Here is a 144,179-nt window from a genome sequence, read left to right as displayed (position 1 = left end):
TTGGCCATACTCGTCTTACTCATGGGTATTTGATGTCTGGCGATTCGCCGCCTTTCTGCCCTGCTTGCAATGTTTCCCTGTCAGTACATCACATTCTCATTGCCTGTCCTCGATATACAGGAGTTCGCCTTCGATTATTCCCGTTTTTATCCTCACTTTGCCGACCTCCAGATTTAAGCAATGTTTTAAGTGTCTCGGTATTTTTCTATTACTCGTTTAATGTCCTTTTTAACTCATTTAGAGATTTAGTATGATATATTTAATTTTATCTTCCGTTTTTCACTTATTTTCCTCCTTTACCATATGTTCACTCTGTGATGCGACTTAGTGCCATATGGTCTTTGTTACCTGGTGCCACCTTTTCATTTCATTTCATTTCATTTTCTCTCTCTCTCTCTCTCTCTCTCTCTCTCTCTCTCTCTCTCTCTCTCTCTCTCTCTATCTCACACACACACACACACACACACACACACACACACACACACACACACACACACACACACACACACTTTTGCCCACAGGTAAAACCTTCTTTACTTTTTTCCCTCAACTCTCCCTCCCTTTGTCTTCCTCCCACCATTTACCTCCACTCTCTTCCTCGTTTCTTCCCTCCCTCCCTCTCTCCTCTCTACCTTCCTTCCCTCCTAAAAAGAAAAGGAAAGAAGTAGCAAAAAAGAGAGAAAGACGAGAAACGAAAAGAAGAGGGAGAGAAATCGAAGAACGGAGGGGAAGGAGACGGAGGATGAGGAAGGGAGGAGGGAAGAAGGACGGAAGAAGAAGAGAATGAGGAAGGGAGGGAGGGAAGAACTGTTGTCGGGAGTTTTGAATAATAATTATGACGTCCGGTCCTCCCCCTCCCTTCATCCGTCCATCCCCTCCCCACCTTTCATCTCTCCCCTTCCCCATTTTCTCCCTCTCCTCCCCTCCCTTTCACTTCCTTCCATCCCAAACACTTCCTTCCCTCTCTCACTTCCCCCTTCCTCCTCCTCCTTCCTCCCTTCCCTTCACTCACTTCCCTCCTTCCCTCTCCATTACTCCCTTCCCCATCCCTTTCACTCACTCTCCCCCACACTCCATTCCATCCCCCTTAGTCCCCTTCTCCCTTCCCCTTCACTCCATTCCCCCATCCCGTTCACTCTCTTCCTTCCCCTTCATTCCCATCTTCCCCTCCCTCCCTCCCTCCCTTCCCTTCCCTTCCCTTTCCTCCCTCTCCTCCTCATCGCTCTCTTCCTTCCCCCTTATTCCCTTCCCTCCCTCTCATTCTTTCCCTTCTCTCCCAATCACTCCCTTCCCTCCCTCAATCCCTTTTCTCTTCCTCCCCACCATCCCTTCCTCTCCTTCCCTCCCCCTCACACTCTCCCTTCCCTCCCCCTAATACCCCTCCCTCCTTTCTTCCCCCTCACTCCTTCTTCCCCTCCCCCTCAGTAAGTATATGTGTTAGTCCAGTGGTTACAGAAATCGTCTGTTGTTGGAATGGCATCAAGTTCGATCCCAGATAGTGCAGGAAACAGCTGTATGGATTAGGGTGGATTATTTATTTAGTGGATTATAGCTGAAACAGACTTTACTGATGTGCCACAAGATCCACCGACAAGTCATAACAACCCCACCGCTAATACCATCACGCCAATTCTGAATGGGACAGCCTTAGCATGTATTCAGTACAGACGGTGGGTATGAGCGCTGACGTGGTTGTTTGTGAAGATGTTGGCCACGTAGGAGGACTGTTGCACCTCAGACACATGCAAAAGACTGAAAGTGAGTGACTGTGACTGAGTGGTGTGTGTGTGTGTGTGTGTGTGTGTGTGTGTGTGTGTGTGTGTGTGTGTGTGTGTGTGTGTGTCTGGGTACTGGGTGCAAGAATAATTAGATGACTGAGTGGAAGAGTGAGAGTATGTGAGTGAGTGAGTGAGTGAGACCGTGTGGGTGAAATAAAGTGAGTGAGTGAGTGAAACTGACTGACAGTGAGTGAGTGAGATAGACAAGCGAGCAAGAGGCTGAGTGAGTGGGTGAATGAGTGGGAATGAATAAGTGAATGAGTGAAATTGAGTAAGAGTGAGAAAGAATGAGTGAAAAAGAATAAGTGAGTGAGTGAGAGAATTTGCGTGCAAAACGCAGTATTCTAACAAGCTTATAGTCTCCCTGTCACTTCTCTCTTTCCAAACAACTTAATAAATGGCGATTCCATTTCCTTCAACACGTGCTTAAGATCCCTAACATTCCTACATGAATATGGATACAAATACGACTAACTTCATATCCAGAAGTATTTTTGCTGGCGATCTATAACCCGGGCAGAGGCAACCTATCAAATGGTTCGCCCAACAGTTCGTGGGGCGCCGGAACTATCACAGTCACCTCCCGACCAGAGGGGCATATGTTCATTACCTCTTGTTTGCCAGGGTATTGCAGGGACTGTGATTTCTGAATGTATGTGAGTATGTATGTGTACAGTATCTCATGAATACCCCATGTGATCTGCATCAAAATTAAAACATACATCGTTTGTGCCGGAGTGGAAAGAAATGCTTCCTTTATGAGATCAAACGTCAAAGTCCAGGGTGTGGAACATTATACCTCATGAATGCGAAACTTATATGGGTCAAACCTGGCATGGAACTGTGTGTGGGGATGGAAGGAAATGGTTCAGCTTGAGGAGAGATCGATTATAGACTAGGTCACGGGATAGGGTCAAATATCAGGCGTGACGTCACTGTACTCCCTGAGCCCTTGTTTGACTTGTTATCTGCTTAGTTCATCAGTTGCAAATATTTGTTTACCTCTTCAAACAGATTATGGACACTTATGTTATTTTTGTTACTCCGAGGAAATTCTATTGAACCACATTGTAGTCAAGAGGGATAATGAACAAAGCCTCTGATCCTCCAGTAACTCTCACATAAGCTGGATAAAACTGTCTAGAACGTACTAAAGATAAAGACACACAGACATCATCGTATTCCAGCTGTTAACCGTTAAACTAAGGTCCTCTTTCTTCTCTATCATACTCGTAAATTTGCCCTGTGTGTGTGTGTGTGTGTGTGTGTGTGTGTGTGTGTGTGTGTATACACTCATGAAAGGTAAATACTTTCTTCCCGTAGCCTTAGTGAGCGTTGACACGTGTGCTGGAACAAGCGCTCACAAATGTAAAATCACAGCAACGAAGATGCAAACATGCTGGGAACAGCAGCGTCCAGATCATGTTGGCAATATCATGTTGAAGTCTCAGCTGCCTCGAATGGACACACTTATCCCATCACCTTTGCTGCCAGCAGGCTTGGAGCTGCACTGTAACATGTTTCCATACATCTGTCCAAATACTGCTGCATGCAAGTATCCAAACAGGTTGCCAGCTGTGTTGTCGAAATGTGTTCGAGTACACGCGTTGACGCGCCTTAAGGGGGTATCACACGGTACCTCGTATCAGGAACGGCCGAGGAAGATTTAAGTGGAACAAAACTTGGACGCTATCACACACGTTCCTCATATCCTCGGCAAAGGACATGCTTCTCACACTTGCCAGAGCCCCATCTCGCGACTGTGGAAAGTGATCTCTGTCGCTGACTCGGTAGAGAATAAGTAGAAGCAACTTTGTTTACAAATAGGTACACACGCCGATGAGAAGTATACATCACATCACATTATCCAGGAGCCCCATCGGTTAAAATGGCTTTTGGTTAGAATGACTGGTAGCAGTACGCCTCGTAGCAGTACGTCTAGCTGCAGTGGTGTCCTCAGTTGTAAACACGTGATTATTTTACCGACATCACAGTTTCCTCGGTGTAGGAAATATTAACTCTTTATAAGGGTTTCAAAAAGATTGATATTTATTCTAAAATATTAATAAGTATTCAGTGTTAGGCTAAATGTTCAATGCTGTAGTACGATATATTCTCCGTTGAGTCGCCTGGGTTTTGGTCACACTGTTTTGCCCGTCGTATCCTCGGCAGGAATCCATCCAGATGAATTCCAATGCCCGTGGTATCGTCGGCAATTTTACCACGTTACCGTTCCGATTTACCATCGTATCCTCGGCAAACCTCGTATGAAGTGCCGTGTGATAGCCCCTTTACATTCCTCATCGGGATTGTTCGGGTGTGTTCCCTCCAACTTCAGTCCTTTGCCCTTGTTCCGTGACGATTAAGAACCACTTATTCTTAGTGTTAGTTTTTCTTTTTTTCTTTCTTTGTTTATTTGTTCCCCTTCTACCTATTTCATGTAGCTATAGAATCGGAGTGTCTGGTCATAATATTTGGCATGAATCAGTTTGATCAGAACTTTACGGCAAGGAATTTGCATTGTGCACAGACCGCTCTGCTCCAGGATATCTAAAAAAAGAAGAAACCAGAAAAATTAAGACTTCTGAGATAACTACTTTTACCGAACGGAATTACACATTTAATTTTCAAACCATAAAATTTCTAGAAAACCTACTCTTTGATTTTTTAAGTTGAATGTAGAGATCATGTATCACTGTGAATCCTCGTGGAAAGGAGTGTCACATTCGCCATGAAGTTTAACTACTAGACCGAAAGTAAGCTTGCTATGTCATAAATCATTCGTCACACTAGAAGCAAGCCCCCCTTCGATTGTTTGGTAATTATTTTGTTCATGGGGGATTAATTTTCTTATTGTATTTAATGACAATGTTTTTTCTGTAGCCGTACAGCCACGCGTACTAATTTCTGATCAGGGGTTACCCCTTCCTTCCCCCCTCTACCCTGGACAGAGGGAAGGGGGGAATCGCGAACAAGTCTACCCCGCCTTCTGGCCCCAACTCCCTCACCCTCCACCTCCAGCTGCCAGTTACTGATTAGACGCAAATTTTCTCATGTCCTGTAAACATGACTAAACTGTCGTCGCACACGCTTTCAACGGCCAAGATTTAGACTCTATTTTTAGAATAAATTATTACCGTATTGAACTGCATTCTCAAATTGAAAATATTCACCATCATTGTAATCCATTCCAGTGCTTACCTTTTCTCTTCCTCTAGCTGTCTCTTTCTTTCTCTCTCTCTCTCTCTCTCTCTGAATTTACTTTTCCCACTCACTCTTTCTTTTTAAATTTATATAACTTTCTCTTTGCTTCTCTCCCCCTCTCCCCCTTCTCTCGCGTTCTTTGTCTTAAGTCTTCCCCGCCTCTCACCCCTCCCCTCCCCCCACCTTTGGCCTGATCAGCAGTCAGTTATACCGTCACCGCTCCTTCGTATATCGTGTGCAGGCAACACTTATCACACACACTTAGGTCAGATGTATGGAAAGCTATTATATATATATATATATATATATATATATATATATATATATATATATATATATATATATATAAAATTGTTTCTCATTATGTGCCAAGTTCAAATAGAGAACACCAGACCAATATTCGTAATTTTTATTAGAGTGACCGTTCCACTTCACATAGCTGGGTAGCTGGGCTTATAAACTGCACACACACACACACACACACACACACACCACACACACACACACGACTTAAATTTTTGCACTGACAGCGTGGCGACTACAAATATAGTCATTCTAACAACTGGATCTGCTGGCTCCAAACCTTCCCTGTCCCAGTCAAACTCCTCATTCAATAACCGGTTATTGAATGAGGACAGGGAAGGTTTGGAGCCAGCAGATCCAGTTGTTAGAATGACTATATTTGTAGTCGCCACGCTGTCAGTGCAAAATTTAAGTCGTGTGTGTGTGTGTGTGTGTGTGTGTGTGTGTGTGCAGTTTATAAGCCCAGCTACCCAGCTATGTGAAGTGGAACGGTCACTCTAATAAAAATTACGAATATTGGTCTGGTGTTCTCTATTTGAACTTGGCACATAATGAGAAATATAATTATATATATATATATATATATATATATATATATATATATATATATATATATATATATATATATATATATATATATATATATATATATATATATATATATTGTTACGGAACAGAGAAAGATAATGTACACTTTAAGTGAGAATACTAAAAATCACTACTGTCCCGTAAAGTTCCAGGTTCAAAACAAAAGAGTTAGGTAAAATTACAAGTTAAAGTTTAATGCTCAAACTAACAACAAAACATTCAGGACTCATAAGGATAATGTAATGGCAAAAAACAGGTTAAATATATGGTTAACTGCAATAACCTCTATTAACACGAAATTAGCAAGAGTAAATATATCTAAGTCAGCCCTGATAAACTAACAGTACCAGATAATACTCAGTGAATGCAAGATATACTGTATTATTACCTATACAAAATATTATTAATGATGGCTGACGTGAAACTTTACATGAATTACAAAAACCTCACTAGGCCTACGAATTAACACCTTATGCTATACAGTACAAGAACAAAATGCAATAACACTTATACTCAAATTACACAGCTGCTATATGGTTGGAGACTTCCTGAGCACTCACAATAATAACTGTACAGGGGAGGACAGAGATGTGAACAAAATGAGGAGTAGATCTAAGTGGCAATTAATGTAGAGACTGAGCTCATTATATAGGGGCCGGCAGAGCTTGATACAACTTGTAAGAAGGACGCGCAAATGAAGTCATGGGGACAAAGAGTTGACAATCCTGCTCTGAACAACAGAAAGAACGACTTACTCTACTATAAGGGAGGAGGGGGGGAGTGAGGTAGAACACGCTCGTGATCAAACATGCAGCATACTGTACGTTAGAATTACACAAAGGATGATGAAATCATAGACTATGTAACACCTCCCCACAAAGAAAAAGAAATTTACAAAGGAAATTTCTTATTACTCTAAAACAATCTGTCTAAAGTCTAGATAAGCAATCTGCAATAACATTTTCTTTCCCATTGACATGTTGTATGTCTAATGAATACTCCTGAAGAAGTAGACTCCAACTTGTCAATCTCTGATTTTTATCTTTAAACTTACTAAGGAATTTCAGTGGGTTATGATCGGTATAAATGACTATGGGGTCAAAACCAGAACACAAATAAAATGAAAAATGCTGTAAACCCAAAATCAAGGCCAAAAGCTCTTTCTCAATAGTTAAGTAGTTCTTTTGAGGTGGAGTGAACTTCTTACTGTAATAAGATACAGGGTGTTCAATACCCTGATCATCCTCTTGCAGCAAAACAGCCCCAGCTCCTGTATCACTTGCGTCAACAGTCATCTTAAAAGGCTTAGCAAAATTTGGATAAGTGAGCACTGGCTGACTTAATAGAATAGCTTTAAGTTTGTTGAAAGAGGAGTCACAGTTATCGGTCCAGACAAATTTAACTCCCTTTTTCAGTAGGTCTGTAAGTGGTGATACAAGAATTGAAAAGTTATGAACAAATCTCCGGTAATAACCTACCATTCCCAAAAATCTTTGTAGCTCTTTCCTACTTTTAGGTCTGGGAAGATCACTTATAACCTGAACCTTAGCTCCTGGTGGTGCAACATGTCCATCTCCAATTACGTACCCAAGGTACTGAACTTTAGCTTGACCAAACTCACACTTTGATAAATTAGCTACAAGATTAGCCTGAACCAAACACTCAAGAAATTTACTGACATGGCATAGGTGATCTTTCCAGTTGTCACTGAAGATTAATACATCATCAATATAAACAACACACCCTGTCAAACCCTCTGTTACAACATTCATGAGCTTCTGAAATGTGGCTGGTGCATTCTTCATACCATATGGCATTACAGAACATGCAAAAGTCTTTCCTAGTATTACAAAACATGAGATCTCCCTAGCACGTTCAGTCATAGGTACTTGCCAGTATCCCTTTAACAAATCAAACCTACTGATGTACCTTGCCTTTCCGATATTGTCTATGCAATCTTCCACACGAGGGAGAGGGTAAGTGTTTGTTTTGGTTATCTGATTAACACCTCTGTGGTCGATGCAAAGCCGCTGTGACCCACCTGGCTTAGGAACTAGAGTGACAGGAGAACTCCACTCGCTCTGACAGGGCTCAATCATCTTGTGGTCCAACAGGTAGCCAAGCTCCTTCTGGATGAGAGGAACTTTCACTGGGTTCACACAGTAAGGAGGCAATTTATTGGCTTTGCGTCTCCAACATCGACATCATGCATCAACACAGTGGTTCTTCCTGGAGTGGCACGGAACACTTGCGGGTACTCCTGCAGTAATGCCGAAAACTCCTGCCTTTCCTCGGGAGCTAGATGAGAAAGCTTAGTCTGGAGATCATTCATGATATCAGGATTCTTCCCCAAACTATCACTCAGGCTCATACTGCATGGGAGAAATTCACTTGCAGACTCGGGTGGAACAGCTACAGTGCAGACTGGATTATTTTCGTCCCGCCTGTGATATAACTTTAGCATGTTGATGTGACAAAGTTGCTTGTTCTTTCTACGATCTGGTGTGGCGATGACATAGTTGACATCACTGAGTTTCTTCTCCACGAAATAAGGACCACTAAACTTGGCTTGAAGAGGTTGCCCATGCACCGGTAGCAGAATCAAAACCTGATATCCTGGCTGAAAGTGGCGTAACCTGGACTTCTTATCATACCAAGTCTTCATCTTCTCCTGAGCAGCTCCTAAATTCTCTCTCGCCAGCTGTAAAGCAGTAGACAGCCGTTCTTTGAACTTCACCACATACTCCAGCAGGTTGACATCATCTTCCTCCGACAGCCAGCATTCCTTGAGTAGCTTAAGGGGTCCTCTTACTTCATGGCCAAACAGTGGTTCAAAAGGTGAGAAGCCCAGTGATTCATTTGGAGATTCTCTTCCGGCAAATACAACGAATGGAAGACCTTTATCCCAGTCTTTCTGATGTTCGAAACAGTATTTCTTGAGCATCGATTTGAGTGTTTGATGATATCTCTCCAACGCTCCTTGGGTCTGGGGATGGTAAGCTGAAGACGTGATCTGGGTGATGCCCAACTCTTTCAGAGACTGCTTGAAAACATTTGACATGAAATTACTTCCCCGGTCTGACTGTACCTCCTTGGGTAGACCAAACTTTGTGAAGAACCCTAGCATTTCCTTAACCACGTTCTTTGCTGAGATATTTCTAAGTGGAATGGCTTCAGGATAACGAGTAGCCATATCAATCAGGGTCAACACATAAGAAAATCCTGGAGAAGTGTTAGGAAGAGGGCCCACAATATCCACCAACACACGGGTGTAAGGCGCCTCAAAAGGAGGAATGGGAACTAGAGGTGCAACCTTTTCGGTCTGATTACACTTCCCCACAACTTGACAGGTGTGACAAGACTTACAATACCAGGAAACATCCCTGAAGATACCTGGCCAGTAGAAGTGTTTCAAAATGCGTGCCACAGTCTTCCTCACTCCAAGGTGTCCTGCCAAACTGTAATCATGAGCCACTCTAATGATATCCTGCCTACAAACAAGAGGGATGACAACTTGATGTACAACCTCCCATTCACAGTCGGCTGATGCTGTTGGGGGTCTCCACTTCCTCATAAGTACTCCTGACTTTATATAATAACAAGTAGAAGCACCAGTTGACTCTTCCTCACTGCAAGCAGAGTTAGCAAGACCTTTCAACTCAGGGTCAGCAACCTGCATCTCGACCAACTCTTGACGAGACAAATTATCAACACTACAGGGTACTGCCTCATCTGGTGAGTGGTCCAAATTAGCAAGAAAAGTGTCAGCTAGGATAACATCATCATCATCATTATCCTCTAAATCACCAGTAACTTTAGACTTAGCCCTAGTGACAGCACATGCAGGGAACATCAGGGACATCACAATCCTGGGCCACAGCCACTGGCTCACTAGACAACTGAGGAGCTGGACACACTTGACTACCACCAATATCATTTCCAAGTAAGAAAGTTACACCTGACACTGGGAGTGTCTCAACCAACCCAACCATAACTGAACCATTAACAAAATCAGACTCTAAATTCACTCTGCACAGAGGGACAGAGAAGTAATTATTCCCTACACCTTGTAAGATTACAGTTTCATCAGAGGAATTAACATTAGAGCCTAGAACACTGGTCAGCATAAGGGATTGGCAAGCACCTGTATCACGATATATTTTAACTGATTTCCTGTCATTACTGTCCAGAGGACTGACAAAACCATCAGACAGTAAATTAGCACATGAACTCTTCAGAGTGTCACCCAAGTTACTGCTCAAAAGAGGAGCTCCATCAAGAGAATTTAAGTTACCCCTCAAAGCAGGTTCAGTTAACTCAGTTAAAGATTTCTGGGAACTCTCAAGGGTGGACACTAGACCAATTGACTGAATATTTAAAGACTCCTTTTTGTTCACATCACGCTGTCTCCTGAAACATTTCTCCGTAGTATGACCAAGCTTACTACAATAAGTACATTTACTTTTCTGAAATCTAGAGGTGAAGCTGGTATTTACTTCCTGAGAAACATCATCTTTATTCTCTTTCCTGTTACCTGTACTCTGAGTAGAGGCAACGTACTTACTCTCAGCTTTCCCTTTTTCTTTAGAATATCTCCTGTGAGTGAGATCATATTCATCAGCTAAAACTGCAGCATCAGACAAATTATCTATCCTTTTCTCATTAAGATATAGGCTTACATCTTTACTAATACACCTTTTGAAATCCTCCAACAAAATCATCTGCTTAAATTTATCAAAATCAGAATCCACATTCTTAGAATTTAACCACTGCTCTAACAGATCTTCTTTGATTTTTGCATACTCAACATGGGATTGCTTATCTTGCTTATAAGTTGTCCTAAATTTTACTCTATAGGCTTCAGGAACAAGTTCATAGGCCTTAAGAATCAAGCTCTTAACTACATCATAATTATCACATTGATCCTGAGGCAAAGATGCATAAGTTACTTGAGCTTTACCGGTGAGAACAGTTTGAAGGAGTACTGGCCAATACTTTTTGGGCCAATTAAAACCTGTAGCTACCCTCTCAAACAACTGAAAATACTTTGTTAAATCAGATTCATTAAAAGAAGGGACAAGTTTAACATTTTTAGCCACATCAAAATCATCAGAGCTAGATGATCCAGTTCCACATTGTTTCATGCGATACTCATGGTCTGCCTGAATCCTAGCAAGTTCAACTTGTGCGAGAAACTCAGCCTCCTTGGCACAGGCCTCCTGCAGGGCTAGCTGTAACTTAGCTAATTCAATCTGCGTTTGCTCATTTGGAGGAGTTACATTAAACAAGCTTTGATTAATCATGTCAACAATTTGATCTTTAGAATGATGAGAGCGAACAGCAATTCCCAATTGTTGAGCAACAAGCTTAAGTTCATTCTTTGTTCTGTTTTCTACAGCACACACTGTTTGCACATTTGACAAAAAATCTTTGGCTTCATCAAGTGTAGTTATAGTAGACATCATGAATAAATCAGTCACAAAATATCAAGCAATATCCTTATAATAATATCCTGAATATCCTGATAAGAGGTCGCCAAATTTATGTTACGGAACAGAGAAAGATAATGTACACTTTAAATGAGAATACTAAAAATCACTACTGTCCCGTAAAGTAGGTTCAAAACAAAAGAGTTAGGTAAAATTACAAGTTAAAGTTTAATGCTCAAACTAACAACAAAACATTCAGGACTCATAAGGATAATGTAATGGCAAAAAACAGGTTAAATACATGGTTAACTGCAATAGCCTCTATTAACACGAAATTAGCAAGAGTAAATTTATCTAAGTCAGCCCTGATAAACTAACAGTACCAGATAATATTGAGTGAATGCAAGATATATTATTACTGATACAAAATATTATTAATGATGGCTGACATGAAACTTTACATGAATTACAAAAACCTCACTAGGCCTACGAATTAACACCTTATGCTATACAGTACAAGAACAAAATGCAATAACACTTATACTCAAATTACACAGCTGCTAGATGGTTGGAGACTTCCTGAGCACTCACAATAATAACGACAGAGATGTGAACAAAATGAGGAGTAGATCTAAGTGGCAATTAATGTAGAGACTGAGCTCATTATATAGGGGCCGGCAGAGCTTGATACAACTTGTAAGAAGGACGCGCAAATGAAGTCATGGGGACAAAGAGTTGACAATCCTGCTCTGAACAACAGAAAGAACGACTTACTCTACTATAAGGGAGGAGGGGGGGAGTGAGGTAGAACACGCTCGTGATCAAACATGCAGCATACTGTACGTTAGAATTACACAAAGGATGATGAAATCATAGGCTATGTAACAATATATATATATATATATATATATATATATATATATATATATATATATAAATTAGCTTTCCATACATCTGACCTAAGTGTGTGTGATAAATGTTGCCTGCACACAATATACGAAGGAGCGGTGACGGTATAACTGACTGCTGATCACGCCAAAGGTGGGGGGAGGGGAGAGGTGAGAGGCGGGGAAGACTTAAGACAAAGAACGAGAGAGAAGGGGGAGAGGGGAAGAAAAGCAAAGAGAAAGTTATATAAATTTTAAAAGAAAGAGTAAGTGGGAAAAGTAAATTCAGAGAGAGAGAGAGAGAGAGAGAGAAAGACAGCTTGGGGAAGTGAAAAGGTAAGCACTGGAACCCAGAATTGTGCAGCGGACGACACTGCATTACAATGATGGTGAATATTTTCAATTTGAGAATGCAGTTCAATACGGTAATAATTTATTCTAAAAATAGGGTCCAAATCTTGGCCGTTGAAAGCATGTGCGACGACAGTTTAGTCATGTTTACAGGACATGAGAAAATTTGCGTCTAATCAGTAACTGGCAGCTGGAGGTGGAGGGTGAGGGAGTTGGGGCCAGAAGGCGGGGTAGACTTGTTCGCGATTCCCCCCTTCCCTCTATCCAGGGTAGAGGGAGGAAGGAAGGGGTAACCCCTGAGCAGAAATTAGTACGCGTGACTGTACATAGCAGTGCTATTACAAGGTTGTGTCGGCTGTTGTTACCAAATGTTTTTTGTTTTCTGTAAGGTGGTGTGGGTTAGTCACAAGGCTTTATAGGGTGACGAGGGTTTAAAAAGTCGAATGCTAATTGTGACTCCAGTTTCGATTTTATTTTTTTTGTCTAGCACTATGATTAAAGAATTGCTTTATGTATTAAAGTTTGTGTATATTAGTAGTCTGCTTTTTGTAAGTTTTGTTGATATTACAACATCTCAGGTGTAAGAAAATATTGGCTACTATAAAAAGCTTATACTGAATGAAAACCAGACAGTCCACTGGGTGTGTTTGGCGGGAAAAGTTGGGGCTAGGAGTGTGAGAGGGGGTGACGGACTGACGGGTATTTGGGAGTCATCGGAGAGACGCAGCTGAAAGAGGATATGGCAGAGAGAAACTGTTAATGGATGTAAAACACTATATATACATGGATGTACTGTTATTTTTAAAATAATTTCGAAAGTGAATCTTCGAGTTAACGTAACACAGCCAGCTCTTTAACGTTCCGTGACACTCACTCTCAGATCTTCCCCCCCCCCCCATATCCTTGTCATCTCCAGATTACTCTGTTCACCTAAAGGGAGGATTTTTGATCCGGGGTAGGAAGATACAACAGTCTTAAGCTAGAATAACAACATTTGGTTTTATCTAGAGTACGACAGTTTAATTTTAAGTAAAAAAACAGTCATTCAGTTGTAAAGAATAGTCATTTGACTGTAACTAGAATAAAAAAGGTCTACTAATAACCAGAAAATATAGCTAGACTCATTGACTATCATGAACTGCATTTCATTTTAATCAAACTACCACCAGACGATTATATTAGAAAGACTCCATGCAGTGAGGAATTAATGAAATACTTGTAGTTTGCAAAATGTATCATGGGGTGAATATAATGTGGAGATTGCACGAACTAAAAAAATAGGACTGCATGAGTCATGTATGAAGAGCAATCCGCTCAATAACGTTTTTTTTTTTTTTCTCGTTACCGGAATACTTTATTTAACTTTGCGGACACTGCAGCAGTGAAGAGATTATATTAATCTATGTATTTTAACCTCACAGTTCAAAAAGACTCTTAAGGGCAGTATAACCGCCGAGTGGTAAAGAGAATATATATATAAATATATATATATATATATATATATATATATATATATATATATATATATATATATATATATATATATATATATATATAAATATATCCCAGAAGGGCTGAGGCGTTGCCCCTGGATGGAGGACTGTTGATTGGAGTGTGTAGCATGATTTCTACTCTCTACTCAACTTCATCAGGAACCGTTTCGTTGGCTCTGGATTTCCCTGCCTGTGTTCCGAGACAACTTGTAGAAGGAACTGCTTTTGCTTCTCATGCCGAGTGAGGGTTGCGTGAAGTCTTGGATGAGTTTAACCCCTTTCTCTATGACGTCCTTGACCACTGAGATCGACTCAAGACTTCCTTTGCCTGTTTGTAGGCTGGATGACCTCACCACTCATTTGGGTCTAACTGAAGGAAGTCGCTCGTGATACGTGCCGTTTCGAAGGACTGGATCCTTCTGGTGCAGAAGTCAGCTAGCCGTGCCTCATGGGACATCGTCGTGTCCAGTCCCACCGTTCTTGTAGGAGGATCCTCCTCGCCTTCAACACCATGACCACCACCACATCAAGCTTCTCCACCCCTGACTCCCCAGGACTGAAGAGAACAAGTGCAACTAGTTAGATGCTCAGATACCAGAGGTGGCGCATCTTAGCACCTGACACAGTATCTGTGACTCCTTTGTTGATGGCGTGGTGCTTACTGTTGTCTTTTAGCAGATGGAGGTCATTCACCATCTCGGGAACTCTGAACCAGTACCACATGTACACCATCGAGGCGAGCAAGGCACTATCTCTCAATGCTCTCTCCTCGTGAGATGTCAGATGGAACTGACCCCGAAAGGGCCAGATTTTCAGCATGTACAAAAACTTGGCCATCCAGCGAGCCATGTTCATTGGACCTGGAACTTTGAAGTTCATGCCATTTGAAGGCTCACTGCAAAGGAAGATGAAGACTAGTCTCAGGAACTCCTGTTCATCATCCCTCATGTGTGATTCCTTCAAAGTGGATGGGATGAATTCTAGCCCCTTGGTGACAAGTTCCTGGAATTGGTCAAGAACGTTTTGCATAAATGTGTCAATGCTTCTGACTTGGAACGCATCATGGTCAACATAGGCTCAGTTTTTCTTGAATAGTTCGAAGAGCCCAACATCAGGGCTGCAGGAGGCACCAAACGCCTTTTTGAAGATATCCCTGATTAGAATCTCAGACATGTGATGATGACAGGCGAAGTGTATGAGGCATCTGTCCAGAGCAGTCTCTGTTCTCATGCACACTGTACCCCACTGTCCAGTGTTCCTTGTAGTGGTGTCAAAACTCATTCCCACAATCCTTGCATCACAGGACCAGTCCTTGCATCTTGACGACTGCTTTTGCTTGTTACATGGAAACACTAGCTGTGATTTTCAGAACTCCCAGTAGCTGAGAGGTTTCTCCCGGGTGGGGAATCTCTTTTCCCTACTCAAGGATTGCCAGTTTGTCCTTCTCAGTTCCAGTCAGTGCAGACAGAAGGTTGGAATCCCATTGAATGACGAGCTGCCCAAACCCCGATCATGCAGCTACTTGTTCCATAATCCAAGTGGCCGTTCTGCTCTGATGCTTCCTTCTAGACGACCCGAAAGTGTTGGAGGACAAAGCCAACTACGACCACTCGTGGCTGTGACTAGGTGTAGTTGCTGCAACAGTGTATGATGCACTCCTGTTACTGGTATTGGTGTAATCAAAGGTGACTACTAGGTCAGGGGTCACGATGTTTCTCTCTCTACTGCTGCTGGTCATTGGTGTTGTAACCTGAAGGTCAGAATTTGGACGTTCTTCCCAGCCTCCTTGACTTTGGTGGTACCTCCTTCGACAGCTATGATGTGCAAGATGAATCTTCCAGCTAAATGATGGTTGCCCTCTCCTCCATTTGGCACTTTCCTCTAGCCTTTTTTGAGCTTCCCGTTGACATCTCTCCATTGCCCGTTCCGCTTGCCAAGCTAGGACGAGGTCCACTGACCCTATCGTGGCCTCCTGATCCATTTCCTGGTCATTTAGGAAGAAATGCTCTTCTTCTATCTTGATCTGAGACTTGGCCATGTGTTGCTTGATGTTGAATAACTTGCCCAGTTCTTCTCTGAATGCTTCTTTGTTTTGTAGTTTGGTTTCTGAACCATGTCCCATGCTTTTCTATAGGTTTTCCTGCCTCTTCAAAATCCTTTTTGAGGGAGTTGATGACACTTCGTTCTTCTTCTGTGAGGATTCAAGACTTTCTCCAGAGCTCCACTGTTTCTTGCATGGCAATTCTGGAACTTTTGTGCAACGACTTCTTCTCTATTTTGTGCAAATGGAAATACCTTGCCAGCACTTGCCAAAGTGCGGGGAGGCAAGCCTCAAAGATGGTCTTGCTCGGAGCTTGGACCAAGTAAATGTTTGCCTTGGACCAAGTAACGTCCTTCTTCATGACCTGCTCTTCACCGTCTTTTTCCTCGTCCTCTACGTCTATCACAGTATCACTGCCAGGCTTACAGTACTTCCTCCTTCAGCTATGATCCCCTGAGGAAACAAACAAACAAAAAAAAAGGATTAGTTAAAGATAGCACAGGTAATCAAAAGCGATCTGGCTGGTGAGATCTGCTCTGTAAAACACTTTTTCATCATCCCACAACTGTGCTGCACTCTGTGGAGTGGAAGCGAACCAGATGTGCTTCCTGTGCATTGTGGGACAAAAAATAATGAGTATGATCTGTTCAAGTTTCAAATGAACGTCATCACACACGAAGACAGGAACAAGGACATCACACTGGACAAAGGTAAAGATAATTGAGCTCTAGAACAACCACTAAACAGCCTCCAAACACCATGAAATATCCCCAAGAACTTTAGTGTGATACATTCAGTAAACTGGGTGTGTACTGTTTTTTTTTTTTTTATCTTGAAAACACACCTTATATAGCTCTGAGCACCCTTATATATATATATATATATATATATATATATATCATGGGCCCTTCGGGCCCTCTCGCCGATGCTTCTGTGGAGGGCTCTCGCGGTGGCACTCGTTTCCTCGCGCTTCGTGGGCTCGTTGCGATCATTTCAGGTTATCCGAGTCACATTTATGTGATGTTCTAGTCTAACTTTGTCACTAACGGCTGTCAAGGTGACATCGAAGGGCCCATGATGGTCCATTTATGTGCTGTTCTAGTCTAACGTTGTCACTTGGATTTCTTGCAGCTAACCAATTGATCGTGTTATTTGCAGCTTCGGGAATGGAACCCAAGTTGTCCTCACGCAAGTCCGAGATATTAACCATTCGGCCACGGCAACCGACCGGGCGCCGGGAGCGGCGTTTTTTGGTCAAAATTTGATCACTCATTAAATATAGTAAAAGTTTTTCAATCGTGATGGGACCAAGTTTTTTCACATCAGCGAATTTTTTGCGATTTTTATGCCAATTTTGGAGCGATTTGAATGTGTAGTAGTGGCTGCCCAAAATACACACACACACACACACACACACACACACAGACGGCTACTGCTATAGTATATAATATATATATATATATATATATATATATATATATATATATATATATATATATCATCGGACTGAAGGAGTTCAATACCAGTGTCTGTTTATATTTCACTACAGTACCCTGGATGCAGACAGCTGTTACAGGTGCTGTGACATACTCTCACAGATAGCAGCGATATTAATGTGAGTAGCCTATCAAAGTGACAGCATTCATATGTTGTCTTCCAATATTCATAGCTTGTACAGTAGTTTTTGTCACACCACACTTGCGCTCATTATCTATATGAGTATTTTGCTGTTATTTTAACTTTTCTGTATGATGCCTTATGCATTTTGCGGCGCCGAAGGGGTGGCTATTAAAATCGGGTCTGTTAATCACAAATGGGCGAGTGGAGCGAGCAAAGCTGTGTGTATAGTACATTCAACTGAGAAATGAGTGGCCTGACACGACCCAGCCCGGCCCAACACGTCATGGCCTATCAGCGATGGTTTCAGAGGCTAACATTTTTTTATGTGAGATAGAGAAGAGATTCTTGCAGGAAATAGTAGTTACATTCAATAAATTTTGTTTTTAGTTATGTATTTACTCATGAGACAAAAGAAACCCCCTGGAATTCCAGCTTTCCCAAGGAATGTATAGGGCTTCAATTGACAAGCTCCGCTATGAAATCAAATTTAATATTTCCTCTTGTAACACTATGTTTTCTTGCATGAATTCTAACAATTAAATATCGGATGTTATGCTCATACTTTTACATGAACATGTTTTCTTTGTTTAGACGTGTGAAATAAGCAAGGGAAATCGCTCCATTTTTTTAGTTTTTTTAATTCGATGTATAGCCAAGCGTTTACCGACCTACTTCGTTGACAGGGCAAGTCGGGAGCAGAGAACTGAACATAGCGCTTGTGATGAATGCTATAGCACCTGGCTATATGCACTGCCAAAGAGAAACGTGAGAAAGTAAATGTTTTAGTGCAATTATTCTTCTGTTATTGCTCAACAACCTCAACAGAAATGTTGAAAGTTTTCACCAAGATAAAATTATGGTGACAGGCGTATGTACAAACCCTCGCTCACTCGTCATGCGCTCACAACGCGCACTTTACTGGTATGTATGTAGCTGTATGATTACGTAAACAAGTTAACAACGCACCGCATTAATGCCTGATCCGTTTTGGATCGAAATAAATGCACGCATTGTCTGAGAGACTGGGCAGAAATAATTTGATATTGGTGGAGATTGTTCAGAGATGAAGCCGAATCACGAGTCAAGTATAAATATCAAGTGTAGAACAGTGTCCAGTTTATTCGATGTTTGATGAACGTTCAATTCATAGTAAGAAGTCAAGGTCAAGTTTGACAGTGCGGAAAATACTTCATGAATATCTAATCTGATCTGAATCAAATTTGGCAAATAAGTTGTGCGTGGAGCTGAGAAGTGATTTCATTTGGTACTGATCGATCAAAGGTCAGTGTCAAGCGTTGAAGGCATTGATAGCCTATAGTGTGGCGTTGCTGTGCTGTCTGAATCCTCATAGTTTTTGTTGTTGACTGATGCTTTTATTCAACTTACGAACACCGTAATAAATGAAAGGACTAGTGAAGCCTTTGCCATATTTAACCACGTTAGTGTAAAAGCTATAACGTAACCTGGAGGTAGAATGAATAACATTATTTAGTACGTCATTGTAGAATCACAAAGCAGTCTTCAATTGTTCTCATTCATATTCATTGGTTCTACTGTCGCACAGCACTCTTACCATCAATCGCAGACACTTTGTGTCCAGGAACCCACTTTGGTGATATATTCAAACTAATACCAGACAATTCTGTTCAAGAGAGAGAAGTCTGGTCATTTTCCAATCAAAACTACGATTATCATAATTGAGAAATATGAGAGACTGCAACACTTTTACTTCACAGGTTAAAGAAAAATAAAGTAAAGCATAAAAACCAATATCTGTTAATATTGCAATGATTTTCTGGTATCAGATTAACAGACTCATATTGGTAATTCATCTAGCAATCCCTGCAGGATTTTATTTTATCCAGCCAATTACCGTACTGTTACTTAATTGGTCTTACGGAGACCTGATGCATTTACCCATTCAACATACTATTTTTATTTTGTTCTTGTTACTTTGGACAGTTTTAGTCAATTAATGGAAGACATTTCGCATTAAGCCATTCACTAAGGTGATGCCTTATTAATATTTTACTCTGGTTTCCTTTGTATAACTTTACTCACTTATGGAAGTCCCCTGCCATTAACACCTTAGTATGATAATCTATTTTGATATTTCATCCTGGCCATATATGGACCAATTTTCCTCAGATAAAGGAAGACCTCTCACGCTTTAACACGTTCCTTACCGGAACGATTTTTTTTTTTTTTAATGGCATTGTCCAGCTATTTTTATTTACCTCGTACGAGACTTCTCCAAGTAAACCTTTCATTATGATTATATATATATATATATATATATATATATATATATATATATATATATATATATATATATATATATATATATATATAATCTGTGTATGTAATCAGCTTAGAAGAAACCCTGTATAAAATTGGTGATTTGTGAGGGCAAAAGTGGTCTGGCACGAAAAGGCATTGTAGGAGGTGAAAACATTTATGCTGGATGTGGAAATCTTGAATGTCAGACAATACATGTTCTTTAATTTGTGGAAGTAACAGAACGTGCCCGTGGCTGGTACAAAAAAGGCGTGGTGTGTCCGTACATTCTGGGGTGTGCTGGTATATGCTGTTATGTGAGAATGCTCTGTAATACGGTGTAATGTTTATGTGGCTGATTCACAAAAAATCATTGTGTTTTGGTGATAGTTGGGATGTGATGGAAGTGTACTGGAATGCAGTATATAGGATGTGTGAATATCTTTGAACGTGGTGGAGTGTGGTGGTATGTGTGGATGTCCTTTAGCATGGTGGAATGTGGAAGGAGGGATTTATCTGTGTGTATGTGGGAGGACACACACACACACACACACACACACATATATATATATATATATATATATATATATATATATATATATATATATATATATATATATATATATATATATATATATATATATATACATACATACATACCCACACACACACACACATATATATATATATATATATATATATATATATATATATATATATATATATATGTGTGTGTGTGTGTGTGTATATATATATATATATATATATATATATATATATATATATATATATATATATATATATATATATACATATATACACACACGCACACTCGTCTCTCTCCGTGTGTAATTCACCGGGTCGGTCAGGATCACTTGATGGTCGTGATGGTCAGCTTTTACCCTCCCGGAAGGGAGCTGAGAGCTCATGTAGTCCGATCTAAGGGCAAGGCTGTGACCTTCACACACGCACACACCCGTCCCCTTGCTCAAGGGGGACAGTAACCACCCACTTCGTCAGTGAAACTTTTCGCAACCTGAGCGAGGCGCGAACTCCCGTCCACCAGTTGGCAAGCGGGAACGTTACCACTGCACCAGCGAGCGGTGTGTGTGTGTGTGTGTGTGTGTGTGTGTGTGTGTGTGTGTGTGTGTGTCTGTCTGTCTGTCTGTCTGTCTGTCTGTCTGTCTCTCTGTCTGTCTCTCTGTCTCTGTGTCCATTATATCTCATGAACGGCTTGAACTATCAACACGGAACCTTCAGGGTAACAAGATATGACCAAAATCTTGGTCGAGTTCGAAAATGGACACTTGGGGTCAAGGTCAAGGTCACCAAAGTGGCTGCCAAAGGTCAGCTAGTTTTTATCGCCCGCCTTTAGCACCATTATATCTTATGAACAGCTTGAGCTATCAAGATGAAAACTTCAAGGTATCAAGATATCGCCAAAATCTTCGAATTGGCCAACAACATAATCTGGAGAGAGATTAGCATTCGGCTCCCGAATGCTTTTCTTTCATTCACCACTTTGACATATATCAATATGATATCATTCTCTAATATAATGTACGTTTAATTAGATGTTTTCCCTGATAACTAGTATACTCTTACTATTAGTATAACATATCATCATATAATTTTCTTATCATTCACTTGTAATATCAATTTTGTTTTAATGTTTAAATTGTCTTCTATTAAACTCTGTATCATCAATGAAATAACGGGAGATATTTGTTTTACCTAGAGGCGAAGAGAAATGCACGAGTAAGCAAGCGGATGTTTCATGCTGAGGCATCTGTGGACTTCCTGAGTCAGGCTGAGGCAAGCAGACCACTTGCTACTTCTGCTGCAAGGACAGTTCGATCTGTAAACAGTGTAGGGGTTACACTGGGCAACACACAAATGAAACTCTCTACTTGTGCCCCGAAAATTGTGTGAGAGTTAGAGATTAACTACACTCTGTGGGTGTAACACATAAGCCCCCAATAAAACATCCAGTAGCAATTCAGAGTCTTTACGGTCAACCTGAAATCATCATGGTAAATCAATGGGCCCAAATCTCACACTCCTGCCTTCCATAAGATGGCAAAGGAAACCAATTCTTCAACCACCTGACTAAAAATTGGGTACCTGTCATGGCATGTGAGCTTCCACATTTACTTCTTCCATCGACTTTTATGCCTGTGTGTTTTTTTTTCACTTTTCAGCTTGCATGTCTCACTTATTCACACACATATACACACCATGTCCAGCTACCTTCATGTTAACCTTTCACTTCTCCACTTACCTTCATAGTCACATACATGTACCCTTTGCTCCACCTTATTCACATCCATCATCTCTAGGTCATATCACTTAACCCCTACACGCCGGTTGACGTGTTATGCTGTCACAATTTGGGGCACAGAGCGCCTCTGGTCGATGAGACTAGCCGCAAGTGACTTCCCACCACCCTTTGAGCCCACGACCATTTTCTTTGACAATCACAGGGTAGGTAGGTACCCATGGTACCCCACTGATGCACGGCTCAGTCTGTACATGGCACTGATAGAGTGTAGCTGTAGAGTGATGACTTCCTTATTCTCCTCATCTAATTTCATCCGCTGATGCGTGGGGCCAGTCACATCATCGACCCCTGCAAAAGTTTTGCCTTTATTGCGGGGAAAGGGCTCAGTGACTGAACAGGTGTGTGGGAAACTGTAAAGAGTAAACAAATATGCACAGGTGTGTTTTTTTATACATAAGTAAATCCATCTATCCATCCATCATCCAATCCTACATTGCCCCATGAGGAGAGTAGGAGCCCGGGGCTAGGCAGTTGGTCTCGACATTTAAGATGAGAGTGACCAGCCTCACTCATCCCTGAGTGGCATTACGTGAGCAATCACTCCCAACCATCCCTTGGATACAAACCTTCACCGGTTCAATCCGACTGTAGCACAATAATTACCCACTAAACCACCAGGTGCCAAAATTTGGTTATATGGTTACCACCCAGCATAGTAAATGGTTTCCTGGTGTACAGGAAACCATTTGGCTTGTCACTCAGTGTAGAGTCACCCACAGGCAGAAAGAAAAGGAAAGAATGAAGGAAAGAAAGACAGGAGAGGGAGTGTAAAGTCACCAGTAGGCAGAAGGACAAGTAAAAAAAATGAAGGAAAGAAAGACAGAAGAGGATGGAAGGAAAGAAGGATGGAAAAGAGGAAAGGGCAGACACCCGAGAGCAGAACTACATCTAGGGAGTGGATGGTGAGCAACCCCCACCTACCACATTAAATGTAAGATATTATTAGTTATATCCAGTAAGTGTTGTGAAGTAAGCGCTTTATAATAAGTTTTAAAAGTGCACTGCAATAAGTGTTACTTTTTATGGTTATTTGTGAAACAGTGATTGGAAATACCTTGAGTAACCCTATCTGGTACAAAGAAAGAACACCAGAAGTGCATGGGAGAGAAAGAATATAACCTGGTTGGCTGTAACTAAATTTTTCCCATCGTTATTTATAAAATAATGTTGAATATGTGTGCTAGGGAACTGGTGATGTGAAACACAAAAAAATGTAAGTTGTGTATAACAATAGCAGTGTTTTCATGATGCCCCTGATTAGCACAAATTAGTCACAATTTCTCTACAAATAGTTACCTCATACTCAACCGTGCTGCATGAAACAGCCAGAGCATTTACTTCACAAAGTGCAAGTACCTTCAAGCATGATGTCAAGTGCAAATATAAGTGCCGTTTTAGAGGGAAATTATTATAAGTGATGCTAGAAGTGAGTACAGAAAGTCAAACATTCTTTTCCCACACACTAATGGGGCATAATGGCGCTATGAAACCGGTGGAAAACCCTATTGGGAGCCACATGGACAGGGTGATGACTCATCTTTATGATGGTGAATAAGGAAAAGTCGAAAGAATGAGTGGAAAATTCTGAGAGGCCGGACAGTGTTACAATCTCCACTCCAGTCAGTGCGGCCAACGTTAGCCAGGGAGTCCAAGGTCACTGGCAGTGGAACGCACTCAGATAAGCCCACCAAATAACGGAAAACCAGTAATTTTTAACTTATCCTTACTCATGGACGGGACACCTAGAGAAGTGGGGATACTTTCATTTGAAAGAGGAAGAGTTGGTGAGTCATATATAATTTGATTTTTTTCTCTGGCTATTATAGTTTGGCAGATACTAGGGATTGAAGTACGGGTATTTTTTCCAAAATCACGAAAATCTCCCATAGAGAGGAGTGGGCTACGTCGGAAGAAACCCGGCGGGTGAGGATTAACTCCTGCCATCCAATTACTTACATAATTCTATTCTAAGCGGTATCATGTTCAGACTTTTTTTTTTTTTACTGGCCTGGTTAGATTCAGTATTTTTTAAATCCACTGAGGACAAGAAGGCTTTAATATAATGATAAAAATTTTCTAACCTTCAGTCATTGGACTTCCTTCTTTAATGTACATTTCTGTCTATCAAAATTTTTCATTCTGACACACCTACACAACCCACATACTGTACACTCCCCTCCTGTCCCATTTCTACTGCTTTAATAAATGACGATTGATACTCATGTAAAATAATGTAACATTTTGTGTCCACAAACTCATTCACTGTATCCCATAATTGCCCTGACTGCACACTTCTTTCTAACTTAGAATAACTGTAGGTTGCGTAAATATTAGGCCTATCTACTACAGAAAGGTCATTGCTTTTTTTTTTGTTTATGTGTCCGACTCTGGGCATAGGCTTCACAGCCTGCTCTCAAGGCCCAGCAGTCCTCCTACATACCAACACCTCTGCACACAGTTTAGTTATCCATCTATCTATCTATCTGTCTATCTACTTTATGTATATCTAGAGAGAGAGAGAGAGAGAGAGAGAGAGAGAGATCAATATATATATATATATATATATATATATATATATATATATATATATATATATATATGTATACAGTAAACTTTCAATTATCTGTCGTTGCAGTATTCTGTCCAACACAATATCCAACGCTGCTGCCTGGGCTACAGTATTATAACAATATCCAGCCAAATTACGCAACATCCTGCTCCGAAATGGGACGTAACCAGAGCTTCTATGCAATATCCGGCATTGAGGTGTATCAACCAGCTTGTAAGTGGGAGCAAACCTGCGCTGTGTTACTGTACTCATTCCATGAGTAAAAGATGAAATCTAAGCATAGATGCTTAGATTTAATCTTTTACTCATGGAAAAGTCTGGGGACAGAGGGTCGAGATGGATAGTAACAATATCCAACTCAACACCGAATGTTGAGCGCAGTAAATATTTTCCCGGTGTATAGGAAACCATTTACTACACTTGTTGGCAACCATGACACCAAACTATGGTGCCTGGTGGTTTAGTGGGTAATTAAGGCGTTCCAACCAGATTGAGCCTGTGTCGGTTTATATCCAAAGGATGGTTGGTGTTTATTGCTCAAGGAATGCCACTCAGTGATGAGTGGGGCTAGTCACTTTCATCTTAAATGTCAGGACCAACTTGCATACCCCCGGGCTCCTACACTTCTCATGGGGCAACACAGGATTGGATGATGTATGTATGTGTGCATGTATAAAAAGTCAACTAAAATCTCAAAGTTAACGGATTTAAATGAGGCTTGCTCAAAAATCTTCCCTATGATGCCAGGAGACACATTATTGATTTTTGCAACAATATAGCAAGGAAAAAAACGCAAAACCAAAGTGATCAAACAGAAGAGTGCAACATTATTTGTTTCTAGAGTTTTACTACATTTATTACCAGGTCTTGGGCCACCGTAGGCAGCTAAGGGAGCCGAAGGCTCCAGGGGGAAGAAGATTCCTACTGCACCGCAAAACCGGGAAGGTCCCCTACCATTTGCCAAATCTTAATCTTCGCCTAGATAACGACTCACATTAGTCGATTTAGGTCCAGTCCTCCTAACCTCATATTCACCCTCAGTTATATAATGTCAGGTATCATTCTCACTGCTTTGCTTACATCGGATGTCTCTGTACATCCTTGCCCTCTGATTATAGCTTCTTACTCATACAACCTGGAACAAATAAACTGATATCTGCAGAACCCATCCATTTTTAATAATATATGTCAGAAATATGTATACCAGTCATAAGCTTATCACTGTGTACAAAGGAAAGGGTGACATAATAATTACAATGACCCAAAGATGGATGACACACGCTCTCTGGAGGTAATTTCTTTGCATTTCAGTAACTTTCATCTTTTATCTATCAATCTGGATACGATCAGTAGCTACGAACCTACAAAAGTGGAGGCCGCTAACTCAAAGATTTCAGAAGTTAGGTGCGTATCAGTAAACCTGAGAGTACAAAGGTGTAAGCAAACCTCGATTGTTTTCCCAGTGATTCCTAAGGCAGAAGGCACTGACCTTTCGGGGTGTTTGCTGTCGACACTCCATAGTGTAGAATGCAGACTGATTCAGATGTTCATTAACTGACTGACAAAGAGAGAGAGAGAGAGAGAGAGAGAGAGAGAGAGAGAGAGAGAGACTTGCTGACATCCTCACACATTCAGTTTTAATTATAAGGCAGTCAGAGCCCAGACAGACAGACACTCACTCAGAGAAACACAGGAAAAAAAAAAAAAAACGAAAGACAGACGACCAAACATGTTGCTCGCTAAGCAGACCTATATAACCTATAATTTGAAAGAAATAGTAAGATACATAACCAGACAAACACAAATATATGCGAGCAAAAAGAAATAGGAAACAAAAACATGACAGAAGTGCCGTAAGAGACCACCCAGTTTTGGCTGCCGAATATAATTGCAAGCAGGGTCGATGTGCATTTGCTAACAATAGGCCTCCGAGCACAAGGACTCGCCACGGAGACTCTCATCCTTCACACCATCGGAAACGGATATTTCAAGACTGTCCGTGAAAGAGGTAAGTTGGTGGGAACAGGATGTAAATTATCGACGGCCTCCCCAGGAGAGGTCTCAGGGATAAAGAACCGATCGTCGCTGCTGAGACTGGGCGAATTTGAAAGGCCTGAGTGATGAATGGGTGGAAGAATGAGCCGATCTACTGTATTGGATCCTGAGATGATTGTTCCTCCAATTTATGTTGCTCTTCCGGTTTCTGAGTGATGATGATGATGAGTGGATGCATGAATGTATGGATTTTCCAGATTGATTACTTGATGGTTGCTGCTAATTTTGTTCCTTTCTCCTTTTCTACATTCTGTTCACATCAGTTATTAAAGTTGGATGATGATGGTAGTGCCGTTGCTGCTGTTGCTGCAGCCGTTGAAGATGATGATGATCATGATGATGATATTTAATATATGACTAGTTCTACTGATTTAGTTATAATAGCTCCATCTCTCTTTACTCCTTTCATTTCTCGTTCTGTTGAGCTTCCTCTTATTTACAAGTGGAAAAAGGGTTATGATGAGAATAGTGTGGGGTGAAAGGATATCACTGTCCGTTTTATTGAATGTTCTGCTGATTATTAGTGGCTGCCGCGTGACTGCGGCCTCCATATAGAGACGGCCATGCACACATCACCATCCCTTCTCGACCACTCTCTTTTTCCCCCTTCTTTTATTTACTATCTCACGTCATTACTCCTTCCCGATCCTTTTCTTTTTTCCCCGTCTTTTATTTTCTACCTCACATAACGGTCCCTTCCCTAGCTTTCTTTTTTCTCAATTTCCTTTATTTTCTGCCTCACATCACCTGCCTTTACCTATTCTTCTCTTTTCTCATCTTGTTACATTTTGCTGCATCTTAACTTTAATTTACTTTCCATTCCATTGTCTTTTCTTCCTTCCTTCTCCTCTTCCCTTGAATTCGCTTCCCTTTTATTCCTTTCCATTTTCTTCCGATATCGTCCTATCCTGTTCTTCTCTTCCTTTCTAGTCCCCTTCTCCTCTCTTCCTTCCAATCCTTTCCTCCTCTTTTCTTACCTCTCTTTCACTTTCCTTCACTGTCTCTTTTCTCTTCCCTTCATTTTCCCTCTCCTTTGGGTCCACTTTCTTTTCGTTCTTTCATGCCCTTCTATTCCTTCTTTTCCATTCTTTCCCCTTATCTTCCTTCTCCTTACACTAAGTTGAGGGAAAAGTGAGTGAAATTGTATCGACTCCCTCGAATATCCCATTGTCACGACTCAGTTCCTCCTCACACCATCGTGCACACACTCTTCCCTGACGTACAGTACAGTCCTGAAGTTAACCCAGCTACATGCCCTCTACATTCCACTTAACTACTTCACTTCCCCGCCTTTACATTCCTGTCATAACGTCAAGTTTTCACCTTCCCTTTTCTCTCCTCCCCTCACCTTCCCTTCTTTCCACTTTCCTGCCTTCATTCCATTCCCTTGTCTTCTCTTCCTTTCCATTCCGTTCCTTTCTTCTTTTCCTTGTTTTCTCCTTTCGTCTCATATCTTTCGCCTCCTTACTTTAGCCTCCATTCCTTTTTCCCATGCCTTTCTTTAACTTTCCTTTCCTTTTTTTTCCTATTCCTTCCCTTAATTCCCTTCCCTTTCCCTTGTCAACCTTCTCTCCTCACTCCTGCAGTCGATCGAAAAACCCAGCGAAATCATATTGCTCCTGCTAATACTGAATTCCCACACCTCAGTTTCTTTTGACACAATACAGCTTCATACGCTATGTGCCCGCACACACACACACACACACACACACACACACACACACACACACACACACACACACACACACACACACACACACACACACACACACACACACACACACACACACACACACACACACACACACACACACACACACAACATGTCAGATTTTGCTCAGCCTGGAACGAGAGAAAGCTACTCATCATTCCTCATGGATGTTTTGTTATTATTCAGTCAGACTTGCCGTTTATGGGTCGTATTCAAAGTGGTTTGGGATATTTTCTAGCACCTCAGCCTGGCGATTTATTCTGCATTTTACAGCTTAGTAATGTCTTATGTTACTGATGCGGACTATGTAGATACCAGTAAAACGCCCTTGTCGGCGAGGTACGAGCAAGGACATTTAAATCCGAAAGCACTGAAATGTCGCCTTACACCCCGAGGATGCCTAGAGTATGTTGATGGCTATCTACTTACCAAAGTTTCATGCCTTTACGACAAACTGTTTAATTTGTTGCCCTTATTTTAAGATTTTCGACATGCAGCACTTGGCGTGTGTCATGTGCCACGTGCGCCGCTTGGGTGTGATGAAACCTGTCTAAAACAAATCTTAAAGAACTGGGTTGTCATATGGTGCAAACCACGCAGTGACCGGCCCTTTGGTAGCTGAGATATAGGCTTCTCAAAAGCGTTACCGTCGAGCCGGGCATATCATGTGTCCGACTCCGGGCAACGGCTTCAGGGCCTATCCCAGTGGCGTATCCCCAAGGCCCAGTAGTCCTCCTACATCTCCATATGTCACCACTTCTGTGCTAACACCCACCGTCCATACAGAATATATGCTAGGGCTCTCTCATACAGGACTAATGTGTTGGTATTAGCGAGGGTGTTTTAACCTCTCGCCGGATCTTCTGATGGCTCAGTAAAGTCTACTTTTTTATGAATTTTTAATCCATAAACTGTTCCCTGCCCCAGCGAGGATTTGAACAGGGGGTCCGTTAGGACTGCAGGCCACCTCTCTACCGACCACCTCCCCCAATAACTGGAGACCCGCGAGGGCTTTGCCCTGGCTCGTAATTAAGACTACTGTATACAAAATAACAAAGAAAAGTAAAGGTGCAATATACACAATACATTAAGTCAGGGTTGCCATACGTCCGGATTTTCCCAGACATGTCCTTCATTTAGGTGTCAAAATTTTCGTCCAGGAGGAATTTTAAAAATTCTCCAGAAGTCTGGAATTTCAGCTTCCATCACTTTTTCTCGAAAAATTTTCCATACCATTAAACTCTGTAATGACGAGAGAGAGAGAGAAAATGGGAGAAATGGAGCTCCCCCGAGCTAAGCCCTGTATTGGACTATATAGCCCCGCTAGGGTTACAGGAGCGAGCTACCACTCCCAGCACGGCAGCCCGGGCGAGGCTCGAACTCGCAATCCCCCGATTACGAGTCCGGCGCGCTACCACTGTGCTACCGCGCCCCCCAGAGAGAGAGAGAGACCTTACAGTAGTTGTTTTCGACAGATGGTAAGTGTTGCCAACTTGGCTGGTTTAGCGCTAGCAGCCAGCTAAATTGTCCTGCCTTTTCCTCTTGTTCAGCAACGAGCTTTTCTTTTTTTTTTCTTGTTTTTCACTTAGTGCTATTTTAGCCATAAAATAAATGGTATTTGCACACAATTATTGGCTTAGTTTTTGTTTTTCCACTGCAGCATTTGTTATTCTCATGATCTTATCCTGCATCTAAGGCGCTTTACGATTTTCCAGTCAAACTTGCCAGTTCTATACTTTGGATATTTTCCATCGTATTTTAAAAATATTAAAGATTGTGGTAGAGTACAGCAGTACTGGTGTATATATATATATATATATATATATATATATATATATATATATATATATATATATATATATATATATATGTATATATATATCAAGGTATCGTAACGCCGAAGGCCGAAAGTGTGTGTTCGGGGGGGGGGGGGTAGGAGCATGGGTTTCAGCGGAGACGTCCTGAATTTTGACAATTCAGATATGGCAACCCTACTTAAGTGAATGTGTAAGAAAGCAAGATGTGGAAGCGAGTGGGCTGTATGAAGTATACCAGAAAAACACCTGTCTACTAAGCGTTTGTCACCCATTATCAGGCTGGCTGCGGACTGATTCGATTACACAGGTGTACGTGATTGCATTTAAAATGGAATAAATGTGTCCAGATGGTGAGGACTGTGAGATGGAACCAGGATTCTGAGGTTTTTAATAATTGTGTGGACGATTCACGGAGATTAAGTTCTTAGTATTTCTGTCACTTCTGTACTTCCACTTACATTGTTTCTAGATCACACCTTACCCAGTATTTAGGTGGGAAAGACGGTTGTGATGATGATGTGTCCAGAGTTATCACTTCATCAGGGGGAGGTCATTTTATTCTTGCGGCTGCCAGACTGTTAATCAATTTGTTAAGCATTATTTTTCATGCACGGAGTAATTAAGACTATATCTAGCTTCTCCACTTCAGAAAGTTTCCCGCAAAAAAAAAATAATAATAATAATAAATGGTGATAACTCGAATTCAAAAAGACGTTCCCGTAGTGAATAGGTTCTCTCTCTCTCTCTCTCTCTCTCTCTCTCTCTCTCTCTCTCTCTCTCTCTCTCTCTCTCTCTCTCTCTCTCTCTCTCTCTCTCGTCCTTCTTTTAAGTTTTATGTTCCTTGCTTTATTCTTCTCCCAAGATGCTGGAGTGGGCAACCTTCCCGTCGTGGCACCAATACGAATGGCCGATGGAGCTGCCAGGTTATTTTTATTTTTTATTTTTTTTTATGTGTCCGACATCTGGGCATAGGCTTCACAGCCTGCTCTCAAGGCCCAGTAGTCCTCCTACACACCATACACCTCTCTACATGTCACCACTTCGGCGCTAACACCCACCGTCCATATTGAATACATGCTAGGGCTGTCTCAGACAGGACTGGTGTATTGGTATTAGCGGGGGTACTTTTATGACATGTCGGCGGGTTATCTGGTAGATCAGGAAAGTCTGCTTTTTATGAAATTCAAATCCTTAAACTGTTCCCTGCCCCAGCCGGGATTCGAACCTGGGTCCATCAGGACTGCAGGCCGCCTCTCTACCGATTCAAACACCGCCTCCTGTACAAACGTCTTTCAACTCGCTCCCTGTCCTGCTGTAGCGGGATGGTGGACTCGATTAAGAGGGAAACTGAAGTCCACTGGGTTCATATTCATATGAACCTTTAGTTACAACAACTATCGTTACTAAAACTATTCTTGTTTAATTTATCCATTCCCTATCTCTTTTTTCCATTTATTATTACCTTCCCTCTCCTCCTCTATTTCTTTCCCTTTTTGGTTGCTCTTCGTTTGTTTTTCATTTCTCGTTCGCTTGGGATTATTGTTTCTTCAATTTATGTTTTATTCTTTTAATTTCTGTGTTGATTGTTTTAATACTGTTTTTGTTTTAATACTGTTTCACTTCTCTCTTTCTTGTTCTTCGTTTCATCGAAATATTTACTTTTTCCTCGGTTCGTCAAAATTTTGCTCTTGCTTATTTTCCATCCATCTAAGTTTTTGGCCGCTTCCATAACTTATTTAAATTCGTTTTACCTCATTGCTGTATTGCTGCTTCCTTTTCCCTTTTTCTCTTTTCTTTAAATCAGCGTAATTTTCGTCCATTTATTGCCGCTCATCATCACCTCATTGTTTCTTGTTTTTGTTTTTTTTCCCCCTCTCCTTTTTTCCTTTTCCCATCTGTTCTCCTGACCCTCCTCCTTCCACATATATATTTTCGTGTTCTTGTGTCTTCTGTCGTTTAGAATACTTTGTTTCTTTCCATATTTGTATCTCCAGCTCTGCTAATTCCCTTTCTTTCCTCGTATTTGTCGTTTCCTTTGCATGTTTTCCTTCCCTTCACTTCTGCCATCTCATTTTCTTTTACTTCTTTACTTTCTTTCTTCTTCTCTCACTCTCTTTTCTTCTTCATTCTCGCTTTCTTTTCTCCCTTCCAAATTAATCTTCCTATTTCTATAACCTCTCCATCTCTCATTGGTACTTCTTCCCTTCGTATATAATTCTTTTATTTCCATCTCTATCGCTTCTATTTTTTTTCTGTCTTTCTTTTCCGTTTCATTGCTTTTTATTCTTTTTCTCTACCCTTATTATTCTCATTACTTTGTTTTTTACTTGATCATTTAAATTTTCGCCTGTTCTTCTTCTCTTGTTTTCTCCTTTCGTCTTCCATCTCACTATCATCTCTTTCCATCTCCGAATCACATATTCATTCTTTACTTAAATATATATATATATATATATATATATATATATATATATATATATATATATATATATATATATATATATATATATATATATCTTTCTGTATCCTCCTCACGTCCAATTCGTTTTTTCTTTTAGCGTTCTCATTCTCAAACTCTTCTTTTATGTTCGCTTTTTCTCTTGTCCGTCTTTGTATAACTTTTTTTTTTTTACCTTTTTTATCTTTCACTTCTTTGTCGCTGCTTCCAATCACCTTTATCTTTCTTTCTCTTTCTCGTTGTCATGTGATATTTTCCCTCGTTATTGCTTTTCTCGTCTGATTCTGTCTCATTACTTTCTTCCCCACCTTCTCTCATTCTTTTACATATTCTTTCCTTATGCCTCCTTAATATGTTTTTGCCGGTTCTCTCAACGTCGCATTTCCTTCATTCTTCACAATATTGTGTTAGACTTTCTGTATATTTCCCTCTTCAACACTGCTTTTATTAATCCCAAATCTTTCAATCTTTTCCCTTTGCTTCCCTTTTCGTCTTTCCGTTTCTCTTTCGATTTGTATTCTTTCCTCTTCACTTTGTTTATATTTTCTTTTCTCTCCGCTTTCCGTCTATGTTACTACTTCTCCTTTTTTCTCTCTTTCGTGCATTCCCGTATTCCTTATATTATTCTTCGTTTCATCTCTGTTCTTAAGCGCCAATTTCCTTCTGACATTCACTCTGTCCTCCTCTTCTCTTTCCTTTCCCTGTTCCTTTCAATATTCTTTTGTTCTTCCTTCTGACTTCCATCTCTGTTTCTCATTTTTACCTTTTCCTATCCTCCCTTTCTTTTCACTCTTCCTTACATCTATCAATTCGTTTTCATTTTCTTGTTCTATATCACTGACGTCTTTTGCTTTTTCGTTCGTTTGCTTGATTCTCTTCGTTTCTGTTTCCTTCCACTCTTTCTCTGAAGAATCTAATTTTGCTTTACTTCCCTCTTTTCGTATCAGTGTTATTTTTCTCCGTTTTACTTCTCGTCATCATCTCTACTTCATCCAGTTTTCTTGTTGCTGTCTTCGTTTCTGTCAGTTTTTCCTCGTCTAATTTATATTTATTTTCTCTTTTATTTCCATAATCATTTTCCCATTCTCCTTTCCGCATTGTTTCTCCTACCCATCCTCATTTTTTTTTCATTTATTGCAGTAATCCGTATTCTATTTCTCATCCACTTTTATACAAGTTATTTTCTCTTGTCCATCGCTCTCTCTCTCTCTTTCTCTCTCTCTCTCTCTCTCTCTCTCTCTCTCTCTCTCTCTCTCTCTCTCTCTCTCTCTCTCTCACACACACACACACACACACACACACACACACACACACACACACACACACACACACACAAAGAAAGAGGTGGGGGGGGGCTAATCCAATTGTAACTAGGACAAGGCAGAGAGGTTTATGTTTGCATGAATACAAATAACAGTTATTTCTCTCAATATAATTACCAAAAATCTATCTATCTATCTATCTATTGCCAGACGCCTCAATCCCGTTTGGGGTGGCCACATACAAATCGCCTCCAAGTCGCCCTGTCCCCCGCCATTTCACTGCCCTGCTCCCAACTCACCCCCCCCCCCTCTCATATACCTCTCCACCCCATCCCTCCATCTCATCCTCGGCCTCCCCCTCCCTCTTCCCCCCTCCACCTCACTCACATACACTCTCTTCGTCAGTCTTTCACCCTCCATCCTCGTCATATAATAAACCAGCGGCAATAAACGGTTTTAGTAAGTTAGCTCCTTCAGGTTCCTATGACACACTCCTAGCTTCTTAAAATCGTCCAGAGAAAATTGAAATGGAATACAAGTTACCCGATCATGAGAGGGTTAATGATGACAGTACTGACTCACACAGCTCCTATGACTCATTCTTTGTTAACTGAAATAATGTGGTATTAGTTGCCCGACCATGACAGGTTAATGGTGATAGTATTGCCTCACAGACTCCAGTAACTCATTCTCCGTTAAGTAAATAATCAGGTGTTAGATGTAATAAAATGCTAGATTTGTGTAGGTCATGAAAGAGTTAACAACGACATCACTATCTGTCTCAGACTCCTGTTTTCACCGTCACCTGGATAAAGTCGTCTGGTATCAGGTGGAATATTGTACTAGAGTTGCCTCAACCAGAGAAAGGGTAATAGTACCAGTACTAGCACTAAGGTTCATATGTTCATTATTATCTGAATAAAATCATCTGCAGTAAGCTGCAAAGGAATGCAAGACTTCTTCCAACCATGAGAGGGGTAATATAGTACTGGATATGTGTCCAATATATTTCACCTTCAGTAGAATCATCGGTTATGTTAATACAGATAATATCGCATTACATTTTTCAGCCTAATGACGTTTTATCTTTTAAGTTCAAAATCAAAGTCAGTGTGACAGCTGGTAGTGCTGGGGTAATGAAGATTTTATCTGTTGGTGGTGGTGTGGCTCCAGGCTTATCCGAAAAGTGAAACCAGTGGACTGCATGTTTAATTCGTCTTTCTCATCCAGGCCACCATCCTCCTTTTGGGGAGAGAGAGAGAGAGAGAGAGAGAGAGAGAGAGTAGATGAGGAACGTTTGTGCAACCAGGCAATGGAGTCGCCTTGTGATAAATGTACCACCACATGAAGGGATTCCTCTCCAGCATCAAGACTGTATCTAACCACAATAAAGAACAAAACGTCTTTCAGTGCTCTTTCATGTTCCAAATTTAACCCTCTTCCTCCTTGTCAATCCTGTTCCCTATGTTGGTACAACTTTACTGTTTGTAACTCCATTTTATGTAACTTTACATTCTCCTCCCGCAACCTAAGTACACTACATACCTCAGACCGCACACAGGAAAAAAAATGCTTTTCAATTGTGTACATTGTAGAATACTCTTCTCACTTGCTCCCTCCTCTCCAAGTCTGTGTTCTGTAAATATTGCTCTATTGAATGTGGCTGTATTATGTGTCTTCTCTAATTTATTCTACATGTAAGTGCAATCTCTCTCTCTCTCTCTCTCTCTCTCTCTCTCTCTCTCTCTCTCTCTCTCTCTCTCTCTCACACACACACACACACACACACACACACACACACTTCAAGCTGTCCTGCTAAAAAAGACGGCCTCTAGTATATCCACATGACTGATGTGTTTCCCATTGTTTTTGGTGCCAAGGTGTGTGACTGCACAGATCAATCCTGGATCCACAAACTTTGCCAGACTCAACTTCGGGTTTGCTGGGAGTACTCGTGTTGCCTCCTTAAGACATGCCCACCTCGTTGCTGACTGACTGGCATTATTAACCAAGAAAGATCATTACTTCAAGGCAAGTGGTGCCAGGCATAACAAACATCGCCCAACAGCAGTTGTTTTATTGCTGTTAAATACTGAACTGATACTGTGATTTAGTGTCAGTACAGTACACCTGTTAATGCCTAAGGTAATGGCACAAATGATTTCAAGTTACGCCCTCTGGAAATACGTGATCTTGCCTTTGACAGTTCAGGGTCACTCAAGGTCAAAGGTCATGGTATCAAATAAAAGCCCATATGAGACTTCCTATATCTTCATAACAGTAAATATCTATCTTCAACGAGTTACGAGTTAAAGCCCCCTGAACATCCGTGACCTTGAGTTTGACCTTTCAAGGTCACTAATGGTCAAAGGTCATGTTACCAATTAAAAACTTGTATGGGACTTCCTGTATATATATCTCTATCTTCAACCAGTTGCAAGTTATAGCCCCCTGATTATCAGTGACATTGATTCTGACCTTTCAAGGTCACTCAAGGTTAAAAAACTCGGTGACAAATCAGATTACGAGTTCCTGTATGTTCATAACAGTAAATATCTCTGTCTTCAACCAGTTTTAAGCTATTGCCCTCTGAAAACCCGTGACCTTGATTTTGACCTTTGAAGGCCACTCAGTTACCTCCAAAATTTAATTTCTTTTTGGGGGGACCAGTGCCCACATATCCTGAAAGTTCCACGTAATTTCATTCAGTCAATTTTCCGTAATGTTGCTAACAAACAAACAAACAAACGACCAAAAACAATACCTTGCCGGACTCCGTCCGGGCGACGTAACAAGGTTTTAATCTCTTGGAAGCGAAGTGATTGTTACCTCCACCAAGGAGGTTATGGTTTTGCCAGCGTTTGTTTGTTTGTCTGTTAGCAGGATTACTCAAAATGTTATGAACGGATTTGGATGAAATATTGTGGATGAATGGGGCATGGGCCAAGAAATAACTGATTAAATTTTTAGGCGGATCCGGATCTGGATCTTATATCCACGGACCTGTCAGTAGGATTACTCAAGAAGTTATGAACGGATTTTGATGAAATTATGTGGAAGGGTTGGCCATCGTCCAAGGAAAGAATGATTAAATTTGGGGGGCGGATCCGGATCCTGTCCACGGATCCAGACTCTTTTCAATGGGAATGGCAATGGCGGAGGTATGCGCTCTCTGAGTGCTTTCTAGTTCAAATATAGCTTCCATCACTATAAAATTATTGTGTGAAGCTGTGAACTATTTAAAATGTACAGTATTCAAGCACGGATTGGGGGGGGGGAGCATAAAGGCATTTCCCCCCTATTTTGGGCATACCAATTATGTATATATATATTACATGATAACGTTGTTTACCACAACACATTCAGTAAATATCTTATCGCATATAATTTTGCTTGTGCTTGCCTATATTACTGTACTGTCATGACTGCATTTTAATTTATTTAAATTATAAATTGGAAATTCTGCTAAGAATCAAGACCCCTTTTTCCAACGTGCTGAATTAGGTCCTGGTATTTCAATAAAAAACTAGAGGAGCACTCAGTGGAGCGCATCTTTCCGACAAAGGCAACGTAATTTCCAAACCATTCTTCATAATGGGTTAGGTTTTCTTTAATGGATTAGTGTTTCGCAAACAGTGTTTTCTGGATCCAAAACCTGTACTACGATCCGGATCGATCCCAAAAGTTATGCGATTGTTCCCTGGAACATGGGCTATCTAACAACCAAATTTGTTCCAGACCTCTCTTTTAGTTTTCGAATAATCCTGCTAACAGACAAACAAACTTCCAAACAGCGGTCCCAAAAGTTAAACGATTGTTTCCTGGGACATAGGCTATCTGCCCACCAAATTTGTTCCAAATCTCTTAGTTTTTGAGTAATCCTGCTAACAAACAAACAAACAAACAAACACGGGTGAAACCATACTCCTGTCAGAGAAAATTAATATTAGTGAAAGTTTTTAAATATGACTGTGCCATCCTTTTCTTGAAACTGAAAGTTTCCAAAGCTATTTTCTATTGTTTTTTGTTTTGTTTTGTTTTGTTCTGTTTTAACTACCATAACAACCCAGAGACGTGAATACATGCTTTTTCTCTGTTACTCTTTCATAATCTCGTAGAGAAGACAAAAATTTACTATAATATTGAAAAGACACAATAAAATAATTCTGGAGGATGTGATGTCAGAAGAAGAGCTTTCATCTCGTGATCACACCCACCAAAACTCCGCGGGTATTTGTCACGTCTTTGCATGTGTATCAGAGAGGGATTATTTGCCACCGTTACACAATTATCCCCTTGACTGCCAAAGGTACAGAATAAAGACACAGAGTATTATTCCGTTATTACGAGGTATGCTATCTACAGGTAATTAAGATAAAATCAGGAAGCTGGACGTTGTACACGCGTCCAAAGCATTAGTTCTGAGGTAAAAAAATCTAATTATTCCAAAAACATGTATTTATGGGGAGTAGACTGTAGCAACAGTCGAGCAGGGTGGTACTCCCAAGGTGGATAGAAAGCTGATAACGAGGAGAGTTGGAGCTACAGTTTCATCAGCCCTCAGGACTAGCTTCTGACAATCCGCCATCATTGAGCTTTTTCATTGCTTTATTAACACAGTGAGTAGGCCAACAAACTCTTCTATACTATATAACTTCCTGTAACTGTCAGCGCTAAACTACATACACATGCACATTGTCTTTGACATCTCAAAGACTTTCGATCGTGTCTGGCATAAATATTTAATTTCTAAACTGCCCTCTTACGGTTTTTATCCTTCTATCTGCGCCTTCATCTTTAGTTTCCTTTCTGGTCGTTCCATAGCTGCTGTTATAGACGGCCACCGTTCTTCTGCTAGAGCTATCAGTAGTGGTGTCCCTCAGGGCTCTGACTTATCGCCAGTTCTCGTCCTTTTATGTATCAATAATCTTCTCAGCTGTACATCTAACCCTGTCCACTCATATGCTGATGACTCCACCTTTCACCTTTCCATTCATTTCCCACAGCGTCCATCTCAGTAGTTACTTCAACAAACAAGGGATGAAGCTATGGCACACGTAATGTCTGCCTTGGCTCATATCTCTGTTTGGGGTAAAAGTAATCTTGGTTTTAATGTATCAAAAACTCAGTCCTTACATCTACCAACCCGACAACATTTTCCACAGGAGTATCCTCTAATTTTTAATAACATCCAGCGTAATCTTGCATCATCTTTATATGTACTTAGGTTTACATTCTCTCGGGATTTTTCTTGGAAAGAACATAATACTTTCTTGTAAAATCTGCTTCTAAGAGATTGGGTGTGCTAAGCCGACTCTGTGCCTTCTTTATCCCTGCACAATTGTTGACTTTATACTGGATTTTATTCCTCCCTGTGTAGTGTACAACTCTCATGTGTGGGGAGGCTCCCCACATACAGCACTTCTCAACAAGGTGGAGTCAAAGGATTTTAGTCTCATTAACCCTCCTCCTCTTACGGGCTCCCTTCAACCTGTGTCTCTTTGCAGCACTGTTGTATCTTTATTTCTCTTTTATCGTTACATCATTAGTCATTGCTCCTCTGACGTGTGTGGTTGCATCCCCCCACCACTATGGCGGACTCTGAACACTTGCCTGGCAACAAACTCTTATCCCTTTTCCAGCTCTCTAGTGCAAGAGTTAACAGTTGCTCCCAGTCCTTCATATATGCAACAGGTCAACTCTGGAACTGTCTTCCACTGTCTGTATATTCTACTGCTTATGATTTCCACTCTTTTGAAAAGCAGTGTGTCCAGGCATCTCTAAATGTACGGATCTTGAATTTGGCTCTCTGTTATCTTGTTTTTTTTTTTTTTTCTTGGCGGGAACAATTTGCAGACTCCTGGACTTTGAATCCTTCTTTCTTGCATAAGTAAAGCACACTTCCTACTGCGAACTAAAAAGAAATGACATACCAACACCCAGCCTTGGAGTCCCTAGGGATGGGGAACCATAAAAGTCCCCACCATTTGCCCTTCTCTATGTGTCGGCCAAGACAGATGCTTGGAATCTCTGTCTGGCTCAGCCCTTGTTCATTTCTGCAAAATTCTTGGCCTTTCCCCTAATTTTCTCACTAATGAACACCACTTTTCCTCCTCTAAACCGCACGTCTTCTTCCTCACTGAGACTCAACAGTCTGAGGCGACTGTGCCCTCTTACTTACTCCATACTCACAACAAACCCAAAGCTGGGTGTTGTGTATTGTATATGTATGCAACAACATATCTTGCTCTCTTTTTCCTGAACTTAAATCTTGTGAATTCTCTACTCTCTGGCTTCAGCAATGTTTTCATTTTCTGACTGAATATATCTTTCTTTTGTACTTATCCCCTAACTCTCCTTTGATTTTTTTGACTGTCTTAATTCTGAGATGGAACATAACCTATCAATTTCCCATTTCTCTGAAATCTCCATTCTAGGTGACTTCACTCTTCACAATCACCTTTGGCTCTCCTTTCCTTTCACTGATCCACCAGGTCTACATTTTTTGTATCCTTAATGACCTAGAGGAGATTGTTCATCAACCTACTCTTATCCCTGAAAGCCTTGTAGAGAGTTCCAACATACTTCTGCTTATGCTGCTAATCCTTCTGCTTATGCTGTTAATCCTCCCAATGAGCAGTCACCTTGTCATGGCGGGCGGGCCTGCATGCCCCTGCAATCCCACAAGCCTACTTGCGGATGTATTGACATATGGCAAGGTCTCCCATGATGATAGGTTTGTGGGTGAGGGGTCTGAATAAGAGCTGCCCTAAACGAAGGTTACCAGTACGGGTCATCGTTGCTGCCCTCAAGAGGGGTCATTTTGAGGCTGTCCCGAGTTGGTTGGTTGGGTGTCTGGGCTAGGGGGTGTAGGGGAAGGGGGTCTTTACACTGGTGAGAGCGAACTTTCGCATCATGAGGTATCCTTTTCAGGTCGACCCTGGGAACGAGGTATCCCGCTCCCATCAGCCTGTGCTTGGTCCCCTCACTCCCTCGTAGGTGGTTGCTCTTGGCTCCTGGTGCTATTCTGTTTTAAATGCATTTGCATATAGGTATTTTAAACATTACTTTAGATCCTCATGTGGTCGGTGACCAGTCACTCAAGTCATCACCTGGTCACTCCTTGGCTAAGTATCCTTTACCTTCCAGGTTGTCTGCCAAAACTGTGGGTCAGGATACTGCTTGTGTTGAGCTGTAGTCTGGTGTCCTTGTGGAAGACAGTTTTGTGAAATATCTGGTACTGAAACTGTCTGATGGTACTTCCATCCGGAACCTGAACTGTTTTTGGATTCACACTGACTTGGTTACAGCATGAGGGTTTGATCCCAAGGTCTCCTTGCAGAGCAATGGTTCTCTGTTGCTGGAGGCCAGAAATGAAGAGGAGAGTTTGTGCATCTAATTGCTTCCTATGGTTGCCGGTTATCCAGAGTCTCTCTCGTCACTTGGTCTTGAATCAGTCCCATGGGGTTGTATATTCTCATGACTTGGTCTCTAATTCTGATTCTTCCTTCCTGGAGGGGTTGCGTCTTCGAAGGTGGTAGCAGTACAGTGAATTATGAAGGTGATGGAGTTTTAACACCTATGCTGTCTCTTATCTTGACGTTTGATCACTTCACTTTGCCAGATATTGTCACTGCTGCATGGTGTAAGCTAAAAGCCAAGCCTTCTGTTCCCCGGCCTAGAAGGTGCTATTACTGTCAGAGGTTTGGTCGTGTTCGCCGTTCTTGCCAGTGAGAAGCATCTTGTCTTTCTGAGGATGTGGAAATTGTGGTGGTGTTTCCCATGGAATGGAGGATTGTTCTCTATCCTCTAAATATCTGAACTGTAGGGGAGCACATGCAACCTCTTCCAGGGACTGCATTGTGTACAGTTTCGAGTATGAGGTTGTTTCTGTCCATACGAAGGAGAAAATTTCATTTTCTGAGGCAAAGGTCAGGGTAAGTGAGAGGTTCATTCGCCCTGGGGTCACCTTTACTGCTGCCTTGTCTAAAGCTATCCTAAAGGTGCCCCTGTCACCATGCAATACCCCCTCTGCTTCTTCAGGTTCTTCTTCCCAGCCTCCTCAGCCATGGGGTTCCACTGAAGTGCAGCCTGGAAGTGGCTGTGCTTCCTCTAGGGAGGTGCCTCCTGTCTCTGGGGGTGTCTCCTCCGGGGTGGTACTTCCTGCATCTGGGAGTGCCTCCCCCATCCCAGTTTCTCCTGTGGCAGACGTCCATGTCAATGCTTCTCCTTGCCCTTATATGTCCAAGGATCCTGATGTCCCTCCTGTGCATGGCAAGCTTCACCATGGCTCTTTAGTGAGCTCAGAGACTGGAGCCCTACCGAAAAAGATTTCTGCTGTGGAGCCCACTACTCAAGATTCTCAGAGGTCTGGAAGAATGCAGGCTGTGGATGGCATATCACTTATGGTCCAGCCATCACCAGACAGTGGTGATTCCCATATCATTGATGTGCCTGCTCAGTTGCATGAGGCCTTGCCCTCTCAGATCCAAGTACTGTGGGGTGTGCTACTGATCGTGCTCCCTCTCCTGGTGACACTGCCTGCTCTGTTCCTGCTAGGGCAGTTTGTGGTCCCCATGCCAGGCCATCTCTTGCTCCACCAAAGAAGAAGACCATTGTCTGGTCTTCTTCTTCCTCCATGTTGTATTCAGCCAGTCAGCATGATGTACAACATAATGGTGCTGGGTGGTCCTATTCTAAGGGCCCCTCTGAGCAACAACCTAAATCTGGTTGCTTGTCGGGGGAGGTGTTGTTTCTCCCCCTCTTCCTGATTCTTCCTCCACTATGGGTACTGTGGCATACTTGGCTGGCATACTGCGATGGAATTGTCGAGGGCTGTGTGGTGATTGGGAGGAGCTGAGGACCCTCCTGATTTCTTCCTTGTGTGTGTCTTTCTCTCCAAGAAACTCATGTAGGTTTTGCCACTTCTCATGCACCACCTGGGTATTATGCTTTTTAGTCATTGCCAACCCAAGGTCCTGTTGTTGGCAGTGCTGTTTTGGTGAGGGCTACCGTCCCTCATCAACCAGTCCACCTCCAATCTGACCTACAGTGTGTTACTGTACAGTTATATGCCCACCGCTGGTATATATTTTGTTCCATTTAATTACCACCCAACACAGCAGTCGGTAGGATGGAACTTGAAAAGCTTCTTGGTCAATTACCTACGCCTTTTCTTCTCTTGGGGGACTTTAATGGTCGCCACCCTATATGGGGTGACTGTCTTGTAAACCAATGCGGAGGTTTGTTGACATCCACATTGGAGGATGAGGATCTTGCCCTGTTCAGTACTGGGGATTTATACATTTTCACCCCCAAACAGGTTCATTTACTGCAATTAACCTCTCTGTCTGCTCTCCGGACTGCCTCCTGGACTTTACCTGGGAGGTTCTGGTGGAATGCATGGGAGTGAGCACTTTTTCATCCTCCTTCCTGCCACAGTATCTAGTCCTTGTTCCTGTCTACTGAGGTGGAGGTTGGATAAGGCAGACTGGTCCCTTTTCTCTTCTTTGATTTCTGTTAATGTCTCAGTTGAAGACTTCATATAGATGAGGCTCTTTTGTTCTTTACCTCTGCCCTGCATTTTGCCACTCTTTATGCTGTTCCTGTACGAGACAGCCCTAGCATGTATTCAATATGGACGGTGGGTGTTAGCGCCGAAGTGGTGACATGTGGAGGTGTAGGAGGACTACTGGGCCTTGGGATAGGTCACTGCCCCCGAGATATAGGCCGTGAAGCCTTTGACCAGAGTCAGACACGTAAAAAAAAAAAAAAAAAAAAAATGTATCGCTATTGACCTGTCCCATGGTGGAACGAGGAGTGCAGTGCTGCTGTATGCTAAGAAGATAGCTTTCTTATGTTATTGTAGATACAGAACAGAGCTTAATCTTCTTGAATTTAGGAGGGTGTGGGCTAAGGCTCGTTGGGTAGGACTCTTGGATGGCTTATGTGTCATCTGTAAACTCTACAAACTCAGTTTCTCAGGTGTGGAAGAGGGTGCGAGAAATTTTGGGTAAATTCCCTCAAGGCAGGTCCCCTGTGCTGATGCCTAATGGTGAGCCTGTTGGTGACACACATGACCCAACCAGTCATGTACAGGGGAAATTGGAGAGACAGGGCAGAAGGGGTTAGGATGCGATAGGAGAGAGAAGAGGCACGGTGGAAAAGGCAGGTATAGAGGGCATGGAGTTAGATAACATAAACTGCTGTTGCCTTAGTACTGCTCTTGTCAAGATAACTTCCTCTTGAGAATAATACTGCAGTCAAAGCCCAGACTCACCTTTATCTTTCTCCTGCCATCCATGACAAGACCAACTGGAAATTTCTTTCCTCTTACAATCCCTACAATCTAACATTTTTGGAAATCGCCTTGGCAATGACTACGATAGCTTGGATTATCTCACTATTACCCTACCATCTTCTATCTATCTATCTATTGCCAGACGCCTCAATCCCGTTTGGGGTGGCCACAAACAAATCGCCTCCAAGTCGCCCTGACCCCTGCCATTTCACTGCCCTGCTCCCAACTCACACCCCCCTCTCTCATATACCTCTCCACCCCATCCCTCCATCTTATTCTCGGCCTCCCCCTCCCTCTCCCCCTCTCCACCTCACTCACATACACTCTCTTCGTCAGTCTTTCACCCTCCATCCTCTCCACATGGCCAAACCACCTCAGTGTGTTCCTCATAACGCTTCCTATCACATCCACATCCACACCACAATGCTCCTTTATATCCTCATTCGTCAGCCTGTCTCTCCATGTGACTCCACAGGCTCCTCTTAAATAACTCATTTCCACTGCTCTCACTCTCGACTTGTGTCCTTCCAACAACGTCCAAGCTTCACTTCCGTACGTTAGAGTTGGTATCACAATACTGTCATGTAGTAACTTTTTCACTTCCATGCTCACTTCCCATCTTGCTTGTGTAAATTATTTGAAAAAAATGGTCAACTCCACTTAATGTTTTTTTCTTGAAAGGAATGAATGTCTCTCTCGGTGTCAGTCGGGTTTTTGAAAAAGTCGTACAACAACAGATGCACTTGTCCATCTTGAGGCTTCAGCATGTGATGCTTTTGCTAGGAAGCAGCAGCTGGTCTGCATTTTCTTTGACCTAGAAAAGGCATATATAATTTTTTTATGCCAGGGAGAAGGAACCAAAGGCCATGAGCCCGCAAATACTGTTCCTTCCAAGAGAAAAACAAAATACAAGAGAGAGCCAAATTCAAGATCTGATCATTTCGAGATGCCTGGACACACCGCGTTTGAAAGACTGGAGATCATAGGAAGCAGGAAATACAGACAGAGAGAGACAGTTCCAGAGTTGACCTATTACATAAATGAAAGACTGGGGATAACAGTTAACTCTTGCATTAGAGAGTTGGACAGAAAAGGAATGAGAGTTTGCTGATAGATGGGTGCATAGGGAGGTGGAGGAATGCAAGCAGACAGTTCAGAGGAGCAATGACCATTGAAGTAGCAATAGAAAAGAGATAAAGATGCAACAGTGTGGCGAAGAGACAAAGGTTGAAGGGAGTCCATAAGAGGAGGAGAGTTAAGGAGATGAAAAGGCTCTGACTCCACCCTATTGAGAAGAGCTGTATGTGGGGAACCTCCCCACACATGAGAGTTGTACTCCACACAGGGGCGGATAAAACCCGTGTATAGAGTCGACAATTGTGGCAGTTTCGCATCTTCAACGACTCTATTCTTTTGGTCTATGTGGCAGGCTGCCTGTATTCATAATGAATATTCTGCATGGTGTTTCATTCAGGGTTCGGATTGGTGTAACCCTGTCTCCTTCCTACCCTTAGGAGGACTCAAGGAAGTGTCCTCAGTGTGACCCTTTTTGCTATGACATTGGACGGTATTGTGTCCACTATTCCAGAGGGAGTGTCAGCTTCACTGTATGTCAATGATTTAGCTCAAGGGTATGCTGCTTCCCAAATGTCCGTGGCTGAACATCGCATGCAGCTTGCCCTGGACAGAGTTTCCCATTGGGCCACCATGCATGGCTTCTGTTTCTCAGCAACAAAAACAGTGGCCTTGCACTTCTGCCACTTGAGAGGTTTTCATCCTGACCCTGACCTCCAGTTATATGGCCATAGGGTACAATTTGTGGATGAGACATGGTGTCTTCGACTTGTTTTTGACAGGAGATTGGCGTGGGCTCCTCATATCCATTCATTACGACTATCATTCGTCCGGGCCCTCTCTCTCCTAGGGCCTCTGTCTCACTTGTCTTCCCTGATTCCTAGTCTATTGGTTGATGCAAACAAACCACCATTGGATCTCTGCTGACAGTCCTTAATGGTGCAGTGTTGGCACGACCTTCATCATCATCCTGCCTCATTGTTTTGTAAGGCTATCTCTGAGGTCACTCTTCTCCCCCTTTATAACGCCCACACTCGCTATCCACACCCATTTGGGTACAGAGCGATGACTGCCATGGGGAAGTTGGATGTTCAGCCCTCCCCTGTTTACCTAGTGTGTGTTCCTCAAGTGGCTCCCTAGCTTCTCCCACAAGTATGACTATGTGTTTTCTTCCATGAGAGGAATGCCTCACTTTCCTCACAGGCAGCTGTCTTATTTTTTTTTATCATGTCTCTGCTCACAGTGACTCGATCCCTATATATACTGATGGATCCAAATCCCGCACGGGGACAGACTTTGGAGTAATTTTCAATGATTTTAGCCATGGTTGGAGTCTCCCTACTTCTCACCTGGTTTTACCGCTGAAACTTACTATTTTAGTTGCAGTTGAATTGATTTTTAGTTTCCCTCCAGCTTCTTTAACAATTTTTAGTGACTCAGCTAGTGCCTTGCAAGCTTTGTCATGTGGCTTCCCATCACATCCCTTAGTCCTGTCTATCTTACTCTTTTTACTACGCAGGCGTGGATGCTCTGTACAGTTGTGTTCGGTTCCTGCTAATGTGGAGGTCGTGGATAATGAGTGTGCTGATGCTTTGGGGAGAGCTGCTGCCTCTCGACCTTCCTCTCCTCATTACCGTGTCAAGTCTGAGGATCTATGTACAGCCACTGTGGAGGCTGTCTGTTTCTGCTGGCAGAGGAGGTGGGAAGCAGTAGTGGCATACAAACTCCACAGCATTCGGACTGTCCTGACAGTAGGAGACAGCTTTGACTCGCCTCTGGATTGGCCACACAAGGCTAACCAATGTTTTTTTAATGGACAGAGTGCCTCCTCCCTATTGTGATGACTGCCTGGTCTTTTTCACAGTGCGGGACCTTCTTGTGGAATGACTCAGTCCTGGGGACCTTCAGGGGCAGTACCTTTCAGGGTGTGGAGCCAGCAATGGATTGTACAGTACCTTCTCTCCTCGGTGCTTGCGGAAGAGGCCTGTGCAATGGGGCGAGGCAGCATCTTTGTGTTGAGTGCTTGCCTTCTCCACAAGCTTTAGGGCTTTATCGTATTTTAGTTTGTGTTTCAATGGTAATGTTCTTATTTAACCTTTATCTTTCCACTATATTTTAGCTTTTGTTGCTTCCTTCGACTTTTGGTTCGTTTTTAGCGTCGCTTTTTATTATGCTGTTTATGGTTTTTATTTATTTTGACTTTCTTTTAATGTTTGTGTTTTTCAGCATATGATCTCTACTGTGTCCAGTCATTTTTGTTCATCCATTCATTCATTCATTTTATGCTGTTCATTTTCTCTCTCTGTTGGGCTCAACTGATTACAGCCTTATTACTTGAACCTGTTCTATCACTCCATCAAGGCCTTTCGACCCTCCCAAGAAACTGCAGCTGTCACAGCTTGCAGCTGGGAGACCCGTAGGCAATACTTCTTTGATGTTCCCTGGAATGATTGTTGCTTCCATGACACAGCCATCTGAGTGTGCATTGCACAATACAGAAGTTATTTTCACGGGCATGGCAGCATACATACCTTTCCTTTTACCCTGTAAGTAATGGAGAAAAAAAAAAACTTTGTTTAACCCTTAGCCGCCAGGGGGTTCCCGGCCGCGGCACACGCCTCCCTACGGGCGATTTCCGAGATTTTGGAAAAAATACCCTTACTTCAAACCCTCATATCTGACAAACTATAATAGCTAGTGATTCAAATGAAAGTTCAAAAGACTCACCAACTCTTTCTCTTTCCAATGATGGTATCCCGAGGTCTCTAGGTGGTTTTCCATGTTTTGGCGCACTGCTCCGAGCACGGGCCACTGGCTGACTGGCTGAGGCCTCAGCCCAGCCGGCTAGCGTTGGCAGCACTGCCTGGAGTGGTGATTGTAACACTGCCCGTGCGTCCTTGGAAGGAATGCGGAAGATTCCACTCGTTTTTTCCACTGCTCCTTACTCACCGCCGTGAGAATGAGTCCTCACCTGGTTCATGTGGCTCACCCAAGGATTTACCGCCCGCTCCATAATGCCTCTATGCCCCGTAGGTGTGTGGGAAAGGAAATATGTCGTCGTTTTTCTGTACTCACTTTTTCCGTAAGGAATATTTCTCCTTTACCTCGTTTTTCTGTTCTCACTTCTTCCGTAAATAATCATATTTCTCCTTTACTATGACACTTAGAACTGCACTGTACATCACCAGTACGCGTAATAACACTTTGACAAGTAAATGTTGTTGCTCTTTCACTCATTATCGTAGAGTATGAGGTAATTATTTGTACTGTAAATCATACTGTTCAGGGTTATAGTGAAAATCATAGAAATGTTTTACACAACTAACATTATTTGTACGTCACATCACAGATACACTGATGTTCATATTTGGCACAATCTCCCTGAGTATTGAGTGAAATAATTTAGGTATAGCCAAGCAGGTATTTTTCTTTGTGGCCCGCTTACAAGTGGTTTTCTTTCAGGTAACACGTAGGCAAAAGCAAAGTATTTCCAATAATTTTCAAACCAATATCCAATACACAGTATCAATTTCTGTATTGCACTTACTATAAATAACTTACTTGCACTTGCTGAACTTATTATAAATGACTTACATCTTAGCACTTACTATACTTCACTCATACTATCACACTTTTCACTCATTTATGAAAATACACAACCTTGTGCATTATTGTACATTATTTACACTTCCCCACACACCTGCTCAGTACTCACGCTCGGCGTGATACTCTGAGAAGCATTTGGGGCATAGGGGGACCTTGCATTCTGCACATTGGTACGAGGTCTCTTTTCGTGATGAGGGACGGCGTTTGGTTGTGCGGCAGACGTGCCACCGCCTGTATGCCAGACGACCTGCTGCTGTTCTCCCTATCTCCATAATCTTGTGCCGGCGGAAATACTCAGCACAGCTGAGCCTGTCAGCTGGAGCCGCTGTCCCCCGCCTAGAACCTGTCACCTGAGCAGTTGAATATTGCTCAAGGAGTTCGCGTGCAAGCTCTCTCTCAAACTCTTGTAAAGAGAGAGGTTTCCTTACAAGCTCCTTGAATAGTGTGAAACTGTTCAGGACGGCAATATCAAGAATGTGTAAGAACGCCTTCTTGCACCACCTGCAGGACTTACGTAGGCAATCTACCTCACCAATTTGCATGTCCGATTTATCAGCCAGCTGCATGTTGATATTGTAATCATTGACTGCATCTGGCTTTACCACGGGTTCCCTGGTCCTGTAGTCTGTTTTACCAGTATCCTCCAGCACACCCTTATGAACTGTAGACAACATGTTAACCCGTCTCTTATCATGCCAGAGAAGGGCTAACATGTTCCCACATTTCTTTGTCAGAAGGTCCTTTCTCAGTATTTGCCGGAAATACTGGGAAATTCTTTCTGTTGGCCCTAACTGTTCCACAGGACCCAGTACCATGGTCAAGCAAATACTTTGTCAACGCCAGGGCTGTGTAATAATTATCGGTGTAGAGAATGTGGTGCCTGTTGAAATACCTTTCCATCAGCACTTTCACTACTGATGCAGAGAATCCATGAGGATCATCACTAGGTATATCAACATCTGTCGCTGAGTAAACTGTTACATCCAGCACATATCCAGTTTTACAGCACAAGGCACAAAGTATTTCAGGCCAAATCTGTGACGCTTTGATGGCACATACTGAATAAATGCAAGCCTGCCCCTGAATAACACCAGCGACTTGTCAATAACCACTTTCTGGAACGGACAGAAAACTGGAGAATGACTCTTTCAGCATTGTCAGGATTGGTCTTATTTTCCATAACCTGTCGTTCGGTGCAGGCCCGTAATTTCGATTGAAATGTAGGAACCTCAGGATTGTCAGGTACCTATCACAGGCCATGTATTTTCCAAAGACAGGTGTGCCAACGAGTTCATCCACAGACCAATAGTCGTGAAGCACATGTTTGTTTACGTGTGCCATCAGCGTGGTCAGGGCGAGCCACACAAACATCTCCCCCACCTCTTCAGGTATCCATTCACTCATGTGCATGCTCTTGCTAGCAGGTACGTCCAGCCAACGCACGCACATGGCCTGGTGGATCCACCAGGTACTGCATATTTGCAGTCATGAAAATTGCCTTGAATAAACTACTAATAGTCCAAGGCCTGGGGGGGAAGTGCATCCTCCTGCACACCTGCACCCTCCTCATCAAATGCCTGCACAGACGGCTCAAAGCTGGCACCATCTTCCCACACAAACGTATCTACTCTACCCACACGTGGTAGAGCAGGCCGTCTGGCAGTTGCACTGCGTTTTCCAAGCACTCGTGCACGACCACATGCACGGCCACGGGCAGAGGGGAGGGGAGGAGAGGGAGAGGGAGAGGTGGGGGAGGTGGGGGAGTAAGCGGGTGATAACTTACCTGACGCGGAACTTTCCTTTGAAGACGCTCGGCACTGCGTATCACCACGTGGCTCCCGTCTAGGCAATACAACTCCTGAAGGGCCTGGTTGAGGTGATTCTGCCCTTGAAGTGGTAGGCTGAGGTGTGGGGGAGCGGTGGAGGAAGATACGTAGGCGAGCAGGTGGTGAGAGTGTGGGGGAAATGGCTCTGCGGCATTTTTTCCGCAGATGTCTGCCAGGTCCACGGCCACTTTCCCGATATCCTGGGTCATCTACCGCCTCCTCATCAGCAAAATCATCACTGTCGTGGGCTCTTCCTTCCTTCTGTAGAAGTCAGAGGGCCTTCTCTGGCATCGGAGAGCGAGTAGGGGATGGAGGGTGAGAAAGCTCGCTCTCCATGTGGTAGCTTTGTTTGCCCTCTGACTACATACTCTCACTCACTGTTCGAGATGGCACAGTTTCGTCTAGGGCACGTCCTATGGCACTATAACTAAGCCCTTTCCCTGGCACAAAGGGCATGACTTTAGCAGAGGTCAATGAGGCGATCGGCCATTCACAAGGTGTTACGGAATCAGACGACGTTGAGGAAGATGACATGGTTCAGTACAGACTGAACAGCGCAACCGCGGGGTAACTGCAGGTCCTACCTTCTCTATAGGTATCGCAGAAAACGGTCCCGCACTCAAACAGCGGCGGGAAGGTGAATGCAGTATAGCAAGGCAACCGGCGGCCCTGCGCACTCTGAATCCTGTCGTGCATACACCTCAACCGGCGGATAAGGGTTAATCATGCGTGTTCTAATGGTGTCCACAGGAAGAAGGTTTGCAAAAGGCACCAGAGCCATCTCACTCATAAATCTCATCCCTCTTATGTGTCTGGCCAGAATTGTGCAAAGTCTGTCATTTGCCCTGTTAGATATAGTTTTATTCATATTAAGTGCTCTGAACTCCTGACTCAAATCCTTTCCACTCCTAGCATTTTGCCAAAAACCTTTCTATCAACTTTACTTCATCATCCGTCCATCCATCCTCCTTTCCACTCTAATAGATCTATAGCAGTTTCTCCTACCGATAAAGCATAACTCTTCCCTCAGACTTTCTCCTCCAGCTCCACCCCAGACGATTCTGGTGCTGTTCCTTCATCACTTTCCCCCTCTGACTTCCTCATGCCTGACATTAAAATTTCATCAATTTATGTATTTTTCTGCCATCACTGACCTCAGTACTAACAAGGCATACGGGTCTCATGGGGTCCCTCCTGTTGTCCTCAAGAACTGTGCTTCTGTGCTTACATCCTACCTAGGTAAACTTTTTCGCTTTTGTCTGCCATCTTGTACCTCTCCTTCTCCCTGGATGTTTGCTCTCATTCAGCCTGCCAATCCTCTAACTATCGTCGAATTGCTTGAAAATCCCGCAGTTCTAAAGTTTTAAATATATTTTTAACAGAACTTTTTTAAAGCAACTTTCCTCTCACAACCTTCTTTCCGATCATCAGTGTGTGTTCCACCAGGGATTCTCCACTGACGATCTTCTCACCATTCTTTCAGATTCCTGGTCATTTTTTTCGGGGCTTCGGCGAAATCTGTGCCATTACAGTTGACATCTTAATGACTTTCATTCGTGTCTGGCATAAATCTTTATTTTCCAAACTGCCCTCTTACGGTTTCTATTCTTCTATTGGTGTCTTAATCTCTAGATTCCTTTCTGGTCATTCTATAGCTGCTGTTGTAGACGGCCACTACTTCTTGTCCTAGAGTTATTAATAGTGCTCCTCAAGGCTCTGTCCTATCACCAACTCTCTCTCTTCCAGTCATCAGCGACCTTGTATACTGTACATCTAACCCTATCCACTCATACACTGATGACTCCACCCTTCACCTTTCCAACTCCTTCTTGCAGCGTCCATCTCATCATTTACTTCAACGAACATGGGATGAGGCTATGGTACATCTAATGTCTGAGTGGTTATTGACTGGGTAAAGGTAATCTTGTTGCTTTTTTATTCATCAAAAACTCAGTTCTTACATCTTTCAAACGGTTAAAATCTTCCGGATTATCCCCTAATTTTTAACACTATCCAACTTAGTCATTATTCATCTTTGAATATACTTGGGGTTTCATTCTCTGGGGACTTACCTTGCAAAGATCACATTACCGGCACCTCTTATAAAATCTACTTCCATGAGATTATGTGTACTAAACTGATTCTGTGTATTCTTCACCCCTGCACATTTCTTCACTTTATACAAGGGTCATTTTCACCTCTATGCAGAGTAGAACTCTCATGTATGGGGTGGCTTTCCACATACACTTCTTCTCAACAAGTTGGAGTCAAAGTCTTTTCGTCTCTCCTCCTCTTACTGGTTCCCTTCAACTTATGTCTCTCCGCCACAGTGTTGCATCTTTATCTCTGTTCTATCGTTACTTCAATGGCCATGTTCCTATGAACTGTCTGTTAGCGTGCATCCACCACTATGGCGGGCGCATGGCACTCACCTAGTAGCAAACTCTCATCCCCTTACTGTTCAGCTCTCATAGGCAAGAGTTGACCCTTACTTCCAGTCCTTCATGTATGCAACAGTTTATCTGTAGATTTGTACTCTTCTGTCCGTATTTCCAACTATCTCTAACGTCCATTCTTTCAAATGCAGCGTCCAGGCATCTCGAAATGAACGGATCCTGAATTTGGCTCTGTCTTATCTGTATTATTTTCCTGGAAGGAACAGTTTTCCACTCGTAGTCTTTAGCTCCCTCTTCCTTAAAAAAATGTTTTAGATGTTTTCATTTCTTTAAAGTAATGCCATTGTGTTATTAGGGAAATCCTGTACCAGAAAAAAAAAAAAAAAAACGTTATTTCATCATCTTTACAGGAATGAGTCAAGCTCGTACTGTCCCGTGTATTAAACCATTTGTATCACACATATCCTTAAATTTATGAATAGTTTTGGCACACATTATTTCATTCGGTAGTGCATTCCACTGATCAATTGCCCTATTTGGGAAACTGAATTTCCTTACGTCTTTATCATCTCTCGTTTTATGTAGTTTTTTTGCAGTGTCTTCTTGCTGATGCTTCCCCAGAGGTTATATATTTATTTATGTCTATCTTCTCTTTCCCTGAGATGCATTTATATAGCAGAATCATGTCTCCTCTTTTCCTTCTCTCCTGTAATATTGGTAGATTCAATTTTTCTAGTCATTCTTCGTAGCTTAGATCCCTTAAGCTTGATACCCATCTTGTAGCTGCCCTTTTTACTTGTTCAGTTTTATCTATGTGTTTTTTGAGATGAGGATACCAGACTACTGATGCATACTCCAGGGCTGGTCTGATGAATGATGTTATTACCTTTCTCAGCATGTCTTCATTTATATACGTGAATGCTATTCTCATATTGGCAAACAGTATATACATGTTACCTGTCTTCTCACTGATGTGGTCAGCCGGAGATAGTCTGTTTTTGATGTAATCACTCCTAGGTCCTTCTCTTTTTCTGATATGTGTGGGGTTGAACATCCTAACTTATAATCCCAGTCTGGTCTTTTTTTTCACTTTTACCAAACTTAATTACATGACACACGTTCACATTAAATTCCATTTGCCATTTATTGCTCTAATCATGAAGTTTATTCAATTCTTCTTGTATCTCTCTGCAAGAATCTGTGTTAGTAATTCTCCTTTGTATTTTTGCATCAGCAGCAAACATATTTAAATAACTTCTATTTCCAATGTTACTGTGTCATTTATATATTCTAAAAACATAATTGGTTCCAGCACTGAGCCCTGTGGAACTCCCTGTGTGTGTGTGTGTGTGTGTGGTTCTCTTAGAAGGGAAGTTACATTAGAAGAGAGGGATATTTCCGTTTAAAGGTATCTTACTTTCCTGTGACATGATACTATGGGATCCGATGATGGAAGAAGCCATTGAGTCAAATCTGTGTTGATTCGTACCGTTTGAAGTAGTACATAAAATGTGATCAGGCAGAATGTTTTTTACATCTTTCTATCTGGTTTCAGTTACTTTTTCAGATGCCTACGGCAATGCATGTATTTTTAATGACATGGGAGTAATCAATCAGTATTTTATGCACATACTGAAATATATAATACAAGCCAGCCATAAAAATTTGCATACGGCTGTGGAGTATTATCAGCGAACGTCTCATGTGCTTTTGAATCAATGTCATATTTAGAGTATAGGGAGGCAGGTAATAATAAGAATCTTCTAACCAGCTCCATATCAACCCCTGTAATCTATGAAGTCTTTCCAACGTCTCTAAAAATCCTCATGCTGTGGTGCCGTTACTGCTTTTGCCAGTGTCCTATGTACGGACATCCACATGCAGTCCAAGGTCATTTTCTAAACATGTTTGAATACACTTCTTTTCTCTCTTGAATATTGTTTTAGCTTTCTATCTCTCTCTCCAAACTGCTCAAGATATCATCCGCATTCTGTATGCTGTATGAAGTATGCATTCCATGGCTTTTATCACCAAGTTGAAGGGAGATGTCCCCAAAATCAAATGTTCAGTCACTATTTATTATTTCTTGTAGATTATTCATAGCCGATGGCTTTGTTACTGGGTGGCACAGGTAGCAAGCATAAGCAGATGGTGTCTTCATCAGTGCATGCATACCTTCCCCTCTACCAAAGCTAAAATTAAACTGTGGCATTACCTTAAACTGGCCTCAACAATAAAGTGTAATTTGCTAATCTGTAATAAAGACATGCTAAAGTCTGATTAGGTCTTGAGTTGGGTTCTGCCTTATCACTGTATTAATTCCCCTCACAACTAGTTTTCATGAGAGCAATGACAGTTGCAACAATATTTCTTTCACTTATGTCGCAGTTGGCATGGTTTTCATATCATATGGAATACAGTACTTGTCACTGCCATCAAAACCGTATTATGTGGTATATTATAGTAACAGAATTATCCTATACTGATATTAACTTTATATATATATATATATATATATATATATATATATATATATATATATATATATATATATATATATATATACATATATATATATATATATATATATATATATATATATATATATATATATATATCTATCTATCTATCTATCTATCTATCTATATATATATATATATTTATTTATATATCAATATATATATATATTTATATATATATATATATATATATATTTATATATATATATTTTTATGCGAGGAAGAGGGAACCAAAGGCCATGAGCCCGCAGTAACAGTTCCCTCCAAGAGAAAAACAAAATACAATAGAGAGCCAAATTCAAGATGCGATCATTTTGAGATGCCTGGACACACTGCATTTGAAAGACTGGAGATCATAGGCAGCAGGAAATACAGACAGAGGGAGACAGTTCCAGAGCTGACCTGTTGCATAAATGAAAGACTGGGAGTAACGGTTAACTCTTGCATTAGAGAGTTGGACAGAAAAGGGATGAGAGTTTGCTGCCAGTCGGGTGCTACTCGCCCGTCGTAGAGGTGGAGGAATGCAAGCAGACAGTTCAGAGGAGCAGTGACCATTAAAGTAGCGATAGAAAAGAGAGAAAGATGCAACAGTGCGGCGAGGAGACAGAGGTTGAAGGGAGTCAGTAAGAGGAGGAGAGTTAATGAGACAAAAAGCCTTTGACTCCATCCTATTGAGAAGAGCTGTATGTAGTAAGCCTCCCCACACATGAGAGTTGTACTCCACACAGGGACAGATAAAACTCCTGTATAGAGTCAACAATTGTGCAGGGGTAAAGAAAGGGCAGAGTCGGCTTAGCACACCCAATCTCTTGGATGCAGATTTTACAAGAGATGTAATATGATTTTTCCAAGATAAGTCCCGAGTAAATGAAACCCCAAGCATGTTCAAGGATGATGCAGGATTAAGCTGAATATTATTAAACATTAGTGGGTATACCTGTGGAAGATTTTGTCGGGTTGATAGATGTAAGAACTGAGTCTTAGATGCATTAAAAACAACCATATTATTTTTTCCCCAGTCAGAGATACGAGCCAAGTCAGACATTAGGTGTGCCATAGCCTCATCCCTTGTTTGCTGAAGTAACTGTTGAGATGGGCGTTGCGGGAACCGAATGGAAAGGTGAAGGGTGGAGTCATCAGCATATGAGTGGATAGGGTTAGATGTACAGCTTAGAAGATCATTGATGAATAAAAGGAAGAGAGTTGGTGATAGGACAGAGCCCTGAGGAACACCACTGTTGATAGATCTAGGAGAAGAACGATGGCTGTCTACAACAGCGGCTATAGAACGACCAGAAAGGAAGCTAGCGATGAAGGCACAGATAGAAGGATAGAAACCGTAGGAGGGCAGTTTGGAAATTAAAGATTTATGCCAGACTCGATCGAAAGCCTTTGAGATGTCAAGTGCAATGGCAAAGTCCCGAAAGGAGGATGACCAGGAGTCTGAAAGGTAGGTGAGATGATCGCCAGTGGAGCTTCCATGACACAACCCGTACTGACGATCGGAAAGAAGGTTGTGACAGGAAAGATGCCTTAAAATTTTACTATTGAGAATTGACCCGAAAACTTTTGAAATACAGGACGTTAAAGCAATTGGACGATAGTTAGAGGGTTGGGAGTGGTCACCCTTCTTTGGGACTGGCTGAATGAGAGCAAACTTCCAGCAAGAAGGAAAGGTACAAGTTGACAGACAAAGGCGAAAGAGTTTGCCTAGGCAGGGTGTAAGCACAGAAGCACAGTGCTTGAGAACAACAGGAGGGACCCCATCAGGCCCATATGCCTTGTTAGTACTGAGGCCAGTGATGACAGAAAATACATCAACTGAAGAAATTTTAATGTTAGCCATGAGGAAATCAGAGGGGGAAAGTGATGGAGGAACAGCACCGGAATCATCTAAGGTGGAATTGGAGGAGAAAGTCTGTGCGAAAAGATCTGCTTTATCAGTAGAAGAAATAGCTACAGAACCATCAGAGCAAAAAAGAAGAGGGAAGGATGATGAGGTAAAGTTGTTAGAAAGATTTTTGGCAAGGTGCCAGAAGGAGCGGGAAGAATTCCAGTTGGAGAGTTGAGAGCATTTAGTATGGATGAAATTATTTTTAGTAGAGTGAAGAACAGACTTAGCACGATTCCGGGCAGAAACGTAAAGATGATGTGATTCAGGGGTGGGTTGGCTCCGGTACCTTTTGTAGGCCCTCTCCTTGTTGCAGACAGCATTAGAACAAGCGTGATTAAACCAAGGCTTTCTTGCGTTAGTCAAAGGATATGAGAAAGGAATGTATGCTTCCATGCCCGAGAGAATAACCTCCCTAATGGGCAAGGCACACTCAGATGGCTCCCGGCCACAGAAGCAATAATCATTCCAGGGAAAATCAAAGAAGTACTGCCTGAGGGCCTCCCAGTCCGCGGCTCCAAAATGCCACAGACGACGTTTCCCTGGAGGGTCCACAGGCTGTACCGGAGTGATAGGACAAGTTAAGGTAATAAGGTTGTGATCGGAGGAGCCCAACAAAGAGAAAAGATTAACAGAGTAAGCAGAAGGATTAATTGTGAGGAAGAGGTCAAATATGTTGGAGCTCTCTCCAAGGCGGTCAGGGATACGGGTAGGGTGCTGTACTAGCTGCTCTAGGTCATTAAGGATAGAAAAGATGTAGGCTTGTTCACCAGGTGGATCAGTGAAAGGAGAGGAGAGCCAAAGGTGGTGGTGAACATTGAAATCTCCTAGAATGGAGATTTCAGAGACAGGAGAAATGGATAGAATGTGTTCCATCGTAGAAGTAAGATAATCGAAGAATTTTTGATAGTCAGTAGAATTAGGGGATAAGTAAACAGCACAGATATATTTAGTCAGAGAATGACGGGAAAGCCGAAGCCAGAGTGTAGAGAATTCAGAAGAATCGAGTTCAGGAACACGAGAGCAAGATAAGTCGTTGCATATATTTACACAACAGCCACCTTTGGCTTTGAAATGAGTATAGAGAAAGTAGGAGGATACAGAAAAGGGTTTGCTGTCAGTTGCCTCAGACAGCTGAGTCTCCGTTAGAAAAAGAAGCTGAGGTTTAGAGGAGGAGAGGTGGTGCTCAACAGAGCGAAAGTTAGAGGAAAGGCCGCGAATGTTGCAGAAATGAAGAAGAAGAGAGTCAGACAGTGGTTCCAGGCACCTCGAGTCATCACCGGGAGAGGGGAGGATGGGGGCATTTATGGTCCCCTCCTCTGGGGACTCCGAGGCTTGGTGAAGAGACGCCATTTTGGTTGAATTTTAAATAGGAAGTGTAGTGTGTACTGTGCATGTAGTTTGGTGTAGATAGAGAAATTTGTACTGGAGAGCATGCTGGCCTACTCTCTGTGTTATTTAGACACTGAAAAAGTTCAGCAAAGGGGGATGGTCAGGAACTAGTCCTGAGGGCTGATGATAGATAGATAGATAGATATACCTGTATATATATATATATATATATATATATATATATATATATATATATATATATATATATATATATATATATATATATATATATATATATATATATATCCCCTTTGGGGCAAAGATGGGAATGAATGTGTTTGAATGGATGAGTAAATGGGGATTGTGTCGTCCTGTCTCGGCTACCTCCCTTTCCTTGGGGGAAGCAGCCTAGGTATATATATATATATATATATATATATATATATATATATATATATATATATATATATATATATATATATATATATATATATATATATATATATATATCAATCAATCAATCAATCATTTCCTGTGGCACCCTCGGGGATGCATAGGGCCTCGATGAACTCACACCACCACATCCTATCTTGTGCTAACTCCTCAAGATCTCCCCAGCACTCATCTCCAGCTTCCCGTCTCATTGTCCTCACCCACGTCTCTTTTGGCCTTCCTCTACCTCTCCTACCAAGTGCCACCCACCCTGGTGTACCTCGTACTATTCCCTGTCTCCTAAACACATATCCTAGCCACTTCCATCTTGAGAATCTAACATATTCATCGATCGGCTGCTTTCCCGTTATTTCTCTAATTCTACTATGTGGTATCCTTTCCCACCACTTAACTCCTAATATTCTTCTAAGTGCTTTATTTTCAAACACCAAGAATTTATTTCCATAGTCACTGTGCTGTACCAAGACTCGTGTCCATAAATTAAGATACTCCTAACCATTACCTTATAAAGTTTGATTTTTGTATGCACAGAAAAATTGTTATTATTCCAAATATTTTTAAGCATTCCCATTGCCTGATTAGCCTTCTTTAACCTTTCCTCGAATTCAAAGTTCAAAGAACCATCCTTGGCTAAATAAGTACCTAAATATTTAAACCTATCACCTTTACAACCATACCTCCAATTACACATTCCTGCGCATTTTCCATATTCATATTGATTATTTCAGTTTTTTCACAATTAATAACCAAACCCACCTTGCGACCTTCACTCACCAAACAGTCCAACACTCTCTGCATCTCTTCTGGCCAATCACAAATCAAAACTATATCATCTGCATAATCTAAATCCAAAAGTTTCCTGTTCTCTCCCCAAAGTATACCTGCACCGGTTTCTGTTCCAACGAGTTTCATAATGTAATCAATGACCAATATAAATAGCAAAGGCGATAGAACACCACCTTGAATTACTCCGGACTTGACTTCAAACGAATCACTCAGACAACCATCAACCATCACTTTACAAAATGTGTCCTCATGCATGTTCATAATGACCCTCACAAACTCCTCTAGTATTCCATAATGTCTCATGATCTTCCCCATAGTCTCTCTCGAAACACTATCAAAAGCCTTTTCAAAATCAACAAAACAAAGACTTAACGGTACTCTCATTTCATTAACTTGCTGCATCAAATGCCTAACTATAAAGATCTGATCATTGCAACCACGTCCCTTTCTAAAACCAGCCTGTTCATCCCCCAGAATACCCTCAACCACCGGCTCCAACCTATTTAACAACACTCTACTGAAAACTTTCAAAGCTATCGGTGACAAAGAGATTCCCCTCCAATTACCACATTCACTCAGGTCTCCCTTCTTCGGAACTTTAACAATTACACCATTCTTCCAAACTGATGGTAGTAACCCCGTCACCCATATCTTATTAAATAGCTTGGTCAAGATCATTATTAATCTATCCCCCTCCACTTTAAACATTTCCGGAAATAAACCATCCTCTCCTGGTGCCTTATTATTCTTTAACTGTTTTACTGCTTTCTCCACTTCTGCAAGCCTCAACTCTCCTGTTTGTATATTTAAATCTTCCTGAGCAGACGGTATATCCTCTTCTGGTGGTATTGGTCTATTAAGAACTGTCTCAAAATGCTCTTTCCATCTATTTTTAATATCTCCATCTTTGGTCAATAAATTTCCTTCCCTGTCTCTAACTGGTATTTCCTTGCGTTTACCTGCATTACCACTCAGTTCTCTAATCGATTCATATGCTATTCTTTGACTCTGACCATCATTTTTGTTTATTAAGATATCAGTCTCTGCAACCTTTTCATCCACACATCTTCTTTTATCTCTCCTAGCTAACCTTCTTACTTCTGAATTCAAACTCCAGTACGCAGCTCTTGCTAATTCAATCTCTCGTTCATCAACGCATTGCATCTCACTCCTCAATTTAGCCTCACCTCTCTTTTTTATCATATCCCACGTTTCCTCTGTAATCCATTTCTTTCTCCTGAATCTATGTCTCCTTCCAATCGTACATTCAGCAGTCTCATGCAAAACTTTGTTCACATCCTCCCACATCTCATCTACACTTCTCTCCCCCTCTTCCAACGTTTCCAACACCAAAAACCTATTTCTGCATTCTAATCTGAATTCCTCCTTTTCTTCTCCTTCCCTTGTAAGCTTAACAATATCGTATCTACCAACACCAGATTTTTCCTTCTTCTGATTTTTAAGTTTAAACCTTATTTTTGCAATGCTGAGTTAATGGTCACTACCAATATCCGCTCCCCGTTTAACCCTTTCGCGCACGATAAGTTTCAATAAGTTTTCTGATCCCGGAATTTCGACTACGAAGCCGCCCGGCCGGTGAGCGCGCGCGCGGCAAATTTGAGCAAATTTGAGCGAATGAAACACATTCTTGCCTTATTTTCGCCCCCAAAAAATCAATGTATTCCCATGAAACCTATGTCCAGGTATGCATGGATGTTTGTTCTATCTGATAAACATGACCAAAACACAGGAAAACAACAGCACAGAAAGTTATGAGCCCTGGAAGGCATGTCGAGTAAACATTTTTGACTTCCCAACATCACCGTTTGAATGTTTTCCATCCTACAGGAAAATGATCTAATATTTTTTCATAGAGAATTTCATCAGCTTTCTAACGAAACCAATCTGGTTTAGATACGATGTATACTTTTCGAGAAAATGGTCAAAAACTGAGAGCCATTTTCGAAAAATTTTCACTGACCTCTGAGAGCTAAGTTTTCCCAGGGACCTAACGTTTTTATTACATAGTAATATGCCCCCATTATCCAGCTTTCCCACTGTGACGGGAAAACCCCATACGCCTCATAGTTCTCGAGTAAATCGAAAAAAGGTACAAGGCACTCCGTGCGTGATTGACTTTCGTGATGCGCGCATGGCGTACGCAATGTTCCCGTCTACGTAACCACGAATTCTTATGAGAAATATTACATTTTTATGTATTGTACATATATAGAATTTCCTGCTCTTCATCATGGTTCAAACGTGAAATCGATACGTCCAATAGTTTCCGAGTAATTGGCAGAGAAAATGAGAGTATTACTACGAGCCTTTCTCAATGGTAACAGCCGGGAAGAGACACTCATTTCCACCGTCTTTTATCGCACAAAACGTAACATAATGCTTACATTTTGGTATTGATCATACGTAGAATTTAGTGGTATAGATCATGGTTGTTACAGAAAATCGATAAGTCAAACAGTTTTCGAGTAATTGGCCGACAAAGTGAGGTTATTACTCCGAGCGCTTGTCACTGATAACAAATGCGAGGAAAAACATTTCCCTCGCCTTTTACCCCCACAACGCTACCAAAGGCTTACATTCGGGTATTGATTACACGTAGAATTTAGTGGTATTGATGATGGTTGTAACAGAAAATCGATAAGTCTAATAGTTTTCGAGTAATTGGCCGACAAAGTGAGGTTATTACTCCGAGCGAATGTCACTGATAAACGCGAGGGGAAAAAAACATTTCCCTCGCCTTTTATCCCCCAAAACGCTACAAAAGGCTTACATTTTGGTATTGATCATACATAGAATTTAGTGATATTGATGATGGTTGTAACAGAAAATCGATAAGTCTAATAGTTTTCGAGCAACTGGCCGACAAAATGATGTTATTACTCCGAGCGCTTGTCATGTCACACAACAACCGCTAGGAACAAAAACATTTCTCTCGCCTTTTTACCCCCCAAAACGCTACCAAAGGCTTACATTCTGGTATTGATCTTACGTAGAATTTAGTGGTATTGATGATGGTTGTAACAGGAAATCGATAAGTCTAATAGTTTTCGAGTAATTGGCCGACAAAGTGAGGTTACTCTTCCGATCGCTACCAACTTTTACACACACTGTTTCTTCCTCGCACACCGGCCTGAAGACTATGCTACTAACTTTCTTTTTCCCCTATCTGTACAGACTATTACATCTTCCATGGATGTTTTTTCTATTGTTATAACCTACTACACATAAACATAACTCTTCTATAGTTACTGCTGTGGAGATTTACTTTCTTTCATGTGTAATCTGTAGGAGAAAATGGATATTTGTCTGAAAGTGTGAGAGGTAATGGTAATAGATTATTACATATATCAACAAAATTTGCAGAACTCACTTCCTCCAGGGGTGTTGATCCAGTTAGACCAGGGATTTGAAGATAAGGAGTTATGTAGTGTGTGTGTGAGTCAGCTGCTCCTGAGAGTATGAGGCAACGCTATTTTTAGCACACACCACACTCGTTCACGGAAACTCGCAGCTTGTTTGACGTATATTTCATACAATTCCATACGCATTTACACTATCAGAATCACAATAATTCCAGCCCTAAAAACACCGGTAATTCTCCCCTCCCAACTTCAGGTTTGCCCCTTCACAACACTGTTTCATGCCACACATAACGCTTGCTGGCTCCATAATTTCACCAAGCCATCCACAGTATGTTTCACACAATATATATTTATGCCTTGGCTTCATTTATATGCATGTATTTCCACTCACGCCATACGGCCTACGGGGGGTGGAGTGGTGCAACCCCGCTACACTGACCATGTGTCTGGCTCCAAGGCCCAACGATTGCTAACGGCCAGAATTGCTTTTCAATACATATATGAATGTTCCATCAACAATATCACATCACTATATGTTCACATACAATGTATTATCTCACTGATTCAATAGGGTCTTTGCCTTGGGCAAGAGGAGGAGAATTATGGACGATTTAAAGGGAACCACGAGCTGTCAAACATCACTGGCTGACTGCTCAACAAACACTGAGGTTGGAGGAAGCGGGCTGAGGCTGATAAGGCAAAGCAGTGTTGCCAATGACTTACCTCCAGTAGGCCTTGGCTACCCTAAGACGCGCCAAAAAATCACGCAAATCGGCCTATAAGTTTTTTTCTGACGAATATTTTTGGGCCTTGAAGGGGCCTTAAGGACGCGAGTCGCGTGACTGTGTCTGGCGGAGTGCAAGCCGACATCACGCGAATCGCGCGACTGTGCCTGAAAGGGTTAACATGAACATCTAGCAGAGAACTTCTATGCCTCCTACTGATAGCGATGTGATCAATCTGATTTTTATATTTTCCACACGGCGACACCCATGTTGTCTTGTGTATATTGCAATGCTGAAAGAGTGTGCCCCCGATGACTAAGTCATTTGCTAGACAGAAGCTTCCAAACCTCACTCCGTTTTCACTCATCGTACTACCAACTCCCATCTTACCCATACATGCCTCAAATCCCTCATTTGAACAGCCCATTACTGCATTAAAGTCTCCAAAGCAGATCAAAACATCATGTCTAGGTACCCTTCCTACTCTTTCTTGCAACTTTTCATAAAATGTGTCTTTCCTTTCATCGAGTGCATCATTAGTAGGTGCATAACACACAAACAGACTGATGTTGCCATGATTTGATTTAAACCGTGCGTATAACAATCGCTCATCTATAGGATCCCACTCACATAAAGCCTTATTTGCCTTACAACCCAGCAACAATCCTACTCCCTGATAATGCATTCCGTCCTGTCGGCCAGATATCAATAAACGTATACCATCCTCCAAATCCAACTTATCGACTCCAGTTAATCTAGTTTCTGTCAGAGCACAAAAATCAAGTCCGTAATTTTGAAAAACCTTCACTAACTCATCGATTTTACCGTCATGATTTAGCGTTCTCACATTCCAGTTACCAATTTTAATTGTATTTTTTGCATTAACAAAGGAATTAGATTGTAATATATATATATATGTATATATAGAAAATATGAGTGTGTTTAAGTACTTGGGTACTGTGATGAGTGAGGATGAAAGTTTAGAGGGTGCAGTTGTTGAAAGGGTACAACAAGGAGGAAAGGTTGCTGGTTTCTTGAAAGCAGTGATAAGAAACAGGGAAGTGAGCATGGAAGTGAAAAAGTTACTGCATCACAGTAATGTGATGCCAACTCTAACGTATGGAAGTGAAGCTTGGACCTTGTTGGAGGGACAAAAGTCAAGCATGAGAGCAGTGGAAATGAGTTATTTGAGAGAAGCATGTGGTGTCACATGGAGAGACAGACTGACAAATGAGCAGGTGATGAAGCATTGTGGTGTGGATGTGGATGTGCTAGGAAGCGTTAGGAGAAACACACTGAGGTGGTTTGGCCATATGGAGAGGATGGAGAGCGAGAGACTGAACAAGGAGAGTGTATGTGAGTGAGGTGGAGGGGGGAGCGGGGAGGGTGAGGCCAAGGATGAGATGGAGGGATGGAGTAGAGAAGTATATGAGAGAGGGATGTGTGAACTGAGAGCAGTGCAGTGAAATGGCAGGGGTCAGGGCGGCATGGAGGCGTTTGTCTGTGGCCACCCCTTATGGGAACTATATATATATATATATATATATATATATATATATATATATATATATATATATATATATATATATATATATATATATATATATATATATATATATATAAGAGGATGAGAAAGAGGCAGAGTATGAGAGAGAAGTGGAGGAAAGATTGGGCAAATATGAATTGGAGCAGATGGGAGACGTGGAAGGTGTGTGCAGGATATTTACAGAAGAAATATGTGCAGCGTGTGATGTGGTGTGTGGAAGGAAGAGAAGACGGAGGGGGGTGCAAGGAACAGCTTGGTGGACTGAAGAGGTGAAACAGGCTGTGGCACAAAAGAAGAAAGCATACAATGAATGGATGAGAAATAGGGGCGTGGAAGAAGTTGAGAGGCGGAAGAGAGAGTTATATGTAGAAAGAAAGAGAGAGGTGAAAAGACTAGTAAGAGAGAGTAAAAAGAGAGTGGATGAGGAATTTGGAAGGAATTTGAGTGTAAAGTGGAGAGACTGTAAGAAAATGTTCTGGAAAGAGGTGAAAAGAGTAAGATAGGGTGGAAGTGAAGTTAGCAGGGGAGTGAAAGATAAAAATGGTAGATTACTAGTGGAGAAGGGAGAAAAAGTGAGCAGATGGAGAGAACACTTTAAGGAATTGTTGAACATAGAGGATGGAAGTAATGCGAGTATAAGTGGCTGGGGAATGGCTGGGAGAAGGAGGGAGGTGAGAAGACAGGAAGAAATCAATAGGATAGAAGTTGTGGAAGCAATGAAGAAAGTTAAATCGGGGAAAGCCCCAGGAATTGATGGAGTGTGTGGTGAAATGCTGAAGCATGGGGGAGAGATAGTAGTAGAATGGATGTGGAAGATGTGCAAATTGGCCTGGGAGGAAGGTAGAGTCCTCGAGGATTGGAAGTCAGGTATAATTATTCCCTTGTACAAAGGAAAAGGGGAAAAAGAAGTGTGTGGTAATCATAGGGGCATTTGTCTTCTTAGTATAATAGGAAAAGTGTATGGTACGATACTTATTGACAGAGTTAGAGAAAGAACAGAGAAATTAGTTGGAGAAGAACAGGGAGGCTTTAGGAAGGGAAGAGGTTGTGTAGATCAGATATTCATTCTTAGATCTTTAGTGGAAAAGTTTCTAGAGAAGGGAAAGAAGTTGTATGCGGCTTTCATGGATTTGGAGAAAGCATATGACAGGGTGGATAGACAAGGATTGTGGAAAGTGTTAAGAATATATGGAGTAGATGGGAAGTTGTTGAATGCTGTGAAGAGTATGTACGATGGTGCGAAGGCTGCAGTGCGTGTGGATGGTGAACTAAGTGAATTTATCTCTTTGAAAGTTGGGTTGAAACAGGGATGTGTCATGTCTCCATGGTTGTTCAATCTGTATTTGGATGGGGTAATAAAAGAGGTACAAGGTAGGGTAGTTGATGTTGGAGTGGCCCTGGTGAGAGAGGATAGTATTTGGAAACTCCCTGTACTGTTGTTTGCAGATGATACTGTGTTGTTGAGTGAAGACGAAGGGGAGCTGCAAGGCTTGGTGGATGAGTTTGGGAGAGTGTGTAAGAAACGGAATCTAAAGGTGAATGTAGGGAAGAGTAAAGTGATGGTCTTTGAGAGAGGTGAAGTTAGTGAATGTACAGCGAGGTTGGATGGTGAGGAATTGGAAAATGTGAGTACGTTTAAGTACTTGGGTAGTGTGATGAGTAAGGATGGAGGTTTGGATGGTGAAGTGCTTGAAAGGGTACAGCAGGGAAGGAAGGTTGCTGGTTCTTTGAAAGCAGTGATAAGAAACAGGGAAGTGAGCATGGAAGTGAAAAAGTTACTACATGACAGTATTGTGATACCAACTCTAACGTACGGAAGTGAAGCTTGGACGTTATTGGAAGGACACAAGTCAAGAGTGAGAGCAGTGGAAATGAGTTATTTAAGAGGAGCCTGTGGAGTCACATGGAGAGACAGGCTGACGAATGAGGATATAAAGGAGCATTGTGGTGTGGATGTGGATGTGATAGGAAGCGTTATCAGGAACACACTGAGGTGGTTTGGCCATGTGGAGAGGATGGAGGGTGAAAGACTGACGAAGAGAGTGTATGTGAGTGAGGTGGAGAGGGGAAGAGGGAAGGGGAGGCCGAGGAAGAGATGGAGGGTTGGGGTGGAGAGGTATATGAGAGAGGGGGGTGTGAGTTGGGAGCAGGGCAGTGAAATGGCGGGGGACAGGGCGACTTGGAGGCGATTTGTTTGTGGCCATCCCAAACCTGATTGAGGCGTCTGGCACAATATATATATATATATATATATATATATATATATATATATATATATATATATATATATATATATATATATGTATATACCCCATTAGAGCCCACAGTCCTCAATATAGGACGGAACTAGGAATTTTCTTAAGTTAATAAGGTATGGAACCCCCTGGTAGGTATGAGCTTCGCGTCTATGAGCCGATAGGCAGAGGACTGTACGCTTAGTACCCTGCCAGCACAATCCCTTGGGAAGGAAGTCAGGGAGCCAGTGATATATATATATATATATATATATATATATATATATATATATATATATATATATATATACATATATATATATATATATATATATATATATATATATATATATATATATATATATATATATATATATATATATATATATATATATTGTTACGGAACAGAGAAAGATAATGTACACTTAAAGTGAGAATACTAAAAATCACTACTGTCCCGTAAAGTTCCAGGTTCAAAACAAAAGAGTTAGGTAAAATTACAAGTTAAAGTTTAATGCTCAAACTAACAACAAAACATTCAGGACTTATAAGGATAATGTAATGGCAAATAAACAGGTTAAATATATGGTTAACTGCAATAGCCTCTATTAACACGAAATTAGCAAGAGTAAATTTATCTAAGTCAGCCCTGATAAATGAAAATACACCGGGTAAAGCTCAGTTAATGCAAGATAAATTATTACAGATACAAAATATTATTTAAAATGACTGATATAAAATCCCACATTAATCACAAAGACCTCACTAGGCCTAAGAATCAACCCTATGCTACACAGTACAAGAAAAAATGCAACAACAGTTATACTCAAATTACACACAGCTGCTAGATGTTTGGAGATTTCTTGAGCACTCACAATAATAATATCTGTACAGGGGAGAACAGAGATGTGAACAAAATGAGGAGCAGATCTAAGTGGCAATGATGCAGAGACTGAGCTCATTATATAGGGGCCGGCAGAGCTTGATACAACTTGTAAGAAGGACGCGCAAATGAAGCGATGGGGACAAACAGTTGACAATCCCGCACTGAATAACAGAAAGGACGACTTACTCTACTATAACGGTAGAAGGGGGGGACTGAGGCAGAACACGCTCGTGATCAAACATGCAGCATACTGAGCGTTAAAATTACACAAAGGATGATGAAATCATAGGCTATGTAACACCTCCCCACAAAGAAAAAAGAAATTTACAAAGGAAATTTCTTATTACTCTAAAACAATCTGTATATGGCATTACAGAACATGCAAAAGTCTTTCCTAGCGTTACAAAACATGAGATCTCCCTAGCACGTTCAGTCATAGGTACTTGCCAGTATCCCTTTAACAAATCAAACTTACTTATGTACCTAGCCTTTCCGATCTTGTCTATGCAATCTTCCACACGAGGGAGAGGGTAAGTGTCTGTTTTAGTTATCTGATTAACACGTCTGTAGTCGATGCAAAGCCTCTGTGACCCACCTGGCTTAGGGACTAGAGTGACAGGAGAACTCCACTCGCTCTGACAGGGCTCAATCATCTTGTGGTCCAATAGGTAGCCAAGGTCCTTCTGGATGAGAGGAACTTTCACTGGGTTCACACGGTAAGGAGGCAGTTTAATTGGCTTTGCGTCTCCAACATCGACATCATACATCAACACAGTGGTTCTTCCTGGAGTAGAACGGAACACTTGCGGGTACTCCTGCAGTAATGCCGAAAACTCCTGCCTTTCCTTGGGAGGTAGATGAGAAAGCTTAGTCTGGAGATCATTCATGATATCAGGATTCTTCCCCAAACTATCACTCAGGCTCATACTGCATGGGAGAGCTTCACTTCCAGACTCGGGTGGAACAGCTACAGTGCAGACTGGATTATTTTCGTCCCGCCTGTGATATAACTTTAGCATGTTGATGTGACATAGTTGCTTGCTCTTTCTACGATCTGGTGAGGCGATGACATAGTTGACATCACTGAGTTTCTTCTCCACGAAATAAGGGCCACTAAACTTGGCCTGAAGAGGTTGCCCATGCACTGGTAGCAGAATCAAAACCTGATCTCCTGGCTGAAAGTGGCGTAACCTGGACTTCTTATCATACCAAGTCTTCATCTTCTCCTGAGCAGCTCCTAAATTCTCTCTCGCCAGCTGTAAAGCAGTGGACAGCCGTTCTTTGAAATTCATCACATACTCCAGCAGGTTGACGTCATCTTCCTCCGACAGCCAGCATTCCTTGAGTAGCTTAAGGGGTCCTCTTACTTCATGGCCAAACAGTAGTTCAAAAGGTGAGAAGCCCAGTGATTCATTTGGAGATTCTCTTGCGGCAAACACAACGAATGGAAGACCTTTATCCCAGTCTTTCTGATGTTCCAAACAGTATTTCTTGAGCATCGATTTGAGTGTTTGATGATATCTCTCCAACGCTCCGTGGGTCTGGGGATGGTAAGCTGAAGACATGATCTGGGTGATGCCCAACTCTTTCAGAGACTGCTTGAAAACATTCGACATGAAATTACTTCCCTGGTCTGACTGTACCTCCTTGGGCAGACCAAACTTTGTGAAGAACCCTAGCATTTCCTTAACCACGTTCTTTGCTGAGATGTTTCTAAGTGGAATGGCTTCAGGATAACGAGTAGCCATATCAATCATGGTCAACACATAAGAAAATCCTGAAGAAGTCTTAGGAAGAGGGCCCACAATATCCACCAACACACGGGTGAAAGGCGCCTCAAAAGGAGGAATGGGAACTAGAGGTGCAACCTTTTCGGTCTGATTACACTTCCCCACAACTTGACAGGTGTGACAAGACTTACAATACCAGGAAACATCCCTGAAGATACTTGGCCAGTAGAAGTGTTTCAAAATGCGTGCCACAGTCTTCCTCACTCCAAGGTGTCCTGCCAAACTGGAATCATGAGCCACTCTAATGATATCCTGCCTACAAACACGAGGGATGACAACTTGATGTACAACCTCCCATTCACAGTCGGCTGATGCTCTTGGGGGTCTCCACTTCCTCATAAGTACTCCTGACTTTATTTAATAACAAGTAGAAGCACCGGCTGACTCTTCCTCACTGCAAGCAGAGTTAGCTAGACCTTTCAACTCAGGGTCAGCAACCTGCAACTCAACCAACTCTTGACGAGACAAATTATCAACACTACGGGGTACTGCCTCATCTGGTGAGTGGTCCAAATTAGCAAGAAAAGTGTCAGCTAGGATAACATCATCATCATCATTATCCTCTAAATCACCAGTAACTTTAGACTTAGCCCTAGTGACAGCACATGCAGGGAACACATCAGGGACATCACAATCCTGGGCCGCAGCCACTGGCTCACTAGACAACTGAGGAGCTGGACACACTTGACTTCCACCAATATCATTTCCAAGTAAGAAAGTTACACCTGACATTGGGAGTGTCTCAACCAACCCAACCATAACAGAACCATTAACAAAACCAGACTCTAAATTCACTCTGCACAGAGGGACAGAGAAGTAATTGTTCCCTACACCTTGTAAGATTACAGTTTCATCAGAGGAATTAACATTAGAGCCTAGAACACTGGTCAGCATAAGGGATTGGCAAGCACCTGTGTCACGATATATTTTAACTGATTTCCTGTCATTACTGTCCAGAGGACTGACAAAACATCAGACAGGAAATTAGCACATGAACTCTTGAGAGTGTCACCCACTTTACTGCTCAAAAGAGGAGCTCCATCATGATAATTTAAGTTACCCCTCAAAGCAGGTTCAGTTAACTCAGTTAAAGAATTCTGGGAACTCTCAAGGGTGGACACTAGACCAATTGACTGAATATTTAAAGACTCCTTTTTGTTCACATCACGCTGTCTCCTGAAACATTTCTCCGTAGTATGACCAAGCTTACTACAATAAGTACATTTACTTTTCTGAAATCTAGAGGTGAAGCTGGTATTTACTTCCTGAGAAACATCATCCTTATTCTCTTTCCTGTTACCTGTACTCTGAGTAGAGGCAACGTACTTACTCTCAGCTTTCCCTTTTTCTTTAGAATATCTCTTGTGAGTGAGAACATATTCATCAGCTAAAACTGCAGCATCAGACAAATTATCTATTCTTCTCTCATCAAGATATAGGCTTACATCTTTATAAATACACCTTTTGAAGTCCTCCAGCAAAATCATCTGCTTAAATTTACCAAAATCAGAATCCACATTCTTAGAATTTAACCACTGCTCTAACAGATCTTCTTTGATTTTTGCATACTCAACATGGGATTGCTTCTCTTGCTTGTAAGTTGTCCTAAATTTTACTCTATAGGCTTCAGGAACAAGCTCATAGGCCTTAAGAATCAAGCTCTTAACTACATCATAATTATCACATTGATCCTGAGGCATAGATGCATAAGTTACTTGAGCTTTACCGGTGAGAACAGTTTGAAGGAGTACTGGCCAATACTCCTTGGGCCAATTAAAACCTGTAGCTACCCTCTCAAACAACTGAAAATACTTTGTTAAATCAGATTCATTAAAAGGAGGGACAAGTTTAACATTTTTAGCCACATCAAAATCATCAGAACTAGATGATCCAGTTCCACCTTGTTTCATGCGATACTCATGGTCTGCCTGAATCCTGGCAAGTTCAATTTGTGCCTGTATCTGTGCCTCCTGAATACGAGCATTTGCCTGAAATTCAGCCTCCTTAGCTTTTGCCTCCTGCAGGGCTAGCTGTAACTTAGCTAATTCAATCTGCGTTTGCTCATTTGGAGGAGTTACATTAAGCAAGCTTTCATTAATCATGTCAACAATTTGATCTTTAGAATGATGAGAGCGAACAGCAATTCCCAATTGTTGAGCAACAAGCTTAAGTTCATTCTTTGTTCTGTTTTCTATATCACACACTGTTTGCACATTTGACAAAAAATCTTTGGCTTCATCAAGTGTAGTAATAGTAGACATCATGAATAAGTAACAGTCACAAAATATCAAGCAATATCCTTATGATAATACCCTGAATATCCTGATATGAGGTCGCCAAATTTATGTTACGGAACAGAGAATGATAATGTACACTTAAAGTGAGAATACTAAAAATCACTACTGTCCCGTAAAGTTCCAGGTTCAAAACAAAAGAGTTAGGTAAAATTACAAGTTAAAGTTTAATGCTCAAACTAACAACAAAACATTCAGGACTCATAAGGATAATGTAATGGCAAATAAACAGGTTAAATATATGGTTAACTGCAATAGCCTCTATTAACACGAAATTAGCAAGAGTAAATTTATCTAAGTCAGCCCTGATAAATGAAAATACACCGGGTAATGCTCAGTTAATGCATGATAAATTATTACAGATACAAAATATTATTTAAAATGACTGATATAAAACCCCACATTAATCACAAAGACCTCACTAGGCCTAAGAATCAACCCTATGCTACACAGTACAAGAAAAAATGCAACAACAGTTATACTCAAATTACACACAGCTGCTAGATGTTTGGAGATTTCTTGAGCACTCACAATAATAATATCTGTACAGGGGAGGACAGAGATGTGAACAAAATGAGGAGCAGATCTAAGTGGCAATGATGCAGAGACTGAGCTCATTATATAGGGGCCAGCAGAGCTTGATACAACTTGTAAGAAGGACGCGCAAATGAAGCGATGGGGACAAACAGTTGACAATCCCGCACTGAATAACAGAAAGGACGACTTACTCTACTATAACGGTAGAAGGGGGGGACTGAGGCAGAACACGCTCGTGATCAAACATGCAGCATACTGAGCGTTAAAATTACACAAAGGATGATGAAATCATAGGCTATGTAGCAATATATATATATCTATCTATATCTATATATATCTATATATATATATATATATATATATCTTTCTATCTATCTATCTATCTATATCTATCTATATTTATCTATCTATCTATCTATCTATCTATCTATATATATATATATATATATATATATATATTATGTATGTATGTATGTACTGTATGTATATGCACACAACAGTCAGTATCCAGCCAGAGAAGGTAGTTCACACGATTCTTTGAAAGTCGATTTCTGGTTGGATCAGCAGGCTCCCTACGCCCTCTTGCTTACAGTTATGTTTCTACTTATTGTTAGTAAGTGTATTATACTGTACATCGTTTGTGCAAACTTTGTTGATTTTATGATGTTATAAGATTACAAAAGAATCAAGGAACATTCAGAGTGCAGCACCAGGTTTCTACAAATTTCTGAATGGTCACTATTTGACTTTTCCTGTGACCTTGACTATTATTCAATTGTTCTCAAAGTCGAGTTACTTCATTCGTGCCTTATCCTCAACACTTTCACCAGGTCGGACCCAGATCAGATCAACACTGAGCTGACCTTGGCCTGTGACCGTGATGTTTGTCGTGTTGTTCTCAAAATCGAATAATTGAATTCTTAACTGATTTCATTCCCTCCCCCTACTTCTCTCTCTCTCTCTCTCTCTCTCTCTCTCTCCATTTCCTATTCATATATATATTTGTCTTTTTCTGGCCAAACCCCATCTGTCTATTATCTGCCTCCTTTAATTCTCCTTTTTTTTTTTTTCCAAGTTTATCCTTTGTCTATCCTACACAATTTTCCTCGTCTTCCTACACAATTTTCCTCTTTTTCATCTTCGTGTTCTGTGTGTCTGCTTATCTCTTCTCTTCAAACTTCTACCTGTTTTCTGCGTCTTCGTTTTCATTTTTATACAATACTGATGTCTCTTCTTCTGAAAACATATTCTTGTTTGCTCTGTCCAATGCCTTTTTCTGAAGACCAAGATTCTACTGTCTCTTTGAGTCCTTTGTCTTTCTTTCCTTTGCTTCTAAAGCTCACTGGCTCTCGCTTTTCTTTCTGTTTTCTCTCTAGCCTGTTTTCAAGTCTTTTTTGTCTTTTTTTTTCTGTCCAAATATCCTTTTTCCTTTTTCTGTTTCCTTTCTTTGCCCGAGTCTCTTGTCTGCCTAAGCCTCTTCTTCTTTTCTCTTCCCTGAGGCTGTCCAGCCAGTTCTAAAACCTTTCCCAGTTTCTGACATACAGAAAACGTTGAAATTTCTTTTGAGGTGTCTCAGGAATGAAAATCCTGAAACAGCATGCCAATACCAGCACTGTGCAAATACCAAGAAGCAGAGTTATGGAGCATGTTTATACGAAGGCTAATATTTCTCACACTTCATAACAGCACATAGAGCAGGAATCATTGGCGGATAATATTTCTAATTCTGCTTCGCTCTAGTTAAAGTAAAATGAAGAGTGACTGGCTTATAAGGAGAGCGTCTAAAGGGCACTAATCTTGTCTATTCGAACGCAAGCATTTTTCACACTATATAGCGATCTGCAATGCAGGAATCTCTGAAGGGGATTTATTCCGATTTCTGCCTTTGAGTAAATGGACAGTGACAGGTTTAACAAGATGGCGTATGATAGCACCAACATTGTTCGTTAGAAAGCAAGCATTTTTCAATACACGACGATCCATAATGGACGAAGTGAGTCACGGCGAAAATGTTTTAATTGTTCTTTGTTGGTATTAGTAATTTTATTGGATAGTCATTTGTTAATCGGGGAGGGAGTTCTAAAGGCTCTATCTATCTTCCCTACATTAATAAAATCTTCTATGCAGACTAAACAGAACTAAAGACGGTGACAGTAACATTTGTTATCCATCTGACTGATGGAACAAAAAAAAGTTTCGTGCTTGCTTTACGTACCTTTGTATTGAGACTTAAAAATTGACTGAGAGTGCATGGAAGTGAATGGCGAGTAACTGATGAGCATGGTCCTTGAAAATGTATGAAGAGTGAGAGTAACTAGTAGACTCCATGAGTGTGTAGAGAGTGAGAGACGGTCTCAAAGATGTGAGAAGACCAGTTTGTTCCTTAAACCTTAGTAGACACATAGCCTGTTAAGCTACCATTTACTCAGGGGATGATACAGGTCAAGTGGTAAGACAAGTGCGATTGCTGTCTGAAAGGAAGCGAGTTCCATAGCACGGTTGTGCAGGGAACACATCCTTGGTCTTCCACAAAATCCAAAAATATGTCATTGAAACGCTTCAGCTAACACAATCACACCATTCCTGAAGGAGAGAGTTGTAGCATGTATTCAATATGGATGGGGGGTATTAGTGGCGAAACGGTGACATCTGATGGTGTGTGGCGAACAGGACTGTCGGGTTTCAGGTAATGAACTCTCAAGTCTAGGAACTGAGTCGGAATCATTAAGAATATATAACGTTTCCTTTTTCGATAATGATACGGGCATCGACATACAGTATACTCGTATTTATATATCCACAAAATAATGAGGCAAGTAGAGCACAATGTTCCCCCAAGGTCTTGTATAAACACACTAATTCACAATTCTTTTCCTGAACATCTAAGAATACCTTTTCGGATAAAATTAAGAATTTGGGGGTCAGCGGAAACTGTTTTCCTTGACCCAAAATGAGGATGCGAGACGAAACGTTTACCGATGAAACTTTTTGTTTCCCTACAACGGTATTTATTGATCTATCCATCTATCTGTGTGCCTGCGGTATTTGTCTCTCTCTGTCTGCCTCTCTATCTATCTGTCTGTCTGCCTGTGTTTATGTCTCTCTGTCTATCCAGTGACCCACTAACGATATTTTATGAATAAGTTTTAGGTACTATGGGACAGCGACACAGCTACATGACCCAAAACGAGGTACCGGTATCAGTGGGAAGGGTGTGTGTGTGTGAAGCTTGTGGTATAGAAGCAGAGGATAAAGCAATCTGTGTCTTGCCGGCAATTCGAATCTGTGTCTCCACTGAGGAGAATGTGGGAGGCTGGTGGCCAAGCTCTAAAGAGAATCACCACAGCAAAGTTGGGTGGCAGGTGTGAATGAGAGTTTCTTTCTAGTATTGACAATAAACTCGTTTGAGGGTAGCCGAAATGAAGCACCTAAGCGGGTCTGTGTCCTCTAAAGACTTATTATTTTTAATTATATTTCAGTTATACTCCTTCGAAGGAACATTGCTTTGTCGTGAAGAAACTTGCATATATCAGTTATCACTGGACTATACTAGTTAGATCCAACAATACCAAGATGGTTAACGTGATCATGAAAGGGTTGCAGTACCAGTTGGATGTTCTATACACAATTACATAGCAATAACTCAACCAATGAATACTCAAATCCCAATGATTTACACGATTTTTTACATAACACATTTTGCCTTTACTTGCCTTCTACAGAGAATATCCAAGTATTCAAAATTATGTCCACTTATGTTAGTATAATCTCATAGGCCATCTTGAGCCTAGTATACACATGTCACAATGTATCCACTTACATTAGCTGATATAATTTTCTAGGTAACATAAAAGTAAATACGTAGAGAAACCTTCAGCACAGTGTACTTTAAATACTTAACAAAAGCCAATGAAGCCCTTTTAATTTCAAAAAGAAAATTTATTAAAACCTCCACACCGCCTACTCAAAGACCAATATGATTTTATTATTGGGCATACCATAGTTCAGCGTTATAGGAATTTAATAATAATTATAGGTACTTTTAGGGCAGGCACATCATTTACCTGGATAAACTTACCTTACACACAACATGATCAGAATAATACGCTGTATCCTGGACCGCCTTTCTTCGTACAGTATATTCTTGTTACTTAGACATTTTTTTTTTTCGACTTAGAAAATACCTCTGTTAGTGAAGGATTTTACGATGGCTATGTTCAACTCCTCTAGTTTTAAAAGTAAGAAAGACCTCTATTAGAGAATATGTTGACGAAGATTATATCTAACTTGTCTAGTTAAAAAAGTCCCTTGAACTAAGTATTATCGGCTGGAACTGAAGAACATATCTCAAGTGACGTGACCAACTTGAATTTATGAATCCTTTAAAGGTCGGGACAACTCGCGTATACTATTCCAGCTAATGCAAAACTATATAAATTATCTGAAAGTGAGTCAAAAGACCGCGATAATGTTAATGGATTCTGTACGAATGTCTGTCAAGGTCGAGACAACTTTAATAATATGTTCCAGGTAGTGCCAGACGAGTTTTAGTCAAGTGAGAGGAGTCATAGAAGCCTGAGTGTAACGTTAATATAATTTCCCTGATTAAATTATAGCCTCGTATATTCATCACTGAAGATATTAAGGAGGAAAAATATATACGAGCCGACACGAGTAGATTCCAATTTACACAGTCGAGCGATTCCTTAATTCACTTTCAGCCAGCCTCTCTCAGTCTCGTGGAGCCAATTTACATCCCCATTCAGGTTTCAGGTCCTCCACTTCTTGTTACCCTTTTTATCATATTTCCAGACCCTTCCTTCATATCGTTTCCTCCCCTTTCAGTCACCATGATCATCTTCGTCTTCATATCGTAGTCGTCTTCAACACCATCTACATTATTAACGACGTTCCTTGTAAGATGTTCTCTGTCAGGTCTCTGTCTTCCTCCTCCTCCACCTCCTACTCCTCCACCTCCTACTCCTCCTCCTCCTCCTCCTCATCATCATCATCATCATCATCATCATCATCATCATCATAATCCTCGTCGTCTTCATCATCATCATTTGCATCGTTATCATCGTCATTATTATCGTCTATGTAATGATGATGATGATGATGAGCAATATTGTCATCGTCATTATCATCATCATTATCATCAACATTATCATCATCATCAGCAGCAGCAACAGCAACAGCTGGAGGGGCAACAGTCACAGTTGTGGTTTCGTCAGTCATCATCATCATGGTCATCATTATCGTCTTTATTCTCCAGTCATTGCCCTTTCCACTTTTGCCTGCCTGACCTTTTCTGTGTATTTTGTGTTTCTACCTTTGTCTTTTTTTTAACTTCCTGTCTATTAATTTAACTGGCCGTCTATTGACACTGCTTCTGTTTGTCAGTAACTAACCGTATCTGTGTGTCAGTCTTTATAAATGTATTCGTCAGTCTATGACTGCACTATTCTGCAAAATGCCACAAGCATTGTAACTCTGTCATGTCGATCAACCTAATTCTGCACCAGTCTTACCCTCTATTTTCTTGTCTCATTTTGCACTGAAGTCTTCCATAACAAGCGTGCACCTGTACGTTTCGGCTGACAGAAACACACCCTTCTTACAGTCGCCTTGTTCTATACTCATTTTCCCGTTCTATATTAAACCTTTTATAACACCAACCACATTTTTCCCCTGCATCTGTGTTTCCCATTCTCGTGTCCTCCTGCACATTTCCTTCTCCTTTTGTATCACTGCACGGAGATAATCTAACTCGTGCACCACTTCAAAACTTCTCTTGTTCACCAGTACATCACACTGGGAATCCCCTTCTCCATAGAAAGTCATTAGCTTACTCACGAGTACATTTATTTCACACACGTTCGGAAACTTTTCATTTGAATCTGGTATTATACCAGATGCTTCCTGTTTTCTCTATACCAGATCTTCCTGTTTTCTCTGTACCAGATGTTTCCAGTTTTCTCTATACCAGGTGTTTCCTGTTTTCTCTATACCAGATGCTTCCTGTTTTCTCAATACCAGATGCTTCCTGTTTTCTCTACACCAGATGATTCCTCTTTTAGACTTCCAAACTTTCATAGACTCTCCTCTCCAATATCCCTTCTCTCTCTTCCAGACTAATTCCCGTCCTCTTTTTGTCCGCAAAAAAATCACACATTGGCTCAATCGGTAGAGAGGTGGCCTGCAGTCCTGAGGACTCAGGTTCGAATCCCGGCTGGGGCAGGGAACAGTTTAAGGATTTGAATTTCATTAAATCAGGCTTTACTGATCTACCAGAAGACCCGCCAACATGTCGTAAAAATACCCCCGCTAATACCAATACACCAGTCCTGCATGAAACAGCCCTAGCATGTATTCAATATGGACGGTGGGTGTTAGTGCCGAAGTGGTGACATGTAGAGGTGTATGGTATGTAGAAGGACTACTGGGCCTTGATAGCAGGCTGTGAAGCCTATGCCCTGAGTCGGACACATAAAAAAAAAAAAAAACACTCTTGTTCCATCTCCCCAAACGGTTAGCTTCATAAAGAGTTTATATAATATGTTACTGGATATCGCGTTTTGGCCCCCTGGAAGGATAGATGGAAAGACCATCGTGATAACTAGAAATATCTCCTTAAGTCTACGCAAAGCTCGACTTTTAGGTAGTACATATAATGTAATACTAGATTAATATTTATAAAATAATAATTTACAAATATCTTATATATATATATATATATATATATATATATGGTTTTAAGATATAAATTATTTTTTTATAAATATTAATCTAATATTACATTATATGTACTGCCTAAAAGTAACGCTTTGCATAGACGTAAAGAGATCATTCTAGTTATCACGACGGTCTTGAGTGGCGACTTGGTGGCCTCTAGGAAATTCCCTCGCCCTTTTCTCTGTAAAACGTCAGGTGTACTGAACCTCACCCACTTCGCACAAACCTAAAGATGTGATTACACGAAAGCGCTCAGTATATTTTGGTCGTTCCTTTATCTTGTGGTTGTTAAAATACATATCTGGAATCACGCATAACCAAATGTTGTGTGCATAACCAAATGATGTATTTGGATTATATATATATATATATATATATATATATATATATATATATATATATTGGAGAAACACACATTACATGTGCGAACATATGTGAAAAGTTTTTTTACACTTCTGCCGGGATTCGAACTCAAGACCTGTAGACAGAACAGGCATTGTTACCACTACACCATACAGTGATAAAAGCTGAATAACCTAAATTCTATGACGAACTAAGTAAATCCGTTATGGAAGGGTATATTTCAATCCTACCCAAATGACGCTTTTTTTTTTTTTTCAAGGAAGAAGGAACTAAAGGCCAGGAGCCTACAAACTGCTCCCTCCAAGAAAAAACAAAAGCAATACAACAGTCAGCTAAATCCAAGATCCGTTCATTTCGAGATGCCTGGATACACTGCATTTGAAAGACTGGAGATCAGTGGTGGGCAAGTTAATGGAAAATGTTAGCTTCATTAACCGTTAATCCGTTAATCAGATAATTAGCTTCGTTAAAGTTAATCAGTTAATTCTGCCAAAAATTAATGAAAGTTAACCGATAATCCGTTAATCCGCTAGTTTTACTTATGAAACTCGATTTTCCTCAATAAAAGACACTCTTGCTGGACTGAGACGCCACAACTATGAAACTGAATCTATGAGTATGATCCCTCCATAGTCCAAACTCCAAAATTCTGTTGGCTTAGAGTCAATACTACCAACATCATGCTTAACCCGCCCCGTCCCATCGACGTATGGATACGTGGCAACATTTTGCATTTGCCAGTCCCAGCGACGTACTGGTACGTCGTGCAATTGCAAGGTCCCTAATTTGCACAATTTTCAATTTTTGCATGTGATTTTTCGTACGTATACACGCGACACCTTCCTCTATTCCTCTTCAAGATGCCAAGCAGGGACAATGCCTTACACCGCATAACCTCCCCCCTCCCCCCCTCACACCATTGTCTCGGCAATTCACCTGTTACCAGTGACCTGGCCAGTAAAGATATTCAGGGCCAGAGTGATTTCCCAATTGAAGACAATGTGGAGGACAAAGTTTACATAGCATTAGAAGAAGAAACAGTCAGAAATAGTGATCAGGTAATGTGGCAAAAAAAGGTCAGGTATGGTGATTAGTTAGTGAGTGAAACAATGCTTATAATGCCTATATTACTGCTTGAAAACCAATATACTCTCATACTACATATAAATTCGTACCAATTAAATAAATGCCGTTTATGAGTTGTGTGAAATAGTTACCCTCCCATAGAACTCGTTTTCTTTAGTGCCAGCATGTTAGAAAACCCAGTCAGGTAAGGAGGAACTCCTACCTGGATCGAGTATTTTAAACCTCAGGTGAGCGATTTCTCTATGAATTTTCGATGTTTCTCACCAAAAGCGGAGGTTTTAGCCAAAAAAAAAAAAATCGAAAATACCTCGGGATTGGGGGATGTCAGAGGTGCGGAAAACCTTGGAATGTGACGGGTTAAACCCCGCAGTATCGCTACCATGTTCAAGTATCGAGTATAAATGAGTACAGTGTCAGTACATGCATGGTATGTATGAAATTTTCGGATAATGAGTGATGTGACAGTAGTAGAAATATTTATTAAGGGAATTTATTTGATTTCACCATTTTATGAGCTGCTATTTTTTTTTTTCTCCACCGACATGGTCGAAGTATGTCGTTATGAAACCTGTGTGAAGCTGTGAGCCATCTGTTATATAACAGATGGTTCACATATTCAGATCTCAGTTCATATAGCTTATATGAACTTATACCTGACACACACAGACACACACAAATTTCGTATCGATTTCTGAATCACTGTATCACTCACCACTAACTCTGACACTGTCAATTTGATGACTTAAATGTTGACTCAATGCGTTTCTGAATTAAAAAGTGACCTGTTTTAGGACATAATTGATGGATTAACGGATCAATGGAAATGTTAACGGAAGTTGCCGCTAATCCGTTAAGTTCAAAAACAAATTAACGTTTTAACTCGTTAACAAAAACATTAGCTTCGTTAATAATGGATTAACGATTACTGTGTTAATGCCCACCACTGCTGGAGATCATAGGAAGTAGGAAATACAGACAGAGGTAGACAGTTCCAGAACTGATCTGTTGCATGCCTGAAAAACTGGGAATGATGGTTAACTCTTGCATTAGAGACATGGACAGAAAAGGGATGAAAGTTTGTTGCTAGACTGGTGCTACACACCTGCCGTAATGGTGGGGGGATGCAAGCAGACAGTTCAGAGAAGCAGTGGCCATTGAAGTAGCAATAAACAAAGAGGTAAAGATGCAACAGTGTGGCGAGGTGACAGAAGTTGAAGGGAGCCAGTCAGAGGAGGAAGGTAAATGAGACGAAAAGCCTTTGACTCATAGTTAACCCCTTAACCGCGGGGCGTCACTTTCGTGACGCTTGGGAGCAAAGGATCATACCGCGGGGGTTGCTTTTGTGATTCTGTATTATTTTGAATTCACCCGGGCTTCCAAGTGGGGGCTTGTATCATCTATCAGTACTGCCAATGTCCAACACTAGTCAGCACTCCTAATCTCATCTGTACTCCCATCCATTGTTGACAATTTAGCCATTTCTCCCAATTCTTGACTCCCCTCCCTACCCCCCTCCATTACCCTATCCTCTTGCCTGCCCGGCTGTGCTACGCTAAGTAAATCTTCCCTGGAATTTTTCTCTGATTTCTTCCATCGAAATAAGCCCTATGCCCTATTCTTATACCAAATAATATATACAAGAAAGAAATAAGGTAAGTGAGAGTGCCATACACCTGGAATTGGCTAATTATCACCTGACAACACCTCACGTGCACTCGTTCGCTAATTTTCGCTGTTTTTTTTCCCCTTGAAATATGCCGTATAATCTATTTTCGTAATAAATATACATATGAGGAGGGAAGGGAGAAGCCTAAGTGATATTTACATTCACCTGGAACTACCTAATTTATAATGTATTGTCTAGATTTCCTGCCAATCATTTCAGTGCTATACATAGCTGTTTCAAGAGCTAACATTGGTAGTACTGAATATCCCCTAAGTAGGCCTCCACCCGGCCCTCCCTTATCAGTTTACTCTCATCTTCCGAAGTGGAGGTATGTCTGTTTTGTCTTGCTGACTTCAGGGACTTTTTCACCCCCATGCAAAGGGCCCTGTGACCTTTACCCCCTACTAAACCTCGTGTGGAAAGAGGTAAAGGGCTGACAATTGATAAAAGAGTGACTACGATCTTTCTATTGAGTAAAACAGTGCAAGTGGAATTGTAAATAATGTGTAAATAATGTGTAAACAGCAAGTGAAAATAATGAATGTAAATATACGTGAACAATGGAAAATAGTTTTATAAGTTACTTCAAGTGACAGTGCATAACACAGTGTAAATAATATAGAAATGTAAATAACGTAAATAAAATAGAGAACGTAAATAGAAATGTAAATGAGTAGTATTATAAGAATACGAGTATATACCCTAGGAGTAATGAAAGTGAAAGTTTCACTCTAGCATGTCTGAATACTATGAGTTATGAGAGTGAAGATGAAAGTGACATTCACTCTCAATGCTAGTATACAGGACGAGAAAGTGAATGCTACGTATTTTACTGAAAGAAATTGAATCCCTACAGTGACAATAAACTAATGCTACTGAAGGAAACTTATGGATAAAGACTGTAGATATATATAAGTGTTATATAGTAATAGAAATATAAAGTGTGAGGGGTTTTATGAATAATAAATGACAGAATACCAAGAGCGAACTAGCACAAGTGCGACGGTCAGACGCGCTCATAATTTTCATTGCTTTCACAGTGTTTTTTTTTTTTTGGAGTATGGATCCCAAACTACTTGCAAATCATAGAGTAGTGTTTATAGTGTTAATATCTGGCTGTGGTAATCATATTACAGGTTGTCGGGAAGTGTAAAGTGGAGACTTCGTTACCCAACTTCAGAGGTCTCCACAAGTCCTACGGTAACTGACAAAGGCTCAACAAACATTCCAGGAGAAAGCTGAAGGTATGTGCCATAAGCATATTTAATTTTAATATTCTAGGACTAATAACTGATTTTTGTCACATATTTTTTGAGAGTCTGTCGGAGCCCGAATAACCCCGCAGCACACGCAAAACATCGGTAAACATGCCCGCTGTGTAGGGGTTAAGAAGAGCTGTATGTGGGGAGCATCCCCTCACAAGAACGTCAAACTCTACACAGGGCCAAATAAAACCCGTGTATAAGTCAACAATGGTGCAGGGGTAAAAAAAGGTACGGAGTCGGGTTAGCACACCTCATCTCTCGAAAGCAGATTTTGTAAGAGATGTAATATGATCTTTCCAAGATAAATCCCGAGAGATTGAAAACCCAAGTATGTTTAACCCGAGACATCCCGTCAACGTATGGATATGTTGCAACATTTTGCATTTGCCAGTCCCATCGACGTACTGGTACGTTTTGCAATTGCAAGTTGCATAATTTCCACAATTTTCAAAATTCACGCAAGATTTTTGGTACGTAGCATCGCACGACCTTCCCCTACCTGCCACCAGGCGGGGACACTCGGTGACCCCGCATGACCTGCGCTCACCTGCGGCTCGGTCACTCACCTGTTGCAACAGTCCTGCTCAGACATGGCGCATAGAGGTCTCTCGGAGGAGGAAATTCAAGCCGCCCTGCATACCTTTACTGGCGATAGTGATTCACCACTCGATGACGAGGAGAAGGACAAAGATTATGTCCAACCAGAGGATGTGGAAAGCAGCAGCAGTGATGAGGAAGTCCCGTCCCCCAGGAAGTGGTGCTACATGACTTATCATGCTGCAGGAGAGGGTCAGGCTGCACAAAAACAACATGCAAGATCCTCTAGCCAGCCCCTACGTGACGTGGAGCCCGATTTCGAGGATGAGGACGAGGACATAGCCGTGGGACATGCTGCCACGTGGTATGGCCGTGAGGTTATTACTCATCGCGGCCCAGAGTGCACACCACATCGTTCTAACAGGTATGGGCCTAGTGTTTTGTTTGGGGATGGCGGAAGTAGCGTTGAGGGAGTGGGGAGTGAAAGGGAAAGTGTTGGGAGGAGTGTGGAAATCGAGAGTGGAGGGGGTCAGTCACGTGCTGGTGTGAGGCAGCGGGGCTTATCACGTGGGACAGTGAGGGTGGGTTGTGAGTCACGTGGTGTGGTGATGGAGCAGGGAGGTGAGGAGGAGCCACTCCCCAGCATGTCTCATGCTCCCCAATATTCCTGGGCTTCCTCCCCACAGCCCCCTGATATTCCCCTGTTAGGACTCCATATTATAATTACAAATCATAATAGATAGATAGATAAATAGATAGATAGAGAGACAGATAGAAGCAGGGAGTCAGATGATGAGAAGGTATTGTGTCTGCGAGAATCGAGCAATGCTAAACATGCTTACACACTCTTAACTCAAGGAATGCTTTATAGGCACATGACAGCGCCTAGTGACCATACACACACATACACACATACTCACACACAGGCTTCTAGAACTTTCCACTCACAAGGAACACACGTGACACAACCTCTGCTATACCAGAATTTAGGAAAGAGAGCTTAGAAGGAGACAGGCCATAGAACAGGCAGGTCAGAAGGAGAAAGGGCTTAGCAACTTGAGAGAGAGAGACTGAGAGAGCAAGTCAGGAGATAGCTAGCGGGACTCTTACTTTATACTTCACTCTGTGTGAGAGACTTGTTAATATTTCCAAGACAAATAAAAATAGTCCCATACTATTCTTTACCTCTCCTGTCACTACATGACAAATCAGAAAGAAGATTAGCTACTCACGAAGCTACTCAAGTATAACAACCGCTCGTCCCAAGTCTAATATATATAAAACTCCACTACAAGTAACCACAAAGGAACTACAAAGTCTTTATGACATTTGGTAGCAGCGAACGTATACGAACCTCGTCTACGAATCAACAGTGAATTCCTACAAAATATCAAGATTGAAAACAAGAATACCTCTCACAACCAACAACTTACAACCAGCTCCTGACAGTTCTCTCCAAGCAGCCCCCTCCATCTCCACGATCATCACGCTGATTTAGAAGTGATCACAGGACGCCTTGCAAGTAGTTTAAAAAAGTACTGATACAAACAATCTTGAAATTTCTACGACGAACCAACGAACTACAACCATCTACAATCAAATACAAGTAACACCTCTACGAGTCGTTTGTATAATCTTTTACACGCATCTACAAGTAGCGGCAGTCTTCATCCTACAACGAGTAAATCACAAGAGAAAAGGACCGAGAAAACATCGACAAAGAAAAACGGAACAAACAAACGAAGAGTGAGACACGACTCATAACCACCAGACCTCACCCTCCTCTCTCTGCTACATCCACCCAACCCCCAACGCTTACGCAGGAGTGAAGAGGTCAAGACGACGAAGCAAACACCAAGTCCATATTCACAACTCATCTTACTCACTCGTCTTCACTCAAGTTACTCATCGTTACTCATTCACTCACCACAGCTACCAGTGTGGGAAGTCGACGTCATCATGCGTGCTTGCTGAAAAGACGCCACGTTGGTCAACACACCACCTGCACCACCAGTCACACCATTCCCACCACGGTAAAAATTAGTGAGTTACATAGTTACTTCATTTATACAATACACAGTGATAGACAATAAGCTTCTGCACAAACATATAAAACGTGCTGTATAGTTACAGCTTAAATACACATACTTACTTCAGTTATCTGCATAACTCAAACACTAAATAATCACCAACAATAAATATTCTACACTGTAAATATTCATTCATTTATTATAACATTTATTTACTACAAACGAGTGTTACCATTTATACCTACATAAAATACGTGTTTCATACATACAGCTATACATTATTATATCTACAAAGTAATAAAGAAAATATACCATCACGGTTACTCAGTGAGCGATTAAAAGAACTGTATTAAACATTTATTAATTAAAGCTACCTAGTGGAAACATATAAATTAAGTTACAAGGTAAACTAGAGAAAAAAAAATGGCCAACACAAATGACGTTAGCAAGAGTGAACATCTTCAACACAATCGTGAAGACAATGATTTCCACACAGTGCTGACACACATATTACCCACGATAGGTACAAGTGAACAACAAGTCAGTGTATATAGTTAATACTGTATATAGTGTATATATATATTTTTTTATATAAAATAACAAAATATGGGACTATATAATATCATTTTCAATAATACCTGTGCAATATAAACTAAACTTTAAAAAAGTATCCCAAGGAAATTAGCCAGTAATTATGCAACCATGAACAACATAGAAAAAGCGTACACAAACGAAGAAAAACAAACTATAGAAAATCAATACATACAAAAAAGAAAAAAGAAAGAAAGAAAGAAAGAAAAAGTAAGAAAGAAAAAAGAGAAATAGAGTAAGATCACATAACAAACAAATGAAAATAAGTGTAAGTGTTACTACATATGTCAAAATACCACATAAACTACAAACAAAAAAGCAAATTGTTGTCTCCACAAGCAAGTGGCATGACACATCATCACTATTATCGACCGCAGCATGACCGGATTCATATGTCAGGACTGCAATTATAACAATTATGTAACTCCATATTATAATTATGTAACGACAAACGATTGCATTATGTTACACTTGCTACAATTATGTAACACAAACGATACGTAACAATTATGTAACGACAAACGATTGCATTATGTTACACTTGCTACAATTATGTAACTACAAACAATATGTACCATTTATGTAACAGTTGCATTAACAAGATGTAACTTTTAAGTAACTTTAACTACAATTATGTACCTACAAACGATATGTAACAATTATGTAACGACAAACGATTGCATTATGTTACACTTTGCCAATTATGTAACAGATGCATTAACAAGATGTAACTTTTATGTAACTTTAACTACAATTATGTAACTACAAACGATATGTAACAATTATGTAATGACAAACGATTGCATTATGTTACTATCTATTGCCAGACGCCTCAATCCCGTTTGGGGTGGCCACAAACAAATCGCCTCCAAGTCGCCCTGTCCCCCGCCATTTCACTGCCCTGCTCCCAACTCACACCCCCCTCTCTCATATACCTCTCCACCCCATCCCTCCATCTCATCCTCGGCCTCCCCCTCCCTCTTCTCCCCTCCACCTCACTCACATACACTCTCTTCGTCAGTCTTTCACCCTCCATCCTCTCCACATGGCCAAACCACCTCAGTGTGTTCCTCATAACGCTTCCTATCACATCCACATCCACACCACAACGCTTCTTTATATCCTCATTCGTCAGCCTGTCTCTCCACGTGACTCCACAGGCTCCTCTTAAATAACTCATTTCCACTGCTCTCACTCTTGCCTTGTGTCCTTCCAACAATGTCCAAGCTTCACTTCCGTACGTTAGAGTTGGTATCACAGTACTGTCATGTAGTAACTTTTTCACTTCCATGCTCACTTCCCTGTTTCTTATCACTGCTTTCAAGGAACCAGCAACCTTTCTTCCCTGCTGTACCCTTTCAAGCACTTCATCCTCCAAACCTCCATCCTTACTCATCACACTACCCAAATACTTAAACGTACTCACATTTTCCAATTCCTCACCATCTAACCTCGCTGTACATTCACTAACTTCACCTCTCTCAAAGACCATCACTTTACTCTTCCCTACATTCACCTTTAGGTTCCGTTTCTTACACACTCTCTCAAACTCATCCACCAAGCCTTGCAGCTCCCCTTCGTCTTCACTCAACAACACAGTATCATCTGCAAACAACAGTACAGGGAGTTTCCAAACACTATCCTCTCTCACCATGGCCACTCCAACATCCACTACCCTACCTTGTACCTCTTTTATTACCCCATCCATGTACAGATTGAACAACCATGGAGACATGACACATCCCTGTTTCAAACCAACTTTCAAAGAGATAAATTCACTTAGTTCACCATCCACACGCACTGCAGCCTTCGCACCATCGTACATACTCTTCACAGCATTCAACAACTTCCCATCTACTCCATATATTCTTAACACTTTCCACAATCCTTGTCTATCCACCCTGTCATATGCTTTCTCCAAATCCATGAAAGCCGCATACAACTTCTTTCCCTTCTCTAGAAACTTTTCCACTAAAGATCTAAGAATGAATATCTGATCTACACAACCTCTTCCCTTCCTAAAGCCTCCCTGTTCTTCAACTAATTTCTCTGTTCTTTCTCTAACTCTGTCTATAAGTATCCTACCATACACTTTTCTTATTATACTAAGAAGACAAATGCCCCTATGATTACCACACACTTCTTTTTCCCCTTTTCCTTTGTACAAGGGAATAATTATACCTGACTTCCAATCCTCCGGGACTCTACCTTCCTCCCAGGCCAATCTGCACATCTTCCACATCCATTCTACTACTATCTCTCCCCCATGCTTCAGCATTTCACCACACACTCCATCAATTCCTGGGGCTTTCCCCGATTTAACTTTCTTCATTGCGTCCACAACTTCTATCCTACTGATTTCTTCCTGTCTTCTCACCTCCCTCCTTCTCCCAGCCATTCCCCAGCCACTTATACTCGCATTACTTCCATCCTCTACGTTCGACAATTCCTTAAAGTGTTCTCTCCATCTGCTCACTTTTTCTCCCTTCTCCACTAGTAATCTACCATTTTTATCTTTCACTCCCCTGCTAACTTCACTTCCACCCTGTCTTACTCTTTTCACTTCTCTCCAGAACATTTTCTTACAGTCCCTCCACTTTACACTCAAATTCCTTCCAAATTCCTCATCCACTCTCTTCTTACTCTCTCTTACTAATCTTTTCACCTCTCTCTTCCTTTCCACATATAATTCTCTCTTCCGCCTCTCAACTTCTTCCACGCCCCTATTTCTCACCCATTCATTGTATGCTTTCTTCTTTTGTGCCACAGCCTGTTTCACCTCTTCAGTTCACCACGCTGTTCCTTGCACCCCCCTCCGTCTTCTCTTCCTTCCACACACCACATCACATGCTGCACATATTTCTTCTGTAAATATCTTACACACACCTTCCACGTCTCCCATCTGCTCCAATTCATATTTGCCCAATCGTTCCTCCACTTCTCTCTTATACTCTGCCTTTTTCTCATCCTCTTGTAATCTTTCCACTCTCCTTGCAACTACTCCTTCCTCTCGTCTTTCCCTTCTTCTATTCCTCCATCTCACTTGCATCCTAATTCTGGCCACCACCAAGTAGTGGTCAGAAAGTCCACTCCCCCAACCTCTATACACTCTTGCATCCTTTTCACATCTTCGCATCCTTTCATCCACACACACATAATCAATCATTGCCTTCCTTTCATTCAGTTCACCACCCACCCTTCTCATCACTCGCCATGTATACCTGTGGATCATTTTATGCCTGAAGAGGGTATTGGCTATCACCAACCCCCTCCCAGCACAAATGTCCCCTAACGCACTCCCATTCTCATCTATCTCAGCAGGCACACCCCACTCACCAACTATTCCATCCACCTTCACATTACCAACTTTACCATTCATATCACCAATCAAAAACACTCTCTCATTCCTTCCAAACTTTTCCATGCACACTTCCACATTTGTCCAGAACTCTTCTCTCACTCTTCTAGCACGATCTTGCGTTGGCGCATACACACACACAATCGCCCACATTTGTATTCCAACTTTCAACTTTACCCACACAATCCTTGACCCAACTGATCCATACTGTCTTATGCTCTTCTTCCATCTTTTACTCACAACTATACACACTCCTCATTTTACCCTCTCATTCTCATCTACTCCTGCACATATACCCCATCCATACTCCCATTCTCTCACACTTTCTCCTCTCCATTTTGTTTCAGTTATTCCACATACATCCACTTTCGCACCCTCAAGCACCTGGACAATCTCTCTCTCTTTCACCTCATCATTCGCTCCTCTTACATTCCATGTACTCATTACCAAGTCCTTTGTCCGGTCCTGGGTCGTCATCGTTTGGTCAGTCCTTGTCCGAGGCTTCTTGTTTGTTTTTTTTAGTTAGTTGTTTTCCGGGGAGGGGCACTAACCCTCCGCCAAACCTTTCAGTCGCCTTTTACGACAAGCACGGATACTGGGGGAGTATTCTTGAAAACCCCCCTACCCCCAGGGGGGGTACATAATTGTAGCATGTTACACTTGCTACAATTATGTAACTACAAACAATACTACAAACAATATGTACCATTTATGTCACAGTTGCATTAACAAGATGTAACTTTTATGTAACTTTAACTACAATTATGTAACTACAAACGATATGTAACAATTATGTAACGACAAACGTTTGCATTATGTTACACTTTGCCAATTAACAGTTTCATTTACAAGATGTAACTTTTATGTAACTTTAACTACAATTATAAGGCCAAGACACTTATGTAACAGTTGCATTTACACAATGTAACTACAGTTATAAGGCCAACACAATTATGCATTTCACTACAATAACCCAAGTACATACTGTATTACAGTTAAATAATTTACTTTAATGCATTTATTCAAATATGTATACAACTTGTTTAAAATGTAATATTACTGAATAATCACTATTTACTATAAATATTATATGTATACAATATTCATACAATTATGTTACTTTTACAATATTATGTATTTCACTTAATTAGCTTATAAGTTCATTATAATGTGTATATAATATGTATTAATATATTATGACTATTAACTGCCAATGATAGTTGCTGTCGGAGGTCCTTCAGCTGCGTGTACCGAGCAGTATGTTAGGACTCCATATTATAATTACAAATCATAATAGATAGATAGATAAACAGATAGATAGAGAGACAGATAGAAGCAGGGAGTCAGATGATGAGAAGGTATTGTGTCTGCGAGAATCGAGCAATGCTAAACATGCTTACACACTCTTAACTCAAGGAATGCTTTATAGGCACACGACAGTGCCTAGTGACCATACACACACATACACACATACTCACACACAGGCTTCTAGAACTTTCCACTCACAAGGAACACACGTGACACAACCTCTGCTACACCAGAATTTAGGAAAGAGAGCTTAGAAGGAGACAGGCCATAGAACAGGCAGGTCAGAAGGAGAAAGGGCTTAGCAACTTGAGAGAGAGACTGAGAGAGCAAGACAGGAGATAGCTAGCAGGACTCTTACTTTATACTTCACTCTGTGTGAGAGACTTGTTAATATTTCCGAGACAAATAAAAATAGTCCCATACTATTCTTTACCTCTCCTGTCACTACATGACAAATCAGAAAGAAGATTAGCTACTCACGAAGCTACTCAAGTATAACAACCGCTCGTCCCAAGTCTAATATATATAAAACTCCACTACAAGTAACCACAAAGTAACTACAAAGTCTTTATGACACCCCAAGGCCATAAGGTTAGGGAAAGGGGAAGGGTAAAGGCAGAGGGAAGTGGAGTGCGAGTCGGGAAGCCCTACGCACTCCTCCTCCCCAACCTCCCCCACCATCATCTCCTCCCCACCCTGATGAAGGCGGGGATGGGGACGATCAGGACGAGGATTTTGTGTCATGGAATTGGGAGGATGGGAGTGATTTTACTCCCCTCATTCACCCATTCACTGAGCAGGGGCATGCTGGATGCACTGCTCCCGGTATTCACCCTAATTCAACCAGGCTGGATTTTTTCCACCTTTTCTTCAGTGAGGCTTTTGTGGAGGAAATAGTGGATCAAACAAACTGGTTCGCTAACAGCCAGTGGCGTGAGAGTGAAAGACAGGGCACAAGGAGCAAGCATTCTATCCTCTATGATTACCCAGTCTCCGTTGCAGAAATGTTTTTATTTTTGGCCTTGGTACTTTTGATGGGTATTGTACGAAAGAACCGAATTCCTGCATACTGGACAAGTGACCCTATTATGCTTACACCAATATTTGGCCAAGTAATGAGCCGTAATCGGTTTCAGCAAATTCTAAGCCACCTCCATTCTATGATGCTGATGATCCTGCAAATGCTAATGACACAGATAAGATGAGGCGAATTAGGTTGGTTTTTGATCACCTAAGGCAGACATTCCGTTCCTCATTTTATACCTATAGAGACCTCGTCATAGACGAGGGTCTCGTTTTGTGGAGAGGCAATATTTCATTTCGGCAGTACATACCCAGCAAAAGGCACCGTTTTGGGTTCAAGATCTTTGTTATGTGTGACTGCAGGACTGGGTATGTGCAAGCCATAGTCTTGTACACCGGTGCACAGACAGACATAATAGAAGATCGGAGTATTGGTCTGTCGGGAGCAGTGGTAAAGACAATGATAGAAGACTATCTTCATCGTGGTCAAGTCCTTTACCTTGACAATTGGTACACTAGCCCTCTTCTCGCTCGATATCTACACAGGCATGACACGGGGATATGTGGGACTGTCAAGGTGAACCGGCGTCACATGGTCAAGGTGGGGCAGAAACTTGACAGGAATGAGGTTGTCTTCTTCCAGGCAAACAATATCCTTGCAACTGTGTGGAACCACAATAGAGAAGTCTGCCTCTTGTCCACGTTTCACCGCCCCTTGACGCACCGTACAGAGTCGGTAGATTATCGGAGCGAGAACAGGCGCCACGTATGGAAACCTGAGTGTGTGCTTGATTATAATATCAACATGTGCCTGGTGGACCAATCAGACTCCATGATATCCACTGTCGAGTATGCCAGGACCACGATGAAGTGGTACAAAAAACTATTCTTTCACCTGCTTGACATTACTGCCCTGAATTGCCACCACCTTCACGCCATGAAAAAAGGAGTTCAGGAAACCTTTGAAGGGTTTGTGAGGGCACTGACACGAGAGATTGTTGCAAGATATGCGGTTGAAAGGCCCCAACACCGCACCCGCACAGCCTCAGGTGCCCATCCTCCCCTGAGATTATCCGCCCGCCATTTCCCCACTCCCATACCTCCCCAAGCAAATAGACCTAGGCCCCAACGCAGGTGTCACGTGTGTAGCAATTCCCGCGCGAGACCCACCACTCAGAGAAAGGACACCCGCAATGAGTGCGTTCAGTGTGACGTGGGTCTGTGTATTCACCCATGTTTCAGTGAGTTTCACACGCTCCTGCACTTCTGATAAGGTGTGAATGCAATAGGACGCTGATACTCTGAAATAAATGCGACAAACAGATGCTCAGTGTAATTATAAAGCCCGTAGATCTGTAATCAGTAGTATGGAAGTGAAAACGGGTGTAATATAAGTGGAAAGTTATTATGTAAGTGTATGAATATTATCTAAGTGGAAACATACCTTGCGAGGGTATTTTGATGCGATATTCAGACGCTCAGTGGAATAAAATAAGGCCTGTAAATAGGTAAATAGGAGTCTACAAGTGAACACGGGTGTAATATAAGTGGAATATTAGTATGTATGTGTATGAGTAATTTCTAAGTGGAAACATACCTTGCGAGGGTATTTTGATGCGATATTCAGACGCTCAGTGGAATAAATAAGGCCCGTAAATATGTAAATAGGAGTCTACAAATGAACACGGGTGTAATATAAGTGGAATATTAGTATGTAAGTGTATGAGTATTATGTTGGTCGAAGCATTCATTGCGAGGGTATTTTCATGCGATATTCTGACACTCACTGGAATAAATAATGTCAGTAAATATATATAGTGCAGAATAGGGTGTAAATGGGTGTAATGTAAGTGGTAAAGTATATTGGGATTGAAGATATAAAGTAAAAGTGGAAACACGAGTCTTAGAGAGTGTGGTTGCTACGAGATTATGCGCTAGCATTTCGCTAAATGCCCTCGTAATGAATATAAATAATTGAAAACGTTTATAGTGGTGGAGGAAAGGTTCAATGTATAGAAGAAAATATTATGAAAGTGATAAAACAATGTTGTATGTTGAAATACGAGTCGCAGCGAGTGCGCTATACTTATGCTATATGTCATCGTAATGAATGAAAACAGTCAAAAACATTTACATACAGTACAAAATGGTTAAATGGCATTGAAACAGTAGTATACAAGTAGAAAAAATGATATGTTGACTGAAACAAGAAACTTAGCACACAGCACTTTACCAATCAGACCAAACTCGCTATGCTCGCATGAAGGTACAATGCTTATTTTTCGTATATATGTCATTGAAATTCATTGTATTGTTATTCTTATTGTTTATTAGTTCAAATTCAATAAATGTAGAGGTGTTGTTTGTTGTTTCTCCCAAAATTACCTACCATAGAAAAAGTGAGTGCCTCACACCTCTATAATAGAATACGATACCTGGCGCGGGGGACCTCACCTGTTCTGACCAGTTGCGGACCACGGTAAGCACTTTCTTTGTGATTTTCCTTTGTTTCTCAATATAAGCGGAAGTTTTAGCCAAAAATTTTTTTTTTCCAAAAGTGGTCGGGACTGGGGGGTGTCAGAGGTGCGAAAGTGGTCGGGACGTGATGGGTTAAAGATAATGCAGAATTGAGCTGAATATTATTAAACATTAGCTGGTACTTCTATGGATGATTTTGTTGGGTTGGCAGGTGTAAGAACTGAGTTTTTGATGCATTAAAAACAAGATTACGCCAAGTCAGACATTAGATGTGACGTGGCCTCAACCCTTGTTTGTTGACTTAACTGCTGAGTTGGACGCCACGAGAAGCAAATGGAAAGGTGAAGGGTGGAGTCATCAGTATATGCGTGGATAGGGTTAGATGTACTGCTTAGGTCATTGATGAATAAAAGGAAGGGAGTTGATGATAGGACAGAGCCCTGAGGAACACCACTGTCGACAGATCTAGAGAATGGTGGCCTTCTACAACACCAATTATAGAACAACCAGAAAGGAAGCTAGAGGTGAAGGCAAAAATAGCAGGATACAAACAGTAAGAGGGCAGTTTGGAAATTTAAGATGTATGCCAGTCACGATCAAAAGCCTTTGAGATGTCATGTGCAATGGCAAAGCTTTTGCCAAAGTCTCAAAAGGAGGATGACCAGAAGTCTTAAATGTAGTGTGAGAAGATCACCAGTGGAGCATCCCTGACAGAATCCATGCTGATGATCAGAAAGAAGGTCGCAATAGAGCAGATACCTTACAAATTTTTGGTTAAGAATAGACTCTAAAACTTTGAGATATAGGATGTTAAAGCAATTGGGCGGTAGTTGGAGGGTTGGCAATGGTCACCCTTCTTTGGGACGGGCTGAATGAGAGCAAACTTCCAACAAAAAGGAAAAGTACAAGTTGAATGACAAAAGTGGAAGAGTTTACCTGGGCAGGGTGTAAGCACAAAAGCACAGTTCTTGAGGACAACAGGAGGGATCCTATCAGGCCCATATGCCTTGTTAGTACTTAGGCCAATGATGGCAGAAAATACAACAGTTGAAGAAATTTTAATGTCAGGCATGAGGAAGTCAGAGGGGGGAAGTGATGAAGGAACAGCACTGGAATCATCTAAGGTGGAATTGGAGGAGAAAGTCTGAGCAAAGAGTTTTGCCTTATCAGCATAAGAAATAGCTACAGAGCCATCAGAGTGGAAAAGAGGAGGGAAGGATGAGGAAGTAAAGTTATTAGAAAGGTTTTTGGCAAGTGCCAGAGGGAGAATTCATACTTCAGAGCATTTGGTATGAATGAAATTATTTTTAGCAGAATGAAGAACAGACTTAGCACGATTCCAGGCAGAAATATAAAAGAGATAAAATTCAGGAGTGGGTTGACTCCTGTATGTTTTGTAGGCCCTCTTGTTATGCACAGCATTAGAACAAGAGTGATTAAAGCAAGTTTTTTTTTTTTTTTTTTTTTGCACCAGTCAAAGGATATGAGAATGGAATGTATGCTTCCATGCCTGAGAGAATATACTCCTTGATGCACACTCAGATGGCTCCCTGCCATGGAAGCAATAATTACTCCAGGGAAAATAAAAGAAGTACTGCCTGAGGACCTCCCAATCAGCAGCTCCAAAGTGCCACAGCCACCGCTTCTTTGGAATGTCCACTGTCCTTACTGGAGTAATAGGACAGGTTTAGATGAAAAAAATTGTGATCAGAGGAGCCCAGTGAAGAGGAAAGATTAACAGCGTAAGCAGAAGGATTAGTTGTAAGAAAGGGGTAAAATATGTTGGAACTCTCTCCAAGGTGGCCAGGGATGTGGGTATGGTGCTATATTAGCTACTCTAGATCATTAACCCCTTAACAGGGGGGCGTCACTTTCGTGATGCTCAGGAACAATGGATCATAACGTGGGGCATCACGTTTGTGATTCTGTGTTATTTTGAATTCGCCTGGGCTTGCAAGTGGTAACTTGTATCATCTATCAGTACTGTCAATGTCCAACAATAGTCAGCACTGCTAAAGTCATCTGTACTCCCATCCATTGTTGACAATTTAGCCATTTTTCCCCATTTTTCACTCTCCTCCCTACCTCCCCTCCATTACCCCCTCCTCTCGCCTGCCCAGCCGTGCCACACTACGCAAATCTTGCCCAGATTTCTCCACTGATTTCATTCACTGAAATGAGCCCTATGCCCTATTCTTATACAAAATAATATATATAAAAAAGGAAAAAGGTAATTGATAGTGCCATACACCTGGAATTGGCTAATTATCACCTGGCAACACCCCATGTGCACTAATTTTCCCTGCGTATTTCGCCTTGAAAAACGCCGTATGACCTATTCTCATAATAAAAATATATATAAGAAAGGAAGGGAGAAGCGTAAGTGATATGAGTTCCTCTGAGATACAGCCTGTCTTCACTCTTGACGAGGATGCTGAGTGTGTGGACTACCTTTTTGGCTTCCTTGATGATGAAGTCATGCAGCACATATGTGATGGGACCAACAGGTACGAGTCACAACGTGCTGCAAGTAGTGCAGGTGCAGCGAAAATGCAACAGTGGACCATGCTTGGAGTGCAGGAAATGTATGTGTTCTTCACCATCATGCTTCTCATGCCCCATTCAAGGAAGCATGAGTTGGAAGATTACTGGTCCATGGACCCCTTACTACCCTCACCCACTTTCAATAACTACATGGCCAGAGATTGCTTCAGTAACATCATAGGAAACCTGCATTTCACCAACAACGATGTACCATTGCAGACGGACCCATTCTGGAAGATCCGGGAGATTCTGAACAGAATGAAGGATTAATTTATGTCATTCTTCCACCCACTTCAGAAGGTTGTCATAGACGAATCCTTGGTTCTGTTCAAAGGACGTCTGAGGTTTGTACAGTACATTCCAAGCAAACGTCATCGGTTTGGAATCAGATTCTTTGTACTGTGCGACTGTAAGATGGCGTACATCCTTGACTCCGTCATCTATTCAGCCAGCACTGTCGATCTGGACAAAACACACCCCCTTGGCTTCTCAGTCTGTGTAGTGAAAGTGCTGCTTGAAAGGTATTTTGGTGGGAATCATGTGCTGTATACTGACAACTACTATACAGGACCGAAACTTGCTAAATACCTTTCAGAGCACAGCATCGGCTCCTGCGGCACTGTCAAGAGTAACCGTGCCAACTTCCCAAAATTCCCCGAGACAGAAAATTCGCAGCGAGGAGATGTGCACCTACGCAGGTCTGAGAAGTTGCTGGCAATACGGTGGCATGACAAGAGGGTCGTGCACATGATCACCACCGTACACAAGGGGGAACTGAAAGGCAATGGGAAGGTCGATCATAGGATAGGCGAACCTGTGATAAAACCTGATGCTGTCATCAACTACAATATCAACATGCAGTTGGTATACAAGTCCGACATGATGATCGGAGAGATTGCCTGCCTCAGGGAGAATACTAGGTGGTACAGGAAAGTGTTTCTGCATCTCACTGACATGACGATGCTGAACACCTTCATCCTGTACAAGATGAAAGTAAAGCCACCCAAGTCCTTCTCCCTGAGGTTGTTCGCCAGGACTTGTGTTCAGCAGCTGCTTGAGAGACATGGTAGGGTGACAGCAACAGTTCCAAGGTGCCATTCTGTTAGACTTCCTGACAGATTTGAGCAGAGAGCGTACATGGATCGGCACAGACTGATGCAAATGCCTGCCACAACGAAGAGGAAGGCTATGATCCACAGGTGCCAGGTGTGTGCACATACCACCAGAAGCACACCTGAGCACAAACGCACTTCTTGGTAGTGCACTGAGTGCCAGGTTCCCCTCTGCATAACCTGCTTCTTTGATTACCACAGCCTAAAGCAGTTCTAAATCAGTGCAAGTGGAAATGTAAATAATATGTAAATAATGTGTATATAGCAAGTGAAAGCAATGGATGTAAAAATGACTAAACATCGGAATATAGTTTTATAAGTTACTGAAAGTGACAGTGCATAACATAGTGTAAATGAAATAGAAGTGTAAATTATATAAATACAGTAGAAAATGTATATAGAAATGTAAATAATTAGTAATATAAGAATAATAGTACAAATACTTGGAGTAAAGACAGTGAAAGTGAAAGCTTCGCTCTCTACATAGTTTACTGAACGAGAAAGTGAATGCCTGGAGTGAAAATAAACTACTATTACTGAAGGAAATTTATGGATAAATACTGTAGACATATATAAGTGTAATAAAGTACTAGGAATATAAAGTGTGAGTGTGATTATGTATAATAAATGACAGAATACCAGCGGGGAACGAGCACGGGTGGGAAGCTGATACACGCTCGTAATTTACATTACTTTCAGAGTGTTTTTTTTTTTTTTTGGAGTATGGATTCCAAACTACTTGAAAATCACAGAATAGTGTTTCTAGTGATAGTATCAGGCTGTGGTAATCATATTAAGGGGTGTTGGAAAGTGTAAAGTGGAGACTTCTTTACCCAACTTCAGAAGTCTCCACAAGTCCTATGGTAGTCGACGAAGGCTCAACAAACATCCCAGAAGAAAGCTGAGGGTATGTGCCATAAGCCTATCTAAATATAATATTCTAGGACTAATAACTGATTTTTGGCAAATATTTTTAAAAAGTCAGTCGGAGCACGATTATCCCTGTGGGACGTGCAGGGACCGCTTCCGACATCCCCGCGGTTAAGGGTTAAGGATTGAAAAGATGTAGGCTTGTTCACCAGGTGGATCAGTGAAAGGAGAGGAAGGCCAAAGGTGGTGGTGAATATTGAAATCTCCTAGAATGGAGATTTAAGAGAAGGGAGAAATGGATAGGATGTGTTCCATCTTAGAAGTAAGATATCCTAGAATGGAGATTTAAGAGAAGGGGGAAATGGATAGGATGTGTTCCATCTTAGAAGTAAGATAGTCAAAGAATTGTTCATAGTCAGTAGAAATAAGGAATAAGTAAGCAGCACAGATATATTTAGTTAGAGAGTGACAGGAAAGCCGAAGCCAGAGAGTAAAGAATTCAGAAGATTCAAGTTAAGGAATATGAGAGCAAGATATGTTGTTGTGCAGATATACACAACAGCCACCTTTGGCTTTGAAATAACTATAGAGAAAGTAGGAGGATACAGAGAAGGGTTTGCTATCAGTTGTCTCAGACAGCTGTGTCTCTGCTAAGAAGAGAAGCCACCTTTGGCTTTGAAATGACTATAGAGAAAGCAGGAGGATACAGAGAAGGGTTTGCTATCAGTTGTCTCAGACAGCTGTGTCTCTGCTAAGAAGAGAAGGAGAGGTTTAGAAGAGGAGAGGTGGTGCTAAACAGAGAAAGTTTTAGGAAAGGCTGCGAACATTGCAGAAATGAAGAAGAGGGTCAGACAGTGGCTTCAGCCAGCTCACTGGGTTGTCACCGGGAGAGGGGGCAGATGGTGGGGGTCCTTTATGGTACCCCCCTCCCCCAGGGAGTCCGAGGCTTGATGATGAGACGCCATTTTGCTGAATTTTGCATGGGAAGTGTAGTGCGCAATGTGTATGTAGCTTGGTGTTGACAGTAAGATTAACTTGTATTGGAGAGCATGCTGGCCTACTCCCTGTGTTACTGAAACACCTGAAAAAGTTGAGCAAAGAGGGATGGTCTGGAGCTAGTCCTGGCTGTACAGGGATAGATTAGAACTGCTCTGCCACTTGCCGAGTTGCGTGGGACTAAGCAAAAATCCTGATGTGTCTGAAATATCTGTCATCATATGGGATGAGATTCAAATACAGTATATCCTCACATAATGGTTTTAACTGGTTAGTCGTAGAATTCAGGCAGCTTAGCTTCTGTCACGCCATAATGTTGTAACAGTGCCTGAATTCTACCTAGAGATCTTGGGTTCAATTCCCGGCTGGAGTGTAAAAAACTTTCCCTATATGTGCGCATGTGTAATGTGTTTCTCTAACATATAAAGGAAGGCGCTTGTGTACTAGCTGGGATAGATCAAAAGTGCTCTGTCACTTGACGATTTCACAGGACTAAGCAAAAATCCTGATGTCTGAAATACTGTATGTATCATGATATGGGTTGGAGTTGAAATATATCCTCCCATAACGGATTTACCTGTTTTGTCATAGAATTCAGGTGGCTCAGCATTTATCACGCCATGGTGCAGTGGTAACAATGCCTGACTTCTGTCTTGAGGTCACGGGTTCGATTCCCAGCTGGAACGTAAAAAAAACTTCTCTCTCTCTCTCTCTCTTTCTCTCTCTATATATAAATATATATGTGAGTGTGTGTGTGTGTGTATGTGTAAAGCGGATAGGGATCGTTGTCAGATGAAAGCAAGCCGACTGTAGTATGTGTGTGTAAAGCGGATAGGGATCTTTTTCAGGTAAAAGCAACACAACACAACGGACAGACAGGAAGAAACGGTCGAATTTAATAACACACTCAAACGCAAAATCTTGATATACTGTCCAACTGATGTTCGCACGCCTGTATTTTTTCTTAGCAAGTTATACAAAGGAAAAGGGGAAAAAGAAGTGTGTGGTAATCACTGGGGCATTTGTATTCTTAGTATAATAGGAAAAGTGTATGGCCGGATACTTATCGACAGAGTTAGAGAAAGAAGAGAGGAATTACTTGGAGAAGAACAGGGAGGCTTTAGGAAGGGAAGAGGTTGTGTAGATCAGATATTCACTCTTAGATCTTTAGTGGAAAAGTTTCTAGAGAAGGCAATGAAGTTGTATGCTGCTTTCATGGATTTGGAGAAAGCATATGACAGGGTAGATAGACAAGGTTTTTGGAAAATATTAAGAGTATGTTATGGAGTAGATGGGAAGTTGTTGAATGCTGTGAAGAGTATGTATGATGGTGCTAAGGCTGCAGTGCGTGTGGATGGTGAACTGGGTGAAATTTTCTCTTTGAAGGTTGGGTTGAAACAGGGATGTGTCATGTCTCCATGGTTGTTCAGTCTGTACTTGGATGGGGTAATAAGAGAGGTACAAGGTAGGGTAGTGGATGTTGGAGTGGCCCTGGTGAGAGAGGTTAGTGTTTGGAAACTCCCTGTACTGTTGTTTGCAGATGATACTGTGTTGTTGAGTGAAGACGAAGGGGAGCTGCAAGACTTGATGGATGAGTTTGGGAGAGTGTGTAAGAAACGGAATCTAAAGGTGAATGTAGGGAAGAGTAAAGTGATGGTCTTTGAGAGAGAGGAAGTCAGTGAATGTACAGCGAGGTTGGATGGTGAGGAATTGGAAAATGTGAGTAAGTTTAAGTACTTGGGTAGTGTGATGAGTAAAGATGGAGGTTTGGAGGATGAAGTGCTTGAAAGGGTACAGCAGGGAAGAAAGGTTGCTGGTTCCTTGAAAACAGTGATAAGAAACAGGGAAGTGAGCATGGAAGTGAAAAAGTTACTACATGACAGTATTGTGATACCAACTCTAAAGTATGGAAGTGAAGCTTGGACGTTGTTGGAAGGACACAAGTCAAGAGTGAGAGCAGTGGAAATGAGTTATTTAAGAGGAGCCTGTGAAGTCACATGGAGAGACAGGCTGACAAATGAAGATATAAAGGAGCGTTGTGGTATGGATGTGGATATGATAGGAAGCGTTAAGAGGAATACATTGAGGTGGTTTGGCCATGTGGAGAGGATGGAGGGTGAAAGATTGACGAAGAGAGTGTATGTGAGTGAGGTGGAGGGGGGGAGAGGGAGGGGGAGGCCGAGGATGAGGTGGAGGGATGGGGTGGAGAGGTATATGAGAGAGGGGGGTGTGAGTTGGGAGCAGGGCAATGAAATCGCGGGGGACAAAGCGACGCGGAGGCGATTTGTTTGTGGCCACCCCGAACGGGATTGAGGCATCTGGCAATAGACAGATAGATAGAAGTTATACACTGTTTTTGAAGCTGGATTGGCATTATGGGTAATGATGAATGAGGATAGATGAAGGTTGATGGGTGATGGATAATGCTGAATAACTGTAAATAATCGATAAGGGTTGATGACTATTGATTGTAAATTAATAACTGGGGTTAATGGATGACGGGTGACGTTGGACGATGGTTGATGGAAGTTAATGAAAAATGTTTGATGATGATGTATGAAGGTTGATGGATGATAACTGAGAATGGATGACAGTTGGCTGATGATGAGTGATGGCTGATTAGGGTTGATGAATGATGATGGCTAATGGATGATTAAGGTTCATGGATGAATGATGATGGTTCATTAGGGTTGATGGATATGATGATGATAATGATTTATTAAGGTTGATGATTATGATGATAATGGTTAATTAGAGGTGATGAATGATAATGAGGTATAGAAGTAGATGGATGGTGGACGAGGAGTGTTGAATGATGAGGGATAGTTGATGGCGATTAATATGGACGATTGTTGATGGCTGATAATAGGTACGGGTTAATAGATAATTGTTGAGGAGAGGTGATGGATACCAGTGAATATAGGGTTGATGGTCGGTGATGGATGCAGGGTTGATGATTGATAATGGTTGATAATGGTTGATGGCTGATGCTCGATGACGATGGATATAGATGATGGATGACAATGGATATATAACTGATGGTTGATGGTGGATAACAACAGATGTAAGGTTATGGATGAAATATGATGACAGTGGATATAGGGTTGAGGTTGATGAGGGATGGCAATGGATATGAGGTTATGATTGATTGTGGATGCCAATGGATATAGGGCTGATGGTTGATGATGGATGATAATGGATATATTGTGGATGGTTGATGATGGATGACGATGGATACAGGATTGATGGTTGATGATGGATGACAGTGGATATAGGACTGATGGTTGATGATAGATGATGGATGACAATGGATATAAGGTTGATGGTTGATGATTGTTGACGATGGATAAAGGATTGATGGTTGATGATGGATGACAGTGGATATAGGATTTATAGTTGATGGTGGATAACGATGGATGTAGGGTTGATGATTGATGATGGATGACAGTAGAAACAGGGTTGATGGTTGATGATGGATGACAGTAGAAATAGGGTTGATGGTTGATGATTGATGACGATGGATAACATTATGGCTGACGATGAATAATGGGTGATGGGTAATGGTCTGGGTGTGTGACTTAATTTAAATTTCATTCCACCTCCACCTTAGAAGTGTGTATGGAAAACTGGGTTGAGATGATCAATAAAATGGTGCGTTTATGTAAACGTATGTAGGTAAGTAGGTATAAATTAAACACACACACACACACACACACACACACACACACATTATATAGACAGTACAGTAATCTATATCTATCTCTCTATGTATCCATCCATCCATCCATCTATCTATCTATCTCTGTCTCTCTCTGTCTCTGTCTCTGTCTCTGTCTGTCTATCTGTCTGTCTGTCTGTCTGTCTGTCTGTCTCTCTCTCTCTCTCTCTATGTATCTATCTATCTAGACAGTATAAATATATATATATAATCCGTAATCTTCCCAATATCCGATGTAATACAGCCAAAGGCATGTCCGGAAATTGGGCCCATCCAGAAATTGGGCCCCTGCCTCCTGGACTGGTACTTATGGATCCTAACCCAGCCTAACTCAGAAAACCACCTATGACATGCATAGGTGCATAGCACCTATTTAAGACCCTATTCACACCAAAATGGACATAAAAGAGTGAAATAAATGCAAAGGAAGCAGAGAATGAGGTTTTAGAGGTGAGTACACAATATGAAACATTCTTGGTACACACAAGTCCCCGGCTCCTGGACTGGTACTTATGGACCCTAACCTAGCCTAACTCAGAAAAACACCTACATAACTCGCCACTGGACATGCATAGTATCTAAGACCCTATTCACACAATAAGGGATATAAAATAGTGAAATAAATGCAAAGGAACCAGAGAATGACGTTTTAGAGGTACGTATGGAAAATACAGTACAATATGAAACATTTTGGGTACTTACAAGTCCCTGGCCATCTCAATGAATAGCCAACCTCCTCTCAGACTCTGACAGTAAAAAGGTGTACAAGTCTTGCACTGAACTTAGTCATTTGCACTCTGAATTCTCTTATCTTAACACTGTGCACTCTGTTCTTACTTGCACTCCATTGTACCTTAATGAAATCAGTGTTACACTCTGCAACTAAGTCTTTGCACTCAGAATTCTAATTTCTTAACACTGCACACTCAGTTCTTACTTGCGCTCCACTGTACCTTCATGAAATCAGTGTTGCACTCTGCACTTAAGTCTTTGCACTCAGAATTCTAATTTCTTAACACTGCACACTGTTCTTTTCACTGTACAACACTGTAAATTCCCAGGTGGTCTAGTGGCTAGTTCTTGCTGTTTATTCACTGTCAGAGTCTAAGAGTAGCTGATGCAGGTGGCCTAGGGGCACGTCGCTGGAACTTGGTGATGGACTACCCACTGCAGATGACTCTGAAGCGAGGCACAAACTCACGTCCAGTGGCGACTCCACCGTGGCTGATGTGCTGGGCTGTGGCTCAGAGGATGAAGGCCTGTCTTGGGGAGGCAGTGATGTGGAACCAGGGCTAGGCACAGCGGGGGTCATGGGTCTGAAAAAACTGTCAATGGTTGATTGATGCAAGGAACAACGATTTTGGCGATTAATGATGTGCTACCTGAAAGAGTGCACTTCCTCCACAAGTCCCAAGGCCCCATCTCCCTGTCGCAGTCCAGGTGTTCCAGGTAGTCGAGAATGAACTCAATATGCTCCCGGAGTGCACTCAGCTTGGGGATGGCTGAAGTAGTGGCATGCTGAGAGGAGTCCGCATCATCATCGCTATCCTTGTCAGAATCTTCAAGCTGGGTACTTGTACCTGCAACTGATGATGTGATCTTGATATCAGACATGATCTGGTACCCAGGATCGCCCTCGTCGTCATACAACTCATTTCGTCCACATTAACATCGTCGCCATGCACACGAAGATGTGGATCGATGTCATCCATGTCGAAACCTAGAAAATCGTGCACCACATTGTCTCTGAGAAGCAGACGAGACCAACCATCTTCCAGAGCCTTGACAGGGACTTCCTTCCATACACTGGCCCAGTTGTAGACTACAGACTTGATGTTGCAGTGGAGAATGTTTTCCAAAGTCCGCTGGCCTCACGTGTCCCGTCCCTCCCTGCGCTTGTCCTCGTCCTCGAGAACAACCATCACCTCGTCTAGGAACTTCCAATGGTACAGCCTCTTTGTTGCCACGACCACTTCTTGATCCATTGGTTGGATGAGAGCAGTCGTATTAGGTGGCAAAAACATGCACCTAATGTGACCATTCTCAGCCACCAACTCCTTGTCAGACAGGTGCACAGATGCACTGTCCAAGAGAAGGAGGGCCTTTACCTGGTCATGAAGGATTCCCAGCGTGTTCATCTGGTATTGGATGACCTTGACGAAATCATGGTGGAACCAGTCTTTGAAGATCTTGGCTGTGAACCAAGCTTTCACAGAATAGTAACAAATGACAGGAAGGACATCCATCACCCCACGAAGACACCGAGGCTGCTTTGCATGGCCAACAATAACGGGCTTGAGCCAGTGCATGCCGTTAGCATTGGCACAACACAAAGCAGATATCCGTTGCTTGCAAAGCTTGCGGCCAGGTACACACTTCTCTGTCTCCTCGGCTAGAGTGTTCATTGTCATAGAGCGATAGAATAGACCAGTTTCGTCAGCATGGTAGACTTGACCGAGAGTGAGGCCCTCCCTGTCGATCAAGCCCTTCACCTTCTGCCGAAACTCCTCTACTCCCTCCTTGTTGGCATTCAAAGCTTCGCCTTGGGCCTTACGGTTGGTAAGGCCATGCCGTAACTTGAAAGCAAAGAGCTAACCCTCAGATCCCTTGACGTCTGGGACATCATGAAACCTTGTGAACTTCTTAGCAGCAGCCTTCAGCTCCATTCCACTCACCAGCACACCAGTAGCATGTTGTTGATACCAAATCAGCATGGAGCAGTTGATGTCTGCAAATCTTCCTCTCCACTTTGCATTTGGTCTTCGATGCGAAGTCAGCCGTGTACTGGGTAAGCTTGTTGTGGGATTTCTTGATATCAAACAATGTAGATTGGGCCAGGTTGAATTCACAGAGGAAGTGTGAGGTCAACCATCCCACATCCACCTTGTCCAATATCTCCCACTTCTTCTCCAGAGTCAGAACCACTCATTTCCTCTTCTTCGGTGGAGGGGCCATCATCATACAAACGAAGAAGAGGCAGGAGAGGAACAGTAGAGCCTGCGACAGGTAGTGAACCACCACAAAAGCAAGTACATGGGCGGCCTTGGTGACGAGCATGCACTCACAATGAAGTATGGGTGGGAAATGGGGAGGAAGCAGCATCCCCCTGCCGGACATCAGTGGAAATACACGTCAAAACACAGCTGGTCCACGCTGCATGCAAAGTTCAAATTATGGGAGAAAAAAGTTCAGATTTTTTTTTAATCTTTTATATTCTGGGGGCAATTTGGGGGTTACGAAGTCCAAGGCCAAAAATGTCCAGACATTGGGGTGTCCGGGAATTGGGCGTCCGGATATTACAGGGACTATTTATATATATATATATATATATATATATATATATATATATATATATCTATATATATTTATACATATATCTATATCTATTTATATATCTATATCTCTATATCTATCTATCTATCTATCCATCTCTCTCTCTATATATATATAGATAGATAAAAAGATATATATATATATATATATATATCCATATCTATCTCTATATATATATATATATATATATATATATATATATATATATAATTAGACTGTGCAAAAAATATACCCTGAAAGTGATACAAGTATATGCACCAACTTCTCAGAACTCAGATGAAGAAATTGAAACATTCTATGATGACATCTCCCAGATTATGGAAGAAGAAAAGACCACCTATACTATACTCCTGGGAGACTTCAATGCAAAAGTTGGAAAATCAAAAAATGGAGAAGCATGTATGGGAAAATTTGGAGTGGGAGAAAGGAACGAAAGAGGAGAAACGTTGGTAAACTTTGCAGAAATGTTTAACATGAGAATAATGAACACATTCTTTCACAAAAGAACAGGGAGAAAGTGGACCTGGAGAAGCCAAAATGGAGAAACAAAGAATGAAATCGACTTCATTATAGCAAATAAGAATAACACAATCACAAATGTCACAGTTGTCAACAAAGTAAATATTGGAAGTGACCATAGAATGGTGGGTTGCTCAGCAAGATTCAATTTCAAAACTGAAAGAAAGAAGATGATTAAAGACAAAAAGATATGCCCAATAAAAGTCAGCGAAGCAGCTTTTCAGTTGGAAATAAGGAACAGATTTCAGGCTCTCAGTAATGCTGAATGTGACAATGATGAGCTGAATGACAAACTAACAAAAGTGCTAAAAGAATCAGCGGAGGTAGTAGGAAAACCTAATACAACCAAAGCCAGGAAGTATTCAGAGAAGACACTTGAGCTTAAGAAAAAAAGAAAGGTAATGAAAGTAAAAATAAAGAAAGATGAAATAGAACGAGCGGAATTAAACAAGCTTTTCAACAAAAGACAAAGAGAAGAAAAAAGAAAGAGAAACATGGATCAAACCAAAGAAACCATCAAAAAAGGAAAAAGTCTGAAACAGGTCCGAAATAAAATGGCACTTGGAAAGCAACAAATTACATCACTAAAAGACAAAAACTGTGAAGCCATTAAATGCAGAGATATGATGCTGAAGAGAGTTGAAGAATTTTACAAAGAACTGTATGCATCAAAGACAGTAGTACCAATAGCTAACTTTTCTGTTGACACAAGTGAAATACTTGAGGTAACACCAGACGAAGTAAATATTTCTCTTAAAAATATGAAAAGAGGGAAGGCTCCAGGAGAAGATGGAATAGTAGCAGATTTACTGTAGGTTGCAGGAGCAGAAGTACAAAATAGGCTTGCTCACTTATTTACCCAATGTATAAAACAGAAGAAAATTCCCAAAACATGGTGTAATGCAATTGTTATTCTATCTATCAATCTATCTATTGCCATATGCCTCAATCCCGTTTGGGGTGGTCACAAACAAATCCCCTCCACGTCGCCCTGTCCCCTGCCATTTCACTGCCCTGCTCCCAACTCACACCCTCCTCTCTCATAAACCTCTCCACCCCATCCCTCCATCTCATCCTCAGCCTCACCCTCCCTCTTCCCCCTTCCACCTCACTCACATACACTCTCTTTGTGAGTCTTTCACCCTCTATCCTCTCCACATGGCCAAACCACCTCAGTGTGTTCCTCATAACGCTTCCTATCACATCCACATCCACACCACAACGCTCCTTTATATCCTCATTCATCAGCCTGTCTCTCCATGTAACTCCACAGGCTTCTCTTAAATAACTCATTTCCACTGCTCTCACTCTTGACTTGTGTCCTTCCAACAACGTCCAAGCTTCACTTCCATACGTTAGAGTTGGTATCACAATACTGTCATGTAGTTACTTTCTCACTTCCATGCTCACTTCCCTGTTTCTTATCACTGCTTTCAAAGAACCAGCAACCTTTCTTCCCTGCTGTACCCTTTCAAGCACTTCACCCTCCAAACCTCCATCTTTACTCATCACACTACCCAAGTACTTAAACGTACTCACATTTTCCAATTCCTCACCATCCAACCTCGCTGTACATTCACTGACTTCACCTCTCTCAAAGACCATCACTTTACTCTTCCCTACATTCACTGTCACGAGTCGGCTCGTGACATCATTTGGTGGGAAACCGCGAACTCTAGTAGAATCCCAGTGTTTATCGTTCAGTTAACCGCTTACCCGGTAGGGAGTGTTTTTCAGGCAATTTTTCAATGTGTCATAAATGATCGTCTTTGTGCAAGACATTAGCACTTCCACTGAGCGATTTATTGTGGGCGTGTTTCGCTCATTCTAGCCGTTAGTAATGTGGCTGGACATTTGCCTCTTTCCCACGATTTGGAGTTAGTCAAAGTTTGAACGCCGTGGAAGCAGGTAGTGTGTGGCAGTCTCCTTCCTACGACGCAGTTCCCACCGCCGCCGTATTCCCACTTAGCTGTTATTGGCGAGAGACTTAGTGAGTGCAGTGTCCTTCCAGTAACGACGCCCAGTCATCCGCTTTGTCCACTTTTCTGACCAGTATTTTCTTTTTGTATTTTCCTAGGTTTAAGAGTTTAGCTTTTGAGTGAGCGAGTGAGTGTGATCTCCTTAGTTTGAATTCATTTTGAAATGTAACGTAAATTTATTTCTTTGCAATCAATAAATTTAACAGTTCTTTTTCTCGAGCTTAATGTAATGTAAACTCGTGTTTTATTTTCCATATTAAGCTTATCTGAGTTGCAGCTCCTAGCTTGCATAAACGCTTTGCTATTCATAACTGGTATTTAGGCCAGTCTTTTTGTATTAAGCTTAAAATCCGTTGTGCCATCTAGGAGTTAATGCATCAGCAAGAATCTGTTATCATTAATAGCATCAGCTATTGATTGTCGGGGGTGAAGTCACTTTATCCAGAGGCTAACAGTACTAAAAATCAGCAATCGTGAGGAATTAGTTTCTGCTGCGTACTGTTGAGAAACTTTATAAATTCTCGTCCTGAGAGAATCGGCGAAGGAAGCCACATAAAGTAATCATTGCTTGATTTTTAGCAAGACAATTCATTGTCCTGCTATCAGTATTATTGAAAATTATCCTTTAATATAACTACTCTTAAAAACCCCGTGACAATTGGCGATCTCAATCCAGGATATTAACTCCTACCTCTAAAGCTATTCACGAGATAATACTCACTCGTTCATACTTAGGTATTTATCATTCAGGTCTATAGGCACTACCTTACTGATGATTATTGATTTATTTTTATTAATTTACATAATAGTTTTCACAGTCAGTTGTTTGTTTAATTTTCTTCCTTTACCAGTTTAATTAGATAAAACTGGTCACCACTAACCTGTGCCTGTATTCTTTATTCTCGATTATTGATATCTTTCTCTGCAAAAATTGCAGTCAGTACTGAGTCGCTAGTTTACTTAGATTGAGTTAGCATCATGTCCACCAGTGTCTATGTACAGGAAGCCAAAGATATGGGTCTTACAGACCCAACTGAAATTAAGGACTTTGTCCTCTCTCGGTTTAATTACGAACAGCAACGCGAGAATGATGCTCGTGAAGAGCGTCGAATTCAGCGTGAGGAACGCGAAAAGGAGCGCGAACACGAGCAGAAACAGCGGGAAATCGAGTTAGAACATGAGCGAGAACAGCATGAGGAACGAGAGAGAGAACGTCAACACGAGTTAAAACAACGTGAGAGAGAACGTCAACACGAGCGTGAACAACGAGAACATGAACGTGCCGAGCGAGAAGCACGCGAAAAACGTGAATTTGAAATGTTGAATGGCTTCAGACACATCTGGTGCAGCTGGCCCAAGCTCCACGAGCGTTCTCCCTGCACATGTTATGGCGACCCCACACATCAAGCTTCCCCCATACAAAGATGGCGAGCGAATCGAGCCATACATAGCTCGTTTTGAAGACATGGCTCAACTTTACCAGCTGGATGATGCAGCTAAGTGGCTTCAGTTTCTTAGCCTGTTTGAGGGCCCTGCCCTCGATATTCTCCACAGAATTCGTGGAGACAATCTCACATATGAGATGATGAAGGCCGCACTTGTCAAAGTGTACGGTCTCACAGTTGACGACGCCAAGAGTCAGTTCATGAGGGCGCGTTTACAGTATAAAAAGACTGCCGTTCAGTTTCTTGACCGGCTTACTGCTTACTTAGATGAGTGGACAGAGAAAGATGAAACTCCTTCCACGCGTGAGGGAATAATTGACCTTATGCTGTGCACGCAGCTAGAAAAGTCGTGGCCTACTGAACTTATGGCTCAGCTTAAGATCTGCCAGGTAGGAGATGCCAGCCAAATGGTGAAGAAGGCTGACGCATTCTTTACTGCATACGGGTATCAAACTCACAAGCAGCATACCTGGAACAGGAAACCTGATAAATCTGGGAAACCGTTTCAGACTGAACCCCAGCAACAAGGCCGTTCTCAGAATAATGGTCTAGGTCCAAAACCGCAGAAGAAGGATCAGGGGCAAAACACTCAGAAACCTGAGTGGAAGCGGTACGATAAGCAGAACCCTAACCAGCAGCAGTACCGGTATTTCAGGCAGAAGCAGGGCAAGGACAAACCACGCAACCCTCAGTCAGGACAATCGACTTTAGTGTATCGGAAGGAAGGATGCAAATGCAGCCCTTATGCCACAACATTCTTCGTAGTACATATATCATTTGGACAACCAGATTAACCTTGCGGCAACCCAAAGACGGAATGACAGAAGAGGCATACAGTTAAAAAGACTGAAGTATGAGATTCGGAGAACTGCTGGGACTAGAGAAATCTATCAATTGCTCTGGAGAAACACTGGAAAAATCATCGTCCTGCAGTGAATTATCTGAGGCTCTTGATGATGATGATCATGATGATGATGGTGATGAGGAGGATGGTGATAATGATAAGCATAGGACGAATTGATCTAGTAGATATCTTACAGAATAACGTGTATATTATTATCACCACACGAGTTCACGTCTTACTTATAATAGGAATGACCTCTGGTAGAATAAATTAATATTTACTTCATCTTAGTGGTAACAACTGCTGATTTCACTGACATCATGGAAGACGTAGCAAAGGGATTGATCAAATAATTGTGTGTTGTAGTGTAGGCATATTATGTTATGATAATGCGTAATTGTTATAGACATTATAATATAGGTGTTGATGTGAGTAACACTACACAGTAAGTCATGTCTGATGTACAAAACAAGGAAAATTGAACACATATTCTAGCTAAGAATGCTGATGTATCACAAACTCTTTAAGTCAGACAATACAGGTATGTCATGAGCATGCACTATAACCAACTTGAGCCAGTTATCTGACGTCATGGAAAACTACCTGTTGAAGGGTACCAGACACACACCTACGCACTGGTTGGTATATATAGGCTGCAATAATGGAGAGGATAGCATAGGATAGAAGGGGCTGGAGTGGGATAGCTAGATGGCTCGCCTTCACGCTACGCTACATTACGTACGTTACGTTACGTTACGTTACACTGCAAGTCTTCATACCACTTTGTACAGTAAAACCCCGTAACCCTAAGAAGTGACTGTAATTCACCTCACTTAAGATAAAATAATACATCAGAGAGAGAGAGAGAGAGAGACATTTTACTCTATTTTACTCTACTTGACGACGCACCATTTTGCTCGCAGAGGCCCACACACTCCACCGGTGATACAGGTGCAGTCATTCAGCACGATACACCTACAATCTCTCTCCACCTACTCTAACCCCTCGGCTACGTGCATCGATAGTAGGATGATCAGTGAAGATGGCCGTGTCCAGTGAGTATGTAAGCCCCGCTTGATTGCTTCCCTTTCACCCGCTGCTCGTTTCCCTAGTGCTTCAGGCCCGCAGCACGTTACATTTTGTCAGCAGCACTTGCCTCCATATTTACAACTTTATGTAAAGCTGTGATTACAAGTTTTTTCTTTACTCATCTAGCCAACAAATAATTTACAATTAATATACAGGGACTATTGTATTAAATTTGTAATAATAATAAAAATGCATGGCATATGATATTTTCAAAATATTCTAGAGTCATCTTTGTCAGAGAAGTTCATTATAAATTTTGAAAAACAAGAACCCATCCTTCCTTCCGCACTCTTTAACTTACTTCACATCAGTAGCAATAAAAACAATAGTATGTAATCCACGAGGACTGGTAAGAAAATGTTTGAATTGGTGGTGAGCACACACACACACACACACACACACACACACACACACACACACACACACACACAAGGTACTACTTCTACCATACACTCAAACTGTAATTTGAGAACCTGCCGTTACGATTATGTTTATATTTTTACCCTTGGAGAAATATCTCGCAGTTAAAGGGTAACTAATAAAAATCTAAGATGATTCGTTTAGTCCGATGTACTGGATTTGCTCACACTATTTTCTTAATGTTTAGCAATACCCGCTACATATATTATTGTACAATATATTGTATTTGTCGTCAATTGGTTTGATTTGTTTTCAGTATTTCACCGAATGGTTCTTTCTTGATGCAAATGGTTTTCTTGTTCGCGTAAATGTCGCTTCAGGCAGTTCGTTTCGTTTCGTTCGTTTCGTTTACAGATTTCCTGCACCTATAGTGAAGGCCGGGCCATACATTAGTCCGGTCAGTGGGGTATGGGCTGATTAAAAATAGTAAGGGGGAAGACAGGGCCTGGGGATTGCCCAGCACACACGCCCTGTCTCCCGGCTGGCTTTGTGGTGTGTGTGTCAGGCAATGCGTCATGGGCTGTGTTTATCTCACTTGATTTTACATCTGAAGTTTACTCTCATACACGTGTGCTGGTTTTATATATATATATATATATATATATATATATATATATATATATATATATATATATATATATATATATATATATATATATATATTTCATTTTCTGCTTTTTTTTATAAACCAGTGTTATTATCTCCTCTTAGAATGATGTCACTTATTCTCAGATTAACTTCATTTTAGAAATATTTTAAGTTCAGTGATTATAATGATACTCCTTGGTTTAAAGTGAATGGTATGCTTTTATATTACAATCTTCAGTTGTTATTGACTATAATTATATAGTACAGGAAATCATTTATTTATTTATTTATTTATTTATTTGTTCTTCATGACGAGATTTTTCGTGAAGACAATGGAAAATGAGGGATACATAAGGAAAGTAAATGGGAGTCAGGTGGAAAGGGAATGGGCGAGGGGAGACTGAGGATGGAGTGAAGGGATGAAGGAAGGGACAGCATGATGGTGATGGAGAGGGTGACATGAAGGCAATTTGTTGATGAACACCACCTCTAGGATAAAGGTGTTTCGCTGTAGAGATGTAGACAGATAGATGGATAAATATATATTCAGAGATATAGATTGATACCTCATGACCTTCAGTTAGTCAGGAGAGATAAAGTTGCTGTTCAATGTCGCCTGAAGAGTATTTGTACCTCGGTACAGTCAGGGAAATTTCCGCATTACCAACTGTTCGAAGCATTGGTGGTCGATGAATAGTCACGCAGCAACAGCTAGCCCTTACTTGTCTGGTAACTGTGAGTGGGAGGGAGGGTGGCCGGGGATGAGAAGGTTTGGAAAATTGTTCACGTCACCGTATCAAAACGTGTTTACTGTCAAAGGTATGCTTCTTTGTCTTCGCTTTGTAATGTTCGATGAGAATGATAGTTACAGAGACTGAAATTATGGTGGGGCGGCTTAGCCCAAATATTCAAAAGAATTGTGCATTTTGTGATACAAGCACCAAATCTGGAACAAATGTACATTAATATGTTGCGAACATTTTCAGATATTGGGCCACTTGAAATTCTCTCTTTATGTCCGCCATATTGGATTTCAAAATGGCCGCCACTTGAAATCTACATTTGCTATTATCTCTGGACATAATGCAGCTATTGACTTGATTCTAGTATCTAAATGTATGTTTTTGGGGGCAAGGAATCCAATGGTACCAATTGCCACTTGGTATTGTCAAGTATTGGCCGCCATATTGGATTTCAAAATGGCCGCCACTTGAAATCTACATTTGCGATTATCTCTGGGTCTAATGCAGCTATTGACTTGATTCTGGTATCTAAATGTATGTTTTTGGGGGCAAGGAATCCAATGGTAACAATTTCAACTTAATATTATCTATCACAGTCTGTTATATAATAGTATTTGGAAATTATCTAGGCAAATATTGGATTCAACACAATACTTTGAAAAGAATGATTTTATTAAAGCATGTTAAATGTGTGTAAATGTCTTAGTTCTGTAAATGTCTTAGGTATAATACTGACATGCTACATGGTCTAGTATCTGAGGCTAGGTGTATACTGACATTCTACAATGGTCTGGTATCTGAGGCTAGGTATATACCGGTACTGAAGATACGTGTACATAAACAGTGTCATGTTAACAAGTTCAGCATTGCCACAAGTACATGTATGTTGTGGACTCATCGTCATGTGCAGTCCCCTTCACCCACACAGAGGGCTGTGCACTGAAGGGCAGCCTTTTGCACTTGCAGCGCCTCACACACCCTTTCTTGCACTTGCAAGAAACCAGCTCAATGCAGCTGTGAGCTGCCTCAGGTAGCCTGGTCCAGTAAGGTGTGTACTGTCCTTCTCCAGTCCTTGACCAACCCCAGTTGGTTGGTGGAGGGACCTCTGGTGCTGGCAGCAGTATCTGACCCCACACATGTCCACCTTGATACACTGCCCTCTTGACATGTTCCTCCAGAGCTGCCTTCGTTGGAGGGATGAGCTGCACATTGTTCTTCCTTGCGAAGAGTTTCCTCCTGGCCTTGTCAATGTCTGTGCATTTGCTGGTTCGATCATACAACAGGATCACGAACATCTCGATGATGCGCATTGCATCGTCTGGTATGTCACGCGGTGCAGAGGACAGCAGCAGCAGCGCCTCAGTGAGTTCTGGCAGTACCGTCCAGACTGCACCCAACCACTCCCTTGCAGCCAGTCCCCCAGTGTCTTCAGTGCCGCCATCTCTATGTGGAGGCCACCAAACATCACCACTATCTGGTCTTCACCATAGCTCTCTGGCCACTTCCACTGTATCTGCTTGGCCAAAGCAAACAGTGGCTGATCAAAGGTGACCACTGGTGTCTGTCCAGGATTCAGGTGTTCCACAGCAGTCTTTACGACGTCCATTGAGTGCCTGATCATGGCCACTGTGTGGGCACTCTCCAGGAAGAGTGGAAGCAGCAACGTGGGGCAGATGACTCGAGCATCTGGTGGCTGTCGGCTGGCATGAAATGCAGCCCAAGATGTGTTGTCATTGTCCACTGTACCAGTGTTGTCTTCCAGGACTCGCTTTGCATTGCCTAGCCATTGGTATTCTTCATCAGTCTGCTGTTTGAAGTCTCCTCTGGTCAATGACGCCACTCTAGCAGCTGGGACAGGCGACTTCTTGATGCTGCTAGTGACAGGGGGTACATCAGTGTAGTAGTGCGGCAAGGGGGCGACTGTCTTGGACCGTGCATCCCCAGATCCTCCAACAATGACGATGCTCCGATCCACTCCTTCACCAGTGTAAGAAGGATGTTGTATGAGGGAGATAGCGGTACCATGGAAGGAGTCCTTTGATGTTGTTGCACTGGGGTTGTGATCTATCTTGTCTACAGCGGCAGTTGTGAACACGGCCACGCATCTTCGGAGGGCAGATCACTCGTTCTCTGTGAAACTGTTGGCAGACACTGTTGCCCATCTGTGCTGAGAGCTGGAGCACTCTATCATAGGAGATGCTCAGGCCAAGGTGTGACAGTCTGTCGACCAATTCCTTCTTGCGTGTATGAGCATGCAGCATCATCCCTATGTATATTGGAAGTGGGGTTTCCTGTGCAACACTGTGCCTGACACTGGAGGATGATGTGGTGCCACGTGTTCGCTTGTGTTTGACGCTGTTGAACTTCAGTATCTGGGCTGTGGCAATTGCTGCAGGGTTAGTGTCTGCCATCTGTTCCTTGATGCTGGGTCCCTCTAGGATCATACTGACTAGGGCAAGCAGCAACGGTGGCACAGATTCTTCTTGACATCCTTCAGGGAATCCTGTGAAGGGCTTGGCTTCTCCAAACATGTGACGGCGAACAATCTGTGCAGCATGGGCAAGATGGACTGCATCACTATCACTGTCCAGCTCGCAGGCTTTGGCAAGAGCAGCACCGAGATCTTCTTCAAATGCCATCATGATGTCTCTCCCCTTGGTGTGTGCCCGCATGTCAGGAAACTGAGCCAGCAGTCTCTGTTTCAGTCGTGTGGAGTGGACTCTCGTGTCGAGCTGGACTCCTAGCTGTTCCATTCTGGACTGATAGAGCTGGACAAGGTCAACCAATCTGAATACTGGTGCCGTCTCCTCATCTTGTCTGGTTTCTTCAATGTAGAGGACGAGTTCAGCGAAGACAACTGCCGACATTGCTCGCTCTTGGTTTGTGTCCTGTGATCCTGTTGACTGGGCCTTTCTTGTGCGATTGTAAAGTCCTATCAAGCACCGTGGGTGATACTGGGCGTCCAACGCTATCATGTCCCCACCACTGAGACGGCCCAGCAGTTCTGTATCACCACCACCAGAATCAAGTCAATAGCTACATTAGATCCAAAGATAATGTCAAATGTAGATCGTGAAGCGGCCATGTAATGTAAAGCAGCCATTTTGAAATCCAATATGGCGGCCCATTGGTTACAATACTCAGTGCAAATTGATACCATTGGATTCCTTGCCCCCAAAACATACATTTAGACACCAGAATTCAAGTCAATAGCTGCATTATGTCCAGAGATAATAGCAAATGTAGATTTCAAGTGGCGGCCATTTTGAAATCCAATATGGCGGACATAAAGAGAGAATTTCAAAAGGCCCAATATCTGAAAATGTTCGCAACATATTAATGTACATTTGTGCCAAATTTGGTGCTTGTATCACAAAATGCACAACAGGTTTGCTATGCTGCCCCACTATTATGATTAGGACTTCCCATGTTATTCTATCTAAAGGAAAACGAGAAACCTGTTCATCGCTCATATCAATCCGTCAATCATTTCCTGTGGCACCCCACGGGATGCATAGGGCCTCGATGAACTCTCTCCACCAATATTTGTCTCTTGCCATCTCCTTCAGGTCCCACCAACACTCCTCTCCTGCTTCTCTTTTCATTGTCTTCAGCTAGGTTTCCCTCGGCCTACCTCTACCTCTTCTTCCTCTAGCAATCCACTCTGGCACATCCTGTATTAAACTGCCTTCTTGTCTGTAATGTGCCCCAGCCACTTCCAGTGAGACAGTCTCACATATTCATTAACTGGTTCCACTCTCGTAATATCCCTTACTCTATCATTTGTAACCTGTCTTGCCACTCTACCCCAAGAATCCTTCTCAGTATTTTATTCTCAAATCCTAATATTTTCTGATCTGTTGCAATTGTACTGTACCATGACTCATGGCCATAAATAAAAATTGGTCTAACCATGGACTTGTAAATTTTCACTTTAGTATGTACCGAAAGCATATTATTAATCCAAACAGAATTCAACATTCCAACAGCTCGCCAAGCCTGTCTAATCCTCTCCTCAATTTCATTGTTCGATGATCCATTAGATGATAAAATCGTTCCCAGACATTTAAAGTTTTCTACATTCTTCACCACATTATTCCCAATTACACAATCGATTTGGTTCTCCTCGTTCATATTAATAATTTCAGACTTTTCACAATTTGTTACCAATCCCACTTTTTTCTCCTTCCTCCACGAGACAATCAAGCACCCTCTGCATCTCGTAAATACTTCCGCAAATCAGTACAGTATCATCAGCATAGTCCAAATCCATCAGCTTCCTATTTTCTTTCCAGATAATTCCTGCACCTGTTCTCCTTACAACCTTTCTCATAACATAATCCACGACCAAAACAAACAGCAATGGCGAAAGAACTCCTCCTTGAATCACTCGTGACCTACCTTGAAATGGATCACTTAAAGAACCACCCACCATTACCTTACAAAAAGTACCTTCATGCAGGCTTCTCATAATATTTACAAATTTTTCTGGTATGCCGTAGAATCTCATAATTTTCAACATAGCTCCACGTGAAACACTATCAAACGCCTTTTCAAAATCCACAAAACACACACTAAGTGGCATTTTCATCTCATTAACATGTTACATTACATGCCTTACAATAAAAATCTGATCATTACATCCTCGACGTTTTCTAAATCTCGCTTGTTCTTCTCTCAAAATTTTATCAATTACTGGCTCTATTCCGTTCAGCAAGATTTTGGAAAAAACTTTTGCAACTACAGGTATCAAAGTTATCCCCCTCCAATTGTCACACACACTTAAATCTCTCTTTTTTTGTATTTTTATGATCAAACCATTTTTCCACTCTTCTGGAATTCCACCATTATCCCAAGCCACATTAAAAAGTTTCAAAAGCGCATTCATCAACTCATCATTTTCCACCTTAAGCATTTCAGGAAATATTCCATCCTCTCCTGGGGCCTTAAAATTCTTTAACTCCTTTTTAGATTTTGCTACCTCTTCCAAGGTTATATCCCCTGTTTCTATCTGCAAATCTCTCTCGGCTGGCAAAATGTCCTCTTCAGCTGCGATTGGTCTATTTAGAACAGATTCAAAATGCTCTTTCAATCCTCCTTTTATATCCAAATCTTCATCAAATTACCATTTCCATATCAATTACTGGCTCTCTTTTCAGTCTCAGTTACCTCCTTTATGGCCTGATACGCTGCTCTTGTGCTCTGACCGTCATTTTTACTTAATTTAATTTCTGTCTCTGTTGCTTTTTCATCATATAGCCTCCTGTTATCACGTCTAACGAGTCTTTTTACTTCAGAATGTAAAATCCAGTACTTTGCTCTAAGTACTTCAACTACCTGGCCATCAGCATGTTGTTCTTCACTTCTTAACTTCGCCTCTTTCCTTTTCTGAATTGTATTCCATGTATCATCTGACATCCACTTTTTCCTTTTAATAGTAACCTTAGCACTCTCATGCAAAACCTTTTTTACCTCTCTCCACATGTGATTAATATCAGCGTCTTTAGGTTCCATCAAAGTCTGCAGGACTAGAAACCTGTTCCTACACTCCCACCGAAACTTTTCCATCGTGCTCTCATCACTTTTCAGCTAATCAAAATCATAATTATTACCTCCTGTACAATTATCATTAACGTTTCTCTTAAGTTTTATTTTAATCTTTGACACAACAAGTTCATGATCACTACCTATATCTGTCCCCCTCCTTACGCAAACATCTTGCAAATAACTCATATGCCTTCGGCTAATTGCAATGTGGTTAGTCTGGTTACAATATTTACCACATGGTGAAATCCAAGTAGTCTTATGTATTTTTCTATGCTCAAAGATGGTTCTACCAATTATAAGGTCATTTGCCAAACAAAAGCTTCCAAATCGCACCCCATTTTCGTTTCTTATACCAACACCCTCCTTACCCATACAATCTTCAAATCCATTCCCACTACTGCCAACAATCGCATTAAAATCACCAATGCAAACTAACACATCATGTCTTGCCACTCTATTCACTACATCCTGCAGCTTCTCATAAGTCATCCTTCATTTCATCAGCAGCCACATTTGTCGGAGTGTACCCTACAACCATACTGATATTACCATGGTCAGATTTTACACGAGCATAAAGCAAGCGTTCATTAATTGGTTCAAACTCACATACTGCCATACAAGCATCTCTACTCATATAGATTGTTTTGTTTGTTTTTAATCATTATTGTTACACACTATCCTAGACTGAAAGCTAGAGATGAATAATTACCAGAATAACACTGGAAATGTTTGCAGGCGGATGTTTTCACTGGGTTGACAGAGGATAAATAAATAAATTTTTGAGAACTTACATAAATATATACGGTATATTGATAGAGAGAAAGACAGATAACAGTGAGTTTGTTTTCAACACAAAATATATGTGATATCGTTACGAATATCTCCTGGGGAAACGTCTGTAAGTCGAGAGGGAATGAAAACATTCAAACATCTGTCCGAACCCAGCAGACTTCCATAACTTTCCTGACAACACTAACTCTAGAGACATCTACGTAAGTTCGTGAAATGCTTGCATCATATTGTCATTTATCCTTACTAAAGTAACTCAAACACATCGTCCAAGTCATACTGTACAGTGCAGTCCTACACGTGATTCCCAATCCATCATCAAACCCTCCTCTGCCCCCAGTCCCCCGCCTCTTCCTCATTCACACACAGTTACCAGACACATGAGGTCTGGCTGCCTCTTCACATTCACCCGTCTCAAATCAATGCTTCGGGAGGTGGGTAATGCTGAACTTTCCCTGACTGTACATAAAAGTATTTTTTTTTTTTTTTTGTTACCAGAAATAATGTGCGTCTTGGATGTTCACTTTTTAGTGATGTATTAACCATACCTATGGAAGATATTTCGAAATCTGTTGTTTATTATATTTCAGCTATTTGCAGACGTTTTTATTTAGTTTAAAGGAGACTTTCGACCCAGAGGAGTTTAACATTGATTTCAGTACCCCTTATACTACAGAATGCCCTCGAAAGTTGAATGATATCGTTTGGTCGTACCCTGATTTGAGAAATGCAACAAATAATAAAAATGGTTAACAGTCTTAGGTATCTGTGCCTTACCTTCAGCAAAAAAAAAAAAAAAAAAAACGTTAAAGGTGACAATGAGGGGCTAATATAGCACTCAGGCAAATATAATCGTGTGGTGTTAACTTCAAGTCAATGTGTCTTAGACGAGAGTACGTGAAGGTTAATATCTCTATTATACTTTTAAGACTTCATTTTCAATGGGCGCGTGAATATAGCCAAGAGTTTTTAATATCTTTAGTAGCACAACGTATTTCCGAGTTATTCTTTCAATTACCGTACAGGCCTCAAACCGAGAAGAATTTAATAGAGAATATTAGCTAACCCTTGCAGGTCAAAAGTCTGTGCAAAGATGATGAAAATTATCAGATGAAGAGAATACATTAGATGTATACATCATGGATCTGTAGGAGTAAATAACTCAAGCTCTTATGCAGGATTGGCACCACTGGGCCGGATTCATGAACAAACGGATTACTTGCTCTCCAATACCCGTAAAAAAAAAAGCTTCAACGTGTATAGCAGAGCTGCCCGCCCTTACCAGGCGTGTGTGAGCAGGCTGCTGCAGTATATACTGTACAGTCGGGGACAGTTATAGTGAACACTTTTTATCTAAAATTATAGCGTTCATATAAGAGTATTAAAAAAAAAAAAATGATGCATTCAAGAAAACATCCCTGATCTTTATGCATCATTAACATCTAAATGTTTATTGTAGTAAAGTGGATAAGTGTTGATGTTCGCCAGTCTAAAAGGATTGCTTCTTATTATAACAGGAACAAAGGTTGCTGTGGAGAGGAAAACGTTGAGTTTTTCCCGAAACCTGGTTCATGCATTTTCTCTGTTAGCTCCTACTTTCCTCAGATGTTTTCATTAAAACTGAACAAAAGCTGACTGGGAATAAAACAGTTTCCATTAATTTCCTTACAATATGATTTTACTCCCTAATAACACTATCTAAAGGTAGGTAAAATAGAATGAATTTGTTGTTCATCAACCACAGTCTGTCTGATCGAGCAAACCCATTAAAAGCATGCAAGCAACCACCCCGGCAGGTCCTTCCCGTGCAATGATCTAATATTGCCTTGTAACACTGAGACACAGAGATAACTGTGTACGTTTGCGTCTCTCCTCCCAGGTAACAGGGGCACCATAGCAGGCTCCACTTCACCCAGTAATTTAGTTATATTGTTATCACCCAACGTTGTCAATGTCTTCCTGGGTTACAGGAAACCTGTAGGCTTGTAACTCAGTACAGAGGCACCGGAAGTGGAAAGAAGTCTAATAAAAAGTGACAGGAGGGAAAAGGAGAAGATAGAGACGAGGGCTGACACAGTGACGGAATGAGAAAGAGGAAGGAAGATGTAGGCAGCAATATATCAGGGTGAGTAGATGATGGTTGCCACACCTTACCAGGAAAAGGTTAAGTAAACGAGTTTGTGGCCACCAGAGAGGACAACCAGCGGACGGCCAAGAACGTCTGACCACTATCACTATAGTGTAATTTTAATTGTCACTTTTGCTAGTCGATTCACTTCAAAATACGAAATGCCTGAGTGGTATGATGTTAATGATGGGTACTTTGAGACCCCTCCATTCGGAAAAGAGTATCCTCGGCAAAATAAATCATGAAGGGATACCGAGATGAGAGTAAAGGTCCGCCTACTTGCTGAAGAGATTCAGCCCTTCACTATCAAAAGGTGTTTAATATTATATTCCTGAAGTTTCCAGGCGATTTTATTCAGCTTAAGAGAGACTTTTTGAACCACAAGGCTGGGATGTTGCCTTCATTAGCCTCTCCTCTAAAAGGTGTTTCTCATAAACTACATCAAATTATCTTGCAAGTTTTAGAGGATTTTATTCATCTTCAGATAGATTCTGTGGCTATTGGTTTCGATACAGCATTCATTATCTCATTTACCACGAAAGGTTTTTTCATGAACTGTATAAGATTGGCTGTTAGTTAGCCAGAATAAAATTCCATAATGCGCCCGGGTGTTGAATGGGTGAAAAAGTGCATAATGGTTGCATTAGTCCCCAGTCTTGACCAGCCTAACTGCTGTCACCAAAAACGGATCCATCAGTCCACAGATTTTCGGATTGCACACCATGAAACCAAGAGCAGCGACTGATAGACTGGATTTAAGCATTTCCCAAGGGGAAGTGCTTCTTTTTTTCTCAATTTCTTCTTGGTGTTCTTTTGAACGAGCGCTGGTGGTCACTGCCCCACTAAAGTTATGGTCCGATTGACCTGAAAATTATGCTTTGTGTACCATCACTGACAATAACATCAATCCACTTTTTTTTTTTAATGAACAGTTAAGAAACTTATATAGTAATCTGAAAAGCTTGTAGACCTACGAATATCGCATCGTTGGATCAAGATATATGGTCACTGCCTTGTTACTGATGAAGAAGTGGATCCTTTTTTATGTACCCATCTGTACCTGTACCTGCGACTGGTATCTTGAACAATTTTTTTTTTTACATATTGTATTTAAGCATTCAAAGTTATTGCAAGGCCCCAGAGCTGTAAAAACGACCGGCGCAAAACCACCAGACACCAAAACAGCCACCCAAGCAAAAAAAAAAAAAAAAAAAAAAAAAAAAAAAGCTTTGTTTTGACCAGACATTTTTACGGTACGATGCTAGTTAAACTCCAATATGCCCTCTAGCTTGCTTGTGTTGGTACCCTTCATCGTATGGGTAACCATGCAACTACAAGTAAATACGACGAACTTGTGTATAAACAACTCTGCTTTGTGTTGACTAAAAACACTGAATAGAATCCTACGGCAACACTGTCTTGTAACTAAGACCCGTTTTTGCAGGAAGGACAAGGCGAGCTCAAACTTTTATTTTCTTCTCACAAAATACTTCAGTCAGTAAAGTGAAAATTGGCATATCCATTACGTAGTTTTGCAGAAAGCACAAGGAGAGGGGAATGCAGTATTCCGTATCTTTAGTAATGACTTAGCGCCATTTTTTCAACTTCAGAATTTATTCAAACCCAGATGAAGGTTATAAGGAAAAAATGATGTCAAAACCGTTATGATGTCCTGGTACACATACCTCTGACCATCAGTAACTTCAAGCAGATGATTTTCTTTTGTTATACTTGCTGCCTACAAATGTTTTGATAACTTTACAAAAATCATTTCTTGTGACATGGTTAGAATCCGTCTCTATTAATTCAGTACGGCGTGCTTTATCTCCCTGTGCTGGATATATATGTAGTCGTCTGGATGTACCAAAAAATAAATGAAAATGTACGTCATAGACATAGTGCGATTAATCTCTGATGGACCTCATTATAGTATTGCTCTTCATTCTCGTATTCCGTGGAGGGCGCGCGCGCACACACACACACACACACACACACACACACACACACACACACACACACACACACACAAACTGCCTGCCAAATTATTGTTTTTAAATTTTCAGTTGCATAGTTTGTCTATTGATACAAAACAAAAGTTCTAGGAAACGGTTTTTCTGCAGTTAAATGAATTTGAAAACAAAAAATTACGTTGGCAAAAACAATAGTAAATTCAGGTTGTCAGGTGCAAAAACTTCCTAGATTTTTCAACTCTTTCGATTCTCACTTTTCGTGCCTAGTTAATACTCATATTTTGACTGCGGTTCGGTATGACTGTTGATATGATGCTTCAGGATGGATATGACGGGCATGCCTGTGTGAAGCAGACTTTGTGGAATGGCAGACGAACTATTCTTGCTGACTCTACGGTAAAGCCCCGCACTGTCCCAGCTGTTTCAGTCAGGGTTGTCAGTCAATTCTCCCCATGATATGAAAACCCTTGTAAAGATTCATCACTTTCCGTGCCATTCACATTTGGGGAAGGGAAGGCAGGCTGTGAATGTCTGGAGACACTGCTGATTGGGGAAAGCAGATGGGCGGGGTGGGGAAGGGAATGCCGAGGAGTATAAACAAGGAACGGAAACAGTAACAAGCCTTTTTTTTTTTTTTTTTTTTTTTTTTTAATAAGAGAACGGAGGACGGAAAAACAAATGAATAAAAAAAAATAATCCATACACAAGATTCCTGGTGTCCTCTGTTCATAAAATATCTGTAAGAGTTAGACTTGAACAGCTGTGGGTTGAAATTTGGAGGGAAACAACTCTGGGGAAGCGTGTTGCAGAGAGATGCAGTTCGGGGAATGAAAGAATTCTGATAGGCAGAAGTTCTGCAATATGGCTGAATGACATTCCAGTCATGAGCGCTACCAGATGCCCATGTAGCACAAGGGAAGGCACGGAGAGATGGCACCATGGACGCAAATTCGTCTGAGCATTTGCCATAAAAACATCCGTAAAATAATGCAAGGGAGGCAACATTCCTTCTTACTTGCAGGGAGGTTTATTTGTAATGGTAGGATTGTTAATCATTCTAACAGCTTTGTTCTGAATTTTGTCTAGTTGTTTTGATGCAACCTCTCCACATCCATTCCACAAGGGTGAGCAATATTCAAGCTGAGAGCACACATGACTTATATTTTAAAGGTAACTGCTCGTCAGCGAAGATGTTACGGACTTTGCAGAATAATCCAAGTTTTTTTGAGGCTGTTTTAGCAAGTGATCTAACATGAGAGGTCCAGCTGAGGGCATTGTTAAGTGAGACATCAAGAATTTCAATACTTTTGGAGATGGGAAAATTGGTAGCACTGAAGGTAATGTACAAATCTGGCAATATCTTTCTAATAGTAAATTGTATATATTTAGTTTTACTAGCATTAAATGAGACAAGGTTGTTTTGTCCCCATTCACTGATCGTAGATAGGTCTTGATTTATGGAAATGGCTGTACTGAGTTGAGAGGTAGAGATATTCGACTTTGTAAATGGGTGTCTGAGTGCGAATGAACTATGTAGTGTTGAGTCGTCTGCATATGAGTGGATGGGACTGTGGGTGACAGATAAGAGATCATTAATATGAACCAGGAATAGGGTTGGCGACAGAACTGATCCCTGCGGCACGCAGGCGTTAATTGAGTGAAAATTGGATTATACATCATCTACTTTTATTTTCCTGTCACTAAGATATGAAGAAATCAAAAGAACAAAAGACGTTAATCCATGACAAGGGAGGTTGGACAACAGGGAACGGTGCCATCCTCTGTCAAAAGCTTTAGAAATATCAAGAGCTACTGCATGAGTTTCTCCATGTAGGTCAATTGATTGATGGATGGTATGATTTAGAAGATTGAGTATATCAATAGTGGATCTTTCGTAGCAAAACCATATTGTCTATCACTAATTAAGTTGTTGGATTCAAGATGTTTAACAATGTGCTTATTAATTAAAGTTTCAAATACCTTACCAAGAGAAGATGTGACAGCTATTGGTCTGTAATCAGAGGGGTCAGAGGAACTTCCTTTCTTCGGAATTGGGTGGATACTGGCTTCTTTCCATGAATTTGGGAATGAAGAATAACGTATGCATAGTCTGAATAATTTAGCTAGGACAGAGGCAAGTTCAGGGGAACACTTTTTCAAAACAATTGGAGGAATTCCATCTGGGCCTGGAGCTTTGTTGGTAGGTAAATTGTCCAGGATGGATTTTACGTATCTTGTCTGTATTTTGGGGCAATTTCGGGAGAGTCAAGTTCTAGTACTGGAACATTCTGGCTGGCATCGTCTATGGTAGGATTTCTGGCAAATGTACTGGCAAAAATATCCGCTTTCCCAAGTGGGCCATGTGTGATGTTGCCATTTGAAAATTTTCGTGGGGGAATGGAAGATGACTTGTTACAGTTATTATTGAAAGAATTAAGAGCCGACCAGAATATTGTCATTAGGGTTGTTAAGTAGTTTTGATGCTTGCTTTTGAAGAAAGTTTGATTTAGCTAGATTTATTACAGCTTTTGCATGATTTCAAGCAATTTTAAATTGAGACAGTGATTCAGATGTCTTTTATTTTAAGTAAGAGTTGTATGCTAATGACTTTTAGGCTGTTGCTCTGGCAGTTACCATCAAACCATTTTGGAGAGTTCGATCATTTAGTGAAATGTTGACTTGGTATGAATAAAACCATGCCAGCTAGTATTAAGTCGCAAATGTGGGACTGGGTGGAATTAGGATCACTAGAGAAGAAAGACTGCCATGGAATGTCAGCAAGATAATTTCTAAATCCGTCCCAGTTTGCCCTATCAAAGTGCCATCGGGTCACCCTGACAGGTTCAGAACGGGTGTGTGTGGGAGGGTTAACTAATGAGGCTTTGATGAGACTGTGGTCAGAGGATCCAAGTGGTGACAGTACCTCTATCCTGTGTTGATCTGGATTATTTGTCAAGAGTAAATCCAAGAGATGGGCATTATGGTCAGGATTATCAGATATCCTGGTTGGTTGCTTTACCAGCTGGATGAGATTAAACGATTCTGCAAACAGCTCGCACTCTAGGCCAGCGTCGTCAGTCCTGGCAGAATGCAATAACCATTCAACATTATGTATGTGAAAATCATCCAAAATGGTAATTTCGGTGCCAAGGGCAAGGTTAAGGTTACTCAACTGTGTGGATATGGAATCAAATACACTGGGTTCCAAAGAAGCATTGGGGGAGCGATAAACTACAAAAATATATTTGGTAACATTCTGACAATTTAGTTTATACAATGAGTAATCAAAACTGGATGAAGTGAAATTTGAAATAGTGTCAACTGCATATTGGGATTTGATATAACAACAGGTGCTGCCCTTGATACGGAAGTTTGTGATGAGATGGTAACCGGGTAAACAAAATGGGGATATATCAGTAGAGGGTGAGATTTGTGGTTCTGTGAGGAAAAGGGCCAAAGGGGATATGGACTGAAGGAAAAAATGAACTGAGTTTGAATTTGTGGTAAGGCCGTGGATGTTGGTGAAGAATAAGGCCGCACTTACACTTCTTCACTGACGAGCATTACCGGAAATTGCAACAGTCGCTGCCAGCACAGTCGCTTGATGGCGACCGGAAGGACCCTGTACCACCAGCCCTACCCTGCCGGTGGTGGCAGTCCGAGGTACCACCTCATTTGACAGTAACATTGCAGCGGCCATTGCTAAAGAGAGTGAATAGAAGGTGTGATATGTTATGCTCATTTAGGGTGGTGTAAACAGTTGATGGTGGAGGTATTATGCTGGCCTACTGTCTGTGTAAGTGAATGCACTGAAAATGTTCAGCAAAGGGGGATGGTCAGGATCAAGTCCTGAGGGCTGGTGAAACGGGAGCTCCAGCTCTCCCTATCACCAGCTTGCCATGCACCTCGGGAGTACTGCCCTGTTCGACTTGTGCTACAGTCCACTCCTCTTACTGGTGCTACAGTCTACCTGTTGATGCTTTCGTGACTGTTTGGTATAGGGAAGGTTATAATTATCAGCTAAAGACGAGGTTAGAAAATCAGGAAGGATTCCTCCCCATTAAGTCAGCAGTATTTATTGATGTTATTCTGCCATTATGTCTTCTAGGCTCTGAAAAAGAAGAGTAACATATGCACCAAAGAAATGTACTATTCAGGAGTGAACATACTTAGTTATGGGTTAGCTGACAGATGCTTATGCAGGCTGTTATAAAAGGGTTATTATTGTATCGAAGTTTACTAGATTTGAGGGTAATTTGTTTCATACATTTACACCTCAATTAAAGAAGAAATTCTTAGCTTCATGCTACTGAAATCGTTTGCTGAAAATTTTACCCCAATTACCTCTAGCACAGTTTGAGCGATTAATTGTGAAGCATTTAAGAATTGTCGTGTAATTAGTCCTCTATCAGTTGTGCAAAACCTTTTCACCAAAACCCTAAAAACATATTTAAGCTATTAATCATGTAACTGAGATAACTTCAGAATGTAAGAAACCTTTATACCTGACATTTGTTGATTACAAGAAACCATCTGAGTCAATTGAAACAGCTGCAGTTGTGATGGAAATTCGAGGACAAGGTGAAGAAGAAACTTATTTTAAAGTACCAGAGGATGTTTACAGACAACGAGGCCAACATAAAACTCCACTAGGACAGCCAGAAAATACCAATAAAAATTGTGTTAAACAAGGAGACAATTCAACCAAGTTATTCGCTGCATGCCTAATGGATGTGTTCAGAAATTTTGATTGAGACGACCAAAGAATTAACTTTATCGGTGAGCGATTGAATATGCTTATATTTGCAGAAGATGTAGTCCTTTTCAGTGAATCAGAAGTCAGAGCAGGAACTACAAGAAATAATATGTGACCTGAAAAAGGAGAGTCTGAAAGAAGGCCTGAAAAATGAATATGAAAAAGACGAAGATTATTTTACAGTCATGCTAGTGCCCGTTCAGAAAATATTCAGGAGTTGAAGATTTACGATGTGTCGAGGAATACATATACCTACAGCAGTCATTTCTGGCAGACCCACTTCATGACAATGAATTCAGGGGTTAACTAGGAATAGGGAGAAGGGCCTTTGGCAAACTTAATAAATACATGAAAAATAAACAGTTACAGTTATGCAAAACGACAAGGTTATACAGCATGATCAGTGCACTCTTCCTGTTCTACCTTATGGATCAGAATCGTGGAGTCTAGCAAAATCCTTGTAACGTAAACTTAGGAGTGCTCAGTGAGGAATGAAACAATTGTGTGTGTGGCCAAATACAAAGAGAAAAAGAGAGTTTCATGGATATGAAAACAAACGAAAGCAGAGGATATAATTACTGCTGTCATAAGCATAAGTGGATGTGGGCAGGTCACTTTGTTCGTTCAGCAGTCAACAGATGGACAACCGAGGTAATTGAGTAGCAATCAGAGATGGAATGGGAAGAAGACACAAGCAGAAAACGAGATGGCGAGATAAGATGCGGAGATTAGCTGGTACTGAATGAAACAGATAACTAACCGATCATAGTGGAAGAAGACTGAAGAGGCCTTTGTTTTGCAGTAGGCTGACTCAGGCTAATGAAGACGATGATGATGATCATGATGATATTCTTTGATCGGTGCACTTGCCAGAATGGGAAGGACGCCACGTAGCTTCAGTTATGACCGCCGACCCTTTCTGAAGCACTATATTTTCGGGCCGGTACACGGGATGACGTCCATTGTCGTTCTGCACCAGCCTAATTACACATGTCAGCTTCTGGGGCCTCATTGCATGTGTCATTCTCATTCCTTGCATGGATCGTCATAATGAAGCTTATACATAGGAAGCTGTTAGCAGAAGAAGCAAGTCGAGGTCCAGAGAGGGTAACAATGATGCTAGTATGTGTGGAGCATTAGCACAAGGAGAAGTAGGCCTATAACCAAAGAGGACTGCAATGACATTAATACGAGTGGAGTACATGGCAGCTGGAGAGAAAGAATAAGAACTGCAGACGATTACAATCACACCATTATATAAGGCGTATTGGTGAAAGAAGAGGTAGATCAAGAACGAGGGATGGTTACAGTAACGCTAATATATGTAGTACAGGCTGAAAATTAGGATGGCTGGGAAACAGAGAGGCTTTTATAGACGCTGATCTTTGTGAACTGCCTATCAGAAAAAGCGGAAGAACACGGAAAACCTGAGAGGACTGTGATGAGGGCCATCTATGGGGAGCACTGAGGGGCATTGAGAAGCACGTGGAAGGAAAGACCAGCATCTGTTCAGGCGGAGATGGGTACGATATGTAACCGGGCATCGTGGTGTCAACTGTCATCTGTGGATGAAAGCTATGGACACTGAATATGACAGGAAAGGGTGGGTGTGTTGCAAACGAAGTACATAGGATCTATGTGCAGGGTGAGAAGGTTTAATAAAGAAAGGTGACAAAGAAAGAGAGAGGTGTGGATTCAAATCCACTGTTAGGTCCTCCTGCCTTTCTTCTCTTCACTTCTCTTAAGGCTTTCCTTCTGTCTGCCAGTGCAATGTTGGGTCCTGTTGTGTCAGCCACTTCCTTCTCTTGAACTGACTTATCCATCATATTACTACTATATAGGTTTGTACATAAGTGCTCAGTTTTGAAATCTTCATTTCTGTTTTCCGTTACTTCGTGGTATTCTCAGACCAATCATCTGGTTTATTGTTAAACAAGCCCCAGCCTCTGCATCGTAGAATTTATGATTTTTGCTTTCATTAAAGGTTTTTAAATTCTAACATTTTTCGTGCGGATATTTTCAGTTTTATTTTTGTTGATCATTTCTTTAATTTATTAGTTTTATTGGATCTCTCGTTGTCTTTAAGGTCATATTCCCTGATGTCTTTAACAGTTCGTTCGTACACTCTGAAAGTTCTCACTCCATGGTTTCCTGTCTACTATTTCTAAAGGTGCTTTCTTTGCTGTTCTCGTGAGGTTTACATACATTGAATAAATTGAACCAGTAAACTAATCTCCACTGCCTTCTCTCTCGCAGTTCCAAGGTATGGCTGTTCAGTCCTAATTAGCCTTTCCCTCTTTCTTCTGACAATAAGTATTACCTGACTTCTCACCGTTACGTGGCCGTTTTCTACTTTTTATTCAGGCATTTACGTTCTTTACTGTACTGATATGCGTTTCGTCATCTTAGACGAAATATATTTCATTATTTATTTCACTATCTGGTCACTTTCGGGTCAAATTTTTTGTTCGTTATGAAAGATGTTGTACGTTACCGTAAGACTGTTCCATTTTGTCATTAAGAAGAGAGACATGAATCAAAAGAACACATAACTTCCAACACCACATCCTATTGTGAGATTATAAAGAAGTGACCTTAATCTGAGAGAGCACATAACCCCGGTGTAGCAATCAACCATAGCGTCGGTGGTGTCATCAGGTCACACCAGTGCCTCGCATGCATAATTCCACCGCCTGCATAAATACACACCCCCTTACTCGGAATGTAGGACATTTAAGCCACGGACGTCTGGGCCATGGGCCACCAACCTAGGACGTTTTGAAGTGTGAAGTGTTGTGAATTTTACCTAACCTAACCTAACCTATGCCCAAAACGTCCTAGGGTGGTGGCCCATGGCTCAAACGTCCGTCGCCCAAACGTCCGTGGCTGAAACATCCGAGCTCCTACTCGTCCTCCTGGACACAAACATCTCACCAACACATCTGTCCTTCTCTTACCTCCCCCCCATTTACACCATCATCCCATCAACACACACACACACACACACACACACACACACACACACACACACACACACACACACACAAAGACTTAAACCCCAACACTCACCTCCCTTACTCCTCCCACACACACCTCCCACACATATAACCCCCGTCCTGCTGTCTAATTTGGTGACTAAATTATCATTCGGGCGGAGAGGACTTAGCATAACGCAAATATTATACATTTGACGCCCTGGAGGTAAAGTCTAGTGGTCTGCGCGTGGCTCGAATCTGAAGAGGGTGCGGGCTGGAAAAGGAAATCTGTTTAACTGTGTATTCACCCAAAGCTGTTTGTTTACTTGCCTATTTGTTATCGTTATTGATGGAGAGAATGTGAGCCTTTATAAGCTAACTACTAGCACCCATCTAATGTAAATATCCACCACGACTGAGTCGAACCCAGTTTCGAGGCAAGGCAAAAAGTGAAGCAAATGAGAGAACCACTTAGCCACGGTTCCTCTTTGTCTAAGCTATTGTCTATCCTCCAGTCATTCTTATGCCCCATCGGGCGTAGATGGGAATAAGGCTAGCTGAATAAATACCTCTGGTAGTAGCAGGAGTGAGTAAAAAAAAATAAGTTATCGAACTGAAGAGTTTAGGGTTAATTAATGTTCAAATAGGGAAGTTATAGTCAACATAAACCCCCTTCAAAGCAAAGGGTCACTGGTAAGCTGAGTTTACTACTCAGGCGGTTGTAGGAATAACTGAAAATGACGCTATCGTATTGAAAGGCTTAAAATTTTTCCTGTGACCTTCCTTTCACATATTTTAAGGTAGCAAAACATCAAAACGAATTTGAATAAGTCTGCCACCACCATGATGCTATAGGTATTAAGTTCTTGTTATCAGTTTAGAGGGAAAATTGTATTACCGAAGGCACAAGCTTTTTCCATTTCTCATGCCACTGACTATGAGTAATTTTTCATTAGACTTCTTACTTCACCACAGACGGCTAGGAAGCGTGGGCGAACTTTTGCTCTTGATACTACATCGTCTGAAAGTAGTGGTATGTTATCCACAAACCCCCGTCTTTTTCATGTTATCCTTGCTGCCCACAGGCGTTTTCATCCATACTGCGAGAGACTGGTAGAATCTGATGGACTGTAAATAGCCTCTATTAGCAGTTTCACTACTGTGGCGCTTTCTCAGATTAAATGAACTGGTCTGGTAGCAGCAAGAATAAATCTGTATAACGTCAAAACCCCAAATGGGTAAAAGGATTACTGACTGTAGGTGTTCCTGCTGTGAATGCAATGGTGTTATCGATAGCCCAGAATGACCAGTATATATTAATCAAATATATATAGAAATATATTCTGATGGAAAAGTAAGAAGAAAATGGATAACACCCACTGCACGTAATACTCACTATACTCTTTTCCTTCCGAGGAAAATCACATCATATCACCCATCCTTGAATTGTCCAATCACGAATGTTGCCCCCGAACATGGGTCATTTATAAAAAATGGCGTCATAGCACAGTGAATCTGAGTCCCTGCTGGAGAGGACCAAAAATGTCCCAATTAACGGTTACTTTCCCAGTGACGACCAACCAAGATATCTTGCATCATTCTCTTGACTTACTGCAAATTTCAACCCTGCCGGAAAACTATCACCTTTCCTTTGAGAAGAAGGTCCAACCCCGCACTAGATCCAACATGGAGTGATATATATACAGATACATGCTTAACAAATGACACATGATGATCTGGAAACATCTGGTGGTCTAGTAGTTTGGGCATGGGGCGTTATTATCGGTTTGTTTTCACCTGACAAAGATTCCTAATCCCCTTCAGCTAACTTGATGGCCAAACGTAGTCAGGCTGGAAGGCCCATTGCAGTAGTAACCATGGAGATCTATTGCCATATCATAACCAGGTTTCATAAAATTTTATGGAACCACGACATACTGTTCAAGTTCTGAGAGTACTCCAGTTCTGTTGGATAAAAGGAAACCCACTACAGTCAGAGTAAAGGTAATAAGTCTATGCCATGCTTGCCTGGGTCTTTAATTCCTAACAAGTGGCTGGTGTTTTTTGGATTGTGTAATGCCACCAGGGAGTCCTCGCCATTGATCCCATCAGCCCAAGGACAAAATTTTTGTTTGATCCTGCATGACAGCACTGTGATATAAAAACGTATGGAATTGAAGGTTGGACCTTATTGGAAGAACACAAGTCAAGAATGAGAGCGGTGGAAATGAGTTATTTGGGATGAGAATGTGGAGTTACATGGAGAGATACTGACAGATGAGGAAGTGAAAGAGTGCTGTGGTGTCGATGAGGATGTGATAGAAAGCGTTCGGAGAAATACAATGAGGTAGTTTGGCCATGTGGAGAGGATGGAGAGCGAGAGACGAACGAGGAGAGTGTATGCGAGTGAAGTGGTGGGGAGGAGGGGGAGGGGGAGGCCGAGGATGAGTTGGAGGGATGGAGTGGAGCGGTATATGAGAGAGGGGGGTGTGAGCTGGGAGCAGAACAGTGAAATGGCGTTGGACAGGGCGACATGGAGGAGATTTGTTTGTGGCCACCCCTCACGGGATTGAGGCGTCTGGCAATAGAGGGATAGACAGATAGATCCTGCTATCGCTAGAAATTTGCGTTCGCTAAGGAGAGAGTTTCTGAACTGAAGAATTGGATAAGACTTTCATTAACCCTGCGGAACTTGAGTGCCCTCCCAAATTTAACAAAATCGTCCGGTAATGCAAAGGAAAGACATGACGTAAAATTTGCGATCACAACAGCCTGGCTTCAGACGCCTACACTTCTTAAGGGTAAAGTGGGTTTGGCTGTTTTATCCTTACGGTTCAGAGCTCTATTGCAGGAAAGAAAAATAAGAAAAGCTCGTAGACAACTTGCTTTTTTATGCCAATGACCGTCGCAGTTTTGGCTACAGAACTATTATATGAGCCGGGGAGTTGAAAGATAAGTGAGTGACATAGAAGGGTGTTGCAGGCTAATGGGTGTGTGGGTGGGTGGGATGTCATATTTGGCATATTGGGTGAGTGGAATGTTACAAAATAAGTGAGTGAGTGAATGGGGTTGTGGCAAGGTGAGAGAGGTGATGCAGAGTGACCTAGGACCTCCTTTTTGCTTAATCAGTTACATATAAGCTCTTTAACATTATTCCCGGGTGTAGTGGGCAATTAATGTGGACTCAGCTCCTTCATATACATTTTTTGTCTCACCCTATCTTTGCACAGCATTTCTTTTACCTAAAATTGCTGTAATTTTTTTCTGAGTTTTACTAACAATAAGATCCACTTGTAAGCACAGTTTCTGCTCACCCTGTATTCCTTATCCTGGCTAGAGAGTAGTAGCCAAGGTTTCACAATGAGCGAAGGCCTATTGTTCAGTGTTTAGGTGTAAGTTCGGAGCTTTGCTATAGTACACGAGGAATTGTTTTTACGTGACATTGTTACTAGTATAGTGTACCAAATCATCGAACTATCAGCAATAGGTCTTTCTTCAGTGTAAACTCCTGACTACTTCTTTCCAGCAATGGTTGAAGGTAACCGGTGAACAGTGACTACGGCTCATAAGTTCACGGTCAAGAAAGGCACATTATTATTTATAATTTCGAGGTTGTTCCATATGTTTCCGAATGTGAAAATCTGACTAATTAAGTGCTCATATTGATTCCATATTTTTTTACTTTAATGATTACAGTCCAAAAATTAATGCCTGTCAACAATACCAACGTCATTAAGGCAGACATTAAGGCCCAAATTCACATCTCGGTTTAGAATCAGATCCCCGGGTTAAACCCTGAATTACAGCATAATCACAGATCACCGACATTCAAAACAAAGTTTTGAGCCTCTGTTATGCGTAATCCGACGTTTAGTCGATCTGCTGTTTAAACTGCCTCGGAAGTGGTGGATTAACGGGAGATCAAGGCTGGCAAGTGTTAACATGAATGTGATATTATTCATTCCAAACATTCCTACAGACTGAAGAGGCACTGATTTACCATCCTGCCTTGAATTCACAGCCTTGACTTACGTCCAGGCTTCATTTGAACATAAAACAAATCTCTGAATCTAGTGGAGGTAGGAGGTTATAGGGGTAGAATACTCAAGTGTGGGGCTGATTTTAATACGCTTTGTGCGGAAGTTAGTGGGTGAGGAATGTGGGTGGAGGAAGAGAGAGTAGCAGGTGGGGGGGAGAACTGGTCAGGAAAGGAGGAGAAAATATAGGAAGAGAGGAGTTAGAAGAGAGAGAAAGAAAGAGAAATGGAAAGAATGAGGCATAGGGGAAGTGACAGGGAGAAATGAAGGCTGTGTGTGTGTGTGTGTGTGTGTGTGTGTGTGTGTGTGTGTGTGTGTGTGTGTGTGTGTGGGAGAGAGAGAGAGAGAGGGACTAAGGATGAGGAGAGGAAGTGGAAGGGACAGTTATATGGAGACAACAGAATTCAAAGAAATAAGAAAACAACAACAACAGTGGAACCTTATCGGGCTGTGTGTGTGTGTGTGTGTGTGTGTGTGTGTGTAATTCACCGAGTCGGTCAGGATCACTTGATGGTCGTGATCGTCAGCTTTTACCCTCCCGGAAGGGAGCTGAGAGCTCATATAGTCCGATCTAAGGGCAAGGCTGTGACCTTCACACACTCACACACCCGTCCCCTTGCTCTAGGGGGACAGTAACCACCCACTTCGTCAGTGAAACTTTTCGCAACCTGAGCGAGGCGCGAACTCCCGTCTACCAGATGGCAAGCGAGAGCGTTACCACTGCACCAGCGAGCGGTGTGTGTGTGTGTGTGTGTGTGTGTGTGTGTGTGTGTGTGTGTGTGTGTGTGCGTGTGTGTGCGTGCGTGCGTGCGTGTGTGCACGCGTGCCCGCTCGTGCGTGCGTGGGTGCATGTGTGCATATGTGTACATGTATGTGTGCATGTATATGTGCATGTGTGTGCGTGCGGAAACGCGCACTCACGGGCTACCTACTGGGCCTATTGCCGCCAGAAGCAGGACACCGGATAAACTGAACCAGCACACACATATGGCATTCCTCCTTTTGAACTTAAGCCTTCTGAAATTCGTATATGCACAGCTACGGTAACCCATGAAAGTGTATGTGACAGAGATGTGACCAGGTAAAGGAGTAATCAGGCACTATCACTTTCCCTCATCTATGCATATGTGGCAGAGATATGGCCAGATTGGCATGTGATTTAGCTCTGACACGTCCCGTCACCCACGCACATTTGGTACAGATGTTGTCAGGCTAGCTGTCGCTCTGGCTGTGAGACATCCCCTCAATCCAATCATGTGTAGTAGAGATGTGGCTAGGTTAGCGTTCGCGTTGGCACTGACGCTTCTCAACCCACGCATATGTGGTAGAGACGTGGCCAGGCTAACGTTCCCACTGGCAGTGACACAACCCCTTCATCAACGCATATATTGTAGAGATGTGGACAAGATAGCGTTTACTCTGGCACTGACACATCCCCTCACTCACAGATAACTCGGACAGTGATACGTAACCTAGCTACTGTAAAAATACTTATTGTACTGCATGATCATTATGGCGCCAACAGTAAAATGCTAAAATTTCGTGTTAGATATTCAAAGCATGCATTATCTAAGACTTGTTGTACAAAAACGTAACACTGATGTAGTTACACATTTCACTGTCATATTTATGTGGAGAAACATGAAATGCCTAACCACAAACGTAGGAAAAAAAAATCAATAAACGAACGATAATACAGAAATTCATATTATGTGAAAAAGTCACGAGACATGTAATGCAGTATTTCTACAGAAGTGATCTGGAACCTTTAACCTTACAGAAGTATAATTTTCATCTTCATTTTAGCATGAAACTGCTGTTAAAGTTATAACAGTGTCATTCCCACGGTAATATATTTTATCAAGTAATACTTCATAAAACCTGATGTAGATTATGCATCAAAGAAAATTTTTCTTCTGACGAGGTCATCGAGATCACAGTTATTTTACAAACCTCGTGAAGACAATGAAACCATAATAATGCCAAAGAGGTGTCCCTATTTCACCATGGTGTTGTAGCCAACCTCGAAATTACACATGCCGCCTTTAAAAATAAGGATCCTCATGTGAATGACATATTTTTTTTTTTTAGCCTCAAGGTGTTTATAATACGGGGGTCAGAACAAGATCAATTATTGGTCTTTCTGGAACGTGTACCAGCATAGCAACTGCCAGTCGGTAATGTGAAATTACACTATTATACATAACGTCACAGGTTAGGCTACGGGGTGAAAGTTATAATAATCATCACTGAATTGTGTGGGGAGTATTTGGAAATCATTGGCAGATACGATATCGTAACTGTTTTTGTGCATCCACTCATCATGTTTTAATGTGAATAATAAATGCTACATTATGAAAGTGTTTAACATTACATTATCTGCTGAGATTTGCCGCTTGCACCATGATGCGATTATTTAATATACAAAGCAATATTATGAAGAGCATTGTCGCACACGGCATAGTTATATTAGTTCATCAGGAAGTGAAACAAAATTCGAATCGGAGTTCACTCAGGCATAGTATCTCAAAGCCCAACTCCAGTCACCTGAAGCTACCACACGAAACGGGGAGGGGTTGGCTAGCGAGGTACCACTTTGTCTATGCGTGACTGTACTTTCTGCGCGTTGTGGGGCCAAAAAGAACGAGTATGATCAGTTCGAATTTCAAAAGTACGTCGTGACATAGTAGTACAGGAACAAGGACTTCATACCGGACAGAGATAAAGATAACTGAGCTCCTGCGCTATCCCAAAACAACCTTGAAACACCATGACACTTCCCCACGAGCTTTAGTTTGATACATAGACTTAAAAACTGAATCTGCATTGTGATTTCTTGCATATTTTTCTGAGCCCTCATATATATATATATATATATATATATATATATATTGCTACGGAACAGACACTAAAATCACTACAGTCCCGCAAAGTTCCAGGTTCAAAACAAAAGATTTAGGTAAAATTACAAGTTAAAGTTTAATACTCAAACTAACAACTAAACATTCAGAACTCATAAGGATAATGTAATGGCAAAAAACAGGTTAAATATATGGTTAACTGCAATAGCCTCTATTAACACGAAATTAGCATGAGTAAATTTATCTAAGTCAGCCCTGATAAAATGAGAAAACTGGATAATGCTCAGTTAATGAAAGATATATTATTACAGATACAAAATATTATCAATAATGGCTGACAGTAAAGCTTTACACTAATCACAAAAACCTCACCAGGCCCACGAACGAACACCTTATGCCATACAGTACAAGAAAAAATGTAACAACACTTATACTCAAATTACACAGCAGCTAGATGGTTGGAGACTTCCTGAGCACTCACAAAAACAATAACAACTGTACAGGGGAGGACAGAGATGTGAACAAAATGAGGAGTAGATCTAAGTGGCAATAATGCAGAGACTGAGCTCATTATATAGAGGCCGGCAGAGCTGGATACAACTTGTAAGAAGGACGCGCAAATGAAGCCATAGGGGACAAAGAGTTGACAATCCTGCTCTGAACAACAGAAAGAACGACTTACTCTACTATAAGGGGAGAAGGGGGGAGTGAGATAGAACACGCAAGCCTAGTCACTATGGAAGCCACGAGGCGAATCGTGATCAAACATGCTGCATACTGTACGTTAGAATTATACAAAGGATGATGAAATCATAGGCTATGTAACACTTCCCCACAAAAAAAAAAAAAAAAGAAATTTACAAAGGAAATTTCTTATTACTCTAAAACAATCTATCTAAAGTCTATATAAGCAATCTGCAATAACATTTTCTTTCCTCTTGATTTGTTCTATGTCTAATGAATACTCCTGAAGAAGTAGACTCCATCTTGTCAATCTCTGATTTTTATCTTTAAACTTACTAAGGAATTTCAGTGGGTTATGATCGGTATAAATGACTATGGGGTCAAAACCAGAACACAAATAAAATGAAAAATGCTGTAAACCCAAAATCAAAGCCAAAAGCTCTTTCTCAATAGTTGAGTAGTTCTTTTGAGGTGGAGTGAACTTCTTACTGTAATAAGATACAGGGTGTTCAATACCCTGATCATCCTCTTGCAGCAAAACAGCCCCAGCTCCTGTATCACTTGCGTCAGCAGCCATCTTAAAAAGCTTAGCAAAATTTGGAGTAGCGAGCACTGGCTGCCTTAATAGGATAGCTTTAAGTTTACTGAAAGAGGATTCACGGTTATCGGTCCAGACAAATTTAACTCCCTTTTTCAGTAGGTCTGTAAGTGGTGACACAAGAATTGAAAAGTTAAGAACAAATCTCCTGTAATAACATACCATTCCCAAAAATCTTTGTAGCTCTTTCCTACTTTTAGGTCTGGGAAGATCACTTATAACCTGAACCTTAGCTCCTGGTGGTGCAACGTGTCCATCACCAATTACGTACCCAAGGTACTGAACTTTAGCTTGACCAAACTCACACTTTGACAAATTAGCTACAAGATTAGCCTGAACTAAACGCTCAAGAAATTCACTGACATGGCATAGGTGATCTTTGCAGTTGTCACTGAAGATTAATACATCATCATTATAAACAACACACCCTGCCAAACCCTCTGTTACAACATTCATGAGCTTCTGAAATGTGGCTGGTGCATTCTTCATACCATATGGCATTACAGAACATGCAAAAGTCTTTCCTAGTGTTACAAAACATGAGATCTCCCTGCACGTTCAGTTATAGGTACTTGCCAGTATCCCTTTAACAAATCAAACTTTCTTATGTACCTAGCCTTTCCGATCTTCTCTATGCAATCTTCCACACGAGGGAGAGGGTAAGTGTCTGTTTTAGTTATCTGATTAACACGTCTGTAGTCGATGCAAAGCCGCTGTGACCCACCTTGCTTAGGGACTAGAGTGACAGGAGAACTCCACTCGCTCTGACAGGGCTCAATCATCTTGTGGTGCAACAGGTAGCCAAGGTCCTTCTGGATGAGAGGAACTTTCACTGGGTTCACACGGTAAGGAGGCAGTTTAATTGGCTTTGCGTCGCCAACATCGACATCATGCATCAACACAGTGGTTCTTCCTGGAGTGGCACGGAACACTTGCGGGTACTCCTGCAGTAATGCTGAAAACTCCTGCCTTTCCTCGGGAGGTAGATGAGAAAGCTTAGTCTGGAGATCATTCATGATATCAGGATTCTTCCCCAAACTATCACTCAGGCTCATGCTGCATGGGAGAACTTCACTTGCAGACTCGGGTGGAACAACTACAGTGCAGACTGGGTTATTTTCATCCTGCCTGTGATATAACTTTACCATGTTGATGTGACAAAGTTGCTTGTTCGTTCTACGATCTGGTGTGGCGATGACATAGTTGACATCACTGAGTTTCTTCTCCACGAAATAAGGACTACTAAACTTGGCTTGAAGAGGTTGCCTATGCACCGGTAGCAGAATCAAAACCTGTTCTCCTGGCTGAAAGTGGCGTAACCTGGATTTCTTATCATACCAAGTCTTCATCTTCTCCTGAGCAGCTCCTAAATTCTCTCTCGCCAGCTGTAAAGCAGTGGACAGCCGTTCTTTGAACTTCATCACATACTCCA

Source organism: Coenobita brevimanus, chromosome 30, assembly GCF_032717465.1.
Source record: "Coenobita brevimanus isolate Jiangsu-jjx chromosome 30, ASM3271746v2, whole genome shotgun sequence".
Lineage (NCBI taxonomy): Eukaryota > Metazoa > Arthropoda > Malacostraca > Decapoda > Coenobitidae > Coenobita > Coenobita brevimanus.
This window is presented reverse-complemented; position numbering follows the sequence as displayed.